The sequence below is a fragment of the Periplaneta americana genome, chromosome 15 (assembly GCF_040183065.1).
Source record: "Periplaneta americana isolate PAMFEO1 chromosome 15, P.americana_PAMFEO1_priV1, whole genome shotgun sequence".
Classification (NCBI taxonomy): Eukaryota; Metazoa; Arthropoda; class Insecta; order Blattodea; family Blattidae; genus Periplaneta; species Periplaneta americana.
The window spans coordinates 67,405,362-67,527,257 of NC_091131.1; the positions used below are offsets into that span (position 1 = coordinate 67,405,362).

The following is a 121,896-nucleotide window of genomic DNA, read 5'->3' on the forward strand; positions in this document are numbered from 1 at the left end:
GCTATAATTTCCTACAAAAAAAAAAAATCCCTAAATCGACAATTGCAAAGGAAATAAAGGAAGAAAGTGAAGAACGGTTGCAACAAGAATGGGATACGTCCACTAAGGAAAGAATATACATACATACATACATATATACATACAATAACCAAATCATTTTCTCCGAGCATAAATCATAGATTAAAAATGAAGATAAACTTCACAGCAAACTTCACTTCAATAGTTTCAGGACATGGCAAAACTAAATCCTACCTCAATCGCTTCAAGATTGTATACAACCCTACATGTCCCTGCAACAACGCAGAACAAACAATAGAACATTTGGTAAGCTATACGATTGTAGACTACTGGACAAAGAACGCCAAATTCTGAAGAACAATATTTTGAAAAAAAAAAAAAAAACGTCCGCCGAGTTAGCTCTGTGGTAGCGTGTCTGCCTTGAGACTAGCCAGCCCGGGTTCGATCCCCAGCGGGGTCAGAAATTTCCATGTAACATTTCAACTTCGGGACTAGAAGAGATGGCAGTGCACAACTTCTAATCACTAAATTGTGCACCAATATGCCTGGTTTAAATCTCAAATCTCTCCGCAGTGCATATGAAGAGAAGGTATACGAGTATGTCACTGTTGATAGTGATTCGTCCGTTGGATGGGGTCGTTAAACCTTGCGGCTCCCTTGGTGCTATTCGACAGGAGTAGGCTACGTGCCGGCACCGGGTTTCCCCTTCTCCCTTCCTCATCTTCAACATCATCCTCATCCAACACTTACACTCACCCTAGTAGCCTACACGACATAACAGATACATATCATGCATAATATGGCCACATATGTTGTGCAGTATGCGGAACCCGAATCATGCAAGTGAAGTGGACACACACACACACACACACACACATACACACACACACACATTCACACGAGATAAGCAACACTATCCATTTCACTGAGTCGATAGACTTCGAAACGATGGAGCAAAATTAAATGCACTATACTGGCATGGCTTTTAAGGAACCCGAAGATTCATTGCCTCCCTCACACAAGCTCCGCCATCGATCTTTATCCTGAGCAAGATTAATCCAGTCTCTATAATCATATCCCAGTTCCCTCAAATCCATTTTAATATTATCCTCCTATCTACGTCTCGTCCGCACCTGTGGAGTAACGGTTAGCTCGTCTGGCCGCGAAACTAGGTGGTCCGGGTTCGATTCCCGGTGGAGGCAAGTTACCTGGTTGAGGTTTTTTTCCGGGGTTTTCCCTCAACCCAATATGAGTAAATGCTGGGCAACTTTCGGTGTTGGACCCCGGACTCATTTCACCGGCATTATCACCTTCATCTCATTCAGACGCTTTAGATATTGATAAAGCGTCGTAAAATAACCTACTAAAATAAAAAAAAATCTACGTCTCGGCCTCCCCAAAGATCTTTTTCCCTCCGGCCTCCCAACTAACAATCTATATGCATTTCTGGAAATACACTATAACAGCTCAGAATTAAAAAGAAACTCTACCAAGTTAAATCATACGTTAATACATTATACTGTTAATATTGTTACCAAATTGTATAATATATATGACCACATTAAGTATGTAGCATTACTATTCATAATATATAATGGAGCACGCTGTTCTTAATAAAAATAAAAACATACATTATATACATGTATGCATTATACACCGTACATATACATGCATACATACATACATACATAGTCGCTTTTATATAGCCTATTAGATGTGCCAAGGAGTCCTTCTTTTAATGGCACTGGGACTATGTAGGCCTACTTATTAGGCTATTTTTTCTTATTCTTCAAGTTTCAAAAGGTACAAAAACATATTTTTTATCATTTATAAATTATTATTATTATTATTATTATTATTATTATTATTATTATTATTATTATTATTATTTTCTAAAAAATTGTCTAACGTTTTTGTGATTTCAGTGTAGTATGTTTACTTAACAAAGGGAAATATTTCAGTATTTGAATGAATGAATCACCATGGAGAATAAATAATCATAGGCAAAAGCTAACCAAAAACAATTGGATAACAAGGGTTCTTTCATGTGATTAATTATTGTGAATTTTACAGAGAGAGAACGAATTAAAATACTGAAGATAAAATCGGCTAATCTCTTTTAGGTTCTCTTCCCATCACCATAGCTGATCATCATCAGCATTTCAATTCGTTCTCTTTCCTTAAGATTGGCCATGATTGGTCACACGAAAGAACTGCAGTTATTCAACTGTTTTTGATTAGCTTTTGACTATGGATCTCTTATTCTCCATAGTGATAGATCTATTCTGACTCATTACTCTTTATTATGCACACATAATATTGTGATCATAAATTGTAGGCAACGTTGTGAGACCTGAAGAATTAAAAAGTATAAAAATAGGTACATACATGATGTCATTAAAAACACACTGCTTGGCACACTCTTTATAGAAATGAAAATTGTAGTTTTTGAGAACACTTTAAACATATTACTTTTTCACCCCTTATAACTTCTGTACATAGAGTTTCTTCATAAAATTAAAAATAGGGAAGCTACAAACAGTGTTCCATACTTTTTATTTAGTTTGTAACTTATTTATAACCTACTGATTGTTAGTTAGTAACGTAGAAAAATAAACCGAAAGAATGTCTCATATTGAAAAGTCAGATAAAGCTTTTGTGTATAAAGATCGGGGCATGTGAATTATTTGGCACAAATTAAGGAAGAGGAGAGACAAAAGGGTAGCAAATTTTGTACACTACTACAGATAGATCTACTTAATTGTTGCGCTTCAATAGTACTAGTGTGTGTAAGCACAAATGAAAGGAAACGCGATTTGCTATGAAATGGCGACTGTTACATTGTAACAGGACAGAGGTCACTTCATCTTCGAAGGGTTCCATTGCATGTGATCGATAGCACATTCGAACTACCAGTAGGCCTATATTAAAGAAATCCCATGGAAAAATCCGCTGAACGGCACATTGATATTTACACGGGCCTTTTTTCTCATAAGAATACATAAGAATATAACTTATAGGCAAAATTATTTAGAACCAAGTGAGGAGGAGCTAAATCAAGAAATAGATCGCCAATATAAATTTTTGGAGGAAAAACGCTCTATTTCACTTTTTCTATTAACGTTTTGGCATTCCTAGTGGCACTGTCCATACTTGATATGACTATTGGATATGGAAATATGGACAATAAGGACAGTTAGTAGAGTTGCTCATCGGCTGGGGCAATGACATCCTTAAGTATATCAGCCCAAGTATGTAGCCTTTCTGAGCACTCGTTGTGAAATACGTTGTGTGCCGATTGTACATCCAAGTTACGCTGACCCCTTCATCCGCCACACAACGCATTCATCTCCAGCCATTGAATCCATATTTTGTATTTCTGGGGTGGTCTACTGTAGTACCTCATACCTATTCTTCGTTACCTCTTTTGCAGACCTGTGAATCGTCTAGACACCACCACCACCACTGCCATGTACAAATTTATGGATAATTCGCAAGAAACACTCACCGTGGCGAAAGATCGATTCGATGTCATGCAAACATAAGTAGTGTCCTATTTTTCGAGACGGGTATGTTAATGAAAAGGGAATTACGGAGAGTGTTGGTAGAATGACGGAAAAGGTGGGAGAATCCCGAGAAAATTTTTCAAAACTTTGGCTTTGTCCACTACAAATAGCTACAACTCCGCCCACACCTAGGGTGACCAGATCAAAATGTTCAAAAGCAGGACATTTGAAGGAAAAAAGCAGGACATTTTGAAAAAAGCCTGACAACACGTTAAATTCCTTTTCATTCACTGAGAACAATAAAAAAATAGACAAACACAGTACCAACGCTATCCATTGTTATTAATCTTACAGTTTCATTGTTCATACTTCTGTGAATAGGAAATGTCCTTCAGTAGCTTTGGAGATTTCAATAATACGTGTGAAATTCTTTACATGTAAAATGCTTCAAATTACATTGTTCTGTTACAATACCCTTTACTGCTTCTACTGATAATCTGTTCCTTTCATCTGAGCATTGGGTGTTGATTAGTGAAAATACCCTTTCAACATTGGCATTATGTGTAATTATTGAAAAAATGAATTGACATACGTATATACAGCAAAGTTTGGAAAGACTTCACATTCACAACCTGCTCAAAAAATTACTGCACTGAAAATCTATTGTTTCCAAGAAAAATGCTTCATCTTCCTTCAAAATAAATTCTTTTAGAGCACAGAATTCATAAAATGCATATTTTTCATATAACGACACAAACACATAACCTACTTTTGACCTCAGATTTTATCTTGTATACTGTATTTCAATATTTGGTACATTATGTTGTTGAAAGGCAGAAAACCGGACATTTTGGCTTTATCATAAAAAGCCTGCCGGACGCTCACAAAATACCAAAAAATAGGACATCTCCGGCGAAATCCAGACATCTGGTCAGCCTACCCATGCCGAAATTGAATTTGAGTCTGAGGTCAATGTAAGCCAATGATCTGGCAATTAAGCTATGAAGGTGGCTAAGAGAAGTTGTTAACATGAAAATTCAGGCCTCTGAAAAAATTTTCCCTGGAGTTTTTTCCTGGAATATTTGTTAGTTACAGTCTGAATAGGAAATGAAGACATGACAACGGCAACAAAATAAAATTAAATAGACGTATAATTGAAGACATCTATGACATTCAACGCTGTCCGATATTTTTGTTTGTTTGTTGCACTATATCATAGGACATAGATGCAGAAATATCCAACGTTTCGAAGTTAGATAATAACTTCATCATTAAGGAAAGTCAGGAAAAGGAAACCTAGCCTACTTATTGAGTTCGTTTGCAAGAGCTATTCTCCAGAATTATATTGGAAAGAAGAACTGATTCAGTCATGTAGAACAGCTACTGGTAAAAAAAATCTAATAGGTAGCTCCTTTTCTTTACTTTCTATGATAATGAAGCCAGTATGTAACTCCGAAACGTTTAATTTTTATGCATCTATAGTATAGTGCAAAAAATTGTGCACTAAAAAGAATGCAGAAAGAATGGTTCTTTAGAATGCAGGAAGAATGATAATTAATTTAAATATAACTTGCGTGGGGAACACGAGGAAAAAACTTCATATGAGTCAACCAATAATTCTATGTTTGGTGCTAGAATGGGCCACATCGGTATAATGCGTATTATTATTATTATTATTATTATTATTATTATTATTATTATTATTATGCGCTTCCTGTAGCTTTACGTATTTCGCGCAAATATTGTAGGCCTATATAAGTACAATGCATAAAATATGAACAAGATACTCGGTTTGAAATTAAGAAAATGTATTAACTTCTAATCAAATGATACTACAGAAAATTATGAATCGATGTAAAGTGACGTCTAAGTCACTGTGATGGTGGTTTGCTGAAATATGGCCAATGAGAATCTTAAGTGAAAGCCAACTACTCAGAAGATCTTGTCAATTCTAATATTTCTAGTATTAAATTTAAAAAGTTATGTATGGATTTTATAAAAATTGAAAAATTGTAAATTTAAATTCATATATTCCAATTGCATAGTAGACATAAGACAAATTGTATTGTATAGTCTACTTATTAATTTCAATTCAGGAATCCGCCCATGAGCACGAGTTCTACTCTTTCAGGGGCGAGCTAATGTTTTTCTGTATATATTATATTTTATGTTACAATTATTAGCAAAATAAACACATAAAATAAAAAATAAAAATAGGCCTACTCTAAAATAATTATAGGCATTATTATCTACATTGGAACCATTCATTGTGAGTAAAATGTTTTATACGATGTAAGAGTAATGGAACGGAGAAAAATTCTCTCCGGCGCCGGGATTTGAACCCGGGTTTTCAGCTCTACGTGCTGATGCTTTATCCACTAAGCCACACCGGATACCACCCCGGCGTCGGACAGAATCGTCTCAGATTAAGCTCCAACTCTTGGGTTCCCTCTAGTGGCCACCCTCTGCACTACGTCATAGATGTCTATGAACGTAGGACCGAAGTCCACACAGGTGCACTCTTACATCGTATGATGACGCAGAATATCTGCATGAAATATCATATGTACTTCGGTACATTAAAATAATATATATGATATGCGTAATTTAAGACGGCGCTTATTCCGTCGGATCCCGGCCAACTAGTCACTCATAACGAGTGCACCTCAGCATATGTGTGGACTTCGGTCCTACGTTCATAGACATCTATGACGTAGTGCAGAGGGTGGCCACTAGAGGGAACCCAAGAGTTGGAGCTTAATCTGAGACGATTCTGTCCGAAGCCGGGGTGGTATCCGGTGTGGCTTAGTGGATAAAGCATCAGCACGTAGAGCTGAAAACCCGGGTTCAAATCCCGCCGCCGGAGAGAATTTTTCTCCGTTCCATTACTCTTTCATCGTATGATGACGCAGAATATCTGCATGAAATATCATATTATGTTCTTCGGTACATTAAAATAATAGGCCTATATAAAATAATAAAATGTTTTATTCCGTAAATTTATTGAAATTTTCATTTAATAACTTGAAAACAATTTAACAACATACAAAAAAAAAGGTAGCCTATAACTTCACCCCAAAATAATGCAAATCAAATGGATAAATAAATTAGCCTATTTCTTAACAGTATGCAAATAATTTATGGAAAAAGTATAATACTCTTACGTGATATATTAAATCTGCAATATACACAGAAATAAATAATATTATTTTATATAAATAAATCAAAATCCATATGAGAACAATATGTTATTGTGATTGAGTAGTAGGTAAAATATAGATCCTGAACAAACATTCTTTGTTTCGCTGCAATAAAATTGTTGTAACATTTCTATGGAAATGGGAGCAAGATGGTGGACTTCATGGGCCTAACGATGCTCGGTTACGCGAACCCCACGGGGGCCGTAGTGCGGGAGGACTATGCGGAGCCTACGCTCATGATGGCACCACGGTACTCGCGCGACCTCAGCCTGCTTGACGACTACACGTTTGCACCGGACGGCTTTGCGCGCGGCTCCAATGACCTACTGCACCGCATGCGACGCAAGCACTATCGGAAGTCTACAGGTAGCCTAAGTACCTATCACTTCGAAAGTGCAGAAAGTATTTGGGCGAACAGAGGATTGAATCGACGACCTACACTCTGGTCAGAAATCTTCTCTTTCGCTCTTTCTTTTCCATTACTTAGCATATGTATTTGTTTCTTTCTTTGTCTTTCGTTTCTTCGTGTCCTCCCTATTTTCTTTCTTTCTCATTTAGCCATGTTTACCATGACCTAAATGCATATCTGGACATTTATTTGAGATTCAAACATTTATTTGTCAAGCTCCCAAAGAAATTCTTCTGATCTGATGACAGCACGACGTCGAAGCTACACATAAGACATCAAACGTCATAGAGAGACGTAAAGAAGTGCTCATCGGGCGGGACATGGAGCATCCCTAAGCACTTATCCCAAATAGGCTCTTTATGCACCCGTGATCGAATGAGTTTTACGGCCGACTGTGCTGCCCCGTCAATCCGATTCCATCATCCGCCACACAACGCATTCCTTTTCAGCCTCCAAATTCGTATAGGCCTACTATATCTCCGGTGGCCTGCCTGCCTCACATGCCAGACAAGCAGAACCTGGGGATTCCGGTTATTCTTCTGCAGATCTATGAGTCGCCTAGAATTCACCATTACTGCCATCTACCAATCTTTGGACAAATCGCAAGGAACACCCATTATGGCGGACGATCGAATTCGGCGTCACGCAAACACAAGCAGTACCCTATTTTTCGAGACGGAGATGATAATGAAAGAGCAGTCGAGGGAATGTTAATGGCATGACAAGAAAAAGGGAAGATAGACCTATGTTATTGACAGTAGAAATATTCAGTATTTTTCATGATACAGACACGTTACACCGCAACCACTATCATTACAGCGCTGCTGAATTTTAAGCTAAAAACTAATTAATTATTTATAATTATTAGCAGATAGGAATGTATGGAACAAGCTCCTATGTATGTATGTATGTATGTATGTATGTATATTTTATTGGGTTATTTTACGACGCTGTATCAACATCTAGGTTATTTAGCGTCTGAATGATATGAAGGTGATAATGCCGGTGAAATGAGTCCGGGGTCCAGCACCGAAAGTTACCCAACATTTGCTCGTAAAGGGTTGAGGGAAAACCCCGGAAAAAAACCCAACCAGGTAACTTGCCCCAACCGGGATTCGAACCCGGGCCATCTGGTTTCGCAGCCAGACGCGCTGACCGTTACTCCACAGGTGTGGACGTATGTAGGCTATGTATGTATGTATGTATGTATGTATGTATGTATGTATGTAGGCGTATGTATGTATGTATGTATGTATGTATGTATATATGTATGCATGGGCATACATGTATGCTTGCACATACGTATCTGTGTGTGTGCGTGTGTGTCTCGCTGCTGCCCCGTTAAGCTTTGCCGCCCGCATTACTGCTATTATTTATTGCGCGCAATACGATTACCCCTTCCAGGTGGGAACTGTCAATAAATCCATCAATTTGCTGCGCCATCTTTTTTTATCGTCCGGCGCTACAGACGTTAAATCCGTGCGCTTGTGTGAGGAAGGCGACGAACAGACACAACTCAAATAATCAGCGGGTAAAATAATCAGAACATAAGTCGTACAAAGCTGCCGACACATTATCGTATCAGTAAATCCTATGTACAATGACGAATTCGTCAAAATAAGAATTTTCGTTTAGTCTTTGTGATGTAGGCCTAGAGGAAGAAGGAAAAAATTGCATATTAAGGAAAGGCTTAAGTTAGTTATGAGTAAGATCCTTAGGTACCACATTTGCAATACACACTTAAGGATGGGAAATAAGTTCCAAATAGGTCCAGAGTTAATTGTTACAAATTAAAATATTTAATTTCCAAATATAATTCATAGATATTTAATGAGATCCTAAAAACTCTTTATTAAATTGTTGGGAGAATCTAAGTTTCGATATAGCCAGAGGCATGTTCACCAGTGGAAACAGAATAAATACACAAAGAAAATATTATTCAGAAAATTTCACAATACAAGAAACAATGGAAATTAAAAACCACAGTAGCAGTAAGTGTAAGCTTAACTGAAATACGTAAATTCCTTTGACATGCGAGGTGAAAAAAATAATTAGCTACCTTTAAATAGAATAAGAAATGTTATCGTTAGACTTAGTCCTATAGGCCTATGGACTACTTGCACATCAGTCTAGAATATTTCTTCAACACTAGCTTCTATCCAAGCTATTTGTAAGCTTATAAGCAGGTTAATCAAAATAATTCCTATGATAACCCATCTCTAAATTCTCCTCTGGCAATGTGATTCCAACATCGAACCCTCAACCCAACTGTCAGGGTTATCTTTCACTCCACAAAAAGATTCCAGAGGGCTCTGACTCAGCGTGAAATGCTATTTTTCACATGTGACGGAAATAACGTCAACAATGGAGCACTCCCAGCTGAGCCTCTCTGGGAAAACAAAATGCTATCGCAAATATACCTTAATTCTTTCATTTATTGCTTTTTCTACAGCGATATATGGCTTGGCTATCGAAACCCAATGCAAATCAAATCCCCCCTGGCCATTTTTTATCTGGTTTTTGAAGCGCTGCTGCTGGTTTACGATAGGAAAGGTTTTGTTTGTTCTGTTTTTTTGCGCTGTTTGCAGAGAGTAGCGCTGCTGATTGCTGTTGACAAGTTATCACTCACTCTTTATGAGAACTCATTGCAGCCCCGCTCAGCCATCATGTGATGCTGCCGGGATCCTGGGTTCGCGTCTTCGCACTTTCATTACATTGGGATGTTTATTTTTTAATGAGGTCCGGGGCAGACGTTCCGCTGCGCGGTGTGCACCTCCATGGATGCGGGTTGGTGGATGGGGGACCCTTTGCTGCAGAGGGCGGGGTGGTGGAGGTCGGGAGCCCGTCATCGCATCCCCACCTCGGAAAACACTCGGTGAGTACAGACACACGCACGTGGAGGTATGCAACATGGGACACGCATTCCTAGTCATCGGCTCTTGTTCCAGGTTCTGCAACGAGACGGGCCTGTGCCCCCTCTGACACCCCTCCCACTGTAATCACCATGGAAACGATGATCCATTTCCAGCAAGACACATCCATAATGTAACACAAATCCTTGCAGCAAACACTGGATAATTCGCATCGCCTCTCTGCTCTTTCCTTCATTGACTTTCAAATTTCATTAAGGAAATGGTTTGGTTTGGTTTGGGAGAGAAGAGAAGAGGAGAGGAGAGCAGAGAGAAAGAGAAAGCAAAAAAGAAAGGAAATATATATTTCTGTAAAAATAAAACAGAAGAAGTCTGTAAGAAGGAAGATACAGGATGTTCAAATTTGTGGTGTACACGAACAGCCAAGCAAATAAAATCAGTACCAGTAGTGAAGATTCAGAAGAATAAAATGTAATGTGCACATTCTATACTATACATAATTGTTTATGATCTCGTCGTTACCATTAGTATTGCCATGAGAAACAAAGTTCGCGGTTTTGAAATTTGGTGGTGAAGTTTGAAAGAAAAAGTGAAAAATTGTAGGCTATAGGCCTACAGTTCTTTACTATGGGTCCTATTCGGTGACCAAGTGGTTATCATTCTTCCTATGAGAAACCAGGTTCGCGGTTTGATATTCTGACGAGACGATACATTTTTAATTACATTATAAACCGTTAGTAGCACGACTTCCTTACTTACTTTAGGCCTATTTACTTTTTAAAAATTTCCACTTTTTCAACGGTTGCCTTCATGGCTTCCGTGGAAAATATAATTAAGTTGGGAGAACCGTGTCTTAGATTTATGGCACGTAAAAAAACTTTATACCGGAATGGAAAGTATTCAGGCTAGTCACCAAAGTCTAAATTTAACTTTTCAGATCATTATCCTCAACTTGGGGATAGTGAATCCCTACTCACAGATGCCCGCGCCTCAGAAATAGGCCTAGTTATTTACGTAACTCCTTAAGAAAGTGAGTCTTTACGGTGCGAGTGAGATGTTTACAGACGAGCCGTGAGGCTATCCGGAATATCGTGACGAGTACCGTTAAAATGCTTTCTTAAGTAGTTACGTACAATATTTTGTTTCATACATAAATGATTGCCCTAGTTACGAAAATTATTTGTGGACTAACGATTTAACATAGAAAATATTTAGATATACAAGTAGATAGAGAAACTCTCCAAGTTTTTTTAACATACCTTATAGGTGCTCGATGTGTGCTCCCCTTGTGACCCTGCAGACATCAAGCCGGTAGTCCAATTCGTCCCATACACGATAAAGTGTATCCATGTCGATTGCAGCGATGGCGTTGATGATGCGGTCGCGTAACTCTGGCAGATTTGCCGGTAATGGAGGTACAAAAACAGAGTCTTTAACATATCATCACAGGTAAAAATCACAGGGTGTTATGTCAGGGAAACGTGGAGGCCAGGACAATAGCTGCATATCGTCTCTGCTCGCACGACCAATCCATCTGTTTGGTACAGTTTTTTGCGGTACAGTTAACTCCCTGCTGGCGCGGCGTGTAGATTTCTGTGGACTACGCTGGAAGCATGCCCGCACTCGTTCAACTGTTTCTTGTGAGACGCGTAGCCGACCAGGAGATTTTCCTTTACACAGACATCCTGTGGTCAAAATGAGTTCAAATTTTCAAGGATTATTAATCATGAACATGTCAGTAATTTAACACGAGCTTTTTGTGATTTTCAAATTTTTATATGATTTATAGCTAAAAATATGATGAAAAATGTTGTTCACACGCAGACCGAAGAGAGAAAATAATTAATTAATATACTATATGACATAAATTGAAAAGATCGTGTTAAATTGCCCACAAGTGACCCAAGAACAAGTCCACAAAATTTCATAGTTCTACTCCGAGTAAATCCTGAGAAAAAGTACACTTTAAATCAGTAATTTAACATTGGTAAGATAGAGCGTGCCGGAGTGCCTTAAGAGAGGAATGTGAGATTTCAAAAGACGTAAGCTATTAAATGTAGTAAATGCAATTGTAGCAATGAAAGTCGGCCTGGGTGGCGTAGTCAGTATAGCGTGGCGTTCTGTGCTCGAGGTTGCGGGTTCGATCCCGACCCAGAGCGATGGCATTTAAGTGTGCTTAAATGCGACAAGCTCATGTCAGTAGATTTACTGGCATGTAAAAGAACTCCTGCGGGACAAAATTCCGGCACACCGGCGACGCTGATATAACCTCCTTAGTTGCGAGCGTCGTTAAATAAACCATAATTAAGTAAAACAATGAAAATTATACAAGATATTTAAAAAAACAGTGCAACAATGGTGAAATAAATATTTATGTAAGTAAATTTAGGCCTATTTAGTTTAGTTAGGAAGTTAATGCGAACTGACAGAAACACCATACGTATCTTTAATTTATTGACTTCAATTAGGTAAATTCAAGCTTGTACATATATAATGGACATTACAAGGCACTCCGATCGATAATGAAGATTTGCTTGATATTAGACTATGTGTAGTAGGTCTATGTCTCTAAATTGAAGGTTTTCTATGTCTGTGTTTTCATAAAAATGATTTGAAGTATTTGTTTTGTGCTATGTTACTTTTATTATTTTTAAAATTATAAATTAGGAACATAAAATCCAGACGTTTGAGATGGGCAGGGCATGTAGCATGTATGGGTAAATCCATAAATGCATATAGAGTGTTAGTTGGGAAATCGGAAGGAAAAAGACCTTTGGGGAAGCCGACACGTAGATGGGAGGATAATATTAGGCCTAAATGGATTTGAGGGAGGTGGGATATGATTGTAGATAGGCTACTGGATTAATCTTTCTCAGGATAGGGATCGATGGCGTGCATATGTGAAGGCGGCAATGAACCTCCGGGTTCCTTAAAAACCATATGTAAGTAGCCTACATTGAAGTCATAGCTGTGGTTATAGGAATAACATCCAGTAACATAAACCCGTCCAAAAAAGTATGCCAAAGTTAGAATTTATTAATTAGTTTGAGGAACGTCGTTTGATATATGACAACGCGTAAAATAAAAGTTATATCATATAGCCCTACACTACATAATGTAAAATGAATATAGAAACAGGAAATAATACCACAAAACAAGGAAAAGGCTAATAATGCCTAGGTTTATCATGGTGTATTTATATATTCATAAGCCTTGAGTCCGAAAAGTAACTATAATGTAAAGTTCCATTTTCCGTAGGCTACTGGTTTGGAGTACGGAAAAAAAAAGTAAAATTCGATATAGGAGTATGAAACAAAATAATTCACACTATCAGACTGCAAGAATTAAACTTGATCATGTATAGATATGTTAACAATTAATCAACCAATCTTTTTATGTCAATTTTTAATTAATTAATAGCCTATATCATTTCTACTCAGAGAGGAAAAAATATAAGGTCAATATGGAAACAATTAGGAAACGGAGTATTCGAGAAAAACGTGCTCAAGAACGGTGTTACACACCAAAATCTCATAAAATCCGCCACTGATAAAACTTCGACCAGAATAAGAAATAGTAGGCTATATAATAGAAAAATTATACAAATTAAAATTCAGTGGTAAAGAAATAAATAAAAAAAAAGTGTTGGGACAGGTAGGCCTACAAATGCATTGCAATAGGCCTATAAAGTGGACTCCTACTGTATTGATTAAAGTTGGTTGAGTGGAAGAGAAGGCCTTATGGCTTATCTCTGCCAGCAAAAATAAATAATTTAAAAACATTCTACATTCTACTATCTACCGTCGCCTATAACCCAGGGTACCTATACCGATGAAATGGATTTTTCAAGAAAGATAAAAATAATTCTTCGCATGACTTCTTTCGGTAAGCTAATAAAGTCATATAGGCATACAGTGTGTGCGGTATGTAAATTAACCTTTTTGTTGAATAAGAGGCATCCAGGTAAGATATACCGGCCGGCTACTGCATTTTTGCTTACCTATGATGTTTCACTCCTTATGGGTCTTTGTAGGTCATTAAAATTGTGGATCACTCTGCAGAACAGCAGCTTGCGAGAATGCAAATGCCTGCAACAAGGTAGAAAGCAAAGTACAAAATGACTGTGTGAGAAGTAGGCCTACATAAATTATTAGGCATAATTGATTAGACTACTTTCTATTATATATTCGATAGCGAAAACGAAGCTCGATAATAAAAACAGTGATAACGAGACAGATCATGAGGTGTGTCTCGTGAAAACATGCACTTTGTTGTCTGCCTTAGAATGCAAAGATTTGAACTTTGATTTCTTTCGAGAGCGAACTGCATTGCAAGACGCAACTAAAACGCGCCTGGATCATTACCTCGTCCACAGCGCCCTCGACGAGGGGAGCGTAATGACAAAGGAACACAATGAGACGCGGGCGGGCGGGCAGTTTTATCGTCATCATAATAACGTGAAACCGCCGGCGTCATCACCCTCCTCCGTGCTTTATAAAATCAAAATGATTCCAAATTCAATTGATTACAATTTGTTGGCGCAGATCGCGTTTCTTCTGTCTACAAGATTATCTTGCGTTGTTGCAACGTTCCCATAGCGACGCCATCAGCGTCTCCGTAACGAGGTCGGCGCCGTCTTAAGGCCGTGGGGCCCCGGCATAGCGATTGTTCCACTGAAACCCGCGACGTCCCTGGACTCGATTCGGCCAAGGAAGTAACAGAACCAATTTTCAAAGTTGACGATTCCTACGCGTACTTCATCACACTTAATGAAGAATATGATGCTGCAGGCTGCAGACTGTGTTGAAAATGAAGTAGCGTTCTAATAAGAGTGGAGTAAGTACTCGGAGAAAACCTGCTCCACATCTCTGGCCAGCGCAAATACCACAGGACCTAATGGAGATCGAACCTCGAAACCTCTATTCTGGCTTGCTTAAATAGGCCATTGAGGTTATGCAACAATCAGCGGCGGCGGCAGCAGCAGCAGCAGCAGGTCCCGTGACGTCACGGGCCCGCCCCCACACGCCTTAAGGGCGCGCGGAGAGGGGAGTCGCCATTCCAATAAGTGATCAGTAGCTGAGCTCCTCCACACGGAAAATTACATCAGCGGCGGGCACGCGCAACAAGGACATAAATGCACATGACAATCAAAGAATATTATTCAAGCTAATAGCCAAGTTCCTTCGAGTGGCTAGACATATTTCACGACTTTTTACGTCGGTCCAGACCATCATCATCAACATCGTTATTAATATCATCAACGATTCAATCTTGCAACCCATTTGTCCATTTGAGTACTTCGAACAAACTAACCATTCGTAAGTAGGGAGATTGCTTGATCACGTGATCAACACGATGCAGAAATAATCTATATCTTAGACAACACAGGACAATACAGGAAAAGTGACACACCCAATCTCTATGGAAGGGAAATAAATTTCTTCCTTGCCGGAAAACAAATATAGGTTCTCAGGATTTTTAGTAGGAAGATCTACCAGTTGGAGCTCAGCTGAGAACGTCAATAAACATTATTATTATTATTGTTATTATTATTATCATTATCATTATCATTATCATTATCATTATCATTATTATTATTATTATTATTATTATTATTATTATTATTATTATTAGATCTATTATATTACGACTGAAAATGGAAGAAGAAACGACATCGATCAGTAGTGGTGAGTTGGACGCTTTTTACACCCGCGAGTCGTCGGCAATCTTGAGCTGCAGCAGACACTGATTGGCTCTCATCAAATTAGAGCCCCCCGCCCCGCAGCCATCTTGCGCGCTTTTGTTCCACAGCGGCGGCTCTAATTAGTGCATGCAGTGCTCCTCGGCGAGTCCCACCACGGCGTGGTGCCTACTACCGGTAAACAATACATAATGACGGGCGGGCGGGCGAGGCGCAGCGGATCGCTGAGCCGGAAAACACTGTGTGATGACGAGCAAAGAAACGAATCGAAATTCGAAACGGATATCGCGCTCTGCCTTCCCGCTCGCTCGCTTTCTCTCCCGTTGGTACGCTCCGTGCTGCTCAAAACGACACCCGCTGCCTGTACATTCTTCATATTATTGTTAATAATATCATCACAACTTAAAAGTTGTCGGTTGCGACTCCAAAAACCTTGCTTTCAATTTCTTCAAGAACAGATCTGACGAATGTAATTTCCGTCTAGCAAGATGAAATGGATGGAGAAATCCCACGACAGACTATGATAATCATGTTTCATTAGGGAAATAAAATATATTCTTTCAAACGAAATACATGCAACAGTAGTCTGTGTCCGAAAAAATATTTGGAGGAATTACATTTGTAAGTTAAACATAACTTATTTGGATACTCTTGACATACCGCTTTAAGAACAATTACAGGTCACTTTCAGACTTGTTCGAAATTAGGCTATCAGAAAAACCGTAAGTCTACTTGGAAAAAGTCGCACTAGTTTAACATTCCTATAGGCTAAATAAATTAATACGATGAAAGAGTAATGGAACGGAGAAAAATTCTCTCCGGCGCCGGGATTTGAACCCGGGTTTTTAACTCTACGTGCTGACGCTTTATCCACTAAGCCACACCGGAGAGAATTTTTCTCCGTTCCATTACTCTTTCATCGTATGATGACGCAGAATATCTGCATGGAAACATCATATGTACTTCGGTACATTATAATAATATATATGATATGCGTAAATCACTTCGTGATTTAAGACGGCGCTTATTCCGTCGGATCCGGCCAACTAGTCACTCATTACGAGTGCACCTCAGCACATGTGTGGACTTCGGTCCTAGGTTCATAGATATCTATGACGTAGTGCAGAGGGCGGCCACTAGAGGGAACTCAAGAGTTGGAACTTAAAACTGAGACGATTCTTCCGACGCCGGGGTGGAATCCGGTGTGGCTTAGTGGATAAAGCGTCAGCACGTAGAGCTGAAAACCCGGGTTCAAATCCCGGCGCCGGAGAGAATTTTTCTCCGTTCCATTACTCTTTCATCGTATGATGACGCAGAATATCTGCATGGAAATATCATATATACTTCGATACATTATACTAATATAAATAAATTAAGATTGCCTAAATGTAGCTATGGTCAGAGCGTGGTGCCGACCACACCACCTCATTCTAGTGCCGAGGTCATGGAAAGCATGGGGCTCTACCTCCATGCCCCCCCAAGTACCTTCATGGCATATTACGGAGATACCTTTACCTTACCTTTTAAATGTAGCTATAGTTGGCAACAAAAATGCTAAAGGCTTAGGCCCTATATCTTAGGATCCAAGGGAGAGGAGAATTTCCTGCAAGCGAATCAGTGTTTCAAATTCTAAAAGCTTCAGGATGTAGATTCATCCGTTATATTCCCACCAAGGATCCATAATTGAATGGGTCAAACTGAAATAGGGCCCTACGAGATTATTCCCATCGAATCAGGTAGTAATGGAATTGATTACAGAACACTACGTCTTGAGAAAATACTTGTATAAAAATGAGAAGAAAACTTATAAAAGATTTACAAATCTGAATCAGGAAAGTATTAGGTGAATAGGCTATAGTTGTTGTTTGTTGTTTAGTCAAATGTTCGAAGACAGATTTGAACCTCATAAGTAACACCAATAAGGCATCACTTATGAGGCAACTAGGCCAGGAGATAATGGAGTAGGGTGGCCAGTTCCTTTCCCCCTCCAATGCATACATCACCGATTAGCTACATATTCCACTAATCAGACTTCAGATACATACAAACAATTGTTCTTCCTCTGACACATATCGTCAAGTGAGATGTACTGCTTGATAATAGATATAGCCTACATATCAGAAGTATAGGCTTTAATAATAATAATAATAATAATAATAATAATAATAATAATAATAATAATAATAATAATAATAATAATAATGATTTATTTAACCTGGCAGAGTTAAGGCCATACGGCCTTCTCTAACACTCAACCAGGAGTAAAGACTGCGTTACAAAAACACTACAAATTAACAAATTACACTACAATTTTACACACAAAACTGAATAAGATAATAATAATAATAAAAAATAAACAACAAATAAGAAGAAATCAGACATAATATATAACATACAGAAAGAAAGAAAAAAGCATAATAATATGTGAACAGCAGGTCAAAATAAATGAGGCATACAAAAAAAAAGACAATTATTCATAATAATAATAATAATAATAATAATAATAATAATAAAGAAGAATAGTAATAATAATAATAATAATAATAATAATACTAATAGTAGTAATAAAATAGTGCAGTACAAAGTATACAGTGAATACAATATTTCTAAGTACACACAATAAGGAAAATTAAGATTATATATAGCTCAACTTATCACATTAGAGATATAACATTATCGGAAAATATGAAAACAAAAATATAAAATAAGTTGAATATCATTAGAACATTAAAAAAAAATGTGAATACGTGGAAACATGCAATACAACACTTGTCATAATAGTAAGTTAGTTTGGCAACTCGTCATAAGATAATTTTCTAACTTGGATTTGAAAGAATTCAATGTTCGGCAGCCCTTGACTTCAGGCGGCAGAGAGTTCCAGTGACGAGAGGTAGCAACAGTGAAGGATGAGGAATACAGAGACGATGCGTGAAGTGGAATTTCTAGCGTGTTATCGCGTTGTGATCGAGTATTAATATTATGATAGCGAGAGAGAGTATGAAATCGAGCGAATAAATAATAGGGGGATGAAGAGTGCATAATTCGATATAAGAGAGAAAGTGAGTGCAGATTTCTCCTCTCATGTAACCTAAGCCATGATAACTTCTTGAAAGAAGGTGAGATATGATCATAGTATCGAACATTACAAATGAAGCGGACGCACGCGTTATGAACACGCTGTAGTTTCTGAGCGGAATCAATCCTGAGATCACTGAACAAAACGTCGCAATAATCGAAGTGAGGTAGAATGAGTGTCTGTACCAGCGTCTGTTTTAATTTAGATGGATAATGATACAATCTTTTTAGTGAATGGAGAATAGAGAATGCCTTCTTACATGTATATTTAATATGCGTATCCCAATTTAGATTAGATTCGAAATGTACTCCGAGATTTTTTACGGTAGAGCTAAACGGGATGATTGTTTTATTCAGTTTCACAGGTGGAATATTCAGGTCGTTGACTTCAGGAATTAATCTACGGTTCGCGAACAGAATAGCCTGTGATTTACATGCGTTTAGGTTAAGCCCAAATTGTTGAGACCAGGAAGAGATGGAATCAAGATCTTCATTCAGACTATTAATGCTATCGTTTAGTGTTATTATTATTATAGTGATGTAGGAAAAATGAAGTGGCAGATTACATTGAGCCTGAGCGTCAGAGGCTGCCTCCTACGTCTTCACGTACGTAATCTAATTAATCTCATTTACAATAATTTTCAAATAATAGGCCTACAGTAAACTATAGGGGAACAACTTAGAAAACTCCGTTGGTCTGCGCACGCGTCAACCTTAAAGAGTGACACAATATACTATTCACCTTCTCCTTCCTAATTGTCAACCAATAGTAGCGCGTACTGATAGCAGTGAAGCATCAGATGACTTGTCAATCAGTAGCAAAATGGTTAAGATCAATGGAGGGAAAATCCAGAATCCACCTCCAGCACAACGGTAAGGTTTAGTAACCTTCTACGACGGAGTTTTCTCAGGTTGTTAACCTATAGTAGATCTATAATGTAAAGTCAACTCTGAATAATATAATGTTTGTTTCTCAAACTTTTGCTTATCCTTTTTGACATATAGGCCTAATTAATAATTACATTTAAAATGCAATTGGTTCAGTCTACACATTCAACATCCGGCTCACATATTACAATTTTTAAACAATAATAATAATAATAAAAAAAAAAAAAAAATAATAATAATAATAATAATAATAATACTTACTGGCTTTAAGGAACCCGGAGGTTCATTGCCGCTCTCACATAAGCCCGCCATTGGTCCCTATTCTGAGCAAGATTAATCCAGTCTCTATCATCATATCCCACCTCCTTCAAATCCATTTTAATATTATCTTCCCATCTACGTCTCGGCCTCCCCAAAGGTCTTTTTCCCTCCGGCCTCCCAACTAACACTCTATATGCATTTCTGGATTCGCCCATACGTGCTACATGCCCTGCCCATCTCAAACGTCTGGATTTAATGTTCCTAATTATGTCAGGTGAAGAATACAATGCGTGCAGTTCTGTGTAATAATAATAATAATAATAATAATAATAATAATAATAATAATAATAATAATAAATAGTTGAATAAAATAAAAAATAAGATATTTTTTGCTTGGCCACAGTTTATGATACAGGCTAGGCCTACCGAGTTTGTGAGTAAGTAGATTGGATAGTCTGTTATAAACAAGTAGAAATAGCCTACTTATTACAGCATTCTAACTGAATTAGACACGTATAGGCCCTTACTGATAAAAATTCAAAGTACTGGACATATTAAACAGATAGGCCTATATGAATTTGCGGAGCAGTTTATATGACTGTAATTTAAGTAAGTTATAGGCTACCCTATAAAAATTGTATTTATAAACATCATTATGAACTTCACTATTTCGGCACTAAAATTAGCAAATTTAAAACATCTGATTAGGCCTACAATACAGTTTTTCGAAAATCTTTACTCTTAAGTTTATCAATCATAGCCTATAAGCTATGAAAAAATGTTGTCAGTATGAAGGAAAAACGTTTGCAAGGAACCAAGGATTTGCAACCAATACTATTCTTTCATCATACAAATCCATGCGATGTATCTGGCTTTGGAGTATAACAGTGCTATAGCAGTTGTAGAACCATATGAAGATATGAAATATAACATTAGGGCCTAACTCATTTTCGAAAAAAAAGTGATGTAGGCCTATCTGATTTTGCAACTACAGCCTCAATTAATGTCGCGGTTATTTTTTTTATATTGCTACAATCTAGTTGATATTCTTCTTTAGTGCAAATAATACAACTTACCAAATTTTTGGGGAAACAATAATATCCATGTCCGTATTTTTTTTATCCAGAATTAGGCCTTATGGCAACCCTAGTAATTTAGGCCTAAGTATGAGGACAAATAAAACAAAGGACAATAGCAGTAAGCAATAATAATAACAGGCTTAATAATAATTTTTATCATTATTTCGTCTAAAAGGAGTTATTACATTGTTACGTTATTGATAGTTCTAGAAACTGTGGCAGTTAGGTATAGTATGCTATAGTCATAGATCATAATTACACATAGGCCTATATTAAAAGCTTATGTATGATTATGTGATAGGCCTCATATAACACCCTTAGAATAATACTGACGTAACTACCAAAAGTTAGTTTTGAGTAAATGTAAGATAAACATTTCAAAATCGTATGAAAACTCAGGATTATCAAGTATCAGTTTCATTCCTTTAGTGGATATAAAGCACTTTAAAGTTTATCAGACCTACCTACTGGTACTTTATTTTTCTTTATTCAACTAGAAATTAATATAACAACAAAATTCATGGTAGTTAGGCTACCACAGTTTACTTCTACACATTCAAAAATGACTTACAACAATATTTTACACAATTACTGTATCTTTTGTTCATATCCACTGTAACTTGTTATATGCCTATAGCCTATTTACAGTCTTAGAAAAAAGTTTTGTCGCACAGATACTTTGTAAGTCCCAGAAAGGAGGCAGTGCGCATGATCAGACAAATAACGAAACAAAACTAAGTTTATTACCTCAACTATTGTCCGTCACAGGAATCTGTAGAGTAACTTCACGCATATGGGGGCGGAGTCAATTTGTGCCGGAGTGTATTGCGGGTAGCATCAGTTCGAGGCCGCTAAGGGGTAAGATGTTTGTGGTAGAAGGTAGAGTAGAGTTCAGATAGAAATGATCCCCTCCCTATTGCTAGCTTCGTTCAACCAACACCTCCCACCAGAGCGATCATTGACCCCAGCCCTCCCACATACCACTTGCGCAGAAGTCTTGTTTCGTCTTTCTACTGTACAGATTTCTGGGACGGACCATAGTTCTTCTCTTGTGAACCAGGTCGCAAGTCCTCTGATCATGCGCACTGCTTCATTTCTAGGACGAAGTATCTGTGCGACAAAACGTTTTTCTAAGACTGTACATCAGTGCACAATTATTTATAGCTATGCTTCACTCATACTCACAAATAAACAAAAATAACTCAAAGTTTTCCAAAGTTGGCTTCCAATTACTGAATTTTCTCAAATGACTGCGGTATCTAACTCTCTGAATTGAAATGAAAATAAAGCAGATTAATTAAATGTACAAAATGAAACCTGTTTTCTATTAACACACCATTAGGTCCATTAAAAATAAAGATCATATTTAAATCTACATGAAACAAAACAGATCCTATTCACTCTCCAATACTTCAGTAGCATTATTTAAGACTGTACACCTCGTTTCTCGAAGACCACCTCGTGACAAATAATGCTCATGGCGAATTGTTGGTGTTAAAGGCCTACCATCTTTACACATAACAACGTGCCTACATTCTTTTCACTTGAGATACAAGCATGCTGGACTGATAAACATTGTATCAATAGATCTTCGACTTCTTCGTCGTTCCTGAGATCTGTGCTATGGAATAATCAATCTCTGTAGTGTAAAATACTATGAATTTGCAGTCGTTTGAGACTTTTAGCATTTTAAGGGGTTACGTACAGCTTACAGCAGTAAATTTTTTGGGAATATTCAACATTTTTTCCCTCCATTACTGTATCTTGTACAATAATGAAAATTGGTAAGTGTAAAACACTGTCTTTCTGCTATATGGAAAAAATATTTTTACGATTTACAAAAATTATATATACATATATATATATATTTTTTTTTCAAAGTTCAAAATGTACAGTTCACTGTGAGTGATGAAGCATTTCCCTCATAACTCATAAACGTGTTAACTTTTTTTATGTTCTCTCTCTCTTATTTTATTGCTGAAACTTATTTTTACAATATCATGCTCTTTCAACTACATTCCTTAATAAATAATATATTTTTTATATTGTGTTAGAAGAAAATAATGATATTTCACCATTTTGTTAAATAAATTCATTTTTTATCAGACAATCTATCAAAGATAGAGAAGTGATCTTGCATCATATTGTAGATATGACATGCATTAATACACACAAGAAACTTCATCACAGAATGTTGGGTAGTTTTTGAGTTATGTGGGAAACGCTTCATCACTGCACAGTGAACTGAATTTTAAATAAAAATGTAAATAATTTTTTTTAAATCGTAAAAATATTTTTTTTCATATAGCAGAAGGACAGTGTTTTACAGATATTAATTTTCATTAGTGTACAAGGTTCAGTAATGGAGGAAAAAAATGATGAATATTTCCAAAATTTTACTGCTGTAAACTGTACCTAACCTCTTAATTCCATTCCATGAAAAAGTAGAATCTTCGATGTTATAGACAGTGAAATTCCTTCCAATTTTCACAGAACATTGTTTAAAATCTTGGAATTCATTATAATTTAATTATTTTGTTTTATAGGCCTAGCTATGTTGTTCCAAATTTCTTTGTACATTGCACTGCACCAATCCATTGTGATTGTGCATACAGAACCATTTTTAAGACTATCTTTATTTGTTTTTATATTTAAGAATATATAGATAAAGATAAAGATAAGCCTATTTATGTCCTTGTAGAGCAATGGCCTCCTGTTAAGGGTTTAACTCTTATACGAATCACCAATGGAATTGCAGTCTATGCTCCAAGAACTCAGTACACAAAGCAAAACGACGGGTCTATCCATGAACATGACCAAAATAAAATTGATGACTAATGGATCCCAAACCCCAATCACAGTAGATGGAAAGATTGTACCATATTAAATGAGTATATATAACTTACCTAGGACAACAAGTACTATCCTTCGAAGACAGCATGGAGAGAGAAATACAACAGAGAATCGCACTGACATGGCGTGCATTTTGGTCCCTTAAATTCGTGCTTATAGATAAAATCCTCAGCAGAACACTAAAGCTAGATATCCTAGAAACCTGCATGTACCCAATATTGCTCTATGGAAGTCAGACATGGTCACTAACACCTAACAGACGAAAGCGATACAAATATACCAACGGAAGATGATAGGAAAATTCTAGGCTTATCCTTAAGAGACAGAATCACCAACGAAGAACTGCTTCAAAGGTCATCAACTACAGATATCGCACATCTAGCTTTTAAAAGTAAGTGGAGCTGAGGAGGCCACGTCGCAAGAATGGAGGAAGGCCGATGGACCAAGTCTACCATGTGGGACCCCAGAGCAGCAGGCGGTTTCGAGGCAGACCAAGGAAAAGATGGCCAGACATCTTCAAAGAACACGCAGGTCGACAATGGTCCAGGATAGCAAGAGGAAGAGGAGAGTGGAAAATTATAGGGAACAGCCTGATCAGTGTCCACGATTAAATGTCCACACTAACGCGGAGTAACTCGCCACGTTAGGTAAGAATAGTATAGAATCTCCAGTATTTTGTATGTGATCGACAATAAAATATTTTTGTGGAATGTCATAAATTGTTGAAAATATAATTCTTTGCCTCATTATTACCGCTTTGAAGTGACAGTAAATCTTCATTGTTTTCATAATTGATATCTTAAGTTTGCACTTGGAAATTTTCTTTGGTTTATCATTCTTACTGTCCACACCTGTGGAGTAACGGTCAGCGCGTCTGGCCGCGAAACCAGGTGGCCTGGGTTCGAATCCCGGTCGGGACACGTTACCTGGTTGAGATTTTTTCCGGGGTTTTCCCTCAACCCAATACGAGCAAATGCTGGGTAACTTTCGGTGTTGGACCCCGGACTCATTTCACCGGCATTATCACCTTCATTTCATTTAGACGCTAAATAACCTAGACGTTGATACAGCGTCGTAAAATAACCCAATAAAATAAAATAAAAAATCATTCTTGCTTCAACATGATGTATTAACAAAACATTCTTCAGAAGCCAAAATGATTTATTAGTAATCCCCTACTTTGGAAAATACCGGTAAGTTTACAAGTATCACACGACACTTTATTTTATATCAGCATACACACAACATTGAACAATCCACAGAATGGAAAACCTTAATGGAAAAAGTGTGAAACAACTGTAAAGGAAACATTAATCCATTATGTAATAAAAGTGTAGTAACTCTAGTTACTACATACAACGGATGTAAACATTTTCGCATAATGTGCAAACAGTAAAATTGTAATAACTGACATATGACAGTCTTTGTATTCGTGAAGTTAAACATTATAAAAAGTTACAACTATTGTATGAGACCTGTATACTTTGCACTTGAACTTAGAGATACGACAGTTCTACCGTTTGATAGAGGATTATGATTAGAGGATAGAGATTATGAAACTGCCTGTAACTCAAAATTCAATTTTTGGGAGTTCGACAGTATTATTCTAGAGGTGCGATATATAGGTATATGAGAGAGCGCGGTAGTGTCGCGGTTAAAACGTTAGTAGAAGCCGGAAGGTCGCGAGTTCTATTCCTTATGTGGTCATGGATTTTTCCCATTGGCCTAACCCTCAGTCTCTAACAAAAGTGAGTACCAGGGTCTTTCCTTGAGAGCAAAAGGGACTAACACTGAGGACTGATAGGCCTGTCATCCCTACTGCCTCTCAGTGTCCATTATTTCGTGAGATGGGAACCCTAACATCCCGCCACCCTAATGGCTTTTCGAGCCTGCAATGGCATAGCTTTGCTATAGGCCTATAGCTCATGTAACAATTGTATTTCTTATATTTTTTATTTAATTTTTAGGAACTGAATAGTATGTTCCTCGATTCATTCAATATACAGTATATATTTCCCAATTTAAATACTTACATAAATAGGCCCCTAATTACACGAGATAAGCTAAAATAACTTAGCCTATAACTCATTGCACTTTCATGTATTATTCACTGCACTGTCGATGTAGGAGAAAACCAATGTTTATCTACTTAGATATAACACGCGGAGCAAGTCCCTGCAATCGGCAAGCAGTAGAGCATGAAAGTCGAGGAATGTTATGGAGAGTGAAACATCGATCATATGGAATGGGTAATTAAGAGTTGTTAATTAATTTTTTAAAAGTGGGTTGGATCCCCCTTTGGACTTTGGTTTCTTCCGAGGTTTTCCACAGCCGTGGGACTGAAGCCGGATGGTCTATGGCGAGTCCTTGGCATCAACACCTTTGATTGATTACCCCCTTTGATTTGATTACCTGGTTGGGTTTTTCCGAGGTTTCCCCCACCGAAAAGGCAAATGCCGGGTAATATTTTGGCGAATCCTCGGACCTCATTTCATCTCACTACATCTCGCCAAAAAAAAAAAAAAAAAAAAAAAAAAAAAAAAAAAAAAAAAAAAATTTACAACATTGTAAAAATTTTAGAAAATTACTAAATTGTAAAACTATAAAACTTTGTAAAAATTGTAATTGTAATATTGTAAAATGTTGACATGTTCCACATCTTAAAGCTTCATTGCTCATGTAAGATCTATGGAATAAAATAAATGAATGAATGAATGAATGAATTAATACAAATTCATTTCTCAGAATATATGTAAGCTTATCTATAAAATATAATAAATAAATACATAAATAAATAAACAAATAAATAAACAAATAAATAAGTACTCGTAAATAAATAGGTAAATAAATATTACCTTAAATTCTTCAGTAATACCTTAATATTTGCGCCGTTTACAAGGCGTTGAATAATATTTGTTTTGTCAGAAATACTCAGACGTGAACGTGGTTGTGACATGATGCCTTTACCGGTATGCTGGGGTTTGAATTCTCGTCACAACAACAGATCACGTTGTACTGTTTTGCTGCTTTCTGTAGACTCAAACGCATTCTACTAAATCGGTGGAGGAGCCTATCTCTAATTATGATCAAAGACCGTGAATCAGTAATAATCCACACACCGTAACTTATTTTTGATGTGTAGCTTATCGTTGCTTCTAAATGCATTCTAAGTTACAAGTTGTAACTTATCATGGTATCTAAGAATTAAGACTGCCAGGAGATAATGGGGTAGGATGGCCAGTTCCTTTCTCCTCCATTGCATACGTCGCTCACTAGTAACATACTGCAGCACCAAAACTTCTGACGACTCGTAAAATATGCGAACCACTACTACAGATCGACTGACATCATCTGGCAGACCTTTCACCCAGCAGCTAAGTTCCAACTCGTCATTATCAACTTCTTGAATTTCTCTCCGGTGTCTCCAGTGTCGTCACCTACTCTCGATTAGTGGTCGACATAACGTAGTTTTCACCATCCTTAATGACGATTTCATCAGACGTGGCAACATAGTAACTGACACAATCATGAGAATCGTACTCCAGTTGCAAGTAGCTTGGCACTCCCACGCCCCAGCTGGTAGGTGGTAAGTACTTCACTAGCGCTCGATTTTCTAGGTCAAAGTCACAGAAGTTTTGGTAGTACAGTAGATCTATTGCACTAATAAAACTTTATACGTAGGACTATAGGCCTATGAACAATTTGTTCTTCCTCTGACACATCGAGGGTTCAGAATGACAAGGTTTTATCTAGTGTTTAGTAAATTTTACAGGAGACCATTTTAAAAGTTTGGTTGTTAATAAAATCAATGCAGATAAGAACCTTTTCAAATTAACTTTATCAGGAACAATAATTGAGATATCAAATATAATTTATAGCTGTGAAGTAGCGAATTCAATGCAACAAAAATCTCAATTTTGCTAAATATGACAGACAGAACCTTGTCATTCTGACCCTGCGATATAGGCCTATCTCAAGTGAGATGTACATAGGCCTATCAGCCAGAATCTCAATCAGAGATACAGATAGTGGTGTATTAATTTATCCACATCTACAAAAGGAGCAAGTTACTGATTGAAAATGCATTTTTCGTAGATGATACACACGTGTGTGGCGGGAGTTACACCCGTTCGTACTTCGCAGAAACGATAACAGACTAGCCCCGACGTCACAAACCATCTCGTCAGATCTGTACTGTACTAACATTAAAAAGCGGTTATCGAAGACTTCGGTTTTGGAGGTTATTCCATATCCAATTTTCCTGAATTTGCTCCATCAAATTCTCATCGTTTGCCCTCTCTCTCTAACAATCTCAAGAAAATCATCTTTAACAACAAAGCTGCTCTTAAAAATTAGTTCCACGATTTCTTCAACTCCAAACCACCGTATTTCTTCGAGTGTGGAATAAAAAAACTGCCAGAATGTTGAGAGTCAGAAATAAAAAATGCAGGAGAATACGAGTATATTGTTGATCTGTTTATCTAGAGCAAATAATTTTGGATTTAATGAATAACGCTATGAATTTATTCATCAATCTAATTATTAAGTTAAATCAATCTAGAATGAGTAGAGAAATACACGTTTCGACTTCTAAGCGTTAAACCTTTAAATCTTACACAGCCCTAGTTTCAATCGAGATTTAATAATGTTCATAAAGTTTTACAGAAACATGACATTAAAGAATAAATAATTAAGGCCTAATGTAAATTCGGAAAATAAAGTGTCTTTATAGCTTACACGTGAAGAGATGATGTCAGAGTCAAGCTCCGGCAGTCTTTCATTCCCAATGTTGCAAGAAACTATAGATTCCGGAGCCGTCTGCAAGTTAGGCCTATAGTGAGATGAAAAATCTCGTCCCCACTTGAGACTGAACGCTACAAGTTGTAGTCTTGATTTATTTATTTATTATTATTATTGTTATTATTATTACTATTACTACTACTACTACTACTACTACTACTACTACTACTACTACTACTACTAGGTACTACACTATTATCCTCATCATCATTAAATTATTATTTTGTTATCATGACCAACGCCTATTTCAATATCACACTTACCATGTAGAACTTAATGATCAATACGTCTACATTGAGAATTAATTAGTAGCCTATAGTAACATGACAATACACAGTAAAATGACTTCAAGAGAAATCGGAGAAAGTTTTTTAGCTGAAAAAACTGCTCAACATTGTTACGTCGCGACTTCAATCAGGCTTTAGTCTTTGGCGAGAATACCAATAAACTGTTAAAGCAGTGAGACAAACAAGTTTATTTGTGGTAAAGATGTGTACAGCGACACGGAATAATTCGACGTCATTATGATAACGACTAAACGGATTACTATGAATTAACGCTTTGAAAGACGTGCATAGAAAAGTGAAATAAACTGCTATCCTCATGGCAGTGGTTCAACTTATTTAGTATGAATTAACGCTTTGTTAGAATTGTTATTTGATCCTGGTTGAGTGGAAGAGAAGGCCTGATGGCCTTAGCTCTGCCAGGGAAAATAAAACTATTATTATTATTATTATTATTATTATTAAATAAAACTCTTATTATCCTTAGGCTATGGCAGCGATTCAACTGTTACTATTATCACTTTTAGATGTGGAAGGCAACGAGGAATGTCAGCATCCTTATGGCAGCGATTCAACTGTCTAGTATTAGGTCTATCACTTTGTTAGATGCAGAAGGCAACGAGGACTGTCACCATCCTTATGACAGCGATTCAATTGTTTAGTAGATATTAATTATCACTTTGTTGGATGTGCATGACAACGAGGAATGTCATCATCCTTATGGCAATGATTCAGCTCTTTAGTATTATCACTTCGTAAAACTGGAATGCAACGAGGAATGTCACCATTCTTATAGCAGCGATTGGCCAGGGGCGGCTCTACAATAAGAGCTGCAGAGCAGCAGAACCGCCATTTAAATGGAGCTGAAAAAATTAAAAATGTAAAACGTGATTTTATGTAATCTAGTTCATTGTTTCATTTATTTTTCCAATTCATTCTTTTCGATTCGAGATTTTACTGTCTGTAGGAGCCTTGAACTGCTCGAGAATTTTAGCTGTAGTGTACTTTTCGGATCTGTAATCGGCAGTTCCTGAAGCTCAACGTAGGGTAGTCGGCAGCAGAAAACTGGTTTTCTTCACCGTCCCGTAAGACTGCATTAGAGCTGCAACTGAAGCAGTTCTCTCCAAAAATACAAAAGAACAGTCAACACCCCCTTCTCTTTATGACCTGCGTTAGAACACATAGGCTTCTGGACTACTGTATATCATTACAGTTCCAGTATGTTATAGTACTGTGGGTGGTGTGATGTGATTAGTCAGTGTGTCTAAGGAAATATTTTATATTAAAAATGAATTAAATGAAAACCTAATCAACCAACCCTTTTCGAAATTAAAAGAAAAATTGCATGTTAACTTAAGAAATTAGGACGTCCTATACAAAATTTAAATATTGAAATTTCTGGAAAAAGCCGAGGAAATCATGTAAACTACTAGTCATTTCAATACCGAAATGTGTAATGGAAACGATTGGTTTTTTGCTGCGCTCATGAAAACGCTTTCTTTCCCCCCGTGTAATCTGTTTAGAGGAGAAAATACATGGACAAACACCGGAGTGAAGGATTTAGTTAATTTGACTTAAAAAACTAGAAAAGCATGTGGGGCACATCTCCACTACGTGACTAGTTATACCAGGTGGGAGAGATGTAGCGCACGGATAGTTGGAGTACAATTTCGGGTGCACAGTCAACTTTGAGAAGGGGCTGTAATTACACGCGTCATCCGATTTAGATGCAATAAACAGCATGCGTTTGCTAAATACACTATTTTTCATGCAGAACTGCCAACCTTTGTAACCGCGGGCCGCTACTGAGCGATTCAACTGTTCAGTATTATCACTTTGTTAGATGTGGAAGGAAACGAGGACTGTCACCATTCTTATAGCAGCGATTCAACTGTTCAGTATTATCACTTTGTTAGATGTGGAAGGAAACGAGGAATGTCACCATTCTTATGGCAGCGATTCAACTGTTCAGTATTATCACTTTGTTAGATGTGGAAGGAAACGAGGAATGTCACCATTCTTATGGCAGCGATTCAGCTGTTCAGTATTATCACTTTGTTAGATGTGGAAGGAAACGAGGAATGTCACCATTCTTATAGCAGCGATTCAACTGTTCAGTATTATCACTTTGTTAGATGTGGAAGGAAACGAGGAATGTCACCATTCTTATGGCAGCGATTCAACTGTTCAGTATTATCACTTTGTTAGATGTGGAAGGAAACGAGGAATGTCACCATTCTTATGGCAGCGATTCAGCTGTTCAGTATTATCACTTTGTTAGATGTGGAAGGAAACGAGGAATGTCACCATTCTTATGGCAGCGATTCAACTGTTCAGTATTATCACTTTGTTAGATGTGGAAGGAAACGAGGAATGTCACCATTCTTATGGCAGCGATTCTACTGTTTGGTATTAATTTAATCACTTTGTTTGATGTAGGCCTAGTCTACATAACAATGAAGAACAAGCGCCTTTCTTATGACAGCGATTAACCGTTTAAAATTAATTTGGACCTACGCTTTCTTTTAAATGTCGTCATCCTTATAAATTAAAAGTGATTAAACTGCTTAGTATTAACTTAATTAACGCTTTGTTACGCTTATATGTGCATATCAACGAGGAATAAATGGTCACCCTTAGCCTATAACAGAGATTAAACTGCTTGTATTAATTAACGCTTTATTGGATGTGCATAGCAATGAGAAATAAGTCGCAACATTTATGACAAAGATTCAGCTGTTAGAATAAATTAACGTTTTGTTAGATGTGCATAGCAACAAGGAATAAGTCACTATTCTTATGAACGCGATTCAACTTTTTAGTATTAATTAACGTTTTGTTAGATGTGCACAGCAACGAGAAATAAGTCGCTATACATATGACAGTATTAATTAACGTTTTGTGCATAGCAACGTGTTGCGAAGGTCCATGTTGGTGGGACGCGGAGTGTATGGACACTAATTGCCGCCATCATCTCCTGACAGTTGAATATTGTTTTAGCGCCGGAGCCCCTGCAGGCAGCTATGTCGCCCCCTAATTACGACTAACTCGGTTTGCTGGGAGCTCTAGAAGAGTTATAATAGCATTACGCCCCGGCGTCTTGCTGCTTCCACTGACGAGCGGCGGGCTTCGGGGACGCGCACAGGGCGCCTCGCAACGCAAGCAACAACATGGCGGTATTGTCTTCCGACACCAAATGCGGACGATGATAATGCAGAATTAAGATTCCAATACGGCCATTTCACAAACTCGTTTCGCTGGTTACCTAGTTGCCGCTGCAGCAAGATGTTTGCAATTGCTCACTGTTTTGTCTTGGCAACTTCTTCCACTTCTGTATTGTGACAGTTGTAATGCCAACAGACGATACACATTATCGCATTGTAAATGCAAAACATCTTAAACTTAATTTTAAATTCGTTCCAAAGGGCGAAGAATATAAGTTCGTAAACAATTTTCGTGTTATAAAATACATTTATACCTTATTTCCCATAGCCTGTCTAATACTTTGTATAAGCTTATAAACACTTTTATGACCGTAGGAATAAACATTTCTGAAATCTCCATATAGAAGCCGTCGAGAGAAAGTAGCCTTTAGGCTATGTCTCAATGCGCAAACAACGAGAATGAAGACATCTTCATGAACTAATCACATTTCTGGCGAATGTGCTTCAGGAGGATCGAAAATTCAAGGAACTTTCTCAGTTTAACGTGCATGTGAAGATGTATGCAATATTATAACGTTTTGGCAGGAATGATAGGCCTAATTTTGTAGACCAGTGATAGTAGTTTTTTTTAACTCATAGCTGCAATGAAGAAATCTTCTTAATTTTAGATAGGTAGTGCTTAATCTATACAAACAGTGTCTAAAAATTGATGACGCAGAAGACGCAATTAGGCTACTAGATTCCAATTTGCTGTATCGACGAAACAGGAAATAGTCCTACGGACGAGAGGAAAATGCATGCTGTTGGCTAGACAGGTTAGCGACTACAATGTTGACATGCTGAGAGAATACAGAAGATTCATTGGAATTTCTCGCGATAAATTGGCAACACTGTGTAATAAAACTTATCCTACCAGATCACGAGAGTTAAATCTTGTTTTACTCATATGAATCAGCTTTCAATTCGTATGTTGTAAAATTTGTGTTGACATTACTGTTAAATTATCTAATTACTGTATACAGGCGAGAACTTAAGGCGCTGAACGAACCTTGAATTTTGAGACAGCATGATGTGGCAACATAGTTTTATTGTAGGCGAAAACGCGTTGCTTTCGGTTTAATCGTTTCTAAGAATGAATAGGTTACAACTAAACACGATGGCGACGATTCTAAGTGGAATAGACCCTGTGTGGTGTACAAAGACAAGACTGTCGGATTTTCTCACGATACTCTCGTTATCGCTGCTATTATTTCGTAATCCCTTTGTAAGTCACCATCATACTTATGAACTGGCACAGGAAGCATCGGAGAATTATTGTACCATATCACTTTCCAGGACCCAACTCCACTGGATCCGTACGATTAATATTGCATGAAGCAAGTACACCCCTAACTATGAAATTCCGTAGTGTCAATGCCTAGAAAATACGCCTGAGTAAACGAATAACGACGAGAATAGACACTGAACTGATTAGAACCCTTTTATCTGACTTGCATGTAGGTTGCAGTTCGACGTGACACAGGCCTCGTGCTGTGTGGTCCATTTGAAATAAGACGGAGCGGAGTGCCTGGCGTGTTGTGGTCGCGGTGCACGGCTCGCTTAATTACTAGAAACCGCTGCTTGTACTGCGCATGCGCACACACACCGCAGAGCTCGCTTCTAAGAATAGTCGCATCATTTGATCACTATATTTTGATATGAATTATGATTCAATACCAGGAATAGACAGAGGCTTCAGACACAAAAATATATCGTTTATTTGAAACATAATAGGACATAGGTTCAACAAAAATAAATAAATAAATAAATAAATAAATAAATAAATAAATAAATAAATAAATAAAAAATAAATAAACATTATTATTATTATTATTATTATTATACTGTAATTAACTAAATAGCAGTAATATGTTAAAGCCTTTGAATAGTTTTGCTTTGATTCCCTGGATTCTTACCGTGTTCATTTTGCATGATAGGAATAATATAAGCTTAACACTGAATTGGAGATATGAACAAGTTTTTTTATTTCGTGTTAATATTGAGATGATTTGGAGATTATCAAAAATTAAAACCAATTTTCCCTCAAAGCACACTTGCGAAATTTAGAGCCTAGGCTATATTATAGAATACGAGTAGCTACGCTTAATTAGAGTACAGTACCTACTAGCAAATTAATAGAGCTGAATTTTACAAAGTTTTCTATCTAGTCATGCTTTTACATAATACAGTAATTAGCACTGGTGAATGAATATTTAAATAATGTGTCAAATACACGTATTTTTACATAGCTACGCACTCTGCTTTAAAATTATTATGAAACACTAATGATTAAGAAAAATTTCCTTTCTTTAGGCCTTACATTCATCGGCTATATTGATATTAGTTTTGGTTCATAATAATCTAGGGCTACATGTATGCTATTATACAGTATGTATACAGGGTGGAAGTAAAATAACCCTGCAGATTTTGAGAGCGAATAGCTCATGTTGTATGTAACTAAAAAGTGTAATTTACCATATTGGTGGAAAGTGCATAGTTTTCTCATAAAAGAACGTTTTTTTTAATGTTTAACACCCTCTTATTCAATAACTATTACGAGTAGAATCGTGATTTTTCTTCATATAGGCTAGTTAAAAAAACTAATAAATAAGCCTAATCATTTATCCCTCTAATTTCAATCTTAGCATGTAAACAAGTTTTGAATGTGTAAAATAAATGCGATAGGGTGAAAACTTGCACTAAAACCAGAAGTAACTGTAAGTTAAACCAACATAAGTTGAATAATTATATGATAGAAAATGTGTTATTAAATTGTGTAAATATTGTGTATTATCATTATTTGTGAATGTATCAGATTTAAGATTAAGTTTATGTACTTTTGAACTATTAATGAATAATACCAAATAAAAAAATCATTTATCCCTCTAGCATATTCCAATAGTGTGGACGGTTTTCGTGTAAACTTAATTTAAAAACCATTAATTTGAAGCCATTGACCGATGCGACAAGCTTGCAACATTGTAGCCAGAAAGGGAGATGAAAGATAGTACACTAAGGCAGACAGACCTATGTTCGTTGACTTACATCTGTATTACGAGAAGAAAGAGCAGTATATTAGCGGCGATGTTACCAGACTGCTGAAACTTCCAACTCAATTTTCTAATTAACCGTGCATTTAGTCACAAAAGTGTTCCATTCATTTAAGTATACCCTATCGTCCCTTTCAATCTGCAGGATTATTTCGTTTCCATTCTGTAGACTGTGTGTGTGTATACGTACGTAGGCCTATGTATGTACGTGCGTACGTATGTATGTACGTAGACCTATGTATGTATGTATGTATGTATGTATGTATGTATGTATGTATGTATGTATGTATGTATGTATGTATGTATGTATGTATGTATGCATGTATGCATGTATGTATGTATGTATGTACGTACGTACGTATGTATGTAAATCCACCGGCGTAGCTCAGTCGGCTAAGGCTCTTGCCTGCCGATCCGGAGTTGCGTTCGGGCGCGGGTTCGATTCCCGCTTGGGCTGATTATCTGGTTGGGTTTTTTCCAACCATAAGGCAGATGTCAGGTAATCTCTGGCGAATCCTCGGCCTCATCTCGCCAAATATCATCTCGCTATCACCAAAAGCCATCGACGCTAAATAACCTCATAGATAATACAACGTCGTTAAATAACCAAGTAAAATAAAATAATAAAATGTATAACTTATACAGGGTGTTAAAAAGATATTTCATATTTTGGGAGGAAGTAGTATGCACCAAAACAAGAAAAAAAAAGTCTAACGAACATGGATTCTAAAACCTAACCTTTCTGCAAAAGTAAATTTCAATAGAAATATTAAAATTGTTACCCCATTGAAAATTATTTTTGTATGCACTCTTGTGAGATTACGCAGTAGGTTAATTGGGTAAGAATACGTCTGCATGCTTCCAAAATGCTATTGCAGATTCTCTACATTTTCTGGTCGTGTGTCTGATATTAGTGCCCATAAAAATCGAGTGGGGTGTCATATTGCTATGAAATCTTGCTTCATCTGTCCATAAAACTTTAGAAGGAAACTGGAATCATCCATTTTAACCATTACTTCAGAAGCAAAATTCAAACGTCTCTCATAATCTGTATCTCTAAGACCCAGTAGATACTAAATGCGACTTGAATGGATACAATTTATGCTATTTCAAAATTCGATGTACTGAACTTTTGCATATAGATGATAACCTGGTAGTTGATACAGCGTCGTTAAATAATCTACTAAAAATATTTTGTGCCATATCCCTTATCAGAGCTACAGCAACTAGGCCTACATAGAAAGCCGGAGCCTTGGGTCGGTAACTCCATAAAGAACTGTCAAACGGAGGCCGACGTTACAAAAGCATGTGTTTGTATTAAGCCTAATGTCGACATTCAATGTAAATGAATTTTATAACGTAAGTGTGTATCGATGAAATTATGTCCATGGTCGTAAAACGTTCATTGTTTATGTAATCATGCGTGTGGGCGATAAAAACAAGACAATAAATGGAAATAAAATGGCTGTAGTCTTTGGTTAATGACGACAAAGTGAATGACGATAAGTAATTCTTCTAGATATTAATGTTCATCAGAAATGTTGTTCCAGCCAAACTGTAGTATTTCGCCTGCTATACATAATATGTAGACCTATCAATAAAGTTACTCAGCTGATTTTCAGAGTGGTGGTTCTTTGTAAATATCTATTTTGTGATCCCACGAGAAGTGTTGCAGTTCTGTTGAAGACTCGGAATGCCTGATATAATTTATGTCAGAAGCATCTAATGTTTCTTTTCATTTTGTATTTAGACATACAGAATTTAAAGGTCACTGAGTTTAGGCTAATTGGCACATAGCCTAGTAGATAATGGTGTGTTTTGTTACATATCATGTTTCTACACTTTTTCGTACATCTTTATAGTAGGCCTAACTGTATTTACAGATTTACACACTCATACCGGTACTTCGTTAAATGTCGATAGATTACTTTGTTTATTTTAGGCCTATATATTTTTGTCTGCTTTCATTCTTAACTTGTTTTCTGTAGTTATATTTATTTAACCACTTCCCTGATTAACCCGAGTTAACTCGGGTTGCTAACTTTCGTCAAAATTTATTAACCCGAGTTAACTCGTGTGAGTCCCATTTTCGCTGCTAAGGATTATTATCCCGAATATATACGTTTCCATCATTTCATTAACCTTTTCCTGACTAGATGGCTACAGAAGTTAGTGATATTGCTACATCTGGTGGTGGGATTCCTACGTTTGGTATACAATATCTGAAGGCAGGAAGACACCCTTTGACTATCGAATGGTGGTAATTCGTAATATTTTCGAAAAATAAACCCCGAATGTCCTATCACTCAAGGCAGGATGGCCAGAAAAATCGCCCAACCCACTTCGGCTTACAGGTAGACATTTTCCAGAAGTTATTCCACGAACTCTGAAGAAGAACAACCCAACCAGACAGGATTTTATGTGTAGTATTGCGAAAGACTCAAAATACAAACAAATTCGACACAAGAGCAGATACTACTATCCGGAATGCAATGTGCCACTGTGCGAGTCTGTCACATGACAAGCAACATTTAACGCCTTGATAACAGCACTGGTATTGTTCCTCATAATTTAATCCATGAAAAAACATAAGTTGGTAAATAGTTCAGGAGAAAATCAAAGTGGGATAACTACCAGAGCTGGAATCAAGGTGTACGAGATAACTCCGGATAATAATTCAGGTATGAATGTATGCCTATTTTATAGTGATTTTTAGGTATGTAAGAAAATTAGTGATGCACAGTGATTCTGTAATATTAAATGACCTCTATACAAAAATAAAAACATATAATTATTTTTTTCACAAAATTGGTGAAACATATAGTAAGGGAAGAGGTTAAAATTCTATTTGAAAAAGTTAACAAGAAATAAGCTTAATTCAGGAGAACAGTATTGTTATGGTGACTGGCCAGACTCAAACCAAAACTGGCTTCCTAGGCATATGGAATATTTATGGAAAAGCACAACAGATTATCGCATGAGTTATTAAAATGTATATATCATCCTACACCTTTCACGTTACTAGTGAAACACCATAAAGCAGCAAAACATTGCCAATTTACTAGTTACATATTGGTTAATTGATTGGAACGACTTCAAAATACTTCGAAAGTATTTCGTTACTGAATTAGCTATTTATTTTTCGTACAAGAAACATCTTTTCATGTATGCATTAATTTATCCTTGTACCATCAAGAAAAACATGTATCCTTGTAATTTATTTAAGTGGCAAAATCTTTGTATAGGCTAATCGTATTTACGCGGAATTCGGAAACTCAAAACACCATTTCTGATTTCGTAAAAAATGAGATAGGCTACATCAATACTCTGAATCTTGATCATATCCAGTTACCTTTGTATAAAATAATATCGAAAATGTACAGTGACAACGAAACCAAAGCACTATTTTGTTAAACTGTCAATATCGATTTCAAACTTGTGCTCAATTTCGCCTCCACCTCCGCTCAGCGTTGTCGAACGTACGAATACTCAGGTTTGTAACTGAAGATGGCTCTGCTCTTATGGCCTTTGAGCAACATAGTGAGAACTGCGTGAATTATCATCAAAAGTCAATTTCTTCTTATGTCCTGGTTTTTTGTTGTTTGGTAATTCTTTGTCACGTCGAAGTTTTAGTTCAAGTCAGGCAAAAGTATTTTTTAGAAGGCTGTCTTTGTTCTGAATGACATTTTAAGATACAGTCTATAACTGTCTCGTGAATTTTCTCTACAATCTCCATAAATAAGGATCATATCCACACATTCATCTTTTGAAAATATCTTGCAGAGTATTTTAATAATAAACAGTCAAATGCTATGAAAACAATTCTTTTGGTACCATAGAAACCTGTGGACCAAGCGACTTGGCTCAGACGGTAGCGTTTGAGACTCGTATTCGGGAGGTCCTGGGTTCAAACTCCGTGACCTACCAATGTGATTGGAGTTTTTTTTATGGTTTCCCTAAGTCAAAAAAGGCAAAAAAAAAATGCCGGATTGGAAATTTACATACCATTATCACCGTCTCAATCACCAATATCATAAACATTAATAAAAATCTAAAATCAGTTACATGAACACAAGCCATCTACAACACACAATAGAAAACAGGAACTCAACAATAGTAACAACGGCTTACTGGTACCTATACCCACAGATCGTAACACGCGATATGACCATAGATGTTAAAGCACGTATAAATAAACTTCCTATGAATAAGCTAAAAATGCACACTCATGATCTTTAAAATGTTTTTGTTTTGTTAATGACCGGAATACAAAGCTATGATATTTCATGTTTATATCATTTGGGCCTAAATGAGGATGAAGATTGTAACATATTTATGGAATGGAATTTAGGATGTCCGATTTAAAAAATATAACTTTGTGTTAGGCCTAGGCTCTGGTCAATTCTACAACTAAATACATATCTAACTATTTTTAGATAAACTAAAATATGCTATGTAGGCCTAGATATTTTTTTTGGGTCCTATAGAATTATCTGTGATGGTTACCATTTGTTATTAACGGAGAAACATTTGCGTCGACGCCAAGGACCGAACCCGGGTCTTCCAGTTCTATGTACTTCGGCGTAGAGCGTCCAGAGCGTAGAACTGGGAGACCCGGGTTCGATCCTCGACGTCGGAGCGAATGTTTCTCCGTTAATAACAAATGGTAAAATACGCTAGTTAGCCTGTCGGAGTGTCCCGAAGATTATAGAACACAGTGTACAGGCCTATATATCAGCCTATTCATTGGTACACTACATCAGGCAATTCGAGTCCTAATGTGAGAAGAAACTTTCTCATGAAATTTCGGCCAGTGTATGAGACTGCTGTCCAGTGCTCACCCAGCACTGCGATGAATTTGGGGAGCTACTGTAAAGTGAGTACCGAATTCTGGTTCCGTAATCATCTATAGGCCTAACAGCTGCGGGGATCACCATACTGACCACAAGTTATCTCCGTAGTCTACTGGTTTGAATATCATTCGCCTCTACTGAGGTGAGAGACTATTCGGCTAGAGGACATTGGCCTCCTTGGATTGTTGCGTCATGGATTCAGAGTGATCACGAAGATCGTGGAATACTCTACTCGGCTAGTGGACAATGACCTTCCTTAGATTGTTGCACTATGGATTTAGTAGGCCTATAGGGTTATTCAGCATCTTGATGCACTTGGGGAGCTACGATAGGTAGCGAAAATCCGGTTTCGCAAACCAGCTGTAATGGCTGGAGGGATCATCTTGCTAACCACTCTATACCTCCATTCTGGTTGGATGATCGTCCACCTCTGCTTCGGCATGTGCATGTGAGGCCATCAGCCGACTGGTCGGTCTTGGCTCTTCATGGTCTGTAGCGCCACGGATTTACTTTTTTACTTTATACAGGGTGATTCACGAAGATAGTACAAAACTCTAGTAGTCTAGTGGACATTAACCTTCCATGAGCTGTTGCACCATGGATTTAACGCAAATATGGGTTTGAAGAAGATATATTCGTTTCTCTGGCTCGTCATGGATGCTCATTTATTAGGCTATAGCGTAATTAGTCTATAAAATTAGACGCGCACCGTTAGCCAAAATTTCACACTGGAGACTCACGTTTAAATTTCGACTAATTTAAGTAAGTTAAAATTTGTAATGAACTGAGACGGTGTTACGGCAAGTTCTCGTTTCTACAGTCTACGGTTTTCGTGATTTAAATGTATGAAAATTAAGAAATAGGCTATATTATTATGTATTGATAAGTATTATATTAGTATTCCACAATTAAGTTAAATATACTGTAACCTAAACCAAATACGAAATTCATTTTAACGTATAGAAATTATAAAGCAGCTACATTTTATTGGAAGGCAATGACGTCATGTGATGCAGTTTTTCGCAATGTAGCCTATATTGGAATGCCTCTTTTTCTTACACTGTAAAGTAGCGTTACCTTCTTTCATTCTCCATACAATGCAAATGATCAGGAATAATAAAGCATTAAAATAGGCCTATACATAGGCTTACCTCTAGGTTTCTCTGTTTTTCATTTATTTTGTAGGCCTATTCATTGAAGACTGACTAATTTCTCCCTTTCAACTTTCCGATTAAATATTTCCTTTTTTGTTTTTCTCCACTGGATGAACAGAAGTCTGTCAACTAGAGACGAACAAAACTAACTGCCGCTCTCGCTCGCTGTGTTCGTTGCACTTGTCTTTCGAGTCTCGTCTCGTCTCGTAACTCTCGTGCGCTTCGAGTTTTGCTCATCATTCTCGAAATATATGATATGATATATGATATATATTTCTTCACAGCACTTCTTTACATGTAATGGTGTACCTCACACTTCTGTATCGGGTGCCACCATTAAGATATTATTACAATAACACATTATTTGCAGTACACGTCTACACACATAGGCCTACTCCCAATTACGCTATGCAACTACCTTTTTTATTACTTGGTCAATTCCCCTTCAGTATTTCCCTACATTTCATTTACTATTCTCTATTTGTTCATTAATCCTAATATATCTAATATTATATACTCCTTTCACACCCCCTTTTCCTCTAACTACTATTCACTAAAATCTCAATTTCAATTTTTCTCTATAAATTATCATATTGAATTATTTGCCTATTTGTTCTTTGACCTTTTATTCAATTACTGTTCCAACATTCAAATGTTAGTACTAATTTTATGCTGACACTTGTTCATTTCTGTAAACCCTTTCTCACTATTTTCACTCATTCCTATTTGCGCTCACTTTCACTTTCACACTATTCTGCTTACACCTAATCCATTGTCACTATTCTCACTTCCTATAAATACTTAGGCTATATTTTATTTTACACATCTGCTTATACACTTTCTCTCTCCCCTATACTTCTCGATCTTTTCCAGTTTCGCTTTACTTGCACTTTTTGATCACAACCCCACTTTTTTTTTACACATATCAAATATCTCTGCTAAATCCTCAACTGTCGCAAATTCTGACCTTTCTTTACTGTTCGTCTCTGCCTTATTTCTGACTTTGTCTTTCTTTCTATTTATTTCTTCTTCTATTCCTCTTTTATTTCCCCCTCCCCACGCTTTCACTTTCACATACTAGATTTCCACTTACACTTGCACCCTTATTCTTTGCACTACTCATTCTCGAAATAGCATTTGGTCGACGTGGAAAGATTTCGTAACTTCGAATAACATAGGCCTACATAATTGAAATAAATAAGATTAGACATATTTAGGTCTAATTGAGACAAAAAGACAAAACAAAACGGTATCTTTGTTATCAAAATGTTCTGGTTATATTATCAGATATTATCTATGTTTATATACATAGAAAAAAAATTCTGAAATAAATTTGCATTTTTAAAAAACATAAGTTAGAACATAACGTTAAATATAGGCCTATACTTTTTTGTTTGAGATTGTACACTAGATCTCAAACATACGAAAAATAATCCTAGCCTTTTAATAAGAGCCTAGTAATTAAATAAAGATTGGGGAACGCATTATTATACACTGAAAGGTAGAGATGATGTTTCAAATAGGCTACTTTATTGTTTATAATTTACATATATAACATTTGCCAAAACAGATAAAAGTTCAGTCTGGTATAAACAACTGTGGCGATTCAAGGCTGCTTGATGTTCGAGAGTTGATCACTCCCGAAATCTTGAAACACAAGCAGTCTTTACATTAACGACGTGACGTAGGCAACATTGTCGTGCGGGTTTTCGGCGTTGCGAGCGCTATTAGTCTTGCTTTCTCGATTGTTGTTCAACTCTAGTGTCAATCTAACCTGAATACAAATTGATAAGGAAATGAAAAAGAGCATGAGAAAATTTTTGTGTCGAAACAAATTAATGGGAACTTCATTTTAATAGAAACATAAGTTACGAAGTTATCCAGTAATTAAAACATTCGCTCGAACGTAAACAAAGCGAGAACCAAATCAGATACTGATGTTGTTCTGTGACGCATTGAATAAATAGTAAATAAAAGTGTTACTCAATCAGCTTGTCAGGGTGATGGATCGCCGTTATAATGAGCGAATGATGGACACGTTGTGTAAGTCCGCTGGATGATGGATTGGTCGGTCGTAATTACTGAGAGAGAAACAACTGACACTTCGTTGCTGTTCTACAATATGATGTTAACTTCGATTTCGAGACTTCTTTCTGTACCCTACAGGCGCCTTTGCTTAACCTCAAGCAACTGAATGCAGGAGACAAGTTCGCCAATAGAATTATTCTGATAGCCCTGCGCGTAGAAAGCTGGTTAGAAGCTGACAGTTGAGGAAGCACTAAATGAAACGTGAGTATAGCCGAACCTCTCACAGTAGCCTACTTATTGTAGCTTGTTTTCAGCAGAAAGTGTTCAAGTTTTACCATAGATATTAACTTATAATAATTTGTTTCGAATAACTTACTCCTATATCTTAATAAGAGGGTTGCTATATTTGTTAATATATTACAGTAGGCCCAGGGAACATTGTATAGAAAGATTGTGACACTGCCTACAAACATAGGTCTAGGCCTACATATTTGGTCTATTGCTCAGTATGAAAGATTATTTAATATAGACCTAACAAGAATGTACAACATATTCTGAAGCACTTCAAGAGCACTATCAGTCCTTTTCCTTTGTATTTCCATGCGCCTTGTCGGCCTGGGTAGCGCAGTCAGTATAGAGTTGGCCTTCTGTGCTCGAGGTTGCAGGTTCGATCCCGGCCGACGTAGATGGCATTTAAATGTGCTTAAATGCGACGGACTCATGTGTGTAGATTTACTGGCATGTAAAAGAACTCCTGCGGGACAAAATTCCGGCACACTGGTGACGCTGATATAGCCTAACCTCGGCAGTTTCGAGCGTCGTTAAATAAACCATAGGCCTAATTTATTTTCCATGCGCCTTTGTTTTCTCTGTGTTATAGTGCGCTTACATTACACTGGATTTTGTTGAATGCACATGTTCTAAATATTTATTAAAGAATTCCTGTATCTTTATGTAAAGCTCCTCCAATAGATCAGTGTTAGAGTGAGCGCTTATTATTTCGTGGGCTCGGGTTCGATCCCCTGCACAAACTGGAATTGGTAAGTTAACTTTGAAAAAGATAGAAAATTGGGAGTATTGCTCCTGATTCTTCCGCTACACTCAACAATACAAATTTTATTCCACCATACTTTCCATTTCACCAAAATCTATCCTTCATTTAATAAAAATAAATATGGTTTCAGCATAGATGTACGAGCTTCGGTGATGCCAAATGGAGACGACTAGTCAGCTACTTCTCAGCAGCATTCTGAATATGGAAAAGTATAAGCTTACGAAAGAAATTAAAAGCGAAGAATAGGTCTATAGAATAAAAAATGAGGGATCTAAAGTAGGCCTGCAAGGGGTATAAGTGTACTGTTCAAAATATTTAAGTCAAACATAGGACAGTGAAGCTAAAATTCCCTTTTATTCAGTGCACAAAGGCTAGGGCCTGTAGGGCCTATATATTACTCAGATAGATGCTGCATTATAGATTGAAAAGAAAAGTTACTTCACCAGTCAGCTCTTTGGTTTGGAGCACAACGGATGTGTTGCAGTTATATCATTCTGTTCCATTTTTCCATAAGGATGTTACATGATTGCAGTCATTTTCCGATCTTTGGATGAATGATGCCCTAGATCGTCGTAGTGTTGCCTACAGGCATCCATAATACGTTACTCTCTGTCCTCTGGTGGTGTTGAAACATTTCGATAGACAGCATCCTGACCGCTCCCCCCCCCCACCCTAAAAACCTTTAACGGCATAATGTCAGGAGAACTAGCAGGCCAACTGATTTACCACGCTCAATCCACTTACTACAGATCACGACGGGCTCTTAGGGCATTAAGTGCTGGGCACCCATCATGCTCGTACCACGTAACCACTCTGGTTGGTTCTTCATCATCTGCCATTTAGAATACCATTTATAAAATAAGGACCAACAACGGTACTGCAGTGCTACGAAGTGTCATTTTATTTCGGACTTTCAGTAAGCATATACTTACACTATAAGTAGGCCTACCATAGCTATTTTTTGCATCCCTCAGTGTTTTGTTTCTTATAATGGTAGGCTACATTGTGATACATATTGGCCTTGGCCTTGAAAGGGTCAAATGATTCATCGAAAAAAAAGTCATTGGTGTTTTTAAAAAATGAAGTCATTACTCGTATTTCCTTAATTAACAAGATTACAAGAAAAATATAGGCCTACCCATAGTATTAATTCCCCATTGTACTTAAACAACTTTTGCTTGAAAGAGTTTTTTATTTGGCGCCTGAGAAGAAATATTATTTTGGATGAGCAAAATAAAAGAGACATTATGTAGGCTAGTTTCAAAGGCTTCAACTTTTTTATATTCGTAAGATTGTTTGAATTTAGACTGCATATTTCGTAATTTACATATTACATTTTTTACATTTGGGTAGTTTGAACCTTTATGTCACCTGCAAAATAGTTTGGAACACAAAAGGTACGTACAAGTGCAGCGTCTTATTATAAAATAGTTATTTTTAATATCTTACTTTTAAAATGTCTTCAAAAGTAGTGAACTATTTCATAGACCAAAACTCTATATGTAAGCACAAAACAGACATCAGACTTTAAGTACAATTTTCCATTGTTACTTAGGCTAACTTTAAACTCGTTTTTCTAAAGATTAGGTTTATGTCACTTCTATATCCCTTATGCTCTAGGCCCCTCAATTAAGAAGAGAAGAATGGCTAATTTAAGACGAGAATAGAAATAATGAAATAAAGAACGAAAAACAAGGAAGGAAAGGACAGAAAATAGAAAATAAAACAGAAAAGAATGTAAAGATGAAGAGGAATGAAAAATGTGAGACAGGCCCAGAACAAAGGGACAAAAGGAAGAGCGAATAGAAGGAAGGAACAATTAAAATGATAAGAATGGAAGAGAAAAAGAATGAAGAAAATAACGAAGAACAGATGGAAAGAGTGAAAGAAAGAAGAGGGAGAAGCAATTACAAACAAAATAGGCCTATAGAGACAGAATAATAATGAAGAAGGAAACAAAGTAAATGTGGAGAGAATGAAAGAAAGGAAGAAGATAGGTAAGAAACATTACAAAGAAAGGAAAGAAGAAAAGATGGAAAGAACAAAAGAAATAAAGAAGAAAGAGAAGGATAAACAGGTAGAAAAATTGAAGGAAAATGAAAAGAAATAAAAAAATAACGAAGGAAGTGTGAAAAGAATGAAAGAGAAGAAAAAAGAGACAGAGGAAAAGAGGGAGAGGAAGAGAAAAAACAACTAAATAGAGAAGAATGGGACACGAAAAAAATGAAGATAAGATCAATAAAAGAATGAAGAAAAAACGAAGGAAAGACGGAAAAAACGAAAGAAATGAAAAAAGAAAGAGAAAGAAATAAGAAAAAAAAGGCTAAATGGGGAATAATGGAAGAGGAAAAAATTAAGAAAAGAACAGCAAGAGAATGAATAAAACTATGAAGGAAAGACGGGAAGAAAGTAGAAAATTAAAAAGAGAGGAAAGAAACAATGAAGAAACAGCTATAAGAGAAGAAAGGAACAGGAAATAATGAAGAAAAGGGCAGTAAAAGAATGAATGAATTAAGGAAAGAATGAAAGAAATAAAAAAGAGAGTAAGAAACAATGAAGAAGCAGGTAAAAGGAGAAGAAAAGAACAGGAAAAAATGAAGAAAAGAGCAGTAAAAGAATGATAGAGGAACGAAGGAAACACGGAAAGAATGAAAGAAAGACAACAGAAAAGGAAGTAAGGGAGGAAGGAGGACGACAACAAAACAAAACAGAGGCAGACGGTTCGGCAGGGAGGTCGAGCGGGAAAAGGCGGAGCTTTGTAAACCAATAGGAGGACATGGGGGCGGGCTCGACAAGCCAATAGGATGCGTTCTCGCATGGCAGGCAAGAGACTCCGCTGCCAGGCGCTCGGGCCGCGGTTGCCAGACAGATATGTGCCGCCGCGTGGACACAGGACGCGCGCGTCTCGCTCCCGGGTTCGAGCCCTCGCGTGTGTAGGATGGCCGCCACGACCACGCTAGACGCGGCGGGCAGCAGCAAGAAGTCCTTCTGCATCGAGGCGCTGCTGGCGCGCGGTGACGAGCCGGAGGACGCCAGCGCGTCGCCCTCCTCCGTCCGCAGCGTCAGTCCGCCCATCTCTCCCGGCTCCGAGGACGTCGCCGGCTTCTCTGGAGCGCCCCACCTCGTGCCGCGACCGGGTCTGCTCGCAGGATCTGCGGCGCCCTCCGCGGTGGCTGCCGCCCTCTTCCACCAGAATCACCACCTCGGCCACCACGCCGTGTACGGCTACCCCAACCACCACCACCACCACCTGCTCTCTGGGGGCTCGGCGTTCCATCCCCTGGAAGCGGCGGCGGCGGCGGTGGCGGGAGGTGCCAAGGGCGCCGCCGGAGCGCCCGGAAGCGGTGCTGGGCCAACGGGCAACCAGCAGCACCTGCAGCACATGCAGCTAGAATGGCTGGCGCGCACAGGCATGTTCTACCCGCGCCTGCCCGACCTTACAGGTATCAATAGTAACAGTAGGTCTAGAAGTAGTAGCAATTGAGGCGAATCGAATGTGTGATGTGAAAGCAGAAGCTGTGTCCATTAAAACTGAATTTCATAGTTATACTGAGCCCCACACCACGAAAACAGCAACAAAAGGTGAAAAGTTATTTGGAATTTCTCATATTATTCGGAAAATGTTGCCGATCTGTTCCTAAGGGAGTAGTAGGCCTACCTATGTCACTTGAGGTAAACATTTCAAACATTAGTGGCATAGTACTAGTAAGCCTGTAGCCTAAATTTTTGGTCGAGAAAATAGTATTAGTAGTAGTAATAATAATAATAATAATAATAATAATAATAATAATAATAATAATCTACTTTACTTCACTCTTGACTCCTTATTGGTATAGGTCTAGTGTGGTAGGCCTACAGTAAGGCTGTAAGGCGCAGGTGCAAAGTAGAACAAGTCAACGCGCAAACAGGCCGCTAATATGAACCTGATAGATATGTTATTGTTTAATCAACTGTCCGAAGACAAGTTGGAACCTCTAAGTGGCACCAATAAGGCATATCTCTCAAGGCAACTAAGCCTGAAGATAATGAAGTACCACCAAATTTTTATGTGAGCAACAAATTTGTAGTAAATTTTGCCTGAAGGTCTTTCATTCAGGGACAGGGATATTTTACTTGCTGTAAATCTACGACAATGAACTCTCGTTATTTACTTCCCTTCCGAAGGATGTTAGCCTACACTCTGAACTTCGGATTCGCTGGCAAGCATGTTAACCACTAGACCACTCAGGAAATCCAATAGGCCTATGTTATTATTAGTTATTATTATTAGCCTATTAATAATAATATTATTACTAGCCCTATTATTATTATTATTATTATCCCTATTATTATTATTAGCCTATTATTATTATTATTATTATTATTATTATTATTATTATTATTATTATTATTATTTATAGCTATACTTTCATCAAACTGATTTATTCTTACACATTATTGATAGGCCTACTAATATGACATAGGCCTACCTAAATTTACGTAACCTACTGTAAACAACGAGTTAAAATAGATCCTAATGTACGCCTAATGTGTTACATAAGCTAAATTATACATAAAATAACTAATTTGCCTATAGCAAGTACACCTAGCCAATGTCACATAAAGTATGTCTTCATAATTAGCTATTATTATTATTATTATTATTATTATTATTATTATTATTATTATTGTTATTGTTATTGTTTAGTCAACTGTCCGAAGTTGGGGTGGAACATCATAAGTGACACCAATAAGACATCACTCATGAGGAAACTTAGCTAGGAGGTAATGGGTTATGGTGACTATTTCCTTTCCCTCTCCATTGAAAACATCGCTGACTAGTAATAGGCCTATATTCGCTAATCTGACTAAGAAGTATATTATTATTATTATTATTATTATTATTATTATTATTATTATTTATTATTATTATAAGACTATTATTAGCAATATTTCAGTAATTGTGAACAGCATATTCTAAAATGGTAAGCTGAGAAATCCTCAATCTGTTTATAGATCTGTTTGGCTGAGTGGTTTCAGTTTAGTGATATCAGATGATTCGATTCTAATTGATCTTGACTACACGTGAACAAACAAAAATTGTATGAGCAAATATCGATAGGCTTTATGGCAAGATTCAAATTTTGAGAAATTCGCACAGACAAGAAATAATTTATAGCTTACAATTTTTTCGACTCAAGCACACTTACTTACAGATGTGAAGAACTAGCCTAAGTTATTTCTTATAGAGTCTACGTAAGCTTACTAACAATCAAACTATCACCATTTTCTAACTGGCTTATATGGCAATTTATTTGCGTAATCCAAGGAACTAACTTCAATACCCAACTGAGATGTCACAGAAAAACACAACCTCAGGCCCAATGTATGAAGCTTTCGCAGTAATGTAGCTTAGTTGCTAAACTATCTTCTGTGATTCTGTCCACTGCAAGGCGTTAGCCTTGCCAAGTGAATATCGCAGAGTTAGATATTAGGGCTAGTGATGTATTGGAGCTCTCAGGCTGTCACTTGTCGCGTCTGTGGCTCAACTTTAGCGTTGGTCTTCCATCCAGGAGGCCCGAGATTGATATCAGACCACATTGTGATGGAATTTGTTGTTGACAAAGAAGATGTCGCAAAGGCGTTTTCTCAAGGCATTCCCGTTTCCCTCTATCATTCCACAACATTCTCCATCTTCCCCTCACTTCATCTATGCCTACAGTGTACAATAGTAAAAATAGACTGGTGTTAAGTTTTGTGGTAGCACGGGTTTCCGATGTTGATATAGAAGGGCTTGGGGCTCTGGGACCTGGCCCTATCAGGACTAAGGCAAGATGGCCCTCCTTTCAGTATCGGATTCACGAATGTCACCCGGGCCACCTGTCGGACTTGGACAAAATGGACCAAAGCAAGCCTAAGTAAGGAGCCCCTCTTGGTCCTGTCCTCGTGAAGCCGAACAATTGATTGATCGCGTTATGATGATTTCTTACGAGTGCTCGTTGAAATTTGATCTCTCTGAAGTTTAGGGACTACTGACTTTATTATTAGAGCAATGACGTCAGAGATCTGAATACTCAGTAATGTTCCTTATGTTTGAATACACTAAACAACAACTGGAAAAATAAAATAAATAGCTAGTGTTAAATGTTCCACATACGCGTACGCCTATAAAGTTAGGGTGATCAGCTGAGATAGCACCGATCTGAAATGTTTCATTATGTTATCAATCTAATGACACGAAGCATTGCACCATAAACATGTAAAGAAAATTAAATCCATTATCGTGTGATAATAAACAACAACTTTTCACTATTACGTTACAATTTTAATTGATCAGGCAACATCGATTGATTTAGCATCACCTTGTAACCAATTCGTGTTGGTTGGGGGGGGGGCAGTAGACTACCTGTATGTAATACAGCATTTGGCGCGTATTAGCTTCGTCCAGTTGTTTACGTTGTAGAATTAACTTACATCGGATCCAACAGAGTAGTCGAAAGTTCGAGGTCTTGAGGAACATTATCCTGAAGGTGAAAACAGTACTTAAGTCATATTCGAAATACTGCAGAAATTAAGTTGAAGTTGTAAGACACAATTACCGAAAAGTAAAAACTTCACTACAGTAACAGTTTACTTGTTAATTTGCCTATGTTTAATTGAAACTTCTGTATTCTATTCTGTTTCATTTTTCATATGGTAACAATTCGATTAATTTATCGATTATTTAAGATAGACAATCTGCTGCCTGATATAGACTTTCAGATTGTTGTTTTTTCTTGTCATATTGTTATTGAATGTCTACGTTTCTATTTTTTGTAGCCTGTAATAAACACACTTCTTTATATTCAAATAGGTGAAGGGAATGGATTATTTATTAATTTATTTGACATTAAAATAATAACCAAATTTTTTATAGCCTAGTACACATCTTTTTTATTTAACCTAACTATCGTTGTTCCGTTTTTGTTCACACTACACTTTCAAATAGCCTAGGCCAACTTCTCCCGACACTTTTTAAATGTTATTTTACATAGGCCTATGTCTGTTCCGCGCCGTAGCCGCTTGCTCTAAGTCGTCATGCCTTGGAATAGCGACAGAAAACAGGCGCCAGTTCGAGTCCTCATGAGGGAAGAAATTTTCTCATGAAATTTCGGCCAGTGCTTGGGACCGGTACCCACCCAACATCGTGATGAATTTGGAACTAAAATGAGTAGTAAAATCCGGCTTCGAAAGCCACCCGTAACGGCTGGAGGGATCGTCCTGCTTACCTTAAGTTACCCCGTACTTGTTGGATAATCGTTCATCTCTACCGAAGTATGTGACGTGATAGGCCTATCTATCGGCTGGTAAGCCTTGGTTCTCTATGAGTTTCGCGCCACGGATTTATATTATCTTATAGTTCTACAACTCAGATCTGAAAATATTTTTGGCATCTCTCGTAATAAGTAACATTTCAGAAGATGTCACATATATAAATAACACTATTTTAAACCTTTTTTTGCAAGTGTCTTGTAAGAAATACTCTTGCAGTCGAAATATAAATTCTGATATGAGCTCTTTAAAGATGACGAATGAATCAATCTCTTACATAGTTAGAATATTATAGGCTATAGGTCTAAGCTTACCTATTTATGTTTGCAGCACCAAAAAACCTGAGGAAGCTAACCGCGCACATAACATGCTAAACTTATATTATTATTGCCAGTTTCTGTCTGGATTTTAACGAACACAAATGTGAGACAAATTCTAGAGTAGGCCTACATTAAGTAGAATTAAAAAACCTAAATGTTTTAGACCTAAATATAGGCTTATAACATTGCAGCCTATATTTCAAAATCCTCATTCTTAGTTCTACATAGAAGAATGAAATGGCGTTCAAGACTCATTTGAAGTTTTCACAAATTCTTTCCTCAACGACTGAACATTAACTTCGTATTTTCATCATTTTGATTAATTGGACTCGTTTCTTTTATAACTGAAAAAATAGATTGAGGTAAAAAATCATCATTTACTCTGTAGCTTTTCAATAACTTTACTTAATTAAAAATGTCAAATTTAGAAAAATAGGCCTATTAACTAACTCAATTTTATTGGCAAACAGTTTAATCTTTTACACAATGCACCAGATAACAAACAGTGCAATTCGACAGAATCTAAATTAAAGAGAAAGTAGGCCTATAACATAAATTCCTTAGGCCTACATTTTCGCGGAGTAACACATTTTCAGCGTTCATCAATATAAACAAATAATATAGGGTCTATAGTCCTATAGGCCGTCTGTCCGCTTGTGGAGATCGATTTCTCCGCACTAGACCTATCGGATCGAATTTTTTCACATATAATAATAATAATAATAATAATAGTAATAATAATAATAATAATAATAATAATAATAATAATAATAATATCTAATGTATTTCATGGGCCTTATGGCCCGTTCCTTTACTAAAAAGTGTAAAACTGATAGGGCGATTTCGCTCCCTCTCTTTCAATATTAACTTATTCCTTCCATTAGAAAAACAATAGGCCTACCTATCAGAATTTCCTCGACAAAACTATGAAATAAATTCTTAAAAATATACTTTCTATTAAATTCTAATTAAGTTATATACCTTCAGTGACAGGCTAATGTTATCCTATTCGTTTCTAATTTTAACAGTTCGTCTGAAAAATTCTAATGTTATGAGCAATTTTCTTTTCCCGATTTCCTTTATGTCCCTTTAGGAGAATCCAATTTTCAGAACAAAAAAATAATAACAGCATAGGTTTAATTCTGTATAGTCTAGTCTCAGAGATACATTTGTTGACATAGGCTAGTTTTCACAACATATCTTACAATAATGTTCTATTAAAATGAAACTAATAATTTGATTACCCATGCCTTGTATTTCAGATTTTGAAATCATATTACTAATGTATCAAACTTGCCCCCTTATTAATACTTACTTACAAATATCTTTTAAGGAACCCGGAGGTTCATTGCCGCTCTCACATAAGCCCATCATCGGTCCCTATCATGACCAAGATTAATCCAGCATATTCTACCTCCCTCAAGTCCATTTTAATATTATTTTCTCGTCCACGTCTCTTGACCTCCCCAAAGCTTTTTTCCCCTCAGGTCTTCCAACTAACACTCTATATGCATTTCTGGATTCCCTATACATGCTACATTCCCATTTCAAACGTCTGGATTTAATGTTTCTAATTTTGTTAGGTGAACAATACAATGTGTGCAGTTCTGCGTTGTGTAACTTTCTCCATTCTCTTGTAACTTCATCCCTCTTAGCCCCAAATATTTTCCTAAGCACCTATTCTCGAACACCCTTAACCTCTGTTAGTCTCTCAAAGTGAGAGTCCAAGTTTCACAACCACACAGAACAACCTGTAATATAACTGTTCTATAATTTCTAATTTTCAGCTTTTTCGAGAGCAGAAGGGATGGTGAAGGCTTTTTAATCGAATACTAACAGGTATTTCCCATGTTTATTGTGCGTTTAATTTCCTCTCGAGTGTAATTTATGTCCATGTATTGTGGGTCCCTATCACCACGACATGGCGCGTCCTCAAGGTTGCGGATAGAGGAGACGGTCTCCAGATATGGAGGGTAGCTGCGAATATAGTATTGAATAAGCAGTCGCGGACAGCCGATAAGAGGTGGTACTCCAGCTTGGGAGTTGGACGAAGGGCTAACAACCCATCAAGTAAAAACAGCTTGTTACGAAACCTCAAAATAAGGTTTGGAAGTAAATCCCATAAAGACAAAGCATATGATTATTTCTCGTGACCAGAATATTGTACGAAATGGAAATATAAAAATTGGAAATTTACCCTTTCAGAGGTGGAAAAATTCAAATATCTTGGAGTAACAGTAACAAATATTAGTGATACCCGGGAGGAAATTAAACGCAGAATAAATATGGGAAATGCGTGTTATTATTCGGTTGAGAAGCTTTTACCATCCAGTCCGCTCTTAAAAAAGCTGAAAGTTAGAATTTATAAAACAATAATTATATTACCAGTTCTTCTGTGTGGTTGTGAAACGTGGACTCTTACTTTGAGAGTGGAACAGAGGTTAAGGGCGTTTGAGAATAAGGTGCTTAGGAAAATATTTGGGGCTAAGAGGGTTGAAGTTAAGCTACAGGAGAATGGAGAAAGTTACACAACACAGAACTGCATGCATTTTATTCTTCACCTGATATAATTAATTCATTATTAGCACTACAGCCCATGAAGGGCCTGGGCTTCCTTAATCAGTAGAAACCATTCATCTCTATCTTGAGCCCGTTGTCTCCATCTCTTGCATCCAACTCTCCGCAGATCATCCTCCACATCCTGAAGCCACCTCAGCCTTGGTCTTCCTCTCTTGCTTAATCCTCCTGGGTGTCCATATGATGCCCGTTTAGGTAATCGGCCTTCTGGCATAAGTTCAAGATGTCCCAACGATCTAAGTCTGCCTTTCTTAATGAAGGAAACTATACTCGGTTCTCCATACAGTTCCATTAATTCTTTATTTGTTCTACTTCTAAATTGACTATTTTCAAAATGGGGACCATATATCTTTCTCGGGACTTTTCTTTCCCAAACTGCTAGCATATTTTCATTATTTATTGTTAAAACCCAAGCTTCGCTAGCATATGTAACCACTGGTCTTAGAATAGTTTTATAAATTATTTTCTTTGCAGATCTGGATAATGAACCGAGTTTAAATAGTTTTCCAAGCCCAAACAGGCACCTATTACCGGCCATTATTCTTGTCTTTATTTCTGAGGATATATCATTATTGTTTGTAATCATTGTACCTAAATATTTAAAACTTGTACAATTTTCAAAATTATGGTGATGAAAGACCACATTGTCCTGCTTCTGTACCTCTCTTCTGGATGTTTTCATATACTTGGTTTTTCTTTCATTTATTTCCAAACCAAGCTTTCTCGCTTCTTCCTCGAATTCTTGTAGTGACCCCCTGATATAATTAGGAACATTAAATCCAGACGTTTGAGATGGGCAGGGCATGTAGCACGTATGGGCAAACCCAGAAATGCATGAGTGTTAGTTGGGAGACCGGGGTAATAAGACCTTTGGGGAAGCCGAGACGTATATGAGAGGATAATATTAAAATGGATTTGAGGGAGGTGGGATATAATAGTAGAGACTGGATTAATCTTGCTCAGGATAGCGACCGATGTCTGGCTTATGTGAGGGCGACAATGAACCTCCGGATTCCTTAAAAGTCATAAGTAGGTAAGTAAGTAAGTAAGAAAGTAAGTGTCATTTATATTTGTTACTGTTGCTCCAAGGTATGGCTAGTTGGATTTTTCTACCTTTTCAAAGAATAAATTTCCAATTTTTATATTTCAATTTCGTACTATGTTCCGATCACGAGACATAATCATAATTATACTTTGTTTTTTCGGCGTTTACTTCCAAACCTGTCCCTTACTTGCTTCAAGTAGGATTTTTGTGTTTTCCCCAATCGGTTGTGGATTTTCTCCTAACATATCCATGTCATTCGCATAAACAAGCAGCTCAGCTGATGTAACCCGTTCAATTCCAAACCTCCTTTGTTTTCCTGGACCTTTTTAATAGCATATTCTGAGAAAAGTTAAAAAGTAACGATGGTAGTGCATCCCCTTGCATTGAATTGGAAAAGTGTCAGACAGCAAGTGGCTTATAGGCCTATAGACTTGGCTGAATGTTTTACTGACACACATTTTAATTAATCGAACTAGTTTCTTGGGAATACCAAATTCAATAAAAATATTATATAAAACTTCTCTCTTAACCGAGGCATATGCATTTTTGAAATCTACGAATAACTGATGTGGGCTATTGGGTACCCTTATAGGCCTATTCACATTTTTCTCCAATATCTGTCGAATACAAAAGATCTGATCAATAGTCGATCTTTTACGCCTGAAATCACATTGATGATCCCCAATAATTTCATCTTCTCGAAAGAATGTTAGACAAAATTTTGTACGACGTCAACATACCTTAAGTGATATTCCTCGAAAATTACTACAGTTAGTCATTTTCCCCTTATTGAGATAGATAGCTACAATTATGGACTCCTTCCATTGTTGTGGTACAATTTCCTTTTCTCAAATAGCAAGTACAATCTTATAAATTTCACTAGACAATGCGTTTCCACCTTCTTGTGTTAATTCTACTGGAATTTGATCGATACCTGGAGACTTGAACTTTTTCAGATTTTCTATCGCAATTTCGACTTCAGAAAGTGTGGATTCGGGTATAAATGGCTCAGCTGTTTGTATTTGAATTTCGTCCCGATCATTTCTATTTGGGCTAGCCTATGTAGACTACATATTTAGTAATTTCCCAAAATAGTTTTTCCATCTGTTCCGGATGGAATGAGAGTCTGCAAGCAAATCACCATTCTCATCCTTGATCAATTTACCCTTGCCTGATATCCTTTCTTAAATACCTTTATGCTGTTTTATACATTTCTAATGTTATTATTCTTACTATTTGTTTCTACCTCATTGAGTTTTTCCTTCAAGTAATCTCTCCTTTTGTTCCTAAGGGTATTACTTGCTTCCCGTCTTTCACTGAAATAATTATAGGCCTATCTATTCGCCTCAACTGGATCCTGTAAGAATTCCAGTTTTGCTTACTGCCTTCTTTCTACTACCTTGGAACAATCTTCATCAAACGACGGTTTCGTTTCCTTAGTTTCATAATAGCCTATACTCTGCTCAGCTGCAATTTTGATATTATATCTGAAATTTCCCACACGCTATTAACATCCAACCCCTTCTCAACTTCGTCGGAACTTCCTAAAGTGGCAAACTTATTTGAAATTTCGACCTGATAATGTTGCTTATTTTCCTCGTTTTTTAATTTCGGAATATTGAATCTCCTAATATTAACTTTTTGCTCTACTCGCTTGGCTACTGATAGTCTTTCTCTTAATTCTCCAATTACGAAATTATGATCAGAATCACAGTTTGCCCCTCTGAAGGATCTAATTTCTATTTTAACTTACTAGTATGTTTTCGTTTATCTATCAAGATGTGATTTATTTGGTTGTGTGTAAATTCATATTGAGAAGTCCACGTATATATTTATGTATATCCTTGTACGGGAATGTTGTAGGCCTATTTTTCACAATATTAAATTTTTGATGTGGCAAAGTTAACTACGGTAACGTAACTCCATTATCATTACTAGTTACGTGTAGGCTCTCTTTTCCAATAGTCTGTTTAAAAATATCCTCCCATCCTACTTTAGTATTACTATTATTATTATTATTATTATTATTATTATTATCACTATTATTATTTTTTTTTCATTGATTATAGCTTTTGTGATCAAAGTTTAGTAGGCCTACATCCGAGATCTATGTACATCAAGTGGAGGAATATTTACTAGTAACATACGACAATAGAATTGAAGCACTTATGTAATAGCAATTTGAAATGACAATTTACCCGAAACTTTCTATTCCAACTAGGTACTTTTTGTTTCTTTTCAGTTTTTCATTATTACACAAAATATCAAGATACAGGACTCAATTGTTTAAAAAGATTATTCCGATGTCATTATGAAACTATGTTTTCCTACATAATAATAATAATAATAATAATAATAATAATAATAATAATAATAATAATAATAATAATAATAATAATAAGGCTCTGGCCTTCAGAAGCTTTTCCCAGTCTTCCCTAATTAAGAGCTCGACTTTCCCAGTTCCTTTCTCCAAGCAGTTCAACATCTTGGTAAATGCTGTACATCATTCCATTTTATGCCTTCCAATTCCTCTCTGCTCTCTGCTCAAACATTCTTTTTGCCATTCTGTCATCACCTATTCGCGTGATATGTCATGTCCATTTCAACCACTTATTTTAACGGTAGGCCTACTTAAATAAATCTGGTTCTGTGTATAAAATTATGAAGTTCAAAATTATTGTAGGCTTATGTCTTCTACATTCGCATTCTTGTATAGAGCCAATTATTAAGTTAGACAATCCGCTAGTGCTTCTTCAGATCTCATAACAATAACATTTTTACAAGTTGAGGTCGTTAGATTCACGCTCAACCTCCAACCAGGAGGACCAGTTCTGTGTATTCTGTGATGACCCAGTTATACCTATCTCCAGACACCGTCGCCTCATAAGACACGCATGAGCTAAGTTGAAACTATTGTTTTTCTCCAGCTTCCACACAGAGATTTCGACATCCTTAATACTGAAAAAATAAAATAAAATAAAATAAAAACAGTTTTTGACATGAAATATATCTGTGTATAGCGATTTATTACTGACTGTTAAACTGATTGTGTTCATATTAAGTAGGTTATTTCCAGGTCAATTTAGTCCTATTCAGAAATGTTGCACATGAAAGATTACAATTTTTGCTAAAACACTATGGGTCGTATTCATAGACATTTTTAGCGCTGGCTTCCGGTGGATGATTAGCGTTTTTCGTACTCATAAACCAGCGTTAGCGATAGGATATGATTTGAATTCTGTACTAGTAACCAGTGGATAGCCAGGGCTACCTTAGTACGCTCGTAGCGCGTGCTGCGAAATGTCTATGAATAGCACCCTATGAGTTTTTATTTTAAATTATCGACACGAAGAACAATTTACACGAAATCGGTTAAGACGATTCCCTTTTGATTTTTCGTTTACATAGTGTAGAGTTGCAAATGAGACGGTAATATAATTGTTGTTCTGAAATCACATTTGTCATGTTTACAGCTGACAGCACTGCACTCATTTCACAGCCCTCTAGTGGCAACTAGTTTTATTCCGGCGTTGTTTTTAGGCTAATCTGTTGTTGCACAGCGTTTGACAGATTTACTCGTAAGTTAATGTTAAACGGTACTTTTTAATGTAATTAGATCAATGGTCTACTGCTGTAACTTAGTGCCTACAATAACGTGGGATCCGAAATTGATTTCTCACATAAAAAGTTTACATAATATCCTATCTCTGCAATGCATGGTCTGAAGTAAGCAATTAAGCTCCTAAGACAGCGACCCGTATGGAACTGGAAGAAAATAGTCGTGCCTGGGTATTATAGGCTATTGATCGTATCGAAAACTTGTATTTCTTACCACAGAACTAGTTATGTGACATATCAACAATTCTCCATAAAAAAACTTAATAATAATAATAATAATAATAATAATAATAATAATAATAATCATCATCATCATCCATTCATTCACTACGGATATAATGTAGCCTACCTATGTTTTATATTACCTAAATAATAACGCGCAATGAGAAAGTATGTGCAGCTTTTATTGCACTGTTTATTTTTCCTATTAGGGCCTATTCATAGACCGTTTTACTTCAAAGAAAAGTTTAGCCCACTTCAGAGCAATAACTATTAAGTAATTATGAAATGTACAAATGACCGGGTAAAAGATGGAAACCAAAGCTCTTCATTTGCGCAGCGAAATTGCTAATAGGCCTAAAGAAAATACATTATTTTTTTGATACTGACAGAATCTATCAAGAAATAATAAAAGAGTCTTTTATCGGATTCAGCATCTCGGGCACATCACAATCGCAGGGTCGATCAATGACGTGGCACCTTTTTTTTACTCGGTTATTTAACTACGCTGTATCAACTACGAGGTTATTTAGCGTCGATGGGATTGGTGATAGTGAGATGATATTTGGCGAGATAAGGCCGAGGATTCGCCGCTCACCCAAATTTCAGGGAAACTATCTATCGATACTGTTGAAAGGTTCTTCTTGGCCTTCTGTTGGATAAGCTGAACAACTGATACCAATTTCCAACATGCAATGTTGTACCTATAAACAGTCTCTTGTTCATGGTGACTTAATTGTTTATATTTTCGGTAAACAGATTCTTGTAATTATATAATTAATTTTATATTAATTTGCATATTAACAATAATTAATTTCTTCTAGTTTGCCATCGTATGTGTTAGAATAAAAAAACTGTTTTTTTTTTTCAATGTAGTTTGTTCTCCTTTGAAATGTGAAAGTCCTTGTAGTGGAATAAACAAGATTGGTTGCTGGTATTAAATCACACTGCATTAAATGGTAAATTATTATTCACGTCACAAAAGACAGAAGATTTTATAAAAATTCCACATTTATGACGAAACAGTAGGTTTATAACATAACAGAAATACACCTTGCTGATAAGAAAATTTCTTCGCTGGCGTTGTTTTTAGAGGAAGATGAACAACTATAACTATATTTTGTTTCTTAATACACCTCGTTGAATGATAACGTCTCATTTATTCATTGAAGAACACATATATTTCCTTCATTAGAAGAGCACAGCAAAACAGTACCAAACCTTAGGCCTACTTTCTTTTTTATATGTTTACGCTGTGGAAAGACAAGTGACGAAAGACTATAATTACTCGGAAAGTGGGGGAATACAGATTAAAGATTACTCTCTTTACTTTTTTAATAGGCCTATCCAAATTACATACCTATAATTTCCCAATACGTTTTAGTCTTTAACATATTACCGTTTTTGCGTCACTGACCTCATTCTTCAACCTGTACTGTAGGTGAATATTAATTATTATTTAGAAAATAAGTAGGCCTATAAAGTATAATTACATTGCACGTGCCACCTTCCGTGACTATACCCAAGCGAGAAGGGCTGATTTAACTTGTCTCTAATCCTACTTTTTCTATACCTCATCATTCACTCCATGTAAAATGTTTGTTTATAGTCAGTGCACAAATGTAGGGATTATGTTATTAGAAGCTTTATATCTTGAAGTTAGGAACATAGTAATGCATTTCAATCCATTTTCGAGAAACAAGACTAAGGAAATATTCATTTATTTACAAATCAGCCAGTACTTGAGGAATGTAAATTTCCGCGTTAATGCACATATTTGATGACAGCAACATTTGCGTACGGCAATACATATAGATCTATAGCCTACATGGACTTTCGAAAAGCTTGATTATTACTTTGGGCCGTGCACAGGGACCCAAGTAGAGCTACTTTTGAATATCAATTCACATACAGTGCTATGGGTTTTGATAGGTCTAGGCCTATTATTTTGATATGTCTAGGCCTATTATTTTGATAGGTCTAGGCCTATTATTTCTTACACCTATAGGCCTATCACTTTGTGGTTTCTGTACTCTAATAGCGCGTTGTACTGAAATTATTGGACACTTTCTTATATCCATTGTTCAAGTGGAAGTTGTTATGTATGAGTAAAAGGCAGTACTAAATGGTAATTAACTTTTGATGCTGAAAACGAAAATTAAATTAAAAATTGTTAATTGATTGTTCTCAAGTTACAGAAAATATCTCATATTGACGACATTTTTTCTGTGTATGTGCCCATGGATCGCGGAACTGATTTGTGGCAGCGTCAAATTTCACTGTTATGTCGCAATTATGCCCAAATATAGGTCTATTTCCAGTTTTACTTCCTGTAACTCACGATAAAGGTGCACATTGGGCCAAAAGTATGTAGTGTAAGGACTCGTTCCGGGTCCAATCCTTAGAAAGCAAGCCAAGATAGACCTACTTGCTGGTGGACAAGGTCGAAAAACGAGGGTTTAATCCAAACTCTCTCGTTTCCTTCAATTTTATATATTTCATTCCATCGTAATGTTATCCAATTCATCTTATAGGCTATATTTCCAATCATACCATACATCTGACTTCATAGATCTAAAATCCTTTGACACTATTTGGAGATAACCAGACAGAAGCAAATTTCTCTATAGGACTAATGTTCACGATCATGGACTGATTCCGGCCGGTGGTTCCTAGGGCGAGACCCGATTTATTTATCCGGGCTTGATAGCCTATTTCGATTTGGTGAGTTAGGAAACTGTCTGAATCTATCTATAAGTATATATCGGGAACTGAAAAGCAATATGTTGATTCATTAACCTTTGTCGTTCAAGAGTATAGTAACGTAGAATAAACGATAAGTTATGTGTAGTGAAGAAGAACCTTAGTCCTTCCCTTCTCCAAAATATAAGAATAATGGGCAATTGCTTCGAAGATAGACTTCGGACTTGAGATTGCTTTCTGTCTGCTAAATGTGATGTCAGTGCTGCCGATCAAAAAATAGATGTGGCAGTGTAAAACAGTGGTGAAATTAAAATGAGTTTGTATATGTAGTTTCTACACATGTTCAGGTAAAAATTCTGGCAACTTATGCATTCTGTTGTTTCAAAATAATTAATTCGAGAAGTTTTGGTGTAAGAGGTGCCACGGCAACCAAAGCTCCTCAATTTGCGCAGCAAAATTGCTAATAGACCTAAAGAAAATACATTAATTTATTCTTTTGATATTGACAGAATCTATCAAGAAATAATAAATGTGTGTTTTATCGGATTCAGCATCTCGAGCACATCACAATAGCAGAGTCGATCAATGACGTTCTGGCTAGTTAAGTTCGGAAGTTCGATATACATGCAGGTCTACGAAAGGTCAAAAGATCCAGAAGCATTGTGGCGGTTGATGAATGCAAGTTAGTCCGGATAAAATATCAGAGATTTAGTGCTTTCCATTTCTAACCGTTGGCACTATTGAATTACCCAGTGTTTAATAGGGCTACAGCATGGCCGCAAATACAGTACTTTAAAATTCAGTTCCAATTAAGCTACTTCACCTCTCTACAGCAAACCTTACGTTTTTCTTAAATAAAATAACAAACTGGAGCCTTCAATAAATTATACATAGGCCTAATTCACCACATTTCCACCAACACGATTCTGAATTTTTGTGGAAAAAATCGGTTGAAATCAGGACCAGTCTCTCTCTTCACCAATAATCAAGTGATGTGATTATTTGGCCTAGTCTAAATTGAGGATATGCGACTTATCTGCCTGTAGTATTAATTTAAACTTCCCTTTACACAACGAAATGAAAAGTACAACACGGGGTGAGTCACCTGCGCCTTCTTCATGAGAGGTTATGCAACTCTTTACATTTGTATTCCATTTCATAAACACAGTAGGGCCTATCCAAAATCAGGTATGTTTATGAAATACAAAACTAACTGAATGACACACTACAGGTAGGGGCACGTTACCCCTGTAATATTTTAGTACTTTAATATTTTTAATATTTTAATATTTTGGAATTAATCAACTGCGAATTGCTGTGGCAGAAGTATCCAGGAATATAACAGAAGATTTTCTCGTCGAACATGGCGTCGTATTCAGTTATGTCATGATAACGACGGTGCAGACACAGATCTTCTGGATAAATAAGGCATGTGAGTCGTTGTTAGTTAGTTGTGAAATAAACAAATTAGGAGGGGTAACGTGTTCCATCTATAGGTTAATTTGTTAAAGCACGTAGCCAACAACATGAAGTTGCAGGTTCAAGTCCCACGCCATGAGTATTGTTTTAATCTGAAAACCATGGAATATTCCACATATTTCACTGCCACTTGCAATTTCTTTGTGTGGACACTTTGTGGCTTGTCAGGCAATATATTGGAAAGGTGTCATGAATGTAGGACTATTTTAGGGCAAGGCCGGCAGTCTGAACATGTATAATAAGTCAAGACTAACACCTTAAATACTTATAAATAAATACATTTAAGTCATTAAGTATTATTACATTACGACGAAGTGAAGAGAAGCGAACAGAAGCATTTGAAATATGGATGTGGAGAAGAATTGAACGTGTGAATTGGACAGACAGAATAAGAAACGAAGCTGTGTTGGAAAGAGTGGGTGAAGAAAGAATGATGCTGAAACTGATCAGGAAGAGGAAAAGGAATTGGTTGGGTCACTGGCTGAAAAGAAACTGCCTACTAAAGGATGCACTGGAAGGAATAGTGAACGGGAGAGAGTTCGGGGTAGAAGAAGATATCAGATGATAGACGACATTAAGATATATGGATCGTATGAGGAAACAAAGACGAAAGAAAAAATAGGAAAGACTGGAGAAAGCTGGATTTGCAGTGAGAGACCTGCCCTTGGACAGAACACTGAATGAATGAATGAATGAATGAAGTATTATCAGTACAATCTAACCTACGCCCAGCACAGGTATGTCTACTTAACCCTTAAATTGACAATGTATCCTATAGGATACAACAGGTTAATAGGCTATATACTATAATTTTAATAGAACAGAAAAAAAATTGGTAGGAAGATTAAAATTTCACAATACTATAATATTGTACAACACATAAAAATACGGACATTGCGATAGTTTTTTTCTTCACAGTCCGACAAGGTTTAATAAACTAGTGTGAGAAAATAAGATTTGCCAAGTTAAGGGTTAATGCATAAAATAACAAAAAAGAGTTAAATTAACTAATGTTATAATTTCTTGGTCTCCAAATAAAATTCAAAATTGCTTGTATTCAATAAGGAAGGCGCAGATGACTCGCCCTAGATCAGTGGTGTCACGAAATCAGTATGGACTACGCCGCGTGCTCCTCTATAAAAGACTGCATACAGCGTTCAGGCAGGGATGTAGAAAATGTTACAGTAAGTAAGGGATTGTAGTTGTAGGGGAAATCATACAAATGAGACAATGTTATAAGCGTCTCAGATACTTCATGCACAATAATGATCAGCAGCAGTAAATAAGTTGTAATGAATTTAAATAACAACTTCTACCAAAAAAAAACAACAAACAAACAAACAAACAAAGGAATAAGACACAAATATTATTTAAAAATTGAAATTGTGAAATATAATTATGATTTTGTGACTATATACTTATAAATTAACAGATAAAATAATATGTAGGCTACTGTACTTGAATTATGTGTCACGAAGCATTAGAAAGAAGAAACAAATACTGATACGTAAATACGTACACAAATTGAAAAAACAAAAAGCTTTTATTGGATTGCTTATTTGTCGCAATTGCAATGTATATAATGTCAAAACATATTTTCTTAAATTACAGGAGTTCATTTTCCTCACTTGAAGGATCTGCTGCAAACGTTTGACGTTTATTTTTAGATATAACATTCTCTATATCAGATAATATTACGTTAGCAGTTGCAATCCTTAAAACTGAACATAAATGATTGTCAATCAGTCGACTCCTTAGCCTACATTTGTTAAGTTTCATGAAGGAAAAAAAAACTGTTTACATCTATACGTATTGCCGAACATTAATACTAATTCTGAGGCAATTTTTTATTTTATAATTTAAAATAAAACATAAAAATTGAAGTAATTGAGGATATTATGATGATGACTTCAATGCTCTTTACTCTTTAGCATGTACTCCTCTATCATGTCTCGAATAAGACTGCAGGTAGGAGAGAGTTATCAGGGGAGGTAAGGTTTGAACGCGTGCTGTTGCTGGAACGGAATTGAAGAACAGCACGTAATAGAACGGAACGACATCGCTGCCCTAAATGCATAGAAATTTCTTTTCTAATAGTGCATTGAAATCTACTGGGAGAAACAGGTAGCGCAATTTCGAGAGAATTCAGGATTGCATCGAAATAAAATAAGCGGAAAGTGAACCACAGTGTGTGTGTGTGTGTGTGTTTATGTGTGTGTGCATGCATGCATCTCGGTAGGAGCAAAACACTTCCTCGATATCCATGTTGTTAAACCAGTTTTTAAGGGAAAAATTCTGCGCTGTTTATTTCTCCCCGATATACTTGTAGTCCTATTATAATGAAACCAACGCACATGGAAAATATAGACTACAGTCTTGAACACAACATGTTTAAAAATTTACATAACACAGTATGCTCTCGATTATCCGTGCGCGGTTTATCCGGTCTGCGGATTGTCCGTGCATGGTTTACTCTCAAAAATAATTTATTATTATAAAGTGACAAGAAATCATAAAAAAATTATACTGGACTTCAAGTTAAAAACGGTAGATTGTAAACTAAGCTTTGCTGCTTGGAAGTTTTTCTTAAGTTCGTTATTTTTACGACGCTTTATCAACTGCTCTGGTTATCTAGCGTCTGAGTGAGATGGTGATAATGCTAGCGAAATGAGTCCAGGGTACAGCGTCGAAAATTATCCAGTATTTGCTCTTAATGGGTTGAGGGAAAACCCCGGAAAAAACCTCAACCAGGTAACTTGTCCCAACCAGGATTTGAACTCGGCCCCGCTCATTTTACGGTCAGACATGCTAACTATTAGACCCTACTCCACAGCGGTGGACTGCTTCGAAGTTAACGGTTCCCTGTTGAGATGAGAAATTTTTGTTTTCTACAATCTTAAATTGTAAGTAAATTTTAATCTTATATGTAAAATGATATAAACTTACTGTGTGTATTCCAGTAATATCAAGTTAAATATAGATTTAGAAGTATTTGTTCACCAAATAGGGCTATATTCTACATGGTACATGCAAAACAATAAACTTTCGTATTATCCGTTTTCTCGCGTTATCCAGGTAGGCCTAACTCTTCCCGGTCATTAGCCCGGATAATCGAAAGTATACATAAAATGAAAATGAAAAATATCTCACTTCTCAGTAGGAGCGGCTGATCCTACAGCTCCCACTACAGGTGTCACTGGGTTACACTGAAAACTGGCGTACAGTAGTCTGCTATTTCTTTAATGAGCCTATAGGTCAGTATGAACTACATAGGTACAACAAGATGGAGAGCACAATATTATAAATCGCACCTGATTGGGTTCTCGGAACACAGTTTGCGCACCCTTCACTTAATTGCTGGATCGATGAAGAAGATCGGCTGCGGCACTGATGGCCGCTAAAAACGGAACGAGATGCTCAAGTGTTTGTGCAGAAGTAGCGCACGCCAGATTGAAGCTAATGGCTCCTGCATCGAGTCCACAAACATCACCCACTCTCTCACTCATTCACTTACTCACTCACTCACTCACTCACTCACTTACTTACTCACTCATCTGTTCACTCATTCATTAGTTAGTTCACATATATACTTACACTTTCTCACTTTTCACTTAATGTCGCACTTTTTCATTCCTTCACTCATTTGTTCACTTACGTAGATACTCGTTTATAATAGTTATTCACTTACACTTTCATTCATTCCTTCACTTACAATTGCTCACTCATTCCCTCAAACACACTCGTTCGCTCATTCACTTACCTACACTTTCTTACTCTTTCACTTCTTTATTTATTCACTCACACACATATATATTCGTTCACTCTTTTCCTTAATTTCTAATTTACTCGTTCACTCATCGCTCACTTATTTACTCGTTGATTCATTCGCTCACTCATATACTCGTTCCTTCATCGCTCACTTATTTACTCGTTGATTCATTCGCTCACTTATATACTCGTTCATTCATCGCTCATTTATTTACTCGTTGATTCATTCGCTCACTCATATACTCGTTCATTCATCGCTCACTTGTTTACTCGTTGATTCATTCGCTCACTCATATAATTCATCGTTCACTAATTTACTCGTTGATTCACTCACTCACTCACTCACTCATATACTTGTTCATTCACTCGCTCAGTTATGTATTAGTTCACTTATTCGCTGACTCATAGTTCTATACTTGTTTATTCATTCACTCACTCATTTAGTCATTCGCATACTCTTTCATTCGTTTAGTTATTTGCCGACTCATTCACCCGTTCATTCACTTGCTAACTCATTCACTTATTCGCCCATTCGCTTATTAATTCACTCACTTATTTGGAACTCATTTGCTCACGTATCTTTTCCCTTAGGCCTATAATTATGTTCACATGCTTAGGCCTACTTACTCAAGAATTCATTTTCTCACTCGCTCTGTCGCCTCCTCAATCATCCTTTCATTTATTCACTGTCATTTTTCCATTACTTAATTAATTAACTAATTTATTTATCAACCATACACTGAATTAACCATTTATCAAATTACTCGCTTACTAGCTCACTCTTTCAATAATTTAATAACTAATTAATTCTCTCATTTAGTAACTAATTTGCTTACCCAATCAATTGCTCATTCATGCAACTTGTACTCATTCGCTTATTTGCTTTTACTCACTCACTCACTCACTCACTCTGTTCCGAGCGACGCAGAATAACTTCTCGACTTTGGTTTTCACAGCCCTGGACACATGCACCGCGACTGAGGATGAAATAAAATATTTGGCCGAGCCCCGGTCTCGATCCCCGCTAATGAGATTCCGCCGCACGTCCATTACGTGTTTATAAGACAAACACGGCCGCGAGTGTCAACACGGCTGAGTACGTGTGTTTTCTACCTGCTGTTAAGGTCCACGGAATAATATTTGGATAATGGAGGTGTGGCCCTTATATGACTCCCTGAATTACCTGCTGCACAAACAAGAGCTGCGTCTTCTAATTGCTCGCTGCTTGCATATTAACACATACGAGTCCGGCAATTAGGCTGAGTGTCCCCACAGGGCGCCTCCAAACTGACTGCAGGAGGCCCCGGTTACTATGCAGCGAGATTGCAGGGGACAGTTTTTCCAAATGCATGACCGGCACTCGACAGCCATCTGTTGTTGTTGTTGTTGTTGTTGCGACGACGCTCCATATTTCTGTGACGTCACCCGGTGTTTGCTCTGCACATTTCCTTGAGATGTGTAAACAGCCGCGGCAATGAGTTGCAAGCGAGGGTGCGAACAAGCGCCAGATGCGCGCACAAGCACTTTAATTGCCTGGTTCAACTCTGATAATTGTATTTTCATTCCTCTCAATATGTGTTCAGCTCAAGTAGCGCCTACTATGTGCCAGAAGAGAGTAATATGGATGATGCTAATGCACTCGTTCACAATCGCCGCTGTGTACATAAAGTGAGGAAAATAAGCCAATTACATACAATGCAAAGTACGAATAGGTAGGCCTACTGATAAACAATATATTAAGAGAAAAAATGCATAGCAATAGAACGCGAGGGAAGAATAGGCCTATACAAAATTGTTATTAGCTATGTATTGAATCTAGAACAGCAATCAGTGAAACGAAGAACTTCGGCAATAAGAACTTTGAAAGAAATAGTTGTGGAGCAAAACCAAATAAAATCGAAAATAAGTATATATACATAGGCCTATATGTAGACAATGCATGCATGAATTAAACTACATTACCAAACACGCAAGAAGATTGAAAAAGGAGTGCGTCTTAGCACAGTTTCCTTGGGGGGGGGGGGAGGAAGTAAAGTTATAGGTCACATGTCGTAAATTTATATTAAATATATACAGGGCTACAGGTAAAAAATATAGGACATTTCTCTCCTGCGTTTTATTTCGACGCGGAATAGCCTTCGCAGTTGAAAGTGACGTTAAAATAAAATACAACCACTTTCACTGTCCATTCGTGGCTATAGGACTACTTCAGCCAAAAACCTAGCGGACCAAAGAGATTATGCGACCCTTCAGGTCTTGGGCAATTCTATCCTGACGATGATATCTTAAGTAATTCCGAAACGTCAGAGGTAGTCAATTTCAATACACGATTGGAGATCTCAAATCATATTTCAGAACTCAATCATTTTGGAAATTTAAAATCTCATAGCATAATATAAGATTGCACTTAGCGTCTTCAATGTCGCTTTTCTTTACCCTATTATCCAATAAAATGACTGTCAACTTTACTCCTTATTAGCCTACTTTATTGTTGCGATTACACTATTTTCATTTAGACCTACATATTGCCCCTGGTAATGCGACAACCTTCAATTCCAGTGTTCTATAGGTTTAATATGGATCATATTTTGAATTCAAGATTTCAGTTAGGAAGCAATGTAGTTAATAGGGCTTCTTTGTTTTTTTAGTCGGTTATTTAACGACACTGTATCAACTACTAGGTTATTTAGTGTCAGTGGAATTGGTGACAGCGAGATAGTATTTGGTGATATTAGGCCGAGGATTCGCCATGGATTATCTGGTATTTGCCTTACAGTTGGAAAACCCTCGGATAAATCTAAACTAGGTAGTCAGTCCAAGCAAAAATAAAGCTCACACGATATTATATTAATAAACCAGCTTTTCCTTGAAATAAATTTCATTGTTTGTAAACAAACGCTCCCTCGCGATTTCAAATGTCCTAATTTTTAATAATTTTTTGTAGACTCATCTATCACAAATAAAAATATAATAAACAGAAGACAAACTCTGTGAGCGCGATAGTTTCAATACCGGTATTAATACACTGAGACATTTTATAAGCAGCAGCAAGAGTAACATAGACTAATGATATCTAGGTATTTTTCTCCATGGGCGTTTCCACATATTTAGCGGTTGCCACCCAACTAATGTATGTCTCTTTTCTTCCGACAGAGGTAGTGTCTTCGCACATTTATTCCGCTATCTGTATTTATTAGAGAATATTATTATTTTTTTTTTCAAAAGTGATATAGCTAATTTTGAAACCATGTTGTTTAAATAGCTCATATTCATGCATAAAAACGTTGTTTAAATATTAAAATTCAGGCATAGCTCTAATGATATTTACACTCACTTAGATTTTAGTAAAGAAAAATCAGTTTTGAAAGTTACGTTCTGTGACCACAGTGATTTAACTTTACGTAGGATTTCTAATCCGTGACATTGCATGTGACTGAAAAAGTATAAAAAAATATCTACGTAGTAACATGGAGGTTGTTATATGTCTATATATATAGCCGCCACGGTGGTCTAGTGGCTAGAGCGCTGGACATATAATCCTGCTAACCCGGGTTCGATCCCCGGCGAACCCCCAGCCTGTGGTCCTGGTAACACAAGGGTATCTCATCCCATCCCATCCCATCCCATCTAATCATGGGTGTAAAATAGACCAGTCTCATGGCGCGCCCTGGGCAACGATTCTGCCGGTCAATTGGTCTATACTACTGAATTCATATGAGTGAATGACTAGCAGTCAAGTACCCGCCATTAGTAAAAAAATCTATGTAAATTAATAATCTATTATACACGATATCGTGTGTGGGATATAACTATCTGCCCCTAATTTTCCTAGACTTTGTTTTCTCGATTCAGAAACATTCAAGTACACAAACTATTCTCAAATTAACGTAAAACTAGCTCCTAAAGTTGCCAAACGTTAATCGAAATACATTCAAGCAAATATAGTGTAACTAGTTATTTAGTCAACTGCCCGAAGACAGCTTTGAACCTCACAATTAATACCAACAAGGCACCACTTATGAGGTATCTAGGCCAGGAGATATGAATATTCTTGATTATTTTAACAATTATTTCGATTCACATTACTATAGCTAATTGTTTGATTCTTAGAATTTCATATACAGTAACTAAACTGATTTTCATTTTGTTATTATTATTATTATTATTAATTGCATATTTCCTTTATTTCTGCCATTTTTATAATTGCTATTGTTCTAATGCTGGTTGAGTGGAAGTGAATGCTTTATGATCTTAACTCTGTCACTAGAAATAAATAAATACATACATAAATAAATACATAAATAAATAAATTAATTAATTAATTAATAATCACGTGATATGCTACAAAAGTGTCGGTTATAATTGAATAATAAAATTAGCTATTACTAGTTCAAAGTTTCCCTTACGAGTAGGAGAATATTCAGAGATACAATTAATTTTGAAACTTATTTAACAGTATTGCTGGTTATATTACCAGAAAAAATATATTTACAGACTCATTATTAACAATTAATGTTTCTAAATTAGTCTACATACTGTAGGCTATATTGTAGCCTACTATTTTTAAAACCATTTTCGTAATTAAAAAAATAATACACGACGTTCGATCGAATGTACCTAATTTTAATTGCCTATACAAAGTAAATTAGATGGGAATGGCATATCACAAATAGGAGATTACTTGTTGTATTATGGGGAAGGAAACAATAATCACCAATTAGGAACAGGATTCTTTGTACATAAAAGAATAAAATCAGCAGTAAAAAAGGTCGAATTTATCAGTGACAGGTTATCATATTTAGTACTTAAGGGTAGATGGTGCGACATCATAGTTATAAATGCTCACGCCCCTACAGAAGAGAAAGACGACTATATAAAGGATAGCTTCTATGAGGAATTGGAACATACTTTTGATCAGTTCCCTAGATATCATATGAAAATTTTATTGGGGGATTTCAACGCTAAAGTAGGACGGGAGGATATTTTTAGACCAACTATTGGAAAAGAGAGCCTACACGCAATTAGTAGTGACAATGGAGTTAGATTAGTCAACTTTGCCACATCGAAAAATTTAATTGTCAAAAGTACAACATTCCCCCATAAGGATATACATAAATATACTTGGACTTCTCCAGATGGATTGACACACAACCAAATAGATCACGTCTTGATAGATAAACGGAGACATACTAGTATAGTAGATATTCGAACTTTCAGAGGTGCAGACTGTAATTCTGACCATTATTTGGTGATTGGAGAATTAAGAGAAAGATTATCAGTAGCCAAGCGAGTAGAGCAACAAGTTAATATTACTAAATTCAATATTTTGAAATTAAAGGACGAGGAAGCTAAGCAAAATTATCAGGTCGAAATTTCGAATAGGTTTGCCACTTTAGAAAGTTCCGACGAAGTTGAGAAAGAATTAGATGTTAATAGCGTGTGGGAAAATATCAGAGATAGTATCAAAATTGCAGCTGAGCAGAGCATAGGTTATTATGAAACTAAGAAATAGAAACCGTGGTTTGATGAAGATTGTTGCATGGTAGTAGAAAGAAGGAAACAGGCAAAATTGAAATTCTTACAGGATCCAGTTGAGGAGAATAGAGATAATTATTTCAATGAAAGACGGGAAGCAAGTCGTACACTTAGGAATAAAAAGAGAGGTTACTTGAAGGAAAAACTGAATGAGGTAGAAACAAATAGTAAGAATAAAAACATTCGAGATTTATATAAGGGTATAAAGGAATTTAAGAACGGATATCAGTCAAGGGTAAACGTGATCAAGGATGAGAATGGTGACTTGCTTGCAGACTCTTCATCAATCCTAAACAGATGGAAAAACTATTTTGCGCAACTACTAAATGTACATAGGCCAAATAGAAATGATCGGGACGATATTGAAATACAAACTGCTGAGCCATTTATACCCGAACCCACGATTTCAGAAGTCGAAATTGCGATAGAAAATCTGAAAAAGTACAAGTCTCCAGGTATCGATCAAATTCCAGCAGAATTAATACAAGAGGGTGGAAGTGCATTATATAGCGAAATTTATAAACTTGTACTTGCTATTTGGGAAAAGGAAATTGTACCAGAACAATGGAAGGAGTCCATAATTGTACCTATTTTTAAAAAGGGGGACAAAACGAACTGTGGTAACTTTCGAGGAATATCACTTTTGTTGACGTCGTACAAAATTTTGTCCAATATTCTTTTGAGGAGATTAACTCCGTACGTAGATGAAATTATTGGGGATCATCAGTGCGGTTTTCGGCGTAATAGATCGACTATTGATCAGATTTTTTGTATTCGGCAGATAATGGAGAAAAAATGGGAGTATAAGGGTACAGTACATCAGTTATTCATAGATTTCAAAAAGGCATATGACTCGGTTAAGAGGGAAATATTATATGATATTCTTATTGAATTTGGTATTCCCAAGAAACTAGTTCGATTAATTAAAATGTGTCTCAGTGAAACATACAGCAGAGTCCGTATAGGTCAGTTTCTATCTGATCCTTTTCCAATTCACTGCGGGCTAAAGCAGGGAGATGCACTATCACCTTTACTTTTTAACTTCGCTTTAGAATATGCCATTAGGAAAGTTCAGGATAACAGGCAGGGTTTGGAATTGAACGGGCTACATCAGCTTCTTGTCTATGCAGATGACGTGAATATGTTAGGAGAAAATACACAAACGGTTAGGGAAAACACAGAAATTTTACTTGAAGCAAGTAAAGCGATCGGTTTGGAAGTAAATCCCGAAAAGACAAAGTATATGATTGTGTCTCGTGACGGGAATATTGTACGAAATGGAAATATAAATATTGGAGATTTATCCTTCGAAGAGGTGGAAAAATTCAAATATCTTGGAGCAACAGTAACAAATGTAAATGACACTCGGGAGGAAATTAAACGCAGAATAAATATGGGAAATGCCTGTTATTATTCGGTTGAGAAGCTCTTATCATCCAGTCTGCTGTCCAAAAATCTGAAAGTTAGAATTTATAAAACAGTTACATTACCGGTTGTTCTATATGGCTGTGAAACTTGGACTCTCACTCTGAGAGAGGAACATAGGTTAAGGGTGTTTGAGAATAAGGTGCTTAGGAAAATATTTGGGGCTAAGCGGGATGAAGTTACAGGAGAATGGAGAAAGTTACACAACACAGAACTGCACGCATTGTATTCTTCACCTGACATAATTAGGAACTTGAAATCCAGACGTTTGAGATGGGCAGGGCATGTAGCACGTATGGGCGAATCCAGAAATGCACATAGAGTGTTAGTTGGGAGACCGGAGGGAAAAAGACCTTTAGGGAGGCCGAGACGTAGATGGGAGGATAATATTAAAATGGATTTGAGGGAGGTGGGGTATGATGATAGAGACTGGATTAATCTTGCACAGGATAGGGACCGCTGGCGGGCTTATGTGAGGGCGGCAATGAACCTTCGGGTTCCTTAAAAGCCATTTGTAAGTAAGTAATACAAAGTAAATGTTTCAAAACATTATGAAAAAATATGTGCCCTCTCAATAGCAAGCTGGTACAATTTTTTTAGTGTTTTTCATTTCAACCAAAGAATGAGAAGCGGTCGCGTGGTGAGCTTTTCTGCCACAGTAAACGAAAGACGCAGGTTGTGCTGAAGTTTGTTAGGTTAAAGCTATTGTTGTGTGTAGGGCAAACGCATGTATCAATTTTTAACTCAATTAGATTAAAATAAATACAAAACAATTAAATAATTAATTTAATTTAATTTGTTTCCTAAATCGATGTGTGTTAAGTGTACTTAGTTCAGGGTAAGCTCTAATAAATTAATACATTATATATTCTGGGTCCAAAATTTCTGCTGTGTTTTAATCCAGCAGTTGTGTGGCATTTGGGGGTGTTTAGAAAGAAACTGTAGCTTTGTCTCGTACAGTATTCATGAGGATCAAATTTAAATTTAATGTGATTTTTATGGAAGTAGTCCACACCTGTGGAGTAACGGTTAGCGCGTCTGGCCGCGAAACCAGGTGGCCCGGGTTCGATCCCCGGTCGGCGCAAGTTACTTGGTTGAGGTTTTTTCCGGGGTTTTCCCTCAACCCAAGATGAGCAAATGCTGGGTAACTTTCGGTGCTGGACCCCGGACTCATTTCACCGGCATTATTACCTTCATCTCATTCAGACGCTAAATAACCTAACCTGTTGATAAAAGCGTCGTAAAATAACCTACTAAAATAAAAAAAATAAATTTATGGAAGTAAATCAGCAATGTTTATTTATAAATTTGTTCTAGATTTGATATACCTAATTTTGTTGGGTAATCTAAAGATTTAGGCCTACATAGACAAATTTTGATATTCTTTTTTGGAGCAAATTTAAATGGTGGAGTGTCGATTTTGCCATTCCTCTCCAACCTAACATACCATACTGAATTATTGATTGAAACAGAGCTAAGTATACGATATGCAGAACATAAATAGGTAAATAAGAACGTAAAATGGAAAATTTGTGGATTGTTTTATGCAATATGTTACACAGGAAGAAGATATGCTTGTCTCATTTTAAATGTTGGTCAATAATAATACCTAAATATTTAACTTGTGAGGACATACTCAAGGCGTGACATAAGCAAATAGGTAGGTCACAATCATGTATTGTTATATTTCTATTATTAATTATTTTTAGTTGTTCAAGGCCATGTCACGTTAATGAAAATGATATTAATTTTGTTTTAGAAACGTTCAAAGAAAGTAAGTGAGGCTCCAGCCATTCTTTAATAATGTTAATACTGTTGTTAGAATTTTGATAAGTTTCATTCCAACTCGAACGCTAAATATAACCAGAGTATCATCAGCATAAGAATACAGAGTACCAGAATATTTCTCAATGTCAGTTTTAAGTAAATCGTTGATATAGGCCTATATTAAAAATAAACAGGACCTAAAATCGTCCCCTGAGGTACACCTATATCAATATTACGCGATTCACTAATATGATAATTGATTTTAGTTGATTGAGTTCTGTTACTTAAGTAAGATTTAAATAATCTTAAAGCCAATCCATTAATTTCCAATCTATCCATTTTATCCAAAAGTATACTGTGATTGACTGTATCGAAAGCTTTTTGTAAGTCTAGAAAAAATCCTAGACATTTATTTCCTACATCTAATTGTTGATTTATTTTTGAAATGACTGTCATAATAGCACCATCAGTGCACAGATTTTTTCTGAAACCAAATTTCATCGTACTCTTTCATCAAATTGATTAGGCCCTATGATTTAGTAGGTAGTTTATTTTTTTTTTCTAAAAAATTGTATTAACCGTGTTTTTATACATTTTTTAAATACTTTACAGAGACTGGGTAATAGTGAAATAGGTCTGTAATTATTAAGATTATTTTTATCACCAACTTGTGTATTGGTATCACCACAGCATGTTTTAGGGCTGAGGGAAATACACCTTGTGGTGGTATTCTGCAGTTTCAAGCCACGTAGCCCGGCAGGTTATGAGTATTGGAGGTAGTTTAGGAACCATATTTTCTTCAGCCAAACAACCAAGTGATTTTTCTCTCCTAGCCGGAGCCTTAGCTAAGACCAGTTTCATACTTCCTACTAATTCGCTCAATAAATTCAAATTTCGATCTTACTTCTTCGGAAGTATATGTGCCCAGCACGTTGAATGTAGAAGCCTTCCTGCAACTCCAGCCAAATGCTTCGCAGCAACTCTCATATAAGGCATATTGTTACTAATTATGATTTAAGACCACCAACTGTTTTCTTTGGAGCCCATCCGCTCCATAACTTCAAGAACTGATTCTACAATCATATCTGCATTGCAGTGTTGCACCAGAATGGCCTAAAGGTGCCATGAGGATGTTAACAAGTTTGAGTTTTATTTTATCTGTCTCATCCATTATAATATATGAGTACGTACACGTCTTTGTTCTCTACCGTAGCTTTGATTTAGTCAGATTTATGCCATCATTTCCACGTGCAAGAAGATATTGTCAAATGGTAGTTTCACAGGAGCCGATCGATGTTAGGTTTGTAGGAGTGATTATCCAATTTCGACACATTTCATTGCGATGAATATGGAGAGGAATTCCAATTGCAGTGAAGACATTTACCATTTCCTTCATCCTTTCTTGTATGATGTTCATTCTCTGGACTACGTGAAGGAGGGTAGCTGTTGATCCTGTTCCTGTATTGGGCCCTGGCATAACATCGTGTTTTCGTTTGTAGTGTTTTGCATTTTCTACGTGTTTCTACACTATGGATTTCTTCTCGAAATTAATAAATTCAGAACACATCTTGCAAAACAATCTACCATTCTCCACTGTAAAATTATCGAAAGGAAATTATCGCATTCTTTGATTTGCATGCACCTTTAACTTAGGCATGTTAATGAACTGTACTACAAAACTCACAACGGAATTACACTAATTACTAAATTAAAAGAGCTGTTGAATGTATAAGCTTATTGTCCATTACTGTAACAGTCATTCTGGTATCTCCATTCCATATGTTTTTTAAATTAATTGTTGTAAAAATTGCTGTTTATGAAGAAAAGTTCGGATAATCATTTTATTTTAAAATTATATATTATAATTATTTTACTTATTTCTATTATTTTATTATTTTTCAACATTATGCTTCATGCTTTATTTTACGGACTTATTCTTTGTTATGCTTTTAGAACCAGCATATTCCACTACTATTATCCACCTTGCTTTACGGTTGTCCTAGTTAAGTTAAACTGTTTAATTGGGATGCATCGACTTCTAAAAGCATAAAAAAATGGCATGACACATTTTTAGCGACTGAAAGCGTGCTGAAGAAGCGCGGTAGCGACTGTAAATTAGCGAAGGAGACGGAGTACAACATTCTAGCAGCATTCTAGGGCAGCCCCCGTAACTCACTCAAGCGGGCTTCACAAGAGCTACAAATTCCGACAACGACATTTCACCGAATTGTACACCGCCAGCTAAAACTTTATACATATAAAATGCAGTTAGTACAACAGATACAAACAACAAGCCCGCACGAGTGATATTTGCCAATGATGATGTGCTTAAACGTCTAGCTGCTGATCCTAATTCTCTTTCTAAGACTTTCTTCTTCGATAAGACAACCTTTCATATGTCAGGAAAATGTGAGTCGTCATAATGTCCGTAGGTATATGGTGCAAAGAAAACTCCACTTCAATTGAACACGTTCGGGACAGTCCTACAATTAATATTTGGTGTGAGCTATAATAAAATGAACTCATTGGGCCATTCATCTTCTTTGATGCTACTGTTACTAGCTCCACATACATTTACATGTTGGGGCGGTTTTTCCCTCGCATTCAAAACCTCCAATCTGATGTCCATTCTCCTCCTCATTGAAGCAGAGGAATTCGCCAGACTCTTGATCAGATTTTGCCGGCGTTGGTTTGATAGAGGAGGACCGATCGCGTATCCCCTCAAGATCTTCTGATCTTATCTACTCAGGTTTCTTTCGTTGGAGTTACATGAAAGACAAGCTTTACCAAACCTTAGTCAGAGACCTTGAGTATCTTCGGTAACACGTCCTTGCAACTATTGTCAGCGTAACTGGAGACCCTACAGCAGCCCTGGGCACAACGGGGAAGTGAAACGGAACTCACCTTCGCGTACACTGCCTTATAAACAAACGAAAGCATCAGTGATGGATTTCAGGTGACCAGCGAGAGCCGAATGTTCGCAAAAACTATGATGCCTGCCTTACAGGTACAATCCGTAACTGAGAAATGCTTACCTTTCTGTCTAATTGTCTCAGCCGGGGAAGGTGGAGTGGGACTTAAGGGAAAATTTGCAGTGACACTTCTGCCTTCATGTTTCTGGATCCGTTGCAGCTCACGTAGAGTGATGATTTGTTTAAACGATCTAAATGATAACTTCAACTGATAAGTGACAGGCAGCGTTATAAGTAAATAATACTTTGTGAGTTTTCTTTCCAAGCAAACCTTGTTATTTTATTACTTATATTTTCAATCATGAACTTCTCACAGGTAAGTGGTAATTCGGTACTTTCGAGGGAAATACTTTATAGCCTATTGGAATTTATAAAAAAGTAGCTATTAAAGTCGGTACGTATGTAATTAAACCATATTATTTATAAATGAAATTAGATAATTTACTTTTGGGATTATAAGTCTATAACAAAACAGCATTGCTACTACAAAAATCGATTACAAGATTTTTACAAAAAAAAAAAAAAAAATTCACCATCTCTTATATGAAAAGTGTGATTTTTGGCGTGTCGAGTATCGTATTTTATCTGTCTGTCTTTTCGTCTGGGTGCAGTGATTTCTTCTAAACTGTTGAACGAATTTTGATCATGCAGTATTCAGTAGTCTATCTACGAATCAACCAACAAAAATAGATGAAGCATGTGGAACGAATGAACGGCAGGTTCCCTAAACAGCTTTTTGCAGCATCATAATACTATATTGTTTACATATCTTGATTACACAACTTTTAACACTATATCACTTCGGAATATAAAGTATATTTTATATGCTTTCACGTGTTAATTAACTAGGTTACCTTGTTGACTAGTTTCGGCCTGGGGGGCCATCTTCAGAACTGGGTGGTCTTTGCGCCTTCTGATTCCGTTTCTTGTAGGGGTGCGTTTTGTAGTGTAATGTGGAGTCAAATAGTGTGTATGTTGAGGATTTTATGCGGCTGTGGTTTTGTGTGTCTGTACATTTTGTATTGTTCTAGTGTGTTTAGTTTCTGGTTTTTCGGTTGGAGATGTAGAATTTCCAGTCTGTGTCTATGTTGCTAAAGGTGTGGTTAGTGTTTGTGATGTGTTCTGCGTATGTGGAAGAGTTTTGTGATTTGGTTATGGTTTCACATTTCACTACACAAACGCACCCCCACAAGAAACGGAATCAGAAAGCGCAAAGACCATCCAGTTCTGAAGATGGCCCCCCAGGCCGAAACTAGTCAACAAAGTAACCTAATTAATTAACATGTGAAAGCATATATAAAGGTATTCTTTATGTTCCGACTACCTTGTTATAAACTTACTGCGTATAAATGATATTTATAAGATATAGGCCTGTAAGGACATAAAAAATTTGGGCCTATGGGATTTGCAAAGAGTTTAGCTGCAAGTGAAGTATTACCAAAAGTACATAAATCACTACTAGGAAGCAATAGGCCTAAGGCCTTTAACAGCTAGTAGAATGCGACAATATAAAGAAATGTTACAGTTTAGATCGAAAAACTATTTGAACTAGCTAAGGGAGGCTGGGAAAGAAATCGGAAAAACAAAAAAATGACAACTCCAAAACCAATAATAATAATAATAATAATAATAATAATAATAATAATAATAATAATAATAATAGTTCACATTATTAGGCTACTATTATTATTGTATTACTATTAACATAATTATCATCATTAAAATAGAGAAATGATAATTACGCTACATCGGATTTTAATCCCGACTAGACTACAGACAACAGTCGCGATAGATGAAGCGAATGACTGAATAGCAGCGCGCTCATGGTGAAGTGACCATCACAGAACGCAGGTTAGGTGATGCCTTGCGCTGAGAATGGACTCGGGTTGCCTTGATGCAGGCGATGGAAATGCGATTACGCGCGCAGGAATTAAAAGCGATCAAATTTAATAGAGATCGTACAATGGAGGGACTACAAGGGGCCGCGACTGATTGATTTTTTTGCACACGCGGACTGTGCTGTGTCGTCGCTCTGTTGTTTGCGGGAAGATAACAGACTGAACGAGGCCCTCACGTTCACACCAGCCTACATATTGTACGTCCATCTAACCATCCATCTACTCATCTATTCGTTCAATTATCACACACACACACACACACGCACGCACGCACACACATACATAAACACACACACACGCTGTACATCGATTTAGATGTAAGACCTTCCTGAGATAGTAGTGTAGTTTTGGGGTTGTCAACTATGTGTTGAGATGAAACTTGTGCCTAAAAGTAAATAGGTAAAATGTCCACGTTACGTACGTACACTTGGTCAAAATGAAAGTGGCCGGCGTCTGAGAGACTAAGTTCGAATCGGATATTTCCGTGAGCGCTCGGGACAGCCAGGCTTGTTCAAAAGATTGCTATATTCTTCTAGTAGTTATAATGGGGAACACAACTATTAATCAGTAAAATCTTCCGAGAAAATAATTCATATACGAGATTTAAAACAGACAGATCGTTCAGAATGTTTAAACAGTGAATACTGTAACCCAAACACTATATACTGTATAACAGGTCCTCAAGTGGAGTACGACCATTGCACGTTACAATGTAGTAGAACTCTTAGCGTAGTTGGTAGAGCGTTAGCTAAGAATTCGTGAGGTTACGAATTCAAGTCTTTGTGGAGTTCCTAAACCTTTTTGTTGCCTTTTAAATGCATAAGTGAAAATATAACAGGTTATCGTCTTTTTTTTATCCTTAGAATAATTTTCGCTTTATTATTTTTTTCGTGTTAATAGAAATTTTTAACGCTAGGTGAAAGTAACACTAAAGACGACAATTTGGAGCTTTCATATTAAAATGCTGTGTTAATTATTTTATTAATCCCTCCTGCTTTGCGCTCTAATGCCTAAGGAACATTCAGTACATATGTTGACGGTTAAATAATTGGTAATAATTAATTTGCAAGTTGTACTAAAGGAAATATGATTATTATACTAATCTAAATCGGTGATCATCAGGGCCTAAACATAGTAATTGTAAACAAGAAGAAAAATCATAATTCTGATGACGTAATATATCCTGATTTCCTGGAATTATAACCACAAATTTTCACTAATTTTGTAATTATCTGTAAGTAACATGAATTAACATAAGCAAAATTATTTGATTACATTACACTAAAAGGAGTTGTAAAAAAATAAAAGAAAGGACAAAACAAAAAAATTCTCTACGGAAATTCGAAGCATGCTGTGGAGGTAGCCCAAATCAGCACCTTGTATTATGGAGTTATCTAAAGCGACGCACGGAGGTTTACGGTAGTGAACTGCGCGCTCACCCGAAGGGACTTAGAAAATTTTCACTGCTCAAGAGACCGAGCACTTTCATTTTGACCAAGTGTACATTACAATCTTCACTAGTCGTCTGAGGAGGTTAGTTTACAACTCTAACCTATTGGCTGTTTTTGTCCTAACACGTGATCAAGAATGATTTCATACCTCAATTGGCTCTTTACCTTTTTTACAGTGTGAAAGGAAATCTGTGTTCATTTTATGTGCAATAGCCTTACAATTATCTACACAAAATGATAATTGGACATTTAATACATTTAATTACTTCATTTAAAGTTGCCGTATATATCTACACATAAATTCAACGTAAACCATGCTCTGAGTGAAGAAGTAGGCCTATATATTTCCTGATACACGTAAGTCGGTTTGTGTGTCATTTTATTATTGTTTATTGTAATACTGGTAATATTATAACAGCTGCTTAACGCTTTATTGTGAAAAGACGAACTGTATTTTTCGCGATTTGGACATGAATTTGTAGTGAATGCAATGTAATTAACTGAAGCAAGAATGAACTCGGTGCGGTGCGGCAGTGTGACGTCACACGCATCGCCAGTACTCAAGTTTAGAAGTATGTTACTTGAAAACCATTAGTCATAGAAAGGTCTAGTTTGCGCCAGTATATGTAGGCCTATAATTAAATGCACGTTGCTTAGAATATATGTTATCATCCCAGAATGTGATTTTTAGTTCAGTATCCCTTTAAGAACATCTTATTTTATGGTGCTGGCAATACAGTGATACTGCTTTCATAACACAAGGACTAAAAATGTATGAACAATAAAATTGATACCATAGTAGCCATAACCATAGTGTTTCTGTATAAAATAAATGAAGTATTGCATAAAAATAAATAATGCCATTTCAGACGATATTAAGCTATAGAATCATGTCGTCATAACTAGACTTCGAAGCTGAGGCACATAAATTCAGAAGTTACATGCACAGGATAAAGCAGTGTTTACAGAGCAGCTGGCAAGTTAGGCCTTTCCTATCTCATACACGGTATCAGTTGGAGATTTTGTAATATATGGCGAGCAAATAAATAAATTAACTTTCTCCTGAAGGCCAAACGTAAATATTATATTGGCCAGAATGCAATGTATTATTTGTCTCATGCGTAGAAACATAACATTTTCTTAGGCCTGTAAAGAGTTGTAAAAAAAATAGTTCGACAACTCAACTCTTTCAGAATTAACAAAAAATAGCATACTTAAAGTAGGTCCTATCATTTGAAAAGATGTGAAACTCCTTCCGTACAAAATTCAAATGTACCTGGTCCTTCATGCAGCCGATAAAGCAAGGATATTTATAGATGATTTCTATAGGCCCTAGTAGTTTTAAGATATCCTGTTTGCAGAAATCCATCCCGAGGTACGAGTAGTACAGAATGTGTCATTCAATGATGAGGCTCATTTCCAGTTGAATCGGTACGTCAGCAAGAAGAATACTTATTTGTGTTTGGGCCAGTGAACATACGCCTGCCATAACGGATACGTCGTTAAACTCCTTAAAATGCTCACTATTTTGTGAAATATCAGCGAATGGTATTTTTGATAGATATAGTGAATATCGTTCTTCATAGCCGTTTACCTTAACAAGACTTTCTTCCATTTCTGCAAGCAGTAGGACCTAAATGTTAATTTTGGAGAACTATTTTTCTAAAAGGACGAGGCGCAATATCATACTGCAAATGCAGTCTGAATATCCTCAGTGAGAATTTTTAGGATGGAGTGTTGTATGGTCGATGTTAGAGCGATTCGGTTATGGATTGTCCTGTTTATCATACTTAAGCGATCTCAATTACTGCAATTTCTTCTTATGGAGTTTTCTGAAGTAAAGATGGGCTACTGTGAGAAAATGAAAATTGCTCTTTCGACAGCAGTAATCAGCATCACAAGAAAATCTTTTGTTGAAGTTTTGGAGAACTTCATAAATAGATTGCAAATAGCTTTGGATGTCATGAAACATACCTATATTGAAAATATTTTTGTATGATTACCATTTTTCAAAGTTTACCTATTGATCATACAGGCTTACATACAAGAAATGCCAGGCTTATTGTGTAGTTTTGAAGTAAAATTCAATGATAACTGATGGTTTTTTTTAAAGACATATTATTTCGCATATACGTTAGATAAATTTATTATTATAGGCTATTGCTTTCTTAGTTAGCTATTTAATCACATGAAAAGGATAATGCAAAATAACTTGGTGCAACATCTCACGGAAGACAAAGGACAACTACTAGTCTCAACTCTAGGTCTACATGTCTAAGCAGAGGTGAACGTTCTTTCAACCAATAGGCCTATGGAGGAACATATGATCAGCACGAAGAAACCCCCCCCCCACCCCATCAGCCAGTATAGCTGGCTTACGAAACCGGATTTCCTTACTTAGACCTACTGTACTTCGACAAATTCATCACTATGCTAGGTGGGTACCTGTTCCATATTTCGGCTCGAGATTTCATGAGAAAATTTCTTCCCCTATGAGGACTCGAATTAGAGCTCATCCCATGACGATAGTGCAAGAGATGACGACTTACAGATTACGTAGTTAAGGTGCGGGACAAAGCGACGTTATATTATCTCTTCAGCAACCAAACAAATACACCTATTATTTAAAATAGAGAAGCAGCCTACAGTTTTGTAAAATTCAATATATATTTTCAAGGAAAATTATAGCTATAGTTAAGATAGTACTGTTTTGAAAACTTTCAGTTTAAATAATTTATTAAATGGCGATCTTACTCATGTTAATTATGTAAGCATGTGCGGCTTACAGCTGTTTCGGTGCTACTTGACACCATCCTCAGAGCCTTCTGTGTGTCGGTGTCATCTCATCGGTGCCTGTTGTGTGGGTGCGTTCGTGTGATGAAGAGTTGAGTCAAATAGTGTGTGTGTTCTGAAATTGATCTGTGTGTTGAGAATTTGATTACGGTGTGTTTTAGTGTGTTTGTATATTTCATATTGTTCTAGTGTGAGGGTGGGGTCGTTGTTGAGTTCCCACGTTGGACGCCATTTGAGGGTGAGTGGTTATTGTGACCACACGTTGGGCGCCATTTGATGGTGGGTGCGTCTCGATGTTGCGTGAGATTCACTCAGGGTAGCCGAGGTACTGTTGTGGTATAGGGTGATGTCGGGAATAATACCAAGCCGGCTACTTAAATAAAAGGCAGCGTAAACTTCAAAACTATAAGTTTATTGTCGTATCCACTTAGTAAACCCTAGAATATGTATTTCCGGCTGACATATAATTCAATCGTTGGTCGCACTTCTGTATCGACTCAATGGCGGCTCTGAATAATCTCTATCCGATACTACAAATTCAATACTCTGTCCAGTACACTATGACACGAAGCGAAATAGTAGTCCTGTCGACACCGAACGAAGTAGTTATTCTGCCCTGTATGGAGGGCCGCCGACACGAAGTAAAGTTGTTTTGATGATCTCCGCTCCGAAGCGGAATAGTAGTCGTCGACACCAAACGAAGTAGTTATTGTGCCCTGTATGTAGGGCCGCCGACACGATGCGAACTCGTTTTTATGATCTCCGCTCCGCGGCGGAATAGTAGTCGTCTTTATGATCTCCGCTCCCCGTCACCCTTATTTATAAAAACCTATCCTACGCTAAAACTAACTATCCTATTGGTTAAAAACTACGTCACTAACTGGCCTAAAATCTATTCCCTATTGGTCCAAAGTGACCTCATAAGCTGGACCAAGATCTCTTCTTATTGGGCGCGAAATATGTCATCTCTAAATTTAAACTTTGGATTTCCCATAACATCTAATTAGTTTGTCTATCTCACAGGAATACCCGTTCTTTGGAAAACCCAAGCTTGGCAGTATCTTTCCCACGGGTCTAGTCCGACTCCGGCTTTTATGCTTCATCGAGTCTATACGAAACCCCGCTCAAGGTGGCCCTAAATCTGTCCGATGCTGACAAGTGACGAAACCCCTGTGTGAGGAAGCTAATTCTAACGAAGTCGCCAGAACATCCCCGCGAATACATGTAATAAAAATATGGAGATATCACTTCGCTGATAAATCGGTCTCTCCCTCTCCTAATTACTGCTTCAAGTGTGTTGAGTTTTTGGGTTGTAACTTATGTGTAGGATTTCCATGTCTGTATTTATGTTATTATATGTGTGGTTGGCAATAACATAAATACAGACATGGAAATCGCCATTTAATCAATTATTTATATTCAAGTGTTAAAAGTAGTGTACAAAAGATTCAACATGGATTATCAAGACAACTTTCAGTTTACTAACTCAAATACTTTCTGAGACAAATGTTAGCATATTGCTTATAAACACAGCACCAAAAAAAATTGCACGTTTCGTGAGGTGTGTTAAATTTATTTTTACAGACTCTTCATAACAGAAAGGTAGGCCTATATGAAATAGCCTATAAATATTTTTAGGAATTACTACAAGAAAACAAATTTAAAAGAAAATAATGTAAACGTAGGATTCATTTGGCTTTATCATCACCATAATCATTTTCGCCACGACCATTATCATCATCCTCATCATAATCATCATCACTACTATCACCACTATCGTCTCATCATCACTACTATCACCACTATCGTCTCATCATCATCATCATCATCATCATCATTACCTACTAGGACTAAATCCACTCCCTGTTTCATACTCAGTCTCGTGAAGATTGTGTACCAATATTAGGCATTCACAAAAGGGGGGGGGTCAGCTCTGTGCTTGGTCATTACATAACCTTGTATAAAAAAGGACATACGCCCAGTTCCAGTGGAGAAAAATAAATGTTCATTTTCTTTTCGGGAATCCAATCCGAGTAAGCTGGATTGAACATGATTATATATATATATATATATATATATATATATATATATATATATATATATATATATATATATATATATATATATATTTTGTACATAACAATAAGAGAACATAGATACATATTATAGCCAAGACTATTATGATCAAATAGATATTGTCATGACAAATTACAGGTAATGTAATTACCACTAACAACACAACATTGTAACAATAATAATTCACAGGTTGGTTTTATCCTACTTAACAATTTTACCTAATACTTTAATTTGGAACAATTTAGCTGGATTTATAATTAGAATTGATATCGTTTTAGTCACATTGGATAATGAATACTTCAGCTTCATTTCACTAATAGATGATAGCCTACAATATTAATCTGAATATTTTAAAATTCAGAATTTAAATTTATTTCATTGTGTAAACATTTATTTATATTTCAAACTATATGGGTTTCTCAATACAAAATTGTAACACAAATTGTGCCATTATATTATATGAATCAGGGACTGCAGAAACAACACATGTCAATACGCCACACATAGCGATACGTGCTGTTTCTGCAATCCCCGATTCATATGTATCCGTGCACAACTTCGGTCGTTCTGTATTTCTTGAAGTACATGGGCCAGAAAATTAAAAGAACTTCTATAGTAAAACCTTTTGCTTTATGTTACAATTTTGTGTTGAGAAATCTATAGCTTACATTAGAAATAAATGTAACTTATCAATCCACGGAGGATTTTTCATAACCCAAGAGGGATATAACTTATATCAGACTTTTATATCTACACTAGACAGATACTTGAAGTACTTACGTGTGCGTGTGTTAGCACGATGCCAAGTATCCATCTTAGACAATACGAGCATCACTTTGACAATGTCTTATCGGGATTCAAACCCAAACCGTCACTTCACGCACCGTCTAAGTTGTACGTCTTAGCCGTTAAAATAGGAAAAGTTGTTTCTATTTTTTTCAAATAATCTTTCCTCAGTTACTTAGCAATTTAAGTTTGGCTATAAGATGTCATTTTGCAGAGTTCAAATATCTACACACACCTATTCAACTCATATGCAAAATGTAAGTTAGTCACAATATTGAGCGGATCAGTAGACTATTAGCCTATACTTATATGTGCATGGTAGCATATTACGAGTGTCTCGATTTGCTTTCATAATGTGTACGTAATCCCATTCGAGATAGATTTTATTTATTTCTAGTATTTTGAACTTTATCACATCTTCCCGGTTATTAGAAAACTTCTGTATTAATATTGAGTTTAGTTGCTGTTCTGATGATTGTTTCGATTTTTAACATAAAATTATGTTCATCGACTGTTCTGGCCGATCTCGACTACCTAAGCTGTTCATTCCAGACGACTAGCAACGATTGTATTGTGTACAATAGGGTACATGACGTGATCCTGTTACTTTATGACAACTGAATCCATAAACAGTTTTGTTTCAGTTGGAACATTTTCATTTCATCGTACGCGTGAGACTTCTGAAAGCTACAACTCAATAAACAAGGCCATGCAAAATGAAGTGCTGTGAAGATGGCACGCTTCTCCAATTAACTCAGAATGAGAACGTCAAATTTTACAAATTATTATTTAGCATCCAATTACATTTACGTAGGCGCAGATCCCTAATAAATGAGATCGTTTTAACATTTTTTTTTTCAATCCTAAACAACAATTTAATTGTGAACAGCTGAATGTGGAAAATAGGCGAAAGTTGCATCGAAAATATAAAGAAACTGGAAACAATGCAACTGTCGCAACATTTCTGATAACATAAAATGAAGGCATTGCCAAAGTTGAAAGGATTGTTAAGATTATAATAACACTCATTTTGCTAAGACGTCGCTATATGACTTGAGACAACACAGCACTCGGAGCACGGGGGCAAATGTGTTTGCAACGGGGTGTACAAGCTTCGGCGGGCCGGGGGAGGAGGAGCCACTTGACGGTAGCGGCAGGCAGGGAGGAAATCAAATTAGTTGATTGCTGGTATTGAGAACTGGCGGCCGCGCTGCTAAGGGGGATGCGCTCGCTCCTAATCTGCGCATGATAATACTGTGATGATTGTTTGCTCTGCTCATCAAGCGGCCAACAATGCAGCCAACTGCACGGCGCTACCGCCATTGTACTGGCAGCGCGAAGAGGGAAAGGATAACAGAAAGCAGGAAAGAAACTAACGAAGAAAGAGAGATGAGGAAACGAAAAAATGTAATAGACCAAGAGATGACGTACGGAAACTAAGATAAGGAAAGGAAGGAAGCAGCAAACAAACAGAAAATAAAAAAGAAATAATGAAAGAACCAAACGGCTAAAGAAGTGAGCACGGAAAGAGAGGAACAGAAACGAAGCAGGTTAGGCCTAATAGAAACAAAGACAAACAAAGAAAGAAAAAATAAAGAAGCAAACAAACAGAGAAAACAAAGAAATGGAGAATGAAAGAACAAAAGGGGAAAAATAAACAAGCAAAGAGAGGGAGGAATAGGAAAGAAACAGATAAAAAAGGGAGAAAAAAACAATCAACAAAAAGGAGAAAAAAGAGAGTAAGAAAAGATATAGGTCTAAGCAGAGATAGGAAAGAAAGAAAGAAAGAAAGAAAGAAAGAAAGAAAGAAAGAAAGAAAAGATATAGGCCTAAGCAGAGATAAGAAAGGAAGAAAGAAAGAAAGAAAAAAAGAAAAGATATAGGCCTAAGCAGAGATAAGAAAGAAAGAAAGAAAATATATAGGCCTAAGCAGAAATAAGAAAGAAAGAAAAGATATAGGCCTAAACAGAGATAAGAAAGAAAAAAAAGATAGAAAGAAAAGATATAGGTCTAAGCAGAAATAAGAAAGAAAGAACGAAAGAAAGAAAGAAAGAAAGAATTAGAGGAAATAAAGAAAACAGAAATAAGCAAGTAAGTCCAAACAAACAAACAAACAAACAAACAGAAACAAATGAGCAGGGAAACAGAGGAAGAAAAAACAGAGAGAGAAAGAAAGACAATAATAAAAAAGTAAAAGAGAAAGAAAGACAACAAAGGAAGAAAGACAAAATAATAAGAAAGACAAAAGAGAATGAAGGACAAAATAATGACAAAAGAGAAAGGACAAAATAATAAGGAAGGCAAAAGAGAACAAAAAATAAGGAAGACAAAAGAGAAATAAAGAAAGACAGAAGAGAAAGAAAGACGAAATAATAATAAAGACAAAATATAAAAAAGAAAGAGAGACAAAATAATAAGGAAGACAAAAGAGAACTAAATAAAGATAAATTAAGTTATTAATAATAAGAAACACAAAGGTGAGAAAAAATAAAGAAAAAATTAAATGAATGAATGAATGAATGAATGAATGAATGAATGAATGAATGAATGAATGAATGTGACAAATAAGGAAAAGAATTAGTCTAAGAAACAAATATCTGCACAAACAAACAAGCTAACAGAAAAGGAAATAAGGGAAGAAATGAGAAAAGAGGAGGAGAGGAGAGAGGCCTGTAACTCGGTTAGGCCGGCCGGCTGCCGCTCGTTTAATCACATCTCGTGATCGCGATGCTGTTACTATCGACCCGACATATCGAAAGAAAATGGCGGACAATTACATTTCTTTGCAGGATACATTCAGTCCTGCGTTTCTTTCTCAATTGTTTCAGACTACAGATAAAAAGCTACATTGCACTCCTTGTCAGTAGAGCCTTGAGAGCTGACAACAATTATCGCTGTATCTCTTCTTTATCTGTATCAGTTGGGCGTGCCGGAATTCCATTATCGAAACATGTGTCAGCGACAAGTATTAAATACAAGTCGCACCGTTGGCTCAATAGGTAGCTAACGTGTCGCATTTAACGTTTCAAATTCCGACGAGTTTAAATGTAATTTAAGATGTAGAAAGCTGACGTTCAAAAAGTCCTCCTCCCCAACTGTCGTAGGCCTAATTTTATTATTTTTCCTTAATTCACTATCATCTTCGTCATCAGTTCAGGGCCCAAAAAAATGCAACTGTCTGTACCAACTTACCAGTAGATCAATCTCAGTGTGGCCTATTCCCCATGGCGATTATTCCACGAACCTCTCTTTTTCTTTGAAACATGATGCTTAGTTATTATTATGGAAATAATTCCTGAAGTTGGCGCCGACTTACTGTACTGCACCAATAAGGTTAAATGCAAGAAAATCCACTATAAATACTGAGCACAAACAACATGTCCTAAACAGCGATGAAAAAAATCTGTAGGTCTGTCACATCTTCAAACTTATTTTTCATAATGACTTGATTTTCTTACACTTCAAGAATTTAGGCTAATCAATGCAACTGTTGCAGCACTTTTTATAATATGTAATTAACATAATTTTTTGTGATACTTTGGCTCATTAAAAATATCTAAACGTTAATTGAATTTAATGTCATTTACTGCTTTAGATCTAACTTACATGCTGCTATTTTTAAAACACATAAAATTGGGAAAATAACGCCGTCCTTTTTTATTTATTTATTTATTTTTTTGGTTTTTAAAAACATGCGTAGATAGTCTTTGTGCTAATAATAATAATAATAATAATAATAATAATAACGGCTAAGCATTATTACCTATTATTATTATTATTATTATTATTATTATTATTATTATTATTATTATTATTATTATTATTATTCGTTTCAAGAATCCGATGTAGCCTTTTCTATTTTGGCCCTTTTCCTCCCAAAATTCAATTCTCATGGTTCAAAGATATTCCTATAATTCTTGTAGTAATCTCTTCCTTAACTTTTCGCACGTTTCTTCTTCTATTCTGCCGCGCAACATCTTCTTGAATATTATTTTACTCTTTCTTCTCCCATTTGAGCCACATGCTGTATGTCATCCTCCCGGGACTTCACAAATATCATAGTTTGTTCACTCTTGAAGACTTCTTCCAGCTTTCGATTAGTTATTTTTTCTTCAACTGTTACATTCTCTCAAAGGGCCATAAATACTATTTTTTCTTATTCAAAGACTTGCACATATTCCAGACTGTGGATGACATGACCATGTTTCTGCGCTGAAGACTATGTCGCTGTAGGTCTAGTGGATGTCTTTCAGAATCATCTTTAACTGCATGGAAAAAGAGTCGATTTGAGGACCTTCACATTTGCCCTATCCTTATTGACCTCTTCTATCATGGTATTTTCATTATTCAAGCGTAGTCCGTGTGCTCTATTTTATTCAACACGTGAGACGACGGGCTAATCGCAGCAAGTGTCGCCCGCGATGATTTGTGGGCCGCGCCGCAGATCAGGGCTCCCTTGGGCGCTTTCCTTTAGCGAGGAGCGAGATTGCTCCTGGTGGTCTGATCAATTCCCCGCTGCCGCATTTGAATGCATAGGTTGTGCCGCAACTCGAACCCAGGTCTCATCACTGATCGTGTGGTCAGCACGGCGCCGCTGGAAGTGCACTTCACTCTGCCTCTAGAGCCGCCGCTGCTCTCCGTGGAGGAGGGGGTGGGTGGTTCGTGAAGGCGCAGAATTTACGACCGACTTTTAGTAGCAAAAGTGCAGACGTGGGAGAGGGGGGGGATCAACCCCCGAAAAAAAAAAAAAGACAGAGAGAAAGAGGAGGAGGAGAAGAAGAAAACTTTTGCTATTTGCCAGAGCCTTCTGCAGCAGTACACTCCGCGCACCGTCACATGCGGCCTCCGGGGTAGCACTGTAGCATCAGTTCGATCCCCGAGGAAAACAAGGCAGGTCGATATAACAGCGATCATTACGTCTTCTGGAGTTCCATTACTACGAAGGACGTGCATAACAACGGATTCTTTGCCAAGCCATTTAACAATGAAGAATCAAGATGCCATCGTTTTAACAGCGATTCGTATTTTTACTATTAATATTATATCATAATTTATAGGACGTTTGAGATGGGTAGGGGATGTAGCACGTATGGGCGAATCCAGATATGTATAAATAGACTTTTCGTTGATAGGCCAGAGGGAAAAAGACCTTTGGGGATGCCGAGACGTAGATGGGAGGATAATATTAAAATGGATTTGAGAGGGATGGAATATGATGGAAAGGAGTGGATTAATCTTTCTCAGGAGAGGACCGATGGCGGGCTTATGTGAGGGCGGCAATGAACCAACGGGTTCTCTAAAAGCCAATTGTAAGTAAGTAAGTAAGCATAATTATAGACATTTCTCTCCTCAGGAAGATGTGCTCTACAACGAATAATTCTTATGAAGGTCACTTAACAATGGAGAATTAAGTTGTTGTCGTCGTTATAATAGCAATTTAACTTACTGTCTTAGTATTAGAGTCCCTTCAGACGAGGCCACTTTTAGATGCGCTGCCGCTTGTGAATAATGTATTTAAATGGAGGCCTTCAGACACAGCCATGACCACAGAATCAGTCGCGCTGCAGACGCTCTGAGTGGTTGGCTTCGCAGCTGGTGGCGGCCACTAAAAGTAGCGCTTCTCGTCGCGATACATAGAATTAAATGGTAGGTTTCATACGGGGCCACAGTCAGGCCACTGTTTTAGTGGCGCGTGAGTAGCGCGTTCATGGCGCTGCTAACGGACGACTATTGGGCCACCAATTCCCTACACCTACCGTCACGACAGTAGGCTATACAGTCTATGTTACGACAGAATAAAGTAGAATGACGATAATAATAATAATAATAATAATAATAATAATAATAATAAATATATCCATAAACTAAACAACTAAATAGCTGGACTACTGCGAATTACGAATATATTATTTATGTAGTAAAATCTCCTTTATTTCATGTTAAAATAAAATAAGGCATCTAAAATAATGTAAATAAATTAACAAAGAGATAACAAAATTAGTTGATCTCAGATTCGAACCTGAGTTCAATTACGCCACGGCCTTTGACTTTACCATTAAACTACACCTATTGTAGTATAGCCTATTTGTTAAATTACGTGCTATGAATGGTTTCATGTTTGCTGCCTATTATATTTAATTTTGTATTCTTAAATATTAAACAAACATATTATATTTTAAGCCGTATTGTCCCTCATTTGTGTAATTTTAAATTAATATTTTTATCGCCCTGATGTAAATCATCAAACAAGGTATGGAATAGTCCTCGATTCAATCTTTTCAAAACTAATGGATGAACCCAGACTCTTCTTCTATTTTCACGGCTATTCTTTCTCCGTCTGAGCAGTTTCCAAAAGTATATCTCCTTCTACGTCCATGTTCACTGGAAGACTGAAAAATTCTCTACAAAAATTTAGTGTATTAAGCAGCGCCACTAACGCGCCACTAAAGTGGCCTCGTCTGAAGGGATACTTAATGATATGCTAGGTCACCTAGTATATCTTAATGTTAATTACTGTCGTGTAAATAATTCTAGAGAAGAGTGGTTCTGAACCGGAGGTCGCGGTCCTCTGGGGAGCCGGAGAGCAGTTAATGAGATGCAGTGGGGGGGGGGGGAATAAATAAAAAATAATAGAATAAATAAATAAAAAATAAAAAAAAAATAAAAAAAATAAATAATAATAATAATAATAATAATAATAATAATAATAATAATAATAATAATAATAATAATAATATGATGCCCTACTTTTCAAAAGTTGTCTGTGACAATTTAAATATCCGATTATTTTGGTTATATAAAACAAAATTAAATTGTTTTCTTTTCAATTAATAAATAATTTCAGATTACTATGTTCTACATTCTACTCCACGTCTTAGGTTAGGGACCGCAGAAAAGTAATGTGAGGAAAAGAGGGGCCTCACTAACTCAACAAGAGAAATCGGGCTTAGCAATCGATTTTTATACAAGATCGTTTAACAATGTAGAATCAAGTTACCATTGTCATGAGAATTATTCAATTGCTTAGTATTATCTATTAAATTAATGTTATGCAGACAGATCGTTAGTAGGTAGGATGTGCATAGCAATATGATGTAAGTTCCCTCATTAACATACGCACGACAGTTCAAATCTCGCCGAGCCCTCCACGGCACGCGGATCTCGAGCTACTTTGACCACGATTTATGGCGACAGCACAAAGAAATCCTCACGAGGGGAGTTCTGCGCGGGTAAAGCGCTTGCAGTGGGTAGCGGTATTGTAGCAAGCAGTGAACCTTGTAATTGAAATTGTTGGGGATAACTCGACGCGGTTCATTTATCCATATTAGTTCAGTACGGTTATATTACACCGAAGTACAATATACAATGGGAACCAACCAGAAATGCTGCAGGTCGCGTGGTCCATCGCATATAGTGTTGTCAAGCTGTGGCGGCATATTTAAAACTGTATAGACATGGGCTATAGAAGGCCTACATATTGTAGACTGCGCCAGGTTTGCTAGTGAGCGCAACGAAAGTAGGAAACAGCAAGCCTTAAAACAAAAATGTTTATGATTAACAAGTAGAGCAGTAATAGCTATTAGTAAGTCACTGTACGTACAGCCTACTATAGGCCTGCTATACTATACTATTCTCCTATTAAAAAAATAGTCCCCTTAGGAGGAGGGGCACGGGCTGGGACTGCCCTCATACGTAGACTACTTGGGTGACCCTACTGTGCTATCCGGAATGGAATGATGTGCATGCCTTAAGGCCCTCCTGCTCTACATATCCCCTAGGGCCATCCACGAACTTCCCCTACAGCCTGTGAAATCCTTTTACCTTTCCAAGTAGGTATCACAGCATCCCTCAACCCCAGTCCCACGAAGTACACGAGCCCAGGTAGAGCCCACGATACATAACACTACCTCCAGCAACTAATGACCACTTACCACGGAGTCAAAGTTCGGTGACGGGGCTGCAGCCAACTCTATAGCAGTTGCAAACCTGAAATGGGTGATAGATATTGACGATGAAAGAGAAGAAATGTACCTGAGGTGGAGAGAGTTGGTGGAATAATAAGTTAGAGAGAAATAGAAGTAGACTATCTCGAGAAAAAACCTCTGCAATGTCTACTTTGTCCACCACAAATTACATCACGACCTGGCCGGGGTTGAACTCGGGCCGTCTGGATGGAAGACCAGCTTGCTAGCACTAAGCCACAGACGCTGCTAACTTTTGCTATATTATATGATACATATAAAAGTAAATACACATACAGTAGAATTAAATTTAATGTATTCCTAATGTATTTTCTTTATTATTTTATAGATGTTCTTTTATCGACTATATTAATGAATATATATTATTATAATGTACCGAAGTACATATGATATTTCCATGCAGATATTCTGCGTCATTATACGATGAAAGAGTAATGGAACGGAGAAAAATTCTCTCCGGCACTCATTATGAGTGCACCTCAGCACATGTGTGGACTTCGGTCCTAGGTTCATAGATATCTATGACGTAGTGCAGAGGGCGGCCACCAGAGGGAACCCAAGTGTTGGAACTTAAAACTGAGACGATTCTTCCGACGCCGGGGTAGAATCCGGTGTGGCTTAGTGGATAAAGCGTCAGCACGTAGAGCTGAAAACCCGGGTTCAAATCCCGGCGCCGGAGAGAATTTTTTCTCCGTTCCATTACTCTTTCATCGTATATTAATGAAGTTTCTTGAACCGCTGATTATCTGGCGTCGAAGGAATTAGCGATGAGATGAAATTTGAGAAAGATGAGACCGAGGATTCGCTATGGATTACCTGATATTCTCTTTAATTACTGTAAAATCGGACTAAGTTATGAGTCTAAACAGAATTCGAACCCATGTTCGGAGTACTAGTGCCTCTTGCTAACCCATAGACTAAGCCGGTGGCTTTGAATATGTAAATAATACATAAAACTGGTTTCTACTTTGATAAACAGAATAAACAGAATTATTGGTAGGCCTATAATTCACAATCATTTTAAATTAGCAACAATACCAGTTCCCTTCCTCTCGCTTAGGCCCTATTTCTGATTTGTTCATATCGTACTTTCACATGATAGGGCTACGTATATAGACTACCATTCCTGATTGTGTGATGCTCATACGCATACTGACAAAGTTTCGTTTTAAACGTCATAATATATAAGATAATTTAATTTTTCTTTCTTTCTTTTTTTTCTCCGTTTTATCTCTCCCCCTGTAGTATCAACATACACACCAATGTGGTATGAAAGAGGGAGAGTATTGTCTTTGAATCTACTCTATACTTCGTTCCATAATGTCTAACAGGCGACGTAAACATTGCCGGAAGAGAGAGAGCGAAGGATAATTGCTATTGAACCAATAACAGAGATCTCATTCCACGCTTCTCTTGAAGTTGGGCGGTCTGAAGCGTTCTACCCCCCCTCCCAACTTCAAGACCTCTAACTGCAATGTTTACGTCGCGTCGCCTATCAGACATTATGGAAAGAAATATAGATATCTATGCATTACAGGCCTCCTTGGATATGAGATTATCACAACATTGGGCCACCGCAGACACGTCATAGGACAATCACAAGACAACGGACAACAATCCAGTCAAGATAAATTTCTTCCATTGCCTGCGCCAAGAATCGAACCACGGACCGCTTCGAAAGGCAGTGCGCACCCTACCTCAGTAGTAATAGCTACTTGACAGGTGTAAATAAAGATATTTAGCTCATATGTTCACAAAATTCAGATCTCTATTAATCCAGCAATTTATTATTTATGTAAAATATGTGTATCTAATGCCTACTCACTTCACTTGCGTGATTCGGGATGGTAGGGTAGATGGTAGGATTGTGACCCATTTTCAAGTTGTACGCCACTTCGGCAGGCCACATTTATGTAAAGTTACTCGTAAAAAATGTCGCGTTATACTTTGGCTATAGGCCTAATGGTACAATACTGAAACTGATCTGAAGATAAAAAGAAATTGGCTAGGTCACTGGCTAAAAAAAAACTGCCTACTAGAGGATGCATAGGAAGAAATGGTCAACGGGAAAAAAGGTCGGAGCGGTAAAAGACATCAGATAATAGATAACATTAAGATAATATAGGATCGTATGCGGAGACTAAGACAAGGCGGAAAAGAAGAAGATTGGAGAATGCTGAGTTTGCAGTGAAGAATCTGTCCTTGGGCAGAAAATTATGAATGAATGAATGTAATGGTACGAAGAATAAATGAGAAGAGCAAAGAAAACAGAAATACTCGAAAAAATGCGTTACGAACATCATTGTACATCGAAAATCTCACAAAATCTATCGAATATCGAATTCCGATTTATTTTGGGGTGGAATTCGTTAAATTAATGTAGTTTTTTAATTCCTGACATGTTTGTATAATATGGCTATTACTAGCACAAGATTTTAAATATTTTAGTGCTTTCATAACGTATAGCCTAGGTTACATTGGAAATATTGTGACCACTAACTTTACTTCATTTAAATTATTAGGACCTACGTATACCGAAAATAAAATAGTTTCTAGACAAATACAAATCTTAAAATATCGAGTTAAAGTAATGTCGGTTCAAATAGTATGCTACTACAGTATATGGACTAAAGTAACCACAACGTTCCATCGAGTGGTCACAAACATTGAAGCACTTAATCTCATAGACATAGAGATCACAACGTTAAAAAACGGAAACTTCAAAATTCATACTTGTTTTGTAATATGGAGATCGATTTTTCCCATCATCAAAATAATTTTTTCATACATGGTCATGGAGGAAATAAAAAAACTCATTCATTTCGTACGAATATTTCTGTGTTCTTCACAGGTTTGCTTAATCAAAAGTCACACTCTTCTTCCTCCAGAGGCCGCGAACTAAAATCTTTTCATCTTCCATAGTGCTGTCCCTTATTCCATCCAAGTAAATAGATCGTAGTCTTCCTCATTTCTTTCTTCCAGGTGGTATTAAGTGAATAACGTTTTGTTTACGTGAGCACTCTTTCTTTGCTTTACGTGCCCATACAATCTCCCAAAATTAGTAAGTACTACGTCGGCATAAGAATTAGATTTCATATTTGTGATGTGCAGTCCCTGAGAAAGATTATAACGATGACTGATGTCTACAATGAAGTCTACGATGATTATTGTAATTATGATGAAACGCTGCTGCACCTGCTGTCGATGAAAATGGTGACGGTTGAGTGGTGATCCTGGTATGACTGTTAAGATGATGGAGAAGAAACGAATGTGTCATCGAAACAAGTTTTAATCCAATAGGCGTGTTGTATTAATTATTTTTTTCTTCTTAGTCTTCTTTGTCTCGAAACAAATCGCTCTAATTATTATTATTATTACTTCAATTTGCATCTTATAATGCTGTAGCTGAGGACTCAAGCAGCAGAGCAACTCCACAGAACGTCCCCATGAACTTCGTCTTCTAGAAAAATTATAAGTTATACATTCCCAAAACGCAAGGATATGGGCGTCAAAAAATCCTTCATCCAAAAAAAATTGGAGTATGGTGTGAAATATTCGGTCACAGAGTCATTGGAGCAATTTTCTTTGAAGAAACTGTAAATACTGACATATATCATTATTTTCACGGACTTCGTGGAGCAGCCAGATGAAATAGAACTTCGCAGGAATATTTTCAACAGGACGTCGCCACATTCCACATCTCTAATGAAGCCATGGCACACATAAGCCAGCAGCTTCTTCGAGGACCGTGTTATCTCTAAAGGTTTGTGGCCTTCAAGGTCACCAGACTTGACGTCAGCGGATTATTTTCTGTGGAGCTATCTCAAGGAAAGCATCACAGCCGAAATAAACAATATCTGACAACATGGTGAAAAGCGCAAGACTACGTCTGCAGGAGGAGGGGGGACTCTTCCAGCATATCTTAATATCTTATTAATTGTAAGTTTTTTTTTTTTTTTTTCAGAGATAACCTCTCATTTACACTTGGTTACGTTAAATTATGTTACTTAGTTAAACAAGGGACGTATTTCAGTGGACACACCGAAACACTCTGTAGATTAAGTTTCTCAGAATTTTCTAACCTCTGCGATCCGTTCGATAAGTTGTTGCTAAATGAAATAAAATCAAGAGAATGCATCTTCTTTGGTCGGTTATAGTTACTGTACAGTAGTGACAAAAAAAACTGGACCGACCCTTGTATCTGATTTCAGAGCCTTGTTCACTCCAGAGCACGATAGGCTAGTAACTAAGACTTTCGTGGTTCGAATCCTGCCTGGGAAGGAAACTTTTTTTTTGTTCCTTATTCAAATTTATTCCCAATACTTTTCGATTGCAGCGATATTTTACTACTGCAGCGATAGTTTACTACTTAATTAGCTTATTATTACCAGAACATGAAATTTACCAGTAATCGAAAAGTATTGGAAATAAATTTGAATAAGGAATAAAAAAAGTTTCCTTCTCAGGCAGGATTCGAACCACGAAAGTCTTAGTTACCAGTCTATCGTACTTTGGAGTGAACAAGGCTCTGAAATCAGCTACAAGGGTCGGTCCGGTTTTTTTGCCACTACTGTACATACATTTTCCTCCACAGATTTTCTGGTTTCTGATCGTCAATTGAATCATGTTATTGTTGGTGAAATTAGGTAGGCACTTTTAAAATCCTCTGTGCAGTTTCAAGTCTGTGCTTAGTTTACAGGTTTCGTTTCTAAGGACTCACCGACAAGATCGACAGATGGAAGGGTGAAGTTTGCATTCTTATGTGCAGCTTAAGACCTTTGCGTGATTAGTATTTACAAATTTGGTTCCTAAGACCTTCCTAGCCTCTGATCGCCGATCGGATCGTGTTGTTTGCACTTGTCCGGACCGAGGAGGCGATAACGGAATTCAATATGAGAGGCGCTAATCCGGGCCTGATCCAGAATTAACATTAATTGTGCCGGATGTGTAATTGTCAGCAGATGGCGCACCCCGCCCCACCTCACTTATCAACTGCACATCTGTCGCGGCATCTCGCGCAAGAGTGGCGCGGGGCGTAGGACGTCCGCAGAGTTTTGTGTCGCTGTTTCGCGCAGCGCCGTGACGTCTGACAAACTACCGGCCGACAGGATTAACAGCACAACGCTGCGCCTCGCGATATATCCAATTACAGTAATGGAAAACAGGTCCCGCCATCATAACGCACATTGCCGAATCGACTGCAGGGTGTTGGTCATTCACTAAAGGATCTGAGATTCGGTCTCCAGGAGCTTTCCTGCTTTCTTGACAATTAAATTCTTATGTAGGCCTATAGCCTATTTTCACAGAATCTTAAAATGCTGTTCATTTTTCCAGGGTTTCTTCGGTGCTGATTATCTGGTTTTGTCTTTTACGAGGTATTCTACAACAGTTGTAGAATACCTCGTAAAAGACAAAACCAGATAATCAGCACCGAGCAGTTATGTAAGGCGCTTCCTTGGACTCAGCTCGCTGAAATGCAATCTGTCACCAATCACATTGACACTAAGTAACCACACAGCTGATATACGATAACGACGTTTGATAACCAAATTAAAAAAAATCCTATGTTGCTATAGAAACTCAAGATGCTCTTCATCTTTTCACTGTTTTTTGATCGTCCAGTATTTCATCGATCTTTAGTGGGGAAAATTATTCCTCATCATAACCACCACCACCACCACCACCACCATCATGTAGCCTACAGATTTAAGATCAAAGATCAAAACCCTGATGCTTTAAATTCTTAAAATGCTCTTCATTCTCGAGTGATTATTACTCAATCAATACGTCGACCTCTTGAAAAAAATTGTAGGCTATTAAGCCTATTTTTATGTATGATCATCATCATCATATTTGCCATTAGGCCTATAAAATAATTGTAGATTTAAAAACAACGCAATGTCCGGTTTCTAAGAAATCTCGACATCTTAGGCCTATGTCTTTCAGAATTTCCTGATCATCCAAAGTCACTTTCGTTAAAATATTTCTTCTTCTTCTTCTTCTTCATCATCATCATCATTATAATCATCATCATCAACATCGTCATCCTCGAAAATATTTGTGGGAAAGTTAGGACCAATTTTCTATTTCCATAAATTCTCAAAATGCTGTTGATCTTTACAGTTTTTCCTCATTAGTAATATATCGGGTTGACTTATTTTTTAATAAATAGAAAACGTCAATAGTGGGGAGGCGATATTCGTCCATTCATTAAATTTAATATACTCTTCACACTTTCGCAGGCATTCTATTGTACTTCATTATTTCATCTACAATATTGAAAGCTTAAATTTTTACACAATTCGGTGTTTATTTTCCTGTTAGATTCGGTAAATCTAATAATAGTCTCAAAATTAATTTGTACCGCATGTAATTTTTATGTTTGTTTTCTTTTTCTTTCTTTATTTTTTTTAATCCACACCTCTCTCTCATTTTGTAATGCAGCTTTTGATGTCATGTTGTGTAATCGAGAGGCCGTTAACGTCTCCAAGGTAAATATTATTACTAGAAAAAAGAATCTCAAGAATAAACGAATGGATCTCTCTCTCATGCACACACACATGCACACGCACACTCATATACACACACCACTGCTAGCGTCCATTTAACCCGCGGGAACCTGAATGTGCACACACATTGTAGGGGAGGTGACAATGGAGTTACGTGCAGCGTATCCGGCCGCGCCGCAGGGGGCCGTGCTGAGCACACAGTAGGCCATGCATTCATGAGCTACTTAGTATCGCAAACAGAGAGGGATGGGGCGCAGATTGCGCTATAAAAAGAGCAATTTGTTCCCATGCTGACTGCAAACAGTTGAGCAGGAATCGACAAATATTTTATAAACATATCCAAGCTGTATGATGTAATTAAACTCGACGCTGGATTAAAAGCAACTGGATTGCTGCGAACACAGAGTAAACTAAAATGAAACCGAGCGTGTCAAACGAAAGGCTTGTGTGAAAAGAACATTTTCTCGAGCTACTACTGTTACTTCATATATATATATATATACATATATATATATATATATATATATACACACACACATATATACATACATACATACATACATACACACGTAATGTAGCGCACTCATAAAATAGAAAAACATGCGGAAAGAGAGTAGGCCTACTATCATATTCGCAATTTGTAAATTGCCTATAATTTTGCACTGAAAACTGCCAATTGTGTTAAGTATGAGATGCTCACTTGTTCACCATGGCAACGGGCCCAACAAACAAGACCCGCTTTGCAGTTTTCAGTCGGATTTGCATTTTACAAACAAACAGCGCAGGGAGGGGAAAAAAAGAGGAGAAAGAGACACCGCTCTGTAAATTTGCAGTCCGCTGGTTTTGAAAACAACAAACACGCTAATATTATATTGAAACGGACTCATATAGCAGCAGCGTGTTTGCGCTGCGGCATATTAGCAAATAGACCGCAGCGCTATGCGGTTCACCCCAAACTAATAACGGTGGGTGGGGTGGAGCGGGGCGGGGGTAATTAACGTCACGTGACGCGCCGCGCTCCGACACGAGCAAACCGCTCACTAATTTGCGATCGCCGATAATTACGCCCCTGTTATGGGCCGTGTTCAGAGCCGGACACGACCCCGGCAGATTTCGCTGCTGAATTTAATCGATTAATCACATTTATTAATCGTGTTCGATACATTATGAATAAGCCGTTATGCAAACACGGCTCTTTGGTAATTAATTTTATGTGCACTGTCACTATTGTGCTTCGAACAAAAGAAAACTATTATAACGAAGAAATGTTGATGTTTGGTATTATGTATAAACGTGGACTACCATTCCTGAAGACTCAGGCGTCGCGTCAGCTCCAGAGATTTCCATAGCTACTGGCACAGTGAAAATTTCTCCATAGGAATCCCAAGAGGTTGGTCTCTTTGGAAGGTACGAGTATAATACGATGTTGTTTCCTACTAGGCTATTTCTTGTACCGCTGCGCCGATAAAATGATTGTGAGTTGTAAAGAAATGGTGGAATTATTAAATGGGAAATAAGAGAATCTCAAGAAAACCACCCTCAAACCGCATCTATACACCATAAATCACATTTAGACCCAATAGAATTTGACCCGAGTTTAAGGCATAGAACAAGATAGGCATATGGCTATTGTTGTGCCTTCATAACAGTTGTGCTGAATAAAAAATTATAAAGAACAGCATTCAGAGCTATAAAGGGTTAGGCCTTTTGGCCTGCATAGTAGGGTCATATTAAGTATTAGGGTAGACCAGGGTAATTGTAAACACTTTTCACTGATTTCAAATATATTTCAACATTACACAACGCTCAGTAACGGTAAGCATGACAAAGAAACATTGTGTTATTTTTAGATCTTTCTTTTCCCTGAAAATGGGTTTAAAATAATAAGGTTGACTTTTTTTCATCTTTTAATTGCTAGTTTACATTTACCCCACCTGTTTACATTTACCCTTTTGAGAGGAGGGTAATTGTAAATACCAATTTTCGCACGGGCTATCAGACACTAAACATTTTTTGTTCTGTTTCAGAAGAAAGAGCTGTACTCCTTCCAACTCCAATTTTGGTCACTGGTACATTTCGTCCCTTTCACCTATGATATATGACGATATAGGAACTCAGTACCTCTCCTGAGCTTCAAGATAACTGTAGTTAATATTTTTCACATCTGTGACAACCCTCTCTAAATCCTGTACAGTGTAGTTGGGTGGGCAATTCTTTGATTACTGAAAAGTACGAAATGTAACCATAGTAAAACATGTTTACAATTATCCCCAAGCAATTAAAACTATGGGACAAATGTAAACACGTCATAATTTAATGGACTGAGGTTATGGGAGATCTCAAAACCATTGTAATAAATGTTAACTACTATACATTACTCATAAAACAACATATTCTTAAAAAATAGCACTGTACGTTTACTTACAATGCCAAAAATGAAGGTGAAGCAAAATTCTTTCTCAACTTTTTTTGTAGACTCTTATAAAACATTCGTTCACAAATAAGCAGTTACTCCTAGTTGGCGCCAAACTACGTTGTAGGTTAGCCAACATGTTAACTTAAATATTCCCCCGAATTAAAAATTTATATTGACAGTTTTGTATTTCTCACAGCATTTGTTTACAATTACCCTCATCTACTCTACAGTATACAAGTCCCGTAATATTTACAGCCCATATTGATATTTTTATTAAACTCAGCGAATAAATAACTCAAAATTCCATATGTTTAATAGTCTATGACGAAATTGACATCAGACAGAGGCTGGCCTATACAGACTCTGCTGTACGTTTCGCTGAGACACATTTTAATTAATCGAACTAGTTTCTTGGGAATACCAAATTCAATAAGAATATCATATAATAATTCTCTCTTAACCGAGTCATATGCCTTTATGAAATCTATGAATAACTGATCTCCTGTGCCCTTATACTCTCATTTTTTCTCCTATATCTGTTGAATACAGAAAATCAGACAATAGTCGATCTATTACGCCTAAAACCACATTGATGATCCCGAATAATTTCATCTACATATGGAGTTAATCTTCCCAAAAGAAAATTGGACAACATTTTGTACGACGTCAACAAAAGTGATATTCCTCGAAAATTTCTACAGTTATGCTGGGTTGCAAGAAAACAGATCTATAAATAATGTAGTCCTCCATTAGTTAGTAGACCTTTAAAGTTAGTGGAGTCTTTTCCCCATTCTTAAAAATAGGTACAATTATGGACTCCTTCCATTGTTCTGGTACAATTTTGTTTTCCCGAATAGCAAGTATAAGCTTATAAATTTAGCTAGATATTTCGCTTCCATCCTCTTGTATTATTTCTGCTGGTATTTGATCGATACCTGGATAATTGTATCTATTTTTTCAGCTTTTCTATTGCAATTTCGACTTCAGAAAGTGTGTTTTCAGATATAAATGATTCAGCAGTTTGTATCTGAATTTAGTTCCGATCATTTCTATTTGGCCATTTAGTAGTTGCCCAAAATAGTTTTTCCATCTGTTCAGGATGGAATGAGAATCTGCAAACAAGTCACTCACTATTCTCATCCTTGATCACATTTACTCTTACCTGATATCATTACTTAAATTATTTTGTGCCCTTATATAAATCTCTAAGATTTTTATTCTTAGGAATCTACTATTAATTGTTTCTACCTCATTCAGTTTTTTCTTAAATAATCTCTCTTTTTGTTCCTAAGTGTAGGCCTACGACTTGTTTCCGGTCTTTCATTGAAATAATTATCTCTATTCGCCTGGACTGTATCCTGTAAGAAATTCAATTTTGCCTGTTTCCTTTTTTCTGCTACCATGCAACAATCCCCATCAAACCACGGTTTCTTTTTCCTTAGTTTCATAATAGCCTATAGTCTGGTCAGCTGCAATTATGATATTATCTCAGATATTTTCCCACAGGGCTATTAATAATAATAATAATAATAATAATAATAATAATAATAATAATAATAATAATAGCCTATACTACTAACGCATTATTATTAGACTACGACCAAGGAAATAATGTGCGTGTGAAACAGTAAAAAAGACAGAGATTATATCTGTAGACTACACATATTCAATTCAGCGATGGAATGTTTTTACTTGCCGAGACTCGAAGACCGCGCACTTAGCACTTAACACAACAGATGCGTCGATCCGCTCCCCCTCGGCCACCACCCTTAAATAGCCTTAAGCCATCCAAGTGATTATCCCATTACACGCTCCACTTGGCATTCACCTCAACGCAAGATATTAAATTATCATGACAATTGTTAACACCCGGAGCGAGTGCGGGGCCACGGCGGCCGGGCCGCTTTAATGGACTCCTTTCAATTAGCGTCCATATTGCCCCAACAACGATTTGTACACAACCAGGCAGTGACGTCACCTCCCCACAGAACATAAATCTCAAACCACGCGTCCTCTGTCTCTGATTTGGTGGCGTCCGTATTAGGACCAGCACCATGATATGGTGATGATTATGCTGATGACAGCGTTGTTCAGAAACATCAGTAGTAGTAGTAGTAGTAGTAGTAGTAGTAGTAATAATAATAATAATAATAATAATAATAATAATAAACCTGTAGAGGACAGAAGAAGATATGTGAAGAAAAGGAACGAGACTGGGGACAGACAAGTAGACAAGGATAGACAGACGAGACAGGTGGGCCTATGTCCACATATTTTAACAAATAAGTGTATAAACTTAGGCCTACATGTATGCATGCACACACACACACACACACACACACACACACATATATATATATATATATATATATATATATACATAATCCTACCATATTTGTATTATATGGACACATGCATACAAAGCATAGCTATTACGTAGACATACATACATACATACATACATACATACATACATACATACATACATACATACATACTGCTCGTAACTGGAGTCTGCGAACCCAGTGCGGTGGCTGGAGAAACAGTTTCTTACTGTCTATCAGTGAGAGTTGTGTTTTCCCAACACTGACCTCTAATATTATGAAATTGCGCTTCACTTGTTGCACTTAATCCTTTTATAAATGTAAACGATATTTTAAAGGCTATTATATCTCAGATTTCTCAGTTCTTCAACCAAGGGAAAAATCTCACAAAATGCAAAATAAACCTATTGTCTTTTTCGAATCTAGAAATTTATGTTTTTATTAACTCCATTTGTATTAATTTTGTCGGCGTAATCGGTATAGCGCTGGTCTTCTGTGCTCGAGGTTGAGGGTTCTATCCCGGCCCAGGTCGATGGTATTTAATTGTGCTCACATGCGACAGGCTCATGTCATTAGATATACTAGCATGTAAAAGAACTCCTGCAGGACAAAATTCCGGCACACCGGCGATGCTGATATAACCTCGGCAGTTGCGAGCGTCGTTAAATAAACCATACTTTAAATTGTCTACTAGTTTATTAGTTTTCTCAATTGACTTCTAAAATATATTGCATTGAATGGACATGTTTTAAATAGGCCTAGGCCTATCACAATTTAATTCTGAAGTTAATGTGTATTTATTACAGATGCAATGACTGAAAAAGCATGAGTTTGTTACTTGTAACCCTCTTACCTAGAAAAGATTGAAATTGAATAAAATCATAAAATAAACATTAATTTTATGAAATGCATCTAAGTATATATTATTTTAAGAAAGCACTGCTTGCATAAAGACAATAACTTCACCGAGTTACTGGAGTGGCTGAAACAGTGGAATTATAGAATTCAGTGCGGTGAATTTCCATTAGAATATGATTATGTCCTTCAACGATAATTAAGGAATAATGAAATTGAGAACACGCATATTCACAAACTACCTCTTTTTGGGGCGCTACAATCTCATCTAAACTTAGGTATTTTTTTTTCGGACCAACACTAGACTCCTTAGATTGGGGGTCTCCCTGGCCATGTGGTCAGCAGGATACAAGGTCACCGCGAAGACATCAGAGGACAAGTATAACACAAGAAACAAACACAGTCCGGTAGAATGGAGATAAATTAAAGTCCACAACGAGAATCTAACTGTGGATCGCTTGGTTGAGAAACACATGCTCTATCCACTGAGTCATAGGGGCGGGCATATAACAAACTAGTGCTGGAATGGTAATATACGTTACAAGAGCGGTATGTTGACGTTTTCATGGTCGAGGAAAAGATTGAAAAAGCGAAACGTAGTTGAGCTTTTTTAATTTCCGAGAATGTGAAAACAAACACACCGCTCGTGTATCGTACATTATTTTGTGCGAAGATCGTTTATTACATACCTGAAAGAGGAATTTCTAATTAGTTGCAATGAAATCTCCATGTTGGTTTCTGTTTAATGACGCCAACTTCGGAACACCAAAATATCTTTCTTCAACATTGTTGCTGTAAAATGTTTTCTGTGTTTACTATACTCCAGCAGGCCGTGATATACGTCTGTCTTTTTTTTCCCCCAGTCTATAAATGCGAACTTAAAACAAACGGTAAGGTTATGTAATGATTTATTTTTCATTTTAATATTTTAACAATATTATTTATATAACATATTGCAGTAATAACATCGGCATCTGGAATCTCGTTGATTTTTTCACGGCTTCCTTAATGTTACTTGTATCAGGAATGCAATAAGTTTCGTGGAGTAGTAGACTTTACTTAATTTTTGCAAATATTTAAAAACAATAATTAACATTGCAATTTAGGTGAAATTGCAGTCGTAAGTTTCCAGTTTATAATTATTACTATGTTAAACGTCTCTAAAAATAATATGTTAAAAGCCTAAAGCAGTAAAATGAATGTCGCGCTTAAGCGGTAAAAAGAGGGAAATTGTTATGTGTGTTACGTTGGGAATACTGAATGTGGTATTTCACACTTACCGCGTATTGGTTCTGTGCGGAAAACAAGCAAACACGCACGATCTCGCACAAAATGATTATACCTACATGAAGCTTTATGTTTTGAGAATGTCAACATTTGAGAACAAGTTACGAAAGCCGAAGCCTAGGACTAAATAACAGCCGCATGCGAAATGTTCATGTTAAGCGACTCAGCTTCGAAGACGAGTGATAAAACTGTTGAGTGTAAACAAAGAAATAATGAAACATAAGTAGGCCTAAATTGCGACTATTTGAAAGAGATTTATTTTTTAAAAATAAATTAGAAACCGCCAGTGCATTTGCGTCAATTCTTGTCATAATTTTGAAATAAAGTACGTTATCAGCCAGTCTCGGTAAACACAACTAACATAAATTGACAGTTATCAAACAACTTACTTTCATTTCATCAGTGGCGAAGCTCTTAAGAGGCTTTTAGGCTTAGCCTGCCCAAAAATTTGAGTTATTATACCCAGTAGGCCTTAACAAATGGCTTTTAAGGAACCCGGAGGTTCATTGCCGCCCTCACATAGGCCCATCATCGATCCTTATCCTTTGCAAGATTAATCAAGTTTCTACCATCTTATCCCACCTCCCTCAAATCCATTATAGGCCTAATATTATCTTCCCTCTACTTCTTGGCCTCCCTAAAGGTCTTTTTCCCTCCGGCCTCCCAAGTAACACTCTATAATTATGCATTTCTTAATTCACCCATACATGCTACATGCCATACCCATCTCAAACGTCTGGATTTAATATTTCTAATTATGTCAAGTGAAGAATAAAATGCATGCAGTTCTGCTTCATGTAACTTTCTCCAATCTCCTGTAACTTCATCCCTCTTATCCCTAAATATTTTTCTAAGCACCTTATTCTCAAACAACCTTAACCTCTGTTCCCCTCTCAATGTGAGAGTCAAGTTTCGTAACAATACAGAAGAACTGATAATATAATAGCTTTATATATTTTAACGTTCAGCTTTTTGAGAGCAGACTGGATGATAAAAGCTTCTAAACCGAATAATAACAGGGATTTCCCATATTTATTCTGCGTTTAATTTCTTCCCGAGTATCATTTATATTTGTTACTGTTGCTTCAAGATATTTGAATTTTTCCACCTCTTCAAAGGATAAATTTCCAACTTTTATAGTTCCATTTCGTACAATATTCTGGTCACGAGACATAATCATATACTTTGTCTTTTCGGGATTTATTTCCAAACCTATCTCTTTACTTGCTTCAAGTAAAATTTCCGTGTTTTCCCTAATCGTTTGTGGATTTTCTCCTAACATAGTCACGTCATCCGCATAAACAGGGAGCTGATGTAACCCGTTCAATTCCAAACCCTCCCTGTTATTCTGAAATTTCCTAATGACATATTCTACAGCGAAGTTAAAAAGTAAAGGTGATAGTGCATCTCCTTGCTTTAGCCCGCATTGGAAAAGCATCTGGCAGAAACTGGCCTATACGGACTCTGCTGTACGTTTCGCTGAGACATATTTTAATTAATCGAACTAAGTAGTTTCTTGGGAATACCAAATTCAGTAAGGTTATTTTGAGGTTTCGTAACAAGCGGTTTTTTTTATGGTGATGGATTGTTAGCCCTTCGCCCAACCCCCAAGCTTTGAGGACCACCCCTTATCGGCAATCCGCGACTGCTTACTCAATATATTCGCAGCTACCCTCCATATCTGGAGGCCGTCTCTTCTATCCGCAACCTAGGCCGCGCCATGTCGTGGTGCTAGGGACCCACAATACATGGATCTAGTAGGCCTAACAGTATAATTTCGTAATAATGATGTATGGTAAAGTTTGGTTTCACTCGATCCTTCTATATATTAAATTCACAGTTGGCAGTCATTCCACTGCGAGAGGCTTGTGTCACTAGCCTCGTAGCGAGGCGCGAAGGCCTTGCTAACACTTGAGAACTTGAGGGGAGGTCGGGAAGGAGGGGATATCGATTCGCTACAACTCAGTAACAGGAAGCGGGGCTAGCCTTAACCGCGATATAATACGCCGCGCTAAATTGTGGTCTGTGATGCGCTGCATTGTTGAGTGTTAGTTTAATCAAACTTGCATGCGCGAGTGTGTTACATACTACGTTTGTGTAAAATGGTTCATACTGAGAAAACATTGAGGTCATTATTCGCAGAATTAAAAGAGAAATCGTTTTCAAGTTGCGCATGTGAAACAAAATGAGCTTACACAGCTAGGAGATCGACACTACATTTACATATTAAAATAGCGGATGAAGGAAGATAAAATAGAAGATTTCAATTTTCATAGTAGGCTATAAGAAGTAAGGTATTGCGTCTTGGCTAACAAGTTCTCTGAGACAAATAAGTTATATTCTGTTTGAGATGAAAGTGAGTGGTCATCATGTTCTTGTGAGGTCTCTGTCATAAAAAATGTTGGTAGAAAAGCCGAGAAAAATCTGCTGTATAAAAAAAGAAGGTAAGCAGATTTTTTCAGCCTACCCAGTATTTACACCTTAGCTTCGCCACTGCATTTCATCAACATTCGCAATTTGTAATGTTCGTGAAATCCATAATATAATATTTAAAGCTGGAGTCAGTCCTAAAACTTACTGGCATTTAACAATCACTGAACAAGTGCTTACTTCGCAGTTGCCAATATTGAATATACAGTAGAACTAGGTTATCATTTATAAAGGGACTTGAAATTTTGTATTGTTATGAAATTTTGTATTGTTATAAGACCGGTCCAGACGCAACAGGTTACTTGACGATTTACTTGTACATGCAAAAAGTTGCAAGTAAGAAGGAGCGTGTGGACCGTAAAACTGAGCGATTTTTAGAACTGAACGAAGACTGAACACTGAGTTGGAGGTATTCGTCAAAAAATCGCTCAGTTTTACGGCCCATACGCTCGGCCTTACTTGAAACTTTTTGCATGTGCGTCTGGACCGGGCTATAAACGAGTGTCGTAAACGAGATGTATAGTAGGTCTGCATGTACAAGCCATTAGCCAAGAGACCTGGAACATGACACAATTTTGGCCACTAGACGAGGTCTATATTACAGTTCTTATATTTTAACTCTGTAATTTACAAGATTTAATTTAAACTGGAATATTTTCTAAATTTAAGTTTATTGAAAATGTTCATTATACATTTGCACGGTGTGTGTAGTAACATGTTGTAGGTACTCACCAAACAACTTCAGTTAGAAGTACAATAATAATTAGTCAATTTCGTCTGCCTCTGCTGCTTGCCCAATATACACTTTCTAAATTGTGTTCTATGTCCACAATCTGCGTCACAGTTTCATTGCTTCTTCCCATGGATTCATGAAAGAGGTCCACAACTCTAATGGCTTCTAGTATCTCACTCAAAGTGGGCGTTGGCACTTTAGATTTTTCTACTCTTCTTCTGCTTCTTCAAGATCCTTATTATCAATGCGATCCTTATTTCTTATGTATCGTATCGTATGTCTCCGTTGTAACACGCCATTTTCTGTTACTACATACTTTTCATAATGACCCAGATCATCACAATATTTTTCACCATACTTCTTGAAAGTAACGGATTACTTCCGCCAGTATTGCAATGTGATCTTGCTTCTTCTCAGTGCATTTTAATATTCTTAATAAAAATGGGCTTGCAGTAGTGATATCCCAGGCTCCTTATTACTCCTTGATCCTTGGGCTGCATTATGTCGGTGCTGCGGGTAGGAAAATCACCTGGACGCGCAGATAGGCTGCTATAGTCTGTGAATTTCGCAATGGTGGATCAAGGTCATTTCTTCCCCTTCACAAGGAAAGCATAAAAACCCAGCCTCTACCGTCCCCATAGCTGTCCTAACTCTCTTCACTTTCTGCTTTATATTTTTCTTCTTAATTTGTTCTTATATTTATTTTGTAAACTTCATACAAATTACAAAACAATTTTTTAATTAAAAACCAACACAGCAAATGTTGAATGGCTGTCAAGAATAACATTGTAAATTACTTTTTTCAGGAAAGTGTTAAAACATGATATTATATCACCCCCAAAAATTTTAGTTACATTTTAGAAGTACCTAGTCATTACTGAAGAGACTAGAAATAAGAAAATTGGAAAATATACACTGCTCAGCCATAATGGTATTGTTTCTCAGATTTTAACAAGGAAAACTTGAGACAAATTAAAAACAAATATTGCATAACTGAAGCAGGTGTAGTGCATCCAGTCAAAGTGATCATATGAATTCACTTGCGTCGCAAACCTGAAAAAAAAAATGCTACTATAACCTGGGTTACGGCAGGTTAGAGCATAAAATTTTCCCCTCAAGTTTCATCATCGGGGAAATTTCTCTCCAAGAATTACATTTTAGAATATCCATGACTTTTGATGGTAAAATTTAACTTCCCTGACTACCACGGACTTTCCAGAATGTGTACATCTTATATATATATATATATATATATATATATATATATATATATATAGGCCTACCCATAAATTAATCAATTTACTAGGCATCAAAATCAGAAGAAAAACACGTGTTTTCTCTGCTTAGAAAATATATTTTTTTATTGTAGATTTTATTTAATGTTCTTATTTTTTTCTTCTTTAATTATTATTTTGTTACATTCCATTTTGTTGTATTCTTCCTTACGTTTTCCCTATTAACTATTTGTACTAACTGAGTTGCTTTTATTATATTCTAAACGTTAGATCTGTATTTCACTTCCTTTTCCTATTATGGTATTATTTTAATGTTGTTTACTGTCAATTTTGTTATGCTATTACTTTTTTGTGATATGTTAGTATTGTGTTCTTTAACTTTTTGTTAAATTTTCACTGCTTGTATACTTTGTGACCTGGTAGGGTGTAAGAGAAGGCCCTATGGCCTTAACTCTGCCAGTATAAATAAATAAATGAATAATAATAATAATAATAATAATAAATTTAACAATAACAAAATATGAGTTATCTGATTTCATTTATGAATAGCAAGGTATATAGACCTCATGTCAATAATTTTTATCAACATTCACAAGTAATAGCTGTTCGTAGAGCTATATTGTAATCGTCTGTAATATTATTTCTCTAGTTCTGAAATGGGAACTTGAAAATGATGTAGATATTATGTAGGCATATATAAAATAGGCCTACTTGTGGCTTTAATGAGATTCTAAGTGTAGATGACTTTGTAGCCAAATAACCAACCATTGGTGCTGTGGAATCGAATCAGACCGTTGAAGGGAAAGTAGTAAAACTAATTCCTTCTGCAGTCCCTTGCACACCCATTACACAGGTTTGGAACTAATGGCCGCTAGTCTTTTCAGAACGAGCATCCTATACCCATCCTTACCCATCCTTGTAAACTTTTGTGATTATTATCCTGTGCAGGAGTCGTAGAAACTAAGACTGAAATCTCAACCAAGAGTAAAAATAAATCAGTAGATCATAATAAAATAATAATTTATCTTAGGAATTCGTTTTCCTTTGATGTGAACTGAAATATGCTGTTTTATTTATTAGTTTATTTTATGCATCACGAAGAACATCTGGTTTAGAGTAAGTCGTCTTTGTGTGTTCTTACATTTCATGTGCGTCTTGATGGCTTTTATATTACGTAGGCTATATTGTGTATACCACTGCCACCGGGTGCTTGCCCACTTGTAGTGTAAATAAATACATACATACATATTACAAAAACGAAAGTAATTCGGCTTTGTCAATAAAATTATCCATATGAGCTAAATATTAAAACTGATTACACTTTTTATTTATTTACTTATTGTATTTACTTACTATTGCCTATTTATTTATGTTTTGTTCAATTATTTACTCACTCACTCACTCACTAACTCGCTCACTCACTCACTCACTCACTCATTCACTCACTCATTTATTTAATCATTTACTTATTTATTTACTTACTTAAGCCTACTTATTTATATATATGTATTTATTTATTTACAGTATTTATTTACTTAGGCCTACTTATTACACATTTATTTATTTATTTACTTAGGTATTCTTACATATATATATATATATATATATATATGTTTGTGTATTTACTTAAGTCTGTTTATTTATTAGTTTAATTTATGTTATTACTCATTCATTGTCATTGTCTCAATGTAACACGTGCTGTGCTGATCATACTAATTGTACTATTCCTTTAGTTGTGAGATTATATTCATATGTATTAATTCTTTTTTTTAAGTTGATACTTGTATACTAGAATGTGTTTTCCTGTTTGTGATTATGTATTCAGTCCCTTTTTTATTATATATATATATATATTATTAACTTTAAAATAATATATATATATATATAATATATATATATATATATATATATATTATTTTAAAGTTAATACTGATTGTGTACATGTATTCAGTCTCTCTTTTTACTTTATTATGTTTATTATTATTTTTAAGTTAATGTTTGTATACCGGTATGTATTTTTCTGTATGTGATTTGATCCTGGTTGAGTTGAAGAGAAGGCCTGATGGCCTTAACTCTGCCAGGGAAAATAAAACTATTATTATTCACTCACTCACTCACTCACTCACTCACTCACTCACGTATTTATTTATTTAATCATTTACTTATTTATTTATTTACCTACTTAGGCCTACTTATTTACACATTTATTTATTTGTTTGTTTATTTATTTATTTATTTATTTATTTATTTACGATGGTGTAACGAACAATTTGTTAATTTCACGTTTGTCGCGCGAAATGTGACGAAGAGTAGCCCTGTATCACGTTGCATTTTGTTGCAGGATGCGGACCTCAGCATGCGCTGCTCGGCAAGACGCGGCGACCACGCACGGCGTTCACGAGCCAACAGCTGCTGGAGCTGGAGAAACAGTTCCGTCAGAACAAGTACCTGTCCCGACCCAAGCGCTTCGAGGTGGCCACCAGCCTCATGCTCACCGAGACGCAGGTCAAGATTTGGTTCCAGAACCGCAGAATGAAGTGGAAACGCAGCAAGAAGGCCCAGCAGGAGGCCAAGGCCAAGGACGAGGCCGACAAGCGCAGGCCGGCGCCCGCGCCCGCACCCGAGCCCAAACCCCCGCACGATGCGGGAGGCGAGGCGTCCAGCCCCGGCACCAGCCCCGGCCCCGGCCCCGAAGCGCTGGAGCACCACCTGCACCATCATCACCATCGGCGCCTCGACGGCCCCTCCGAGGCGCTGTACAGACCCTACGTCGTGTGAGGGGCTCCGGACAGTGTGCGTGTGCGTGTGTGTGTGTGAGTGTCGTGTGCGTCAACAGTAGTGGACTAGTCTTTCTGTCCTTCCTGCTAGCTGTCAGCCGGGACTCGAACCCGTGCATCTCGACTCGGCTACCTCGATCATGTTAATGTGCTGCTACTGTTAACAGTTCCTATAAATAAAACTTCTGATAACACCGCCATGTCCTGTGTTCTCTCTTGTTACAGTTTCCACCATTTTTGTTGTAGTGCTGGGCACATGGGGTTGATTAATAATTACTCGACACAATTTGGAAGACATTTCAGCAGTTTATTGCTGACCCCATATCCATTTCACCAAGACTACGATCTTCCATATTACCCAGTATATGTTTTATTTCATTGTTTGTAACGATAATCAAATCATTCTTGTTATGTTGATTGTATCAATATAATGAACTCAATAAGCTAATTCACCAACTCGTTTCGAGAAAAGAATACAGCAGAGCATCAATGAAGTTTAATAATATAGTCTATACATCCCAAAGCACCCAGAATTGTTCTCATTTTATTATTTACTTTTACAGGCTGTATGAGACCAAAATGTAAGAAATTTTAAGGCGGGCGAAGGACATAAATGCAAACATTATTCATTAAGTAATGCCTGTCAGATTATTCGTCACTTGAGTACAATGTCCTTTCAACATACTGCTTGCTACCTTGGTAACATATGAAGATTGAGTAGGCCTATGTCGCTACAGTTTGTGAGCCGTTTTCCAACATGCATGACGTTGAAGACATAGGCATGGTACATTAAGGGCAGACAATTGGTTATCCTAGTTTCCACTTCCTTTATATGTTCCCTTAAAACTTCCTGATGTATCCTCAAATTTCGTCTGTGGTCAACATGAACGCTGAACGGCATTAACAATTTTAGCGACATTCTGCACGCGCCACGTCGACCTTCATGGGCTGTCAAGATTCAAAGGCAAAGTATCCAAACTCTAAGCAAAATAGAATCTGAGTTGTTTAATAAAAAGGTTTATACTGGTGTCCGTATACATTTTCATCATTTATGATATAGGCCTACGCTGTTTTATCGCTACTTTAATATCTATCTATAATTTTAAATGATTTCATTTCGCATGAAAGCTTATCAGCTTGACTAAATTGCCTTTCATTATCATAATCTATTACAAATGATAAGAGGAACATATTCTTAATGGATATTCCCACTTATTTAATAATTTTCATTATAGGCCTATATAGTTACGTGCGTAACATTAATTTCCTTCATTTTATTTTATCCTGTGTTACTACGAAACGGTTTCCACGAAATATATACTCTTCTATTATGCCGCCTTTATTCCAATTACCGGACAGTCTAGTCTGATGAAAATCCCCACACTTTATATCATGTTATTTTTTATCTGTTAATAAAGCCACTCCATTTACAATCTATTTATTCTGTATTTATTATCAACCCATCAGTCAAGTCTTGATTTGTAATTTTTATACGGATAGCTGGAAAGATGTTCCACGGCTGATACACTGGAACCGATGCCAGCAAGGGCAAGTAGAATTTCTGATAAGCAACGGCGATATTGAGGCACTAATTCTCGGAGTATGTTTGCCTCTGCTGCCATCATTCTTTTATTTATCCATAAGTCATCATGATCCGTGTCACAATGAAGAATGCAATGGAAAACTACTGTACCACACCATATTTCAGCAGTACCATCAACAGGGATTTCTAAGAAAAGCTTCGGATTTGAGGACTTCCAGAGATCCATGTCATGTATAATCGTCATACAATGAGCAGACGAAACGATAACTTTTTGAAAAGGAAAGAGCTATGCATGACACATATTATATAAATCTTGACTATGCTGAGAGACCGGGAAAGGTATTTCTATTTTTCAGAATAAGCAATTTAAAAGTTGACTTGCATGAAAATACTCATATTGCATATTCGATTCAATAAAAAGTCCTAGAGTGACATTCTATGAAAATTACTTTCATTTAGCATATAATTGTATATTTTGATTGGGAAATGTATTGCATGCATTTTTTCTTATTGATATGTAACAATGCCTATAAGGATAGCTATATTTTTTTAGATAGCCTATATATATATATATATATATATATATATATATATATATATATATATATATATATATTCATTTTTCAAAGCTCAGCTATATTCAGAAAGCGATATTTTCATAGACAGTAATTTCTTATTGGATGTAGGCCTATATTATTCATATTCAGTATCTACAAGTCAATTCATTCGGAAATTATCAACAGTAATCTCACTAGAGGTTTTGATTTATCTAGAGATAATCAAGACTCGAGTGGGATTTAATTGACTATTACATGATTAGAAGAAAGTATATAAAGATTAGAAGAAATAAAGTACTCTAATACAATAAAATATTGACTTACTAAAATTATATTTCACTAAGATTAGCTTCAGCAAAGCGTTTGAACGGAGCGCCATTTTCAGTTGATTGTCAATGCCGGAAACAAATGATGATCGCAAAGCATGTTTTATAGTAGCGTAAAGAATTTGCAGTTTGAAATGTTGACAAACAAAGAAACAAATGCTAGGGAAATGATAGAAATAAAATGCTAGGGAAGTGATAAAATTGTGCGACAAGCAGCCATGATTGGTTGAAAGACGGCCTTTCGTACCATTTTATTGGTCAAAAGTAGTATGACGTAGTAAAAGTGTAACAGTCCACATAACACAGTGGTTTCCAGACTTTTGACACCCGCGGCTCCCTTTCCCTGCTGATCATTATACCGGCGGCGCCCTCATGGCTAAGTCGGATGAATCTGATTTTTGTATCTATTTTTGGGTAAGTTACTATTTTCGGTAGAGAAATGAAGTTCAGTAACAATAAAGATATAATTTACTGGGCTCCCTAGTAGGAAATAAAAGATAATAAATAACAGCAGAATTAACACTATCCGGTTGAAACTAGTTTATGTACTGAAAAAAACCTAAGCTTATGCGGATATTGTCGTTTTATCATTCCTAACCACTGAGTAAGCACACGACAATATCCTCGGTGCGGCACTCTTTCCAAAGTTTGGCGGCGTCCCTGGGAGTCGCGGCGCACACTTTGGGAACCGCTGAAACTCACAGTCACTTATAAGTTATAACTTATTAAAAATAAAAAAGCCTTTGTTTGAAAGAAATAACATCGAATAGCGATTTACCACATAGTCGCTTCTAGTAATATTCTTCCAGAATTTTTTTATTTTTGCGTAAGATAAAATTACAACTGAAACGACAAATACATGTAGGTCTATGCGAAAGTGAATGTTTCAGATAAATTCTTTATTGAGCTATTTACAGGATTTTTTCCCATCGAAAAGTTCTCAAACAAATATGATTAGGCCTATGGATTAAAAATGTCTACATAAGTTAATTAATAAAATTAACCTAACCCTATCCACTATAAAAAAGGGAACACGTGGTTTATATAATATAAGTTATATAGTTGGCGTGGGTAGCGTAGTCGGTATAGCGCTGGCCTTCTGTGCTTGAGGTTGCGGGTTCGATCCCGGCCCAGGCCGATGGCATTTAAGTGTACTTAATTGTGACAGTCTCATGTCAGTAGATTTACTAGCATGTAAATGAACTCCTGCATTCCGGTACACCGGTGACGCTGATATAACCTCGGCAGTTACGAGCGTCGTTAAATAAATCATAATTATATATACAGCGGTCATCAGCATAGTGCACTCTCGGGCTAGCGTCTCTTATCCGCTGATAAGAGATTGCACTATGGTGCATCCGTGACTGCTGTCGAGTATGTTCTCTCCTCTTCCTGCTGCACGACGGGGCATATTACGAGGCACTGCTTACCCGTACCTATTCCAGCGAGTGCTGACGACCACTGTCCTAGAGCTTCTACTATTGCTACCAATTTTAACAACCGATTTTCGTAAATAGCAAAATTGTATTACAAGTGATCAGAATATATGAATTGCTATTTGACATGAATTTGTACAGAATTACAGACATTTACTTAAACCGTAAATGTGTAAATAAAACAGATATCTTAGTTTTAAAAAAAAATCATAAACAACGTATTTTGTGTGAGATGCGGAAAACGGAAGTTTAGACTTTCATTTGGATGCAGAGAAAATTGTGTAATTTATTAATTTATTTTGAATAATAGCTAAATAATAGGTAAAAATTTATGCTATAAAGAACTTCATCGAGAAAAGTTCAAAGCGTACAATGAAGAAGTGTGTATTATATTCATGAGACAGAATTTATTTTATTAGTTTACTTAACATTCTTTAAATAGTTGGACTTTGTTAGCTATTTTATTAAGTTTAAATTATAAAGATTTACATAATATAATTTAAAGGTATATTGCGACATCTCTGTTCAAGAAATTGGATTGTTAATATAATATTGTGTAAAACATAATTCATATAAAAACTTTTGGTTGCCGATATCATATAACTTAAGTTAGCCTAAAATGTTTATTTTTATAGTCTATTAGCCTATATAGACAAATATAATTTGGGATGAGTGCCTAGAACAAGAAAGATGTTAATTAGTTCAAATTATTGAACTCCTTAGAGTTACCGTAATGTTACTGCAAGCTGTTGTACACCACTGCCCATATCCTACGATTAAACACAAAATAGGCTACACATCCCTCCTGTGTAAAATTGTAAAATCTAATTGCATTCATTACTCAATGAAATAAACAGACAAGTGTTACCGTAACGGGAAATGATTTCAGAGCTATTCCATTTCATTGCACATTTCAATGATTGGGTATACCAGGCATTCTCAACCTGGTGCTCGCGAGCACCAGGTTCTCTTTTAATGACATTTGATGCTCTCCTCATGCGAGTTAAAATGTGCTGGCGAGCACGAATGCTCCCGAGGTTCTGTTTTCAATTCAAACTTTGTAGTACGCGCCGGAATAAATAGTGTTTCTATCTATCCATCATAATATGTAAGAGACCTGATAGGCCTTCTCGTAATTCATGGTGTATAACTCTTTTAAATTCAGTGTGAAATTAATCAGAAAAATCAAAATCATTCAAAAAAATAATATCACTGCTCGTGTGGAACTTCAATTGATAGATCTCCAGTCCTACTTAGCGATGAAATAATTGCTTAAAAGGAGAAATTCATAGCCTTTGGGGAGTATCATATAAGATACAAAAAAGGCTTCAAATACCACGGGCTGTTTCTCTCATAGGCTATGTTTGGTCATGTTCGTGAAAACGTATCTAAGTAAAAAAAAAAAAAAAAAAACTTTCTCACTTATGAAATACTTCAAGAACAAAGCAAGATCGTGAATAACAAATTCACATAGGACT

At 36.7% G+C, this 121,896-nt stretch overlaps 1 protein-coding gene across 1 annotated transcript; it reads left to right on the forward strand.

The window, feature by feature from the left end:
* The first annotated feature begins 47,107 nt into the window (after positions 1-47,107).
* Positions 47,108-116,695, forward strand: LOC138715086 (motor neuron and pancreas homeobox protein 1-like). The gene is made up of 2 exons (XM_069847593.1): positions 47,108-47,729; positions 116,121-116,695. Exons 1-2 carry the CDS (start codon positions 47,225-47,227, stop codon positions 116,555-116,557), a joined length of 942 nt encoding a protein of 313 aa, XP_069703694.1. The 5' UTR covers positions 47,108-47,224; the 3' UTR covers positions 116,558-116,695.
* The last annotated feature ends 5,201 nt before the right edge of the window (positions 116,696-121,896 follow it).

Excerpts from the sequence above, each read along its gene's own strand:
- LOC138715086 (XM_069847593.1), top strand. The coding sequence starts at position 47,225 with ATGGCCGCCACGACCACGCTAGACGCGGCGGGCAGCAGCAAGAAGTCC. Across the intron at positions 47,730-116,120 it reads GCGCCTGCCCGACCTTACAG|GATGCGGACCTCAGCATGCG; the intron begins GTATCAATAGTA and ends ATTTTGTTGCAG.